Source organism: Scardinius erythrophthalmus (assembly GCF_964197995.2).
Source record: "Scardinius erythrophthalmus genome assembly, chromosome: 15".
In the NCBI taxonomy this organism is placed as follows: Eukaryota; Metazoa; Chordata; class Actinopteri; order Cypriniformes; family Leuciscidae; genus Scardinius; species Scardinius erythrophthalmus.
This window is the reverse complement of record NC_138235.1, coordinates 40,263,885-40,408,063: the sequence shown is the minus strand read 5'-3', so window position 1 is coordinate 40,408,063 and position 144,179 is coordinate 40,263,885. Positions and strand designations below refer to the sequence as shown.

The 144,179-nt window shown below is 38.2% G+C and overlaps 7 protein-coding genes across 18 annotated transcripts in view; 2 read left to right on the top strand and 5 right to left on the bottom strand.

Moving 5' to 3' along the window:
* LOC308703323 (protein NLRC3-like) overlaps positions 1 to 7,797 on the bottom strand; it is a 161,506-nt gene extending 153,709 nt beyond the window's left edge. For all 4 annotated transcript variants that reach the window (XM_081386711.1, XM_081386708.1, XM_081386712.1 and 1 more), the window contains exons 1-3: positions 7,604 to 7,797; positions 6,412 to 6,508; positions 5,938 to 6,051 (exon numbers count right to left, since the gene is read on the bottom strand). In XM_081386711.1, the coding sequence (XP_081242837.1) occupies positions 5,938 to 6,051; positions 6,412 to 6,461 (164 nt within the window). In that variant the 5' untranslated portion in view covers positions 6,462 to 6,508; positions 7,604 to 7,797. The remainder of the gene's footprint in view (positions 1 to 5,937; positions 6,052 to 6,411; positions 6,509 to 7,603) is intronic.
* A 3,546-nt stretch (positions 7,798 to 11,343) lies between these two features.
* On the top strand, positions 11,344 to 30,330 carry mcoln3b (mucolipin TRP cation channel 3b). The gene is made up of 14 exons (XM_081385684.1): positions 11,344 to 11,509; positions 12,901 to 13,124; positions 13,281 to 13,442; positions 14,436 to 14,589; positions 14,683 to 14,761; positions 15,505 to 15,601; positions 20,008 to 20,107; positions 22,048 to 22,160; positions 23,374 to 23,523; positions 24,078 to 24,179; positions 25,180 to 25,302; positions 26,643 to 26,849; positions 28,837 to 28,964; positions 29,924 to 30,330. The coding sequence occupies exons 2-14, from the start codon at positions 12,903 to 12,905 to the stop codon at positions 29,976 to 29,978; spliced, it is 1,692 nt and encodes a 563-aa protein (XP_081241810.1). The 5' UTR covers positions 11,344 to 11,509; positions 12,901 to 12,902; the 3' UTR covers positions 29,979 to 30,330.
* A 6,218-nt stretch (positions 30,331 to 36,548) lies between these two features.
* On the bottom strand, positions 36,549 to 65,873 carry abcg2a (ATP-binding cassette, sub-family G (WHITE), member 2a). 2 transcript variants are annotated; one of them, XM_081386303.1, is made up of 16 exons: positions 65,608 to 65,818; positions 64,348 to 64,561; positions 58,479 to 58,538; positions 58,001 to 58,115; positions 55,707 to 55,859; positions 55,459 to 55,616; positions 45,601 to 45,752; positions 45,363 to 45,464; positions 43,953 to 44,209; positions 43,362 to 43,444; positions 43,080 to 43,169; positions 42,747 to 42,871; positions 41,401 to 41,555; positions 37,919 to 38,008; positions 37,339 to 37,412; positions 36,549 to 37,059 (listed from the first exon to the last, which is right to left on the bottom strand). In XM_081386303.1, exons 2-16 carry the CDS (start codon positions 64,551 to 64,553, stop codon positions 36,909 to 36,911), a joined length of 1,971 nt encoding a protein of 656 aa, XP_081242429.1. In that variant the 5' UTR covers positions 64,554 to 64,561; positions 65,608 to 65,818; the 3' UTR covers positions 36,549 to 36,908. The 2 variants fall into 2 exon arrangements, with proteins under 2 accessions (XP_081242429.1, XP_081242430.1); XM_081386304.1 differs by having other exon boundaries at positions 36,658 to 37,059; positions 65,811 to 65,873.
* A 2,350-nt stretch (positions 65,874 to 68,223) lies between these two features.
* On the top strand, positions 68,224 to 83,409 carry ftr92 (finTRIM family, member 92). Of its 2 annotated transcripts, XR_014031702.1 has the most exons (7): positions 68,224 to 68,868; positions 71,140 to 71,223; positions 75,046 to 75,279; positions 77,021 to 77,180; positions 78,966 to 79,025; positions 80,128 to 80,731; positions 82,660 to 83,409. XR_014031702.1 is itself a non-coding variant. In XM_081386721.1 (6 exons), exons 1-6 carry the CDS (start codon positions 68,362 to 68,364, stop codon positions 80,652 to 80,654), a joined length of 1,572 nt encoding a protein of 523 aa, XP_081242847.1. In that variant the 5' UTR covers positions 68,224 to 68,361; the 3' UTR covers positions 80,655 to 80,753. The 2 variants fall into 2 exon arrangements, 1 of the variants encoding a protein (XP_081242847.1); XM_081386721.1 differs by lacking the exon at positions 82,660 to 83,409 and having other exon boundaries at positions 80,128 to 80,753.
* Positions 81,657 to 107,205, bottom strand: fbxl5 (F-box and leucine-rich repeat protein 5). Of its 2 annotated transcripts, XR_014031701.1 has the most exons (12): positions 107,074 to 107,205; positions 103,825 to 104,040; positions 99,281 to 99,376; positions 98,221 to 98,419; positions 95,381 to 95,557; positions 92,663 to 92,788; positions 92,209 to 92,357; positions 91,285 to 91,367; positions 90,167 to 90,880; positions 85,241 to 85,389; positions 82,536 to 82,872; positions 81,657 to 82,087 (listed from the first exon to the last, which is right to left on the bottom strand). XR_014031701.1 is itself a non-coding variant. In XM_081386720.1 (11 exons), the coding sequence occupies exons 1-11, from the start codon at positions 107,155 to 107,157 to the stop codon at positions 82,796 to 82,798; spliced, it is 2,070 nt and encodes a 689-aa protein (XP_081242846.1). In that variant the 5' UTR covers positions 107,158 to 107,205; the 3' UTR covers positions 81,657 to 82,795. The 2 variants fall into 2 exon arrangements, 1 of the variants encoding a protein (XP_081242846.1); XM_081386720.1 differs by having other exon boundaries at positions 81,657 to 82,872.
* A 1,561-nt stretch (positions 107,206 to 108,766) lies between these two features.
* On the bottom strand, positions 108,767 to 121,628 carry syap1 (synapse associated protein 1). The gene is made up of 9 exons (XM_081386723.1): positions 121,287 to 121,628; positions 117,605 to 117,723; positions 116,845 to 116,911; positions 116,693 to 116,766; positions 114,116 to 114,255; positions 112,168 to 112,307; positions 111,978 to 112,036; positions 111,758 to 111,884; positions 108,767 to 109,823 (listed from the first exon to the last, which is right to left on the bottom strand). The coding sequence occupies exons 1-9, from the start codon at positions 121,414 to 121,416 to the stop codon at positions 109,696 to 109,698; spliced, it is 984 nt and encodes a 327-aa protein (XP_081242849.1). The 5' UTR covers positions 121,417 to 121,628; the 3' UTR covers positions 108,767 to 109,695.
* A 1,833-nt stretch (positions 121,629 to 123,461) lies between these two features.
* lmnl3 (lamin L3) lies at positions 123,462 to 140,542 on the bottom strand (the record flags this gene model as incomplete). 6 transcript variants are annotated; one of them, XM_081387225.1, is made up of 13 exons in its annotated part: positions 140,060 to 140,171; positions 139,331 to 139,729; positions 137,240 to 137,396; positions 135,518 to 135,643; positions 133,553 to 133,723; positions 132,092 to 132,217; positions 131,229 to 131,449; positions 130,429 to 130,651; positions 127,781 to 127,888; positions 127,197 to 127,313; positions 126,574 to 126,675; positions 125,217 to 125,272; positions 123,462 to 123,656 (listed from the first exon to the last, which is right to left on the bottom strand). In XM_081387225.1, exons 2-12 carry the CDS (start codon positions 139,708 to 139,710, stop codon positions 125,234 to 125,236), a joined length of 1,770 nt encoding a protein of 589 aa, XP_081243351.1. In that variant the 5' UTR covers positions 139,711 to 139,729; positions 140,060 to 140,171. The 6 variants fall into 6 exon arrangements, with proteins under 6 accessions (XP_081243351.1, XP_081243353.1, XP_081243354.1 ...); XM_081387227.1 differs by lacking the exons at positions 125,217 to 125,272; positions 140,060 to 140,171 and adding an exon at positions 140,422 to 140,542; XM_081387228.1 differs by lacking the exons at positions 125,217 to 125,272; positions 140,060 to 140,171 and adding an exon at positions 140,429 to 140,533.
* Between the last annotated feature and the right edge of the window lie 3,637 nt (positions 140,543 to 144,179).

Here is a 144,179-nt window from a genome sequence, read left to right as displayed (position 1 = left end):
TGTAATTTGCGAATAAGTGCACAGTCCTGTGAGTGTAACTCTAGCGCTGCATTAACATGTGTGACGTGAATGTACGTCGAGTTTTACAGTATTGGGACTGAGGCGCCAGAACTGCAGCTGATAGAATGTGCGCTGTATAGCGATACTGCCATATTTTAGTTTCCATTCTTATTTTGTTTCCACGATGAAGATGTAGGGCTACCACATCTTTAAATTACTATTAGTATTATTTAGGTTAACATAAAATACAGACCTACACCACAACTAGCGCAAAAGCACAAAGCCTTTCTTTAAAGTGAATTTCGTTTTTTATTAATTTTATCTTAATTTTAATCATTGTTTCATCTGGATTTAATAAAGAAGTAGTTTAGTCTAAATAGAAAATAGATAATCATGACACGGAGGCGCGGGCGAGTGAACTGGACTCTTGTCTCATAAATGAACCGAAACTCAGCGTAAGGTAGGCTATGCTACTTGCCTCACAGACCTGAGGAATATATAGAAAGCTTGAAATGTCTACTTTTAAACAGAACAATTCATAACGAAGGAAAACAGACTGCTTTCTGCTTATGAAATGTGCATTTCACTCTGGCGCGTTCTGAGAAGATCGCGACGCATCGTCAAGTTCATCTTTGCAGTAGACACAGAAAACACTTGTTTATTAATAAACCTAGCTATATTTGACATATTAATAATCATTACATTTGCCGGTTCTTTGTGACAGCTTTTAGATGCTTTATTCGCAACGCCACCGAACGAGTCACACCGCAACAGCTCCGAAAACATGTTTTTTTTTTTTCTAATCTAAAATCAAAAATCGTGATACGAACCGAATCGTAGGTTTGGTCTATCGTTACAGCCCTAGTAAGATGAGAAAGCAAGAGTTTATATGGTTTAAAAAACAAACAAACAATGGCTTTCTGAACATCTTTGCCAAGCACAAACCAGTACAGCAGTAGGCTAATCAATAAATTATTGGGGAGGGTCATGCCTTTTTTCACAATGATTTTGGAGGGTCATAGAAAAATTTATTGCTGGCGAAGGGAGGGTCATGTCTTTTTTGACAACAGATCTCAAAACTCCTCCGGTGGCCCCTTAAATAAATAACGAACAGTCCCTAAGGGCTAAAAAAGTGGATTTAGCATGATATGTCCCCTTTAAAAGACGTTAGCTGATCAACTTTTCTTAAAATGGCTTTGGTTTAGTCAAGCCCGTGGTATATCCACGTACACTTATCTAAAAGAACATTAAAAGAAAACAGAGGTTGTGGAGCGCACCCGAATCCAGGTTGATCAAACAGCATTAGCTGATTCTGGGTTAGACATGTGCCGGTATTCGGTAATGCTATAAATCGCGGTAATGAAAATGCACGATATTGTTATCGCGGGCACTTCAAAATACCGTGAAAAATAATAGATCAGAATTTATATTTATAGAACGCGCATAAGCTTATTTTCCATCAACCGCTTAAAGTCCCCATGAAATCAAAATTGACTATATTCACTTTGTTCGCCTAAATTGATCGTTTTGTGCTGAACAATTCATCCATGCGAGTCAATCCACACACAAAAAAATTTTGGCTTCATAATCTTTAATCAAAATCTGAAAATGCCCCTCCCCTCTGCATTGGAGGACCTTCACTGATGACGTAGGCGTGAGGAATTTGGCGTCTCCTTAATCCGTAACCACGCCCCTCCAACTGACAGTAGACAGGCTGCCTGTGTTTGACAGCGCGTGAAAGGAGAGATGGCGAGGGGGTGCATTTTTGAATTTTTGAACCATTTGAACTCTCCGCATGTAACGGCTCAAACATGTAAGGTCTGATTCCCGTGACGAAATGATCCTCCGTGTGTTCCTGTTCTTCTTCATCTTCCTCCTCCTCCTGCTGCAAACTAAATTGCGGTGATTCAGGTGGCGAGTAATCCTCAACAACCGATTGTAAACTTGCGTTTAGATCTGCCTCCATTTTTTGAATTAAACACCTACTTATCTGGATCCAATCAGGTGCTAGTTGGAAAATAAGCCACGCCCACTATTTTCCTCATTTATTATTCCGTTTCTCTCGGAAATGCGTCACTACACTGGAGAAAAGTCGTTTGCAACTTCCGGTTCACGGGGACTTTAAACAAACACTGCGTGTATGCTGCGCGAAACACGTGCGCACTCTGATGTAAACAATCCCCACATACAGCACTGTGTGCATGCGGCAGTGCGCACTCTAGTCTAATGTAAACAATCCTCACAAGGAGAAGAATATGGCGGAAGGAGGAACGCTGCCGACGATTTATCCATAGACAGTAAAATAAAGGATTTATCCCACTTCTAAAAGCATGGCTGCCAACTCTACGCATTCAGCGTGAGACTCACGCAATTTACACTTTTCACACGCTCTCGTGCCACACATCCATTTTCTCACGCAGAGAAAAATCACGGAGCAAAGAGGACACTGACACCGACAGACTAGACAGAGCAGGTTACTTTTGATATGAAAAAAATTCTCAGCTATCAGGTTCTGTCCATTTTATTACGAAATTCAGACAATAAATACCGTTTTGGTGCTTGTAAATGTGACGTGACAGATCGCTGTAGCGCCTCAGTTCAAGCAAACCGATCATCTGTTACTTTTTATTTAAAGATACAGTACAACTTACCGAAAGGTATTTATGCCTCATACATAATATCGATCAATCAGTGTTTTTCAACCACGAAAAGAGGTCAATAAAACTGCAGATGAACAATTACGTCACAGAACGTTACATTTACCACAGGAAAGCCATTTAATGACCAACATGTTGGTTGACTAGAAAGAAATAGCTATAGAGATGAGTATTTTGCTAAATATGTGCACTATATTACATTTGTATTATATTTTTACTTGTGTCATAATTGTTATTATAATGAAAACCAAATTATATTTAATTTAATTTGTTAATTTTTAACCTTTAATAATACCAGCTGACAGGGCTCTCTGTATGTTTACAGCATTATGTGAGATATATTTTTTCTTGAGAAAAATTAACATGTAGGCTATCTACTGTAGCCTACCTAATAATTATCCAAAGTGTCAATATTGAATCAAGATTGAAATCAAATCCCAAGAATTGAATTTAAATCGTGAAAATTGTGTAAAATCCTTAGTTACCAAATGTTTTGACAATCACAATTACACCTATGATGCAAGTTGTTGTTTTTTCTACATCCCCTCCCAATCCATCCGTTTCTCTTGAGCAATTAAAATATCGTGATAATACCGTATACCGTGATAAAAGCTCAATCAATTAATCGCAGCATGAAAATTTGATACCGGCACATGCCTATTCTGGGTGGAAATTAACTCGCCCTCCTCATTCAAGTAAACTTGAATCTGATATCCACTATTACTCATCACTAATGTCTGGCGCAAACTTGTGGAAATATACGAATTCTATAATCTATAAGAGTACAAACAATCTCAGAGTCAGTCAGAATAAAATCAAACGTTTACAATTTATTGACCAGGTAATGAAGCAATAATTCAAAATCCAATTCGCAAGAATAAAATCATCAGTTAATCATAACATAACAACAATTCAAGAATCGAAGAATTTGTAGAAATTATTACCTGGCAACGAAAATTACACACAATGGTTTGTGTGGGCAGTCAACCTACAGACTCCTCTAACTTTCTGCACCTTTTGCTTAAATACCCAGATAATTCAATATTCTTACCAAATGGTGGGTCTGTCATTATAATTAGATTTTGGCTCCCTATTCAGGGATTCACACTGTGAGATCAGAATTTGTATTTGAATAGGTTCTTGTTTTACATACAGGAGGTACAGTCTGAATGGAGGATCTGGGGGAGGGAAACACCTTTAAGGGACACATCACTTTTCTCATATTTTATAACTTATTTTATCTTTTCATTATGGTTGGGAGAATGAGACCATTTTACCAGGCGCACTGAGACACTTTAAATGATATCAAACATGCATAGATACTTCTTGTACATAGTTTACATTGCATAGGTTTTCAGTGTATTTCAGGTGAGGAGGAAGGGGGGAATGAAGGGGAGATGGTGTGTGTGAAGTGTGAACTACACTGTGTGCTGCATCACAGAAATCCCTGTTACATATGCAGGAGGTAGTTCAAGTGTTAATTCTCATGAGGGTCTTTTGTTTCATTGAGGGGTCAATCAGACGTACTGGCACCAGCCTTACACTTGTCTTTAGGGTTTACATTAAGACAGGAGTGTGCCTTAATCTAGTTAATTGTGCATTTCTTTTCTTTTATTCCACAGCTGATGTGTGCAGTTTTTTTATTGCTTGCATTACAATAATTTTCTCTTGTTTTGCTTTTTAAGGTTTTTTGGCAGTTTGATAAAATAAAAGAGCCTTTCTAAGAGCCATCATTTAAGCTGTTGACTTTTCTACCTTGAGAAAGAACGTTAAACGAACAACCAATGATGAACCACGAATCAAACCAACCACTGGAGTCACATGGACTATTTTAACAATGTTTTTACTACCTTTCTGTACGGTGGCCGAGAGAGCTCAACGCACTGCAACTAAAGAAAACACATGCAAATAGAATAACACCCGCAAAATTAAGAAATATCTTCATCAGTTTCACAACACATGTGTGCTCCAAATACTCACAACACAAACAAATCAGAAACGCGCTGCAAATAGGACAGAACACAACGGAAATGTTTCTGGGGAACCCAATAAGTGACGGACTGGGACGTTTTTATTGCTCGCGAGCATTACCTATGCCCTAACGTTACTCCCTTAAAAGGGCAGTCGGCAGAGCCCTTGAAGTGGGACTTTGGAGGGAGCGGGGCACTTGTGCCATTATGTAGCCGTTTGGAACGGACTTGATGAAGGGAGCAACGAAAGACAATGTAATTTCCTCATTATTTTCACCTGGGGTGTTCCCATGACAACGCAGCGCCGTCTCATATTTGGACCTCTTATACTGTCTATGATTTGGACCCTTCATTCTAACATTTCTAATGAAACTTATTTTAACATAACATGAATGTGTACAATGTAACTGATGTATATATTAATATATTTCCCTCATGTTCTTTTTCTCTATATTTTTTCTTTAATTTATTTTAGTCTTCAGCTCATTTTCTTTTCTGATTAGTAGGCTATTCTTATGACATTGAACATATTATAAATACATTTTGTATATTGTATACAAAGTTGTAAGTCATAAACGTGTAATCTCTGTATGTTTTGCAACAAAAATAAATAATAAATTAAATTAAATTAAAGTAGACAGCTCTGTAAGCACGTCCCAGTTGGGTCCGTCACTTATTGGCTTCCCCGGAAACATTTCCGTTGTGTTCTGTCCTATTTGCAGCGCGTTTCTGATTTGTTTGTGTTGTGAACTTTTGCAGCGCGTTTCTGTATTTGGTTGTGTTGTGAGTATTTGGAGCACACGTGTGGTGAAACTGATGAAGACGTTTTCTTAATTTGCAAGTGTGTTTTTCTATTTGCATGTGTTTTCTTCAGTTGCAGCGCGTTGAGCTCTCTCGGCCACCGTATTTCTGGGCCTTGAAAGTTGCAATGCAGTTGCAGTCAGTGGAGGGACAGAAAGCTCTCAGGTTTCATAAAAAATATCTTCATTTGTGTTCTGAAGATGAACAAAAGTCTTACGGGTTTGGAACGAAATGAGGGAGAGTAATTAATGACAGAATTTTCATTTTTGGGTGAACTAACCCTTTAAGACTAAAATGTCACTTTGAGAAGCTTGATAAATACGGGCCCTGAACCAGCAGTTAAAAAATCCACTCAGTTTTACACCTACTCCATTATATAAAGGTGGAAAAGATCTCAGCTTAAATTTACTTGATGTCATTGCTAGTATTAGACTGACTGACTGAGAAAAATTATGATTCTAATTCAAAAGTGTCGCACTATAAGCACATCTTTTATAGAAGTGATATACCTGAGATCAGGCCGTTTGTCTCCACTCTTAAACATTATTGGCTTATCCATAGACCAGTTACTCTTCATAGACACACAGCTGGACTCTGGGTTTGAGCTCTTCTGCTGGCCTGAACTGGAACAGAGAACAGATTCAGTTTAATCCTTTAGATTACTGTGAATACATTTATCCTGCATCAAAAAGTACTTTGAGGAAACAATTATCTTTTTACTATTTCATTTTAGTTTAAAAAAAAAAATAGGCAAAAAAATCATATTTTTTCTGTAACTGTCTTTGATCTGTTGTGTTGTGTGTGTGTGTGTGTGTGTGTGTGTGTGTGTGTGTGTGTGTGTGTGTGTGTGTGTGTGTGTGTGTGTGTGTGTGTGTGTGTGTGTGTGTGTGTGTGTGTGTGTGTGTGTGTGTGTGTGTGGTGGGTGGGGGGGGGGGGGGGGTGGAGGTGGGGGGAAATGGTAATGTAATGTTTGTTGAAAGTACCTGCATCCTGGAGAACAATCTCCATCTCTGGATCCTTGTGAATCCGCCATGATGAAGCTGCAGGAGAATCTGATGAGTTTGATCTCCTCCACTGACTCTGAATGAAGAAACATTCACACACTAAATTAAATGATTAAATTAAACAACCTTCATAATTTAGCTGAACATATCTGGAGTGTGGGAGAAAAAGATCATGTGACTGAGTTAACTCAAGCTCACAGGGCCTTTTCACACACACAAGTCGACCGTTGATGTTCGGGTGAAAAAGAAAACAAACCCCGACACACATCGACACACACTGATCCGATTAAAAAAAAAAAAAAAGTGTTTGTTGACGTTTGTGTGAATTGGCCTATGTATGTTTACACATAAGCTAAACTTCTGGAGAATCACAAACATCACGAAACACAAAGGAAACATTGAAGTGGGAAAAAAGCCTTTATTTAAGGTTTCATATCAAACAATCACGTAAAATGTCCTCCAGAGATTCATATGAGAAAGTCACACATGAACACTCACTAGGGCTGTCACTTTACGTTCGAAAATCGATTGCACAATCGATCGGACCATGCAACCAACACAAGTTTAGAAAACGAAAATAGGGAATCGATTTTAACGGTCTTTTCTCGGAGCGCGTCCAGCTCGTCACGATATGCCCGCAGCAAACGCGCGTCACACAGCAGCTGCAGGCTCTGACCAACACACATAACAGCTAAATATAGCCTACTTCTGCATAATGCGTCTCTTTTTACTATAAAAATGTGAATTCTGCCAGTATTCAGACAGTCTCATGCATACAGGTACAGATTCGGGCTACGGTCTACAATTGCCTACATAGGCGAAAATTTGTTTGACATTTCTAATCGTAAACACATGTTGAAGACTGCAGTAATGTTTTTCATTGATGTTATGGCAGTCCACTCAGCTTTCGAGAATGTTGCACTCCTGTTTGTCATTGTGCACGAAACTTCACGCCAATAAATCAGAAGTATTGCTGACTTGTCCGCTTCTCAAGCGCCCTTTACGTTCGTCCTAATGCCTGTCAGTTGTCCGTGGATTTGACCATATTTGGTGTTTAAAATGGAAACGTCTTTAGACATGGAAAATCGATTTTACAATCGAACAATGAACTGTTTTATGTCTCAAAAATCGAACAGGATTTTTTCACAAAAGTGACAGCCCTAACACTCACCTTGAAACTTTTACAAGATACAGGATCTCAAATCCTCCAGCTTTAACATCATAAAACTACACTTAAATCCCTTTATAATGGTTGATAAACACTTTGATGTTGTTTTTTCCGTGTCGTATTTCGCATTTATGCTTAAAATGGTGTGACGAGAGAGAGAGAGAGAGAGAGAGAGAGAGAGAGAGAGAGAGAGAGAGAGAGAGAGAGAGAGAGAGACGTAAACAGAGTATGGCTGGCGATCGGGGTCAAAAGTCTTTAAACGAAACGCGTGATTTTGACCGCGTCTACACGCACCATAACACGCACAGCAGCCAATGAAATTGTTGTATTTGAGACTATATTTGCATAATGACATGATGGTACATATGTATACAAACATCAGACATCATGTTTATTCACGAAGAATGTGGTAATGGTATACTGGTATGCACGTATGCAAACATCAGACGTTATATTAGTTCATGAGGGATAATGCATTGGTGGGTGATTCTCCAACTACAGGCACTTTTGTGTCCTTGGCCTTTTTTGTAAATAAATAAACAAGTGCACAAATAAATTGTCATAATGAAGTTCATGCTCCAACATCCTAGTAACCACCCAATCTTGCCACTTTTTTCTTTTAAAAATGCTTTTGCAAGGCTGTTTATTATCAGATTTTGCCGTTTTATGCTTGTCCCCAACCCAGACTGGCCCTCTTTGAATGTTAGAAAATTATATTAAAGGATCGATTTAGGATGGATTTCATCGAAATGCCATATGTATATCATCATTTTAAACTATTTTTGGAATGAAATAAGTCTGTCCCCAGGTTTTCCATCATTTCCACCTCCTTCAACAAAATCCACTTCAATAGATCCACCTTAAATATTTTGTTTACTTGGTAATCATGGAAATAATAGTGAAAAGGACGTATTAGTTGAAGATGAAACTTCAGGCACATCTGCTCTTCAGCACAAGAAAATAAATCAAGGTAACTCAAGCTTTTATACAGAGTATTTTTATTCAGTGTGTGTGTGTGTGTGTGTGTGTGTGTGTGTGTGTGTGTGTGTGTGTGTGTGTGTGTGTGTGTGTGTGTGTGTCTCTGTATCTTTAATCTGATCACAGACACTGGCTGAATGGAAAGGAACGAGTGGACACATGCTGGAAACAGATGCTCTACACAGATCTGAGAATCTGATTATGACTGTTTTTGGTGCAAGACGGTGAACAAAAAAGTGCTGAATATGATGCTATAAGAGTGATATGAGACACTTGCCAGATTCTGATGCACCTTCATCTGGGGTTTCATTTTTTTTTTTTTTATCTGCAAAGAATAAAAAAGTAAGACATTAGAAACCAAAAGATGCATTGGAGAGTGAATAATTATTTTGATTATAGCTATAAACGATGCCAACAGTGCTACATCTGTCTCATGAGAGAAATAAGGAATATTAATAAGAAGAAGAAATTGTTCATTTGGACAGAATACTTGTATCTTTCTTCTTGATTTTACTGGCGCCGCTGCTCTTGGGTCTCTTTGAAGGCATGTCTGTCAGTCAGTCTGAGTGGAATATTCACACTATCACAGTTTGAACACAGTGTGTAAATGTACAGTGTGCATGAAGAACGCTTGATGACCTATTCATCTGTTGAAATGCATATTTATTTGGATGAAAATAAAATGTGTTTTTATGTCTGAGCTCATAACTGGACATGGTATGAAAACAATTCTGTTTAAATTGAATTGGATTCTGTTTCTGCACTTTGGGGGAAACATTCAACATAGTACACAACATATTCAGTGTACAGTGAGCAGAACACTTGTGCAACCGAGAAAAACACATGTGCGACATCTGGTGGTGAAAAATTATTTGACAAACAGTTTCATTTTAGGCTGTATCCGAAATCGCATTCTTCACTATTATATAGTAGACGAAAAACAGTATGGCTGCGTCAGAAATCTCATGCTCTCTTGAGTAGTTTCTTGTTTTGAATAAGTAATTACTTCACAACTGCTAAAAAAGTATGTTTAGTATGAGTGTGTGTAGTATGAATGTACATTCTCCATGATGTCATTATCATGTGACCCACCGTCGCTTCACTGTCATAATAAATCCTGTCCCGTGGCCTCATGGGATAGTAAAGTTTAAATCATATTCACACTTCAGCTATTTGTTTTGGGGTTGTCCTTTCGCTCTGTCTTTCTGGAGTAATGTTAATGCCTTGATTGTCCAAAAGGTGTTCTGGGATCTTTCCTTATCTTACAGACACATTATTCTGGGGTTTTATATTAAGACAAGAATCTAATCAAAGCAAGTGTTTGTATTAACCTCCTTTTATTCATAGGAAAGTTTTATATCTATAAATGTAATAATACAAAAAGTAAACCCCACTTTGACATCTTCAAACAAGAATTGAATTTGTACTTAAATACAGTGTCAATGTCTGTAAATAAGAAAGCTATAAAAACATCTAGAATTTGTGCCATGTTTAATATTCTTTTATAATATGCTTTTATTCATTTTTGTGGCCCCTCTTGTATAATTTTTTTCTCTTTTTTTCTTTCTTTTACATCTCTTGGCAAATCATTTTTAATAGGTAAATTAGGGTTCTTTATACATTTTTTCTTGTTGACCATTAAACTATAACTTGTTTATTGTCTGAAAGTTTGTCTGTCTTTGTATAGCATGTTTGTTAAAATTTGCAATAAAAAAAAAAATAATAATTATGAATCTCGCCAGTAGTTATCCGGGTGCTTTTTGCCTTCTCTTTCATGAGGACTGTGAATTCGGACATACTTCTTCTCGTCACATACTGTTTTTCGCCTACTATATAGTAGGAAGTATGCGATTTTTGGATGCAGCCTTAGTCTTTTAAAATGTGTAACTTCTTTTTGCTTTCAAACATGACTTGCAAAAAGTCTCAGATTACAGGATCATATATATTTTTTTACATTTATAAAAAATACTGTAAAATGAAATTTATTATACACATAGACCTACCTGATTTAAATGTGATTTAAAGAGATAGTTCACCCAAAAATGAACATTCTGACAGTTGGCGACACCCATTGACTTCTATAGTATTTATTTTTCCTGGAATGGAAGTCAATGGGGTCCATTAACACTCTGGTCTCCAACATTCTTCAAAATATCTAATTTTGTGTTCAACTGAAGAAAGAAACTCTTACAGGTTTGGAACAACATGAGGGTGAGTTTTTTATACTTCATTATATCATCATTTTTTTAAGTAACGTAAATGACATAATTAGCATTTTTGGGTGAACTATCCCTTTAAATAAAAGTCCTAATCTTAAAACGGCACTGTTACAGCGATGGTATCAGAAGGTAATACTATGGTACTGAATGATTACAGTATACGTATACCATGGTATATACAAATTGTGAATTTAAACGTAGCATAAACAGATAAAAGCCCAAAACTGGTAAATACATTGTCACTCGTAACTTACACATGCAAGCGATCATTACGATTTACATCATGCAATGTTTTTAAAAATATAAATAATCTTAAACCTTACCTCTTAATAATAATAATAATAAAGCTTTATGGTGTCACTTTAAAGAGTAAAAATAATATTCCGAGTAAACAGCGTGAAATGTCTCCAAGCATCCGGGATTACAGACGGTTACTATTGGTTACAGAGGCGGAGACTCGTGTGATTGACAGACCGCACAGCCAATCCTCGCGTTGTTTAGCGGTAGCCCCGCCCCCTTCACCTGTTGACTTTGCTGGCACTGAGCGCGTCTGAAACACAACGCGGTTCATTTCAGTGGAAATTCGCTTTTAATTCGAATTGATTTCAGATTTTCATCGACTTTATGGAAGTTATCTCAGAATAAAGACATAAATGTGCTCATCTCTCGCCGCTTGAGAACTAATTGACGCCGTTGCCATCTGCTGTAATTGGTGAGTGACTGATGAAATTATGATTTACTGAGCTAATTCTGTTTAAAATACTGTGAACAGCTGCATTTGGTTTGATTTTTGCATGTAATGCATTGATTTACAGACATCTGCTCCGTTTTAGACGGCGATAAAACACATCAGGTCGTTATTGAAGCCCATTTCCACCAAACAAGAGAAAAAAATATATAAATAATGACATAAAAAGTCGAAATTATGACATTCTAAGTCTTAGTATGTCAAATTTTAGTTAGTGTCCCATAATATTCACTTAGTATGTCATAATTATGACTTTTTATGTCATAATTTTGACTTTTTATATCATAATTATGACTTAATATGTCATAATTTCGAGTTTCTATGTCATTTTACAAAAGCATGATTTTATATGTGCCAGAAATCCTTTCAAATGTGAGTAACAGGGATTTACTGGCATCACAAGGTGTTGTAGTGTCTGATGGCACAGGTATGATGAGGTCATAGGTATGATGAGGTCACATGACGAGTGTCAACTCCTGAATATTTGGTTCATGTTGTTGCATATGGCATTATGTCTGTTTTTACATGTTACAAAAAACTCTCCTAAAGTAAAAAATATAAATTCCAGGAAGCAAATTGTCATTCATGCTGGAAAGCATGTCAGATGACGAGTGTCACGTGACTCAGTCAGACTCAGGAATGTGGATCAATTAATCAGAAGGTGAGCTGGATTCAGTCCATCAGTCTTTGAGAAGTTGAAGAGCAACATTACTGCACGTCTACACCATATTTTTATTAATACTGTCAAGAACTTCTCTCTTCCGGGGTGGAATGGGGCGTTTTGAGTTTATATCCAAGTTAATATGATCATGTGAAGTTGTAGTGATGTTTTACAAGCTCATATATGTTCTCTCTGCTGATTTAAAGAGTTCTGACTTATATATGCTGATAAACGCCGGCTAGATATCGGTGGTTTCCAGCATGAATGACTATTTGCTTCCTGGAGGTGATATTTTTTTACTTTATGAGAGTTTTTTTGTAATATGTATAAACAGACATAATGCCATATGTAACAACATGAACCAATTATTTATATGTAACAGCATATACCATGACAACAATGAGTGTAATTTGGTGTAAAAATGGACAAAATATTATATATATCGTGATTAATCGGATCTAACATAAAAGTTTGTGTGTGTGTGTGTATATATGTGTGTGTACATACATATATACACACACACACACACACACACAAACTTTTTGTTAGATATGATTAATTGATTTGACCGCATGGGAAAAAATAAATAAATAAAAATAATAAATATATATACTATAACGTGTGTCCTTTAGGTAAGGAAAACAAAGAAATGTGAATGCTGTTCTCCATGATGATGATTGCACTGGTGTTTCAGACATGGACGACTCCAGCGAGGCTTATTTGTGCATTAATGATCCCAACGGAAACTGGTCCGAATCCCACGCCGTCCTGGATCCGGTGGAGGAGGAGGAAGAGGAGAAGTTCAGGAGGAAGCTGAAGTATTTCTTCATGAACCCCTGTGACAAATACACAGCTCGAGGAAGAAAACCCTGGAAACTGATCCTGCAGATCCTTAAAATCGCTGTGGTCACCATTCAGGTACTGTAGGAGAGTCACAGTCAGGTGTGATGTTCAAGCAGAATAAAAGCTTTAAAATGGCTGCTTTCTCCTGTGTGTGTGTGTGTGTGTGTGTGTGTGTGTGTGTGTGTGTGTGTGTGTGTGTGTGTGTGTGTGTGTGTGTGTGTGTGTTTGTAGCTGGTGTCGTTTGGTCTCAGTAATCAGATGGTGGTTCAGTTTAAGGAGGAGAACCTCATGACGTTCAGGCATCTGTTCCTGAAGAACTTCAGCAGCGCGAACACACACTCCGTTTACACACAGCACGACGTCTACACACACATCGCGTTCACCGTGGAGCAGGTGAGAATATACAAATGTTGATATTAAGAAGTTGCCAAAAGAAAAAGATGCAAAAATGTGTTTTAAATTGCATGTCTTACAGTATAGAAATATTTATACTTAAATGTTGCCAAAAGATGGAAACATTTTTTTTTTAAATTGCATGCCATAGGCATATAGTGTATAAATATTTAAATATAAGATTAAATAAAAAGTGCACAGATGTATTTCAATTACATGCCGTATATAAATATTTATATTTAAATGTTGCCAAAAGATGGAAAATAATGTATTTTAAATTGCATGCCATTTATAAAAAAAATTTAGTTGTCAAAAGATGCAAAAAATAGATTATAAATTTATATGTAGCTTAAATATGTTATATTTTAAAGTGCATTTAAAAAAGATTAGATTAAATGGCATTCCATGTAAATCTGAATATTTAAAAGTGCACAAACAAAGCTAAAAAGAAATTTAAATTGGATTCGATTATATAAATATTTGTATTTATATGTACAAAAGACAGAAAAATATTTTAAACTGCTTACCATACAGTATATAAATATTTATATTTAAAAGTGCACAAAAGATGCAAAAATGAAATGCGATTTATATAAATATTTGTATTTAAATTTATCCAAAAGATGGAAAAAATATTTCAAATTGCTTGCCATACAGTATATAAATATTTATATTTAATAGTGCACAGAAGACGTATTTTAAATTGCATGCTATATATAAAGATTTTTTTTTAATTTGCCAAAAGATGCAAAAATGGATTTTAAATTGTATGCCATACAGAATATAAATATTTATATTTTAAAATGCACATAAGATTAGATTAAACTGCACAAGTGTTTTTTAAATTGCATGCCATATAATTATTTGTGTGTGTAGATCCTTGATGTCAAGCTTAAACTAATGCATCTTTCACACTGGCCTTTCAAAGTTCAAGATTCTCAAAAATTTTAATCATAAATTCATAAAAGGTCATTTCCCCCCCCCCCCCTGCAGTTTCTAATGTTGCCGAGCATAACGGTGGGCAACCATGAGTATGAGAAGAGCGGTGAGGTCTACACTCCTCTCAGCATCTGTCAGCAGTTCTACCACAACGGCAGCCTCTCTCCAGCCAACGAGAGCTTCCACATCGACACTCATGTGGATGAAGGTGTGTGTGTGTGTGTCGAGACGAGAACGTGCTCAAACACCTTTACTTCACATGTACAGAAGCAATCCTGCATCTTCTGTTGGTTTCTTCCAGAGTGTTCGCTGATTTACCCACAACAGCCCTTCTCAACTCGCACAGCAAACCCACTCAACTTCACTCTGCACTTCGAGAGGTAGAGAAAACTCTAGAGAAAACATGTCGAACGCAGGGTTGTTATTATTAACTAAAACCAAAACTAAAAAAAAAAAAATTCTATTTTGTGTTTAAAATAACTCAAACTTAATAAAAACTATTAAATATCAAAATATTAACAAACTATAATAGTATATCAATGATACTAAAAATCGCCTCTATAGAAAATATGTTGTATGATGCAGGGTTATCGTTAACTAAAAATAAAAATAAACCACAAAAAAATAAAAAAATAAAAGTATTTAATTGAAATTAAAATAATACACAATAAACGTCTTTTATTTCAGCTCTTTTTTTTTGTTTAAAATAACTAAAACTTAATAAACTTAAAACTTAAAAAACTATTAAATATCAAAATATTTACAAACTATAATAGTATATCAGTGATACTTTATATGTGATTTTGTAGTGTACTAGTATATTGTATATCTTGTATATTGTATTTTGAATATTGTATGTTTAGTTTATTGTTTTAATGTTTTTTTATTATGTTTAGTTTAATTTATTTATGCATTTACTTTTTACTTTTACATCGTATCCTTTTCTGTGTAATGCGCTTTGAGAAATAACATTTAAAGACGCTATATAAAATACATTTTTTATTATTATACTAAAAAAGCAGTGTATTAAATGAAATATGTATGTAAATATTACACATACTTTTGTACAGATCTTTAGAAAAAGCCCAAGTGTAAGTTTGTTGAATCGGTTTGTGTTCGTCAGGTTGTTGGCAGTGACTGTAAAGTTCACTCTGAAATCCATTAACCTGGAGACGGTTCAGTATCACGAGCTTCCAGACTGCTACGTCTTCAACATTATGGTATGTCACATGACCTTTCAGTTATTATTACATTATTGCTCATCTCCGACATTCGTCTCCGTTTCCTCTTACATTCATAAACTCATGAGTGGGATCAGATGGGAAGGATTCTCAGCTGGGAAAGTTTGCAGGTTTTTCCTTTAGTGAACACGTGACCATCACCCTGCTTCCAGAAAAACAATTCTACATTGTTTGTTGAGCATCAAATCATCATATTAGAGTGATTTCTGAAGGATCATGTGACACTGAAGACTGGAGTAATGATGCTGAAAATTCAGCTTTGATCACAGGAATAAATTACACTTTACTGTATATTCACATAGAAAATTATGGAAGCTTGTTTCCGCCATAGAGTTAAAAATAAAAAAGGTAATTGCGACTTTTTAATCTCACAATTCTGACTTTTTTTCTCAGAATTGCGTGATATAAAGTCGCAATTGCAGGTTATAAAGTCAAAATTGCGAGATATAAAGTCAGAATTGTGAGATATAAAGTCAGAATTGTGTGATATAAAGTCAGAATTGTGAGATATAAAGTCAGAATTGTGTGATATAAAGTCAGAATTGTGTGATATAAAGTCAGAATTGTGAGATATAAAGTCAGAATTGTGTGATATAAAGTCAGAATTGTGTGATATAAAGTCAGAATTGTGTGATATAAAGTCAGAATTGTGTGATATAAAGTCAGAATTGTGAGATATAAAGTCAGAATTGTGTGATATAAAGTCAGAATTGTGAGATATAAAGTCAGAATTTTGAGATATAAAGTCAGAATTGTGTGATATAAAGTCAGAATTGTGAGATATAAAGTCAGAATTGTGTGATATAAAGTCAGAATTGTGAGATATAAAGTCAGAATTGTGAGATATAAAGTCAGAATTTTGAGATATAAAGTCAGAATTTTGAGATATAAAGTCAGAATTGTGTGATATAAAGTCAGAATTGTGAGATATAAAGTCAGAATTGTGAGATATAAAGTCAGAATTGTGTGTTATAAAGTCAGAATTGTGAGATATAAAGTCAGAATTGTGTGTTATAAAGTCAGAATTGCGAGATATAAAGTCAGAATTGCGAGATATAAAGTCAGAATTGCGAGATATAAAGTCAGAATTGCGAGATATAAAGTCAGAATTGTGTGTTATAAAGTCAGAATTGTGAGATATAAAGTCAGAATTGTGTATTATAAAGTCAGAATTGCGAGATGTAAAGTCAGAATTGTGAGATATAAAGTCAGAATTGCGAGATATAAAGTCAGAATTGCGAGATATAAAGTCAGAATTGCGAGATATAAAGTCAGAATTGCGAGATATAAAGTCAGAATTGTGAGATATAAAGTCAGAATTGTGAGATATAAAGTCAGAATTGTGAGATATAAAGTCAGAATTGTGAGATATAAAGTCAGAATTTTGAGATATAAAGTCAGAATTGTGTGATATAAAGTCAGAATTGTGAGATATAAAGTCAGAATTGTGAGATATAAAGTCAGAATTGTGTGTTATAAAGTCAGAATTGTGAGATATAAAGTCAGAATTGTGTGTTATAAAGTCAGAATTGCGAGATATAAAGTCAGAATTGCGAGATATAAAGTCAGAATTGTGAGATATAAAGTCAGAATTGCGAGATATAAAGTCAGAATTGCGAGATATAAAGTCAGAATTACGAGATATAAAGTCAGAATTGTGAGATATAAAGTCAGAATTGTGAGATATAAAGTCAGAATTGTGAGATATAAAGTCAGAATTGTGAGATATATATATATTAGAGGTGGGCATAGATTAATTTTTTTAATCTAGATTAATTTTGAAATTAATCTAGATTAATCTAGATTAAAATGGCTCATTTGAATTCTGCCGAAGGCATTTAGAATATGTGTGCTACCCAAATAATGACTATAAAAGTAAGTCTTTGAGAACGGGTTTCTCAAGCCAGGTGGCGCATTAGACCAGGGGCTCATCTCCTGTTTCCAAAATGCATCACAAACTGCTTGAGAAAGCTGTTCTACTCATAGACTGTAAAAGGTTACTTCTGTACTGTTACCGTCCGTAGGCAACATAGGCCTATGTTATTATCAACTACTATAGGCTATCAATTAGGGATGGGCGATATGGCCTAAAATCTATATTGTGATATACATTGCAGCCTCTTGCGATAACGATATTATAATAAAACCATTTCAGAACAGGTTACACAGACCCTACTAAACAACTGCTAAATGTATTTTTTTTTTTTAAAGGGTGCATGTAGTTTTGAGAACATATATTGTCCAAAACTGTAAGTATACAACATAATTTTGCAGATAAATAAAATTTAAGTACACTAGCTGCAGAGACTTAAGTAGGTCTAATGTTTATTATGGCTTGGAGCTTATGAAACCCCAAATTTAAAATTAGAATATTCTAACTGATGTCTTTCCAGTTAAAAAGAAACACAACAACGATTCTTTAATTTGGGCGCAGACAGTGATTATGTTCTACACCACTAAGATATATTGGGAATAATACGCGCGTGCTGGTATTCAGTGATATGTTTCGTTTTGAATTTGAGGTGGTAGAACGGATTAGTCGTGTGTTAACTTACCGAACTGTTACACCACACAGTCTACGGGGTGCCGGGTGTACCTCGCGGCCGCGGGTAGATTGCGTCATCATAGCTTGTGTAGCTTGAGCCAGCTCCCAACCCAACTTGGAGAATAGATTAACGGCGATATTTTTTTTATCGCGCGATAAGAGTCTCGCCGATAATGGCCCACCACTAATATATATATATCAATTCTGACTTTATATCACACAATTCTGACTTTATATCTCACAATTCTGACTTTTTCACGCAATTCTGACTTTATATCTCACAATTCTGACCTTATATCTCACAATTCTGACTTTATATCACACAATTCTGACTTTATATCTCACAATTCTGACTTTTTCACACAATTCTGACCTTATATCTCACAATTCTGACTTTATATCTCACAATTCTGACTTTATATCTCGCAATTCTGAGAAATAAATTCAGAATTGCGAGATGTAAACTCGCAATTGTGAGATATAAAGTCGCAATTATCTTTTAAAATGTTTTATTGTGTGGCGGAAACAAGCTTCCATAGAAAACAGCTGTTTTACAGTGTAATAGTTTTTCTCGATTGCTTAAACACATTTCTGGAAATTATGACTCCTTTTCTCAAACCTCTAAACACAAATCCATAACTTCTCACCCATTTCCTATTTTCTTTATCTACTCAAAACCAAACTTTGCCCTCAAAAACACACACACTACAACACAGTCTTACACACAAGATAGACCAGTTCAAAACACTGTTATAAAAACCTCCGTTTGTCAATCGGGAATCATTTTACAGCTCAATGTCTATTACAGTATACAACATAAATAGAGCGGTGCAGATACAGTGAAATTCAAAGCTTTAAGAAAAGTGTATTATCATGACACTACTGTTAAGAGATCCTGCAGTAGATGAAAAGTACTAGAAAAGTTTAAATACAAAATTATTGAACATGAACTTGGTTTGCAATACAATACAGTATACTGTCAATTACAGTACAGTAAAAAATAAACAGATAAATTCAGCATATTCAGACAAATTGCATTACAATACTGATAATGACCATATTTGCCATAGTATAACAGTTTTTTAGTCTTCTGAAAAGTAGTCATCTCCCTCAGTTCTGCAGATCTACAGTACGTGTAAGAAGTTCTTGGCTACAAATCAGTTTGACAATTATGAGTTGTAGAGAGTACAACATGTGTTATTACTGTACACTGAATAATCTAAATACTGTAGTTATACTGTATGTGTAAGTAAACCCTGTAGATCAACTTCCCTCATGATCATTCCTGCACAAGAACATTGTCAACTATAATACTTTGTATTTCATCAGGAACAAATGCCCTTTGACCCCTTTGACCTCTTGCTCTTTGTCTCCCACCAGGATTCATTTTCTAAAGCACATCATCATATTTGGCCCTATTTATAATATCCTGAGATTCTGATTGGTGTGTCATCAGTTTTTCTACTTAATGTTTACACATGGATAAATGTGCGCTCTTTGAGTTCACAGTGTGACACTTGAGTTCATTATATTTTGTGTTTGTGTTTTCTGAATGAGAATCTGTGCAAAATGAGGACATTTTTGTGTAGAGTTTTGCAGAAAAATTGGAACGTGTGTGAAAACAGGTGAAAAACACGTCTTTGTTTTGGAGAACTGAATGAACGGTTTGGGAAATTGAGCCAACTACTGTTTTTTACTGTAATATTTTTAATCGAAAGCAGCTTTGTTGAGCATAACAGACTTTTAAAATCTTAAATTCTTAATGATACCGAACGTTTGAACGCTAGTGTAAATAAAAATAACGTCTGTTTTTTGTGTGTTTTCTTTTTTTAATGAGCAGATCACCTTTGACAACAAGCCCCATAGTGGGAGAATTGGGATTGACCTGGACAACGATGTGCAGATCAATGAATGCAGCGACTGGACCGTGACTGGTGCATGTGAGTCTTTACCATGATTCTCCACTGTTTACAAATCCCCCTTTTTTTTTGTCTTTTCTTTTTTTTTTTACAAAGATTCATTTCTGTTGTGCAAAGCAATTAAACTCATTTATTAAAAGGAAAAGTTTGTATTTAGCATTTAAGAAAGTATTCCTATGAAATGTAGAGCAGACTTGGAGAAAATGTGATTTGGACAGTCTCAGACACTTCAGCTTTAATAATCACTTGATTATTTTGACACAGTGATTAAAAAATTAACTGGATGGAAAAAGTTAAAGAGCTTGATGTTGGGTCTGAAATGTTTTCATGAAAAATTAACATTCGCTCCAACCAATCAAGTTTAATGTAAAATTCCCTCGATTGTGATAAGAGAAATCTACCTAAGAGCATTGTCATCTTTAAGACACCATATATGAATAGATTGAATATAAAAAAGAGATATCATCATGCTTCCCCAGTTGATTGATTATTACATTAAGTTTTACAAACTTTTTTGTATTACAAGTTTTCTTAAATATGTTTAAATGTGCAAATGATGCATTAACTAGTGAAATATGCACTAAATGCATACGTTTCCAGAACATTAATCTGAACATTGGATAAACCCAGGCTCAAAATTATTGTTTGATTTTGTTGACATATTAAGAGTTAAAGGATTTTACTGAGGGGATTTTGGATATCTTTTTTATCACTCCATAACTCCAAAAATACTGTCGACAAACAAAAAAAGAAAAATTTTCGCCATGTTTTAGGAATAAAATGTTACATAAACCAGTGGTTCCCAACCTTTTTTTGTCTGAGACCCCCTTTTTCCAAAGAAAATATTTTAGGGCCCCCCTTCACATTTAATGATATTATCGCTCTTGTAAACTTGCAGCAAGGATGACAGAATATGTTGTTTTCAAGCAAACGGTATGTTTACTATAACCAGATATGTTTATGCACAAATAATAGCCTATAATATTGAAAATACAATAACAAAAACATCAGTAGGCCCTTTGTAATTTAAAAACGTAAGCCTAGGAGTAGGCTAGACGCTAGCCTATAAAGTGGCCCTATTTGAAATGCAATAACAAAAATATTCACACTGGTGTGTAGGTAAAAAAAAAAAAAAAAAAGTAGGCTATATAGGCTATTACTAAATGACTGCTGTCTGGGACCTCAAAACTTGCATGTTATTTGTGAGGCTTTATCAATGTGAGGCTTTATTTTTGACGCTTTTGGCACTATAACGAGCGATAATAAACGAGCGTTTATTAACAGAATAATGCGTCTTTCGGAAGAACATTGTAGCCGGAACTACTTCTCTCTGTGTACGTCTATGACGAGTCACGCAGGTACTGGGCTACTCCGCAGCGGCAGCGATCCGAACCAGTGTGGAATAGTCCCAATGTAAACACTTATTATAGGTGTACCATAGTGATTCAGGATAAGACAAAAACACGGATTGGAAAATGGATTCATGATGAACTCGCTCATTATATACATTTTGTAAATTTTGAACAGAAAAAATTTAAGGACTTTTATTTAATGCTCATTGCTCAAAACTATTCAAAATACGACGCGACCCCCCACAGAGCTCGCTGAGGCCCCCTTGTGGGCCGCGACCCCCCTGTTGGGAACCACTGACATAAACCACTGTGAGTAATATATGAACAAACCCTTCAGTGAAAACCTTCAGTATATAGACAGGAATAAATCTGTAAGTTTTGGTGTTTGTAACTGCTGCTGAAGTAGAGGACAAACTCTTTAAAGATATGTAGCGTAATCGAAATCTACAGATGCAAATAGAAAAAGTGCAATTAAGTAAACACTTAAATGTGTATTTTGGATATTTTCTTTCCACTGGTCTGAAACACCACGTTATGAAAAGTGATTTTTCATCCATTTTTCACCACGCACTTCAGACTGATGTTAATGGATGTTTTTTTTGTCTGTAGCCCCGAGGGACATGTACATTATGGTTCTGTTTGACATAATGGTCATTCTGATTCTGCTGCTGTCGCTGCTTCTCTGCACGCGCTCGGTGAAAGCTGGAGTCCTGCTGCAGTCTGTGAGTTAAAAAGAAATCACTTACCATGAAACACAAAAAACACACTGCAAAAAATGCTTTTCTTACTTAGTGTTTTGTCTTGTTTCCAGTCCAAATATCTAACATTTCTTAAATCAAGATGCATTTACTAGATGGGTAAAATGACATAAGATATTAAGTCTTGTTTTCTGGGGAAATAAATAAAAATTTAGTTTTTGCTTAAAAAAGCAAAATGATCTGCCAATGGGGGGAAAAATAATGTTGTTTCTGTTTGAGTTAAGATTATTTTTCTTCCCATTGGCAGATAATTTAGCTTTTTTTTTAAGCATCAACTCACTTCATTTTGATTAATTCCCTTGGAAAACAGGACATCATTTTACTCATCTAGTAAATGCATCTTGATTTAAGAGTTTTTAGATATTTGGACTGGAAACAAGACAAAAATACTAAGTAAGGAAAGCATTTTTTGCCGTGTCTGAGTGTCTGAGCTGCTGTTTTCTATGCAATGAAAGTGGAAGGCGATTTATATGGTCAAGCTCTAAAAAGGACAAAAACTTGCCATAAAGTGTCATAAAAGTTTATATTCTCATGCTATGTTATGTCATGTCATGCTATGTTTTCTCAGAGTGACTTTGAATATAGGGCACACTCAAAAAAAAAAAAAGTATTTGAATTGCATATAAAATACAGTTTTACAAAAATAAATGATAAATGGGATGCGTATTTGTCACTCATACATGAATGATTTCTGAGGTCAGATTTCTGTAATAGCACTAATAAACTGAAAGTGTTTTAAACCCACTAAAAGCAGTGTATTTATCATCACTAAATCCAGTTTATTTCAATCTCATACATTTGAGCTACTTAAATGTTGCTTGAAAATCCACACATTGTGAAAACAATTACATTTATTTACCTGGATAAATTTAATTTTCTCAATGACTAGATTTATGCTGATTCTAAGTCATTTGAAAATATGATTTATTTAGAATCAAATATATATAAATAATAAACTATGGCATGATTTGTTTGAGTGTCGAAATGCATCACATTAAGTTTGTTTATTTTAAAACTCCAAATGAATGGAATTATTATATGCATTTCAAATACATAAATCTTAATTGTAGGTCTTCATTTTTTTTTTTTTTTTTGAGGCCATGGAGAACTTTTATGATCACTTTATTTGTAGAGCATCAAAATTCAGACAGTAATGGAATGTTCATCTGTTCCTTAGGAATACGCAGCGTTCTTCTCCCGTCGTTACAGCAAACGCGTGTCCTTCTCCGACCGTATGGAGTTCATTAGCGGCTGGTATATCCTCATCATCGTTAGTGATGTCCTCACCATCACAGGCTCTCTGCTGAAGATCGTCATCCAGCTCAAGGTGAGAAACCATCCCGAACATCACTTTTGTTAAATAAACATGTCTAAACAGGCAGATTTGGGGTCAGTAAGATTTTGTTTTCAAGAAATTAATACTTTTATTCAGCAAGGATGCATTAAATTGATCAAAAGTGACAGTAAAGACGTTTATAAAGTTCTACAAGATTACCATTTTAAATAAATGCTGTTCTTTTGAACTCTGTATTCATCAAAGAATCCTTGAACATAAAATGATAATACTGATAATAATCATAAATGTTTCTTGAGCATCAAATCATCATATTAGAATGATTTCTGAAGGATCATGTGACACTGAAGACTGGAGTAATGATGCTGAAAATTCAGCTTTGATCACAGGAATAAATTACACTTTAATGTATATTCATATAGAAAAATTACAATTATTTTAAATTACAGTATTGCTGTATTTTTGATTGAATAATTGCAGCAATGGTGTTAGCTGATGTCATCCATCTAAACCTCTTAATCTTCTGCATGACATTGTTAAATCAGTGAAATGACTCTTCAGCGCTCCTTCTGTGTGTGTTTCCTCAGGCCATGGCGAGTTATGACCTGTGCAGTATCCTGCTGGGCACCGGCACCATGTTCGTGTGGATCGGCGTCTTACGCTTCATGGGATACTTAAAAAAATACAACGTACGTCCTGCTCATTCTCACTTCTCACTGCAGTTTTCAGGAGACTGAAGAGAGATAATTGGTTTGGCCATTTGTGATCCTGGATCTCAAAACCAGTCACGAGTCGCACGGGTATATCTGTGGCAATAGCCAACAATACATTGTATGGGTCAAAATTATAAATTTTTCTTTTATGCCAAAAATCGTTAGGATATTAAGTAAAGATCATGTTCCATGAAGATATTTAGTAAATTTCCTACCGTAAATATATAAAACATGTATTTGTGTGAGTGAATGCAGCACAATCGCTAACATAAATGTAGAACTTTAAAGGAGATTTTCTCAATGTTTCGATTTTTTTGCACCCTCAGATTCCAGATTTTCAATAGTTGTATCTCAGCCAAATATTGTCCTATCCTAACAGACCACACATCACTGGAAAGATTATTTATTCAGCTTTCAGATGATGTACAAATCTCAATTTCCAAAAATTGACCCATGTGACTGGTTTTGTGGTCCAGGGTCACATTTCTGCTTCTTGCAACATGAACGCAGTATTGAAATCCATTGTAGTATTGTATATTATTAAGAAAAATTTCATTAGTTAACATTAGTTGACTACATTAGTTAACAAAATAACAACGAACAATACTTCTATAATGTTTATTAATCTTAACGTTAATATTCACATTTACTAAGATGCATCTGTTAATATTAATTAATGCACTGTGAACTAACATGAACTTTTTTATTAACTAACATTAACAAAGCTTCATAAATGCTCTAAAAAAGAATTTAATGCTCTGTAAGGTTTCTAATATTATCAATATTTAAAAAAGTAAAAAAACAGTTTTATCCAATTTTTTGTCATAGAAATGGATTATTTCAGTCTGTTATCAGTATGTTGGTGGACATGCATTCGTTCCTTCAGCACAAGCACATGTAGTTGTAGTTGTGTTGGTGTAAGTGATTGCGCCCTCTGTTGACTGTGATGTGTAACTGCTTGTCTTTGATTGGTCAGATTCTCATCATCACTCTACGAGCGGCGTTCCCCAACGTCATCCGCTTCAGCTGCTGTGCCGCCATGATTTACCTCGGGTACTGTTTCTGTGGCTGGATCGTGCTGGGACCCTACCACACCAAGGCAGGTCACTGGTATCACACTGGGTTTCAAAGGGGTGCTTGATTATGATTTGACTTTTCTAACTTTAGTTAGTGTGTAATGTTGCTGTTTGAGCATAAACAACATCTGCACTTACGACGCTCAAAGTTCAAAGCAAAGGGAGATATTTGCTTTTACAGAAATCGCTTCACCACATCACTAACCCTAAAATTTACATAAACCACGCCCCCGCAACAAAGGGCTCTATAGAGAGCCTAAGTCCCTCCCCTTCCGGTCGACCACCATGGGACCTTATTTCGGAAAAATATTGTATGGTAGTCAATGGCGAGAGACAACAAATATTTTGATCTCGTTTGAATTGTGCCCTGATTTACACATATGATGTTTGTCAATTTAAAAGATACATTTTAAAGTCAAGAAAGTCGCAGCTTGATGTAAAACTGCTGAGGTATAAGACTGTGAAAATACGTAATTAGAAAGACTACAAACCCAGAAGGCGCACATGCGACGTCATACCTTTTCTCTCAATGAATGAAGCTAACTTTACTGAAGCTAACGTCTGTCATTTTTTCTATAGTCTTACATTATAATCGTAACGTTACGCCGTCATGCCTGAGTGTTTTGAGCCAGAATACACACATACGAGCAACGGATCTTGTGACGTACATAGTGCGAGACGAGAGATGTAGTTCATTGAGCGATTTTCACATAAAACTAAACGTTACTCTTCTGTTTTATGACAAACTGCGACTTTCTTGACTTTCATAATTACCTTTTAAATTGACAAACATCATATGTGTTGTTCAGGGCACAGTTCAGACGGAATAAAAAGATAAGTTATCTCTCGCCATTGACTTCCATACATATTTTTTCCGAACTAAGGTCCCATGAGCCGGAAGCGGCGGGGCGGGACTTAGGCTCTCTATATGGCTCTGCTAAGGAGCTCTTGAAGCTCCGCCCCCTGTGCCAGCAGCAGCAGCTTATTTGCATTTAAAGGGACAGACACAAAACGGTATAACTATATTTCAAATGCACAATGAATAGACAGGATTTTGATGCAAGATGAAAAATTGATGCTGAAAATAAGTGAAATGAAAGAGTGAGAACAGTCGCACGCCCTTCATCAAACAGGATCAGGCTATTTAATGTTTAAGATAAAACACATTTAATCTCTGTGAACAGTGGAGGAAAACTAATACTGGCTTCTGGGAGATAGATAAATAAATATGGAAAAAAAATCAATTTGTGGCCTTTGAGAACCACATTTAAAAAAAAAAATTGCCCAGCCGTCCTGATGTGTGTGTTGTTGGATTGTTTTGCCCAGCCGTCCTGATGTGTGTGTTGTGTGTGTGTTCCCTCAGTTCCGGACGCTGAACGTGGTTTCCGAGAGCCTGTTTTCGCTCATCAACGGCGACGACATGTTCTCCACCTTTAAGAACATGCAGCAGAAGAGTTACGTGGTGTGGCTCTTCAGCCGCTTGTACCTCTACACGTTTGTGTCTCTGTTCATCTACATGGTGCTCAGTCTGTTCATCACGCTCATCACGGACACCTACGACACCATGAAGGTGAGAGAGCGCTGAAGTGTTCACTTCATTCAGTTCACAACACACACCGTTTCAGAAGAGTCCACATTACAATCTACAGAGATCTGATATCAGAGGAAACTGTCTGAGTTGACCATATACAAAATCACAGTTAGCTAAAATTCATTAATTTAAACAATGTAATAATTTAATGCAGAAACAATGAGCTCATTGAAGTAGTGAATACTGGTTTGTTAACACATGATTATGACATTTAGAAAAATGTAGCATTGGTGCGTGTAGATTCAGAGTTTGCCGCTGAAACATCCGTTATCAGCAGCGATATATTCTAGTGTAGCCTTAATGATGAAAGAGTAGAAGAGTGTAAAATAAGATAAAAGTTTATTGACCTGCTGGAACTTGAAGTGATTTTGGACTGATTTGGATGTAAGTGTAGTGTGCTTGCAGAGAGACTCCGCCCACACTCTCTTCTGATTGGCTGTGATTTTGGATTGATTTGGTTGTAAGTGTAGTGTGCTTGCAGAGAGACTCCGCCCACACTCTCCTCTGATTGGCTGTGATTTTGGACTGATTTGGTTGTAAGTGTAGTGTGCTTGCAGAGAGACTCCGCCCACACTCTCCTCTGATTGGCTGTGATTTTGGACTGATTTGGTTGTAAGTGCAGTGCGCTTGCAGAGAGACTCCGCCCACACTCTCTTCTGATTGGCTGTGATTTTGGATTGATTTGGTTGTAAGTGTAGTGTGCTTGCAGAGAGACTCCGCCCACACTCTCCTCTGATTGGCTGTGATTTTGGACTGATTTGGTTGTAAGTGCAGTGCGATTGCAGAGAGACTCCGCCCACACTCTCTTCTAATTGGCTGTGATTTTGGACTGATTTGGTTGTAAGTGCAGTGCGCTTGCAGAGAGACTCCGCCCACACTCTCTTCTGATTGGCTGTGATTTTGGATTGATTTGGTTGTAAGTGTAGTGTGCTTGCAGAGAGACTCCGCCCACACTCTCTTCTGATTGGCTGTGATTTTGGACTGATTTGGTTGTAAGTGCAGTGCGCTTGCAGAGAGACTCCGCCCACACTCTCTTCTGATTGGCTGTGATTTTGGATTGATTTGGTTGTAAGTGTAGTGTGCTTGCAGAGAGACTCCGCCCACACTCTCCTCTGATTGGCTGTGATTTTGGACTGATTTGGTTGTAAGTGCAGTGCGATTGCAGAGAGACTCCGCCCACACTCTCTTCTAATTGGCTGTGATTTTGGACTGATTTGGTTGTAAGTGCAGTGCGATTGCAGAGAGACTCCGCCCACACTCTCTTCTAATTGGCTGTGATTTTGGACTGATTTGGTTGTAAGTGCAGTGCGATTGCAGAGAGACTCCGCCCACACTCTCTTCTAATTGGCTGTGATTTTGGACTGATTTGGTTGAAGTGCAGTGCGCTTGCAGAGAGACTCCGCCCACACTCTCCTCTGATTGGCTGTGATTTTGGACTGATTTGGTTGTAAGTGTAGTGTGCTTGCAGAGAGACTCCGCCCACACTCTCCTCTGATTGGCTGTGATTTTGGATTGATTTGGTTGTAAGTGTAGTGTGCTTGCAGAGAGACTCCGCCCACACTCTCTTCTGATTGGCTGTGATTTTGGACTGATTTGGTTATAAAAGTGTAGTGTGCTTGCAGAGAGACTCCGCCCACACTCTCCTCTGATTGGCTGTGATTTTGGACTGATTTGGTTGTAAGTGTAGTGTGCTTGCAGAGGGACTCCGCCCACACTCTCTTTCTGATTGGCTGTACTTTTTTGATTGTTTTTATCGCTGAAATCTTATATCACATCGCATGCTTTATGTAAATGAGTTCAGTTGTGATTGGCTAGCCTCTTGAGAAATAAGTATTCTCATATTCATGAGATTATTCATGAGATATTCATGAGAAATAAGTTTAAACGTTTTTCTTACTATATATGTTATTTCATGTTTTGAGTCCAAACTGAATGTGCGACTGATTGTTTATTAATTTGTGTTCAGCATCAGCGTTTGGACGGAGAGCCCGTGTCGGATCTTCAGGCGTTCATCATGCAGTGTAAAGACCTTCCAGAATCAGGACGCTTCAGTGTGAACGAGACCAGGTTCCTGATGTGCTGCTGCTCACACAGGTGAACACATCGTCTGTCCATGTGGGAAAATAGTTTGGAAATTATGATTGACAATTGTTTGTCATGAATTATTGTATTTGCAAAAGTTATTCTTTGAACATCATTACCCTCATCCTTCCCTCGCGGGTCAAAATGACCCGAAGCCCTAAAATTAGACTTACTTTTTTTTTTTTGTCCAGAAAGCTTATTTTATTTCACTTTGATTTTATTAAAAAATGAATTAATGCAAATTTTTTTGGAGATTTTTTTTTTGTTATTTTACTTACCTTTAAATTTCTAGATTTGATCAATAAATAATAAATAAATAGTAATTTAAGCACATTCCTCACATTCTTTCAACTTGAATTCAAAATAACTCACAATTTCATACATACCCCTTTTTATTCAGCTCAAAATATCTTACATTGTGTGTCATTGCCGACCTCTTGTGGAAGAATAATAATATAAGATGATATTTCATGACTCTAGATGTCCTTATCTCTATATGGCACTTTCTGTAAAGCTGCTTTGAAACAATATGTATTGTGAAAAGCGCTATACAAATACATTTTAATTGAATTGAATTATATGGATTAAATGTGCTGTTCCTCTGGGTCCTAAAGTCAGTTCTCTTCAGTCTGCATTCAGATACACATGTAGACATTATAAAACAATTTTTTGGTAAAGTTTGTGCATTTTTAGTTTGAACTTTGAGCATTTTTATGTTTTTCTATGTGAACTGAAGCATTCCTCGCGTTCCATTCATCCCTAAAGGACCCGAGATTTGTTACTTTTTTAAATTTCAACCACAAAACTCCTCGAATCCATTAATTTTGAGTGTGTATTTGTGGTTCAAGTGCGACAACAGTCCCGGGGTCTTGGAGACCTCTGATGAACTCTCAATGAAAATCAGAATGACCCGAGGGAAGCTAAACCTCTTTTGAGTGTGTAAAGGTGATATTGGTGTGTTTGTGACGCAGGACGTACGGCTCTGATGACGACGCAGAGATGACCGGGACTTCACAACGATTGTGATGAGTTTGGATTGAAAGGGAAAATATCTGTATTATTAAGTATATATAAATATATAAAAAGCTAATGAATGTCACAGCTATCTAAACTCGCTTTTGTTTGAGCACATTCATGTTTAGCACATTCTAGATCCTCTCCACTTTATGAAAGATTGTAAATTAGTGTTATCATTATTATTTATTGTGAATATTTTGTTCAGACATGCTGAATTTGGGTAAAGAGAAAAATATATATTTTCATACCGGTTTCCTGTATTTCATGTCTCATTAACATTGTGCTGTTTGTGTTTATAATGAAATGTTTCACCTTTTTATTTTTGAAAGCTTCAGATGAAATAAAATTTTGATACCCGACAGACATGTTTCAGATGTGGATTATGGGGAGTAATTTATGTAGTCAGGTCTCATTTATAAATCTAAAAATATGTGACCTCAACAGAGATTAACATTTAATTAATATTTATTAGTAGCACCAGAGAATGTCTAATAAGGGGAGAACTTCCACTCTCAGTAAACCGGCTTCTGAACTGGCTGCAGTTCCACTCTGGCTCCACATGAGGGCGCTCACAGGACGAGTGCAGAATGAATGGAGGTCTATGGCGCTATACCCCTCAAAATCCACTTTTCTCAGGATATAATTTTTTGTCTAGTAATTTGAATGTTGTATTCGAAAGGAGATGCAAAGAAATTACACATTGCTGGGTGTTAGATTTTTTAGAGTCACTTATTTGCTTTAAAAAGTCTTTTAAAATGTCAATGACGTCAAACACATCGTACAACTAGAGATACTGCTTTACGGCAATCCTTCCGTCGCTTTGGTGCTTTCGCGCTCTGCACTTTCTTTTCTGTCGAGGCATCGACAACACAGCTGACACAGGTAAATACACAACACAGCTGACACAGGTAAATACACAACACAGCTGACACAGGGAAACACACAACACAGCTGACACAGGTAAACACACAACACAGCTGACACAGGCAAACACACAACACAGCTGACACAGGCAAACTCACAACACAGCTGACACAGGCAAACACACAACACAGCTGACACAGGCAAACACACAACACAGCTGATACAGGTAAACACACGACACAGCTGACACAGGCAAACACACAACACAGCTGACACAGGCAAACTCACAACACAGCTGACACAGGCAAACACACAACACAGCTGACACAGACAAACACACAACACAGCTGACACAGGGAAACAACACAGCTGACACAGGGAAACACACAACACAGCTGACACAGGTAAACACACGACAGCTGACACAGGGAAACACACAACACAGCTGACACAGGTAAACTTACAACACAGCTGACACAGGTAAACACACAACACAGCTGACACAGGCAAACACACAACACAGCTGACACAGGCAAACACACAACACAGCTGACACAGGCAAACACACGACACAGCTGACACAGGCAAACACACGACACAGCTGACACAGGCAAACACACAACACAGCTGACACAGGCAAACACACAACAGCTGACACAGGCAAACACAGCTGACACAGGCAAACACACAACACAGCTGACACAGGCAAACTCACAACACAGCTGACACAGGCAAACACACAACACAGCTGACACAGGCAAACACACAACACAGCTGACACAGGGAAACAACACAGCTGACACAGGGAAACACACAACACAGCTGACACAGGTAAACACACGACACAGCTGACACAGGGAAACACACGACACAGCTGACACAGGTAAACTTACAACACAGCTGACACAGGTAAACACACAACACAGCTGACACAGGCAAACACACAACACAGCTGACACAGGCAAACACACAACACAGCTGACACAGGGAAACACACAACACAGCTGACACAGGCAAACACAACACAGCTGACACAGGCAAACACACAACACAGCTGACACAGGCAAACACACAACACAGCTGACACAGGCAAACACACAACACAGCCGACACAGGCAAACACACAACACAGCCGATACGGGGAAACACACAACACAGCCGACACGGGGAAACCCAACACAGCTGACACGGGGAAACACACAACACAGCTGACACGGGGAAACACACAACACAGCTGACACGGGGAAACACACAACACAGCTGACACAGGGAAACACACAACACAGCTGACACAGGGAAACACAACACAGCCGACACAGGGAAACACAACACAGCCGACACAGGGAAACACAACACAGCCGACACAGGGAAACACACAACACAGCCGACACAGGTAAACACAACACAGCCGACACGGGTAAATACACAACACAGCCGACACGGGTAAATACACAACACAGCTGACACAGGGAAACAAACAACACAGCTGACACAGGGAAACACACAACACAGCTGACACAGGTAAACACACAACACAGCTGACACAGGCAAACTCACAACACAGCTGACACAGGCAAACACACAACACAGCTGACACAGGCAAACACACAACACAGCTGACACAGGCAAACACACAACACAGCTGACACAGGCAAATACACAACACAGCTGACACAGGCAAATACACAACACAGCTGACACAGGGAAACAACACAGCTGACACAGGGAAACACACAACACAGCTGACACAGGCAAACTCACAACACAGCTGACACAGGCAAACACACAACACAGCCGACAAAGGCAAATCCAACACAGCTGACACGGGGAAACGCACAACACAGCTGACACGGGAAAACGCACAACACAGCTGACACGGGGAAACGCACAACACAGCTGACACGGGGAAACGCACAACACAGCTGACACGGGGAAACACACAACACAGCTGACACGGGGAAACACACAACACAGCTGACACAGGGAAACACACAACACAGCTGACACAGGGAAACACACAACACAGCTGACACAGGGAAACACACAACACAGCTGACACAGGGAAACACACAACACAGCCGACACAGGGAAACACAACACAGCCGACACAGGTAAACACACAACACAGCCGACACAGGTAAACACGACACAGCCGACACAGGTAAAAACACGACACAGCTGACACAGGTAAACACACAACACAGCTGACACAGGCAAACAAACAACACATCCGACACAGGTAAACACAACACAGCTGACACAGGCAAACACGACACAGCTGACACAGGCAAACACACGACACAGCCGACACAGGCAAACACACGACACAGCTGACACAGGCAAACACAACACAGCTGACACAGGCAAACACACAACACAGCTGACACAGGTAAACACACGACACAGCCGACACAGGCAAACACAACACAGCTGACACAGGCAAACACACAACACAGCTGACACAGGCAAACACACGACACAGCCGACACAGGCAAACAAACGACACAGCTGACAGGCAAACACAACACAGCCGACACAGGTAAACACAACACAGCTGACACAGGCAAACACGACACAGCTGACACAGGCAAACACACGACACAGCCGACACAGGCAAACACACGACACAGCCGACACAGGGAAACACAGGCAAACACACAACACAGCTGACACAGGGAAACACACAACACAGCCGACACAAGTAAACACACAACACAGCTGACACAAGTAAACACACAACACAGCCGACACAGGGAAACACAACACAGCCGACACAGGTAAACACACAACACAGCCGACACAGGTAAACACAACACAGCCGACACAGGTAAACACAACACAGCCGACACAGGTAAAAACACGACACAGCTGACACAGGTAAACACACAACACAGCTGACACAGGCAAACACACAACACAGCTGACACATGTAAACACACAACACAGCTGACACAGGGAAACACAACACAGCCGACACAAGTAAACACGCAACACAGCTGACACAGGGAAACACACAACACAGCTGACACAGGGAAACACACAACACAGCTGACACAGGGAAACACAACACAGCCGACACAGGTAAACACACAACACAGCCGACACAGGTAAACACGACACAGCCGACACAGGTAAAAACACGACACAGCTGACACAGGTAAACACACAACACAGCTGACACAGGCAAACAAATAACACATCCGACACAGGTAAACACAACACAGCTGACACAGGCAAACACGACACAGCTGACACAGGCAAACACACGACACAGCCGACACAGGCAAACACACGACACAGCTGACACAGGCAAACACAACACAGCTGACACAGGCAAACACACAACACAGCTGACACAGGTAAACACACGACACAGCCGACACAGGCAAACACAACACAGCTGACACAGGCAAACACACAACACAGCTGACACAGGCAAACACACGACACAGCCGACACAGGCAAACAAACGACACAGCTGACAGGCAAACACAACACAGCCGACACAGGTAAACACAACACAGCTGACACAGGCAAACACGACACAGCTGACACAGGCAAACACACGACACAGCCGACACAGGCAAACACACGACACAGCTGACACAGGCAAACACACAACACAGCTGACACAGGGAAACACAGGCAAACACACAACACAGCCGACACAGGTAAACACACAACACAGCTGACACAGGTAAACACACGTGCTGGAAGAGTTTTTGTTTTGTTTTTTTAAAAGACCATCAAGCGCTATCTCTGGTCGTAATCAGTCCTTCACTGACCAATCAGCGTTCATTAGCAGAATGCTACCGTGTTATCATAGACAGTAAAAGAAATGGACACAGCGACCCCATTGGATTCAACGGAGACAAAGTGAAGTCAATTAGAAACTCTTAATTCCTGATGGCTGAGCGAACTGCGCAGACTCAAACTGAGCTTGACGACGTAGATGTGACGTGAGCAACCCGTCTGTCTTTTAGTAGCTGTGCCAAGAGAAATCTGAATCATTCCCTTTCGAAACTTGCAGAGACAGAGAGTGTGAGTAGGAACTGTCCATGAGCTAGCAGCAGAAGAAACTTTTGCTATGTATTCTGATTAATTATTTTGTCATTTTGCCTCCACGTCCCCCCGATTGCCCGCGAGCTTCTCCTCCTGTCCATACGGTAATTCTTTACTGTGCGACAGAGAGTCGCGTGGTTATGACGCAATCGTTAGCCTATTTTTACAAAAATTGCTTCTACAGGGCCATAACGTAAGATACAAGGTAATGAAGCATTTTATACATTTTCGTGTTTCTTTAGAAATAAATAATGGACAAATGGAGTCTTTAAACGCCTCAGATGTGAAGTTATTCGCTGTCAAAGTGACGTCAAAATGAATGGGAGTCAATGGGATGCTAACTGCAGGTGGGGGTCCGCTAGGCAATGGCGGCGCCCGGGGTACCTTCAAAATAATAGAAAACCCTGCCCCCCTGCGTGTTATGGGCAACAACAACTCAACCTGTAAGAAATCGAAAGGACATAAGTACTCGTTCATTCAACTTTCGACCTATAACCCATGCTGAACTTGCAAAACCTACAATCAAATCTGAGATTTCTCAACGGCAATCGGGTGGAAGAGACAAATTTAGCCGTCTAGCCCCATAGACTCCCATTCATTCTGCACTCATGGGCGATCGCCCCCAGTGGAACTCTGGTGGAACTACAACCACAATTCGGGGAGTGGCCAGGCTCTCCGTAGACGGGCTCTGGTAGCACTGATATGATGGAACTGATAACCAAAAAAGTAAATATTACTGTAAGGTTGGTTTAACGAATTGAATGTAGGTTTTATATCTGAATTATAGGAAGTATAACGGGGTCAAGATGACATGGATTTTTAAAATTGTATTTGAATGTTCCATGAGGTTCACTTATGTTACTTAAGTTTTTTGCACAAAAAACTAATAATATGCTGAAAAACAATTATTTTCAATTTCAACCTCTCAGTTTGAAATGATCAGTTTTTAATGCGCGGCTCCTTTAAGGCTTCAGTAAACGCCCACTGTTCTGATTGGCTAATGACATCACTGCATACGAAACAGCATCAACACACACTCGCTATTGAAAACATGATCCATATAAAAGCATAATTTACAGACAAAGCATTATGAATGATTTACTGAGGGTTTGTGATGCAGCTTCTGTCAGATTAATACAGTCTCTGCTTCATCTGTCAACAGAAGTTTCTCTGTCAACTCTCCATTACACTGTGTCTCAGTCAAACGCTCCGAACAAACATATAATCCTGCGATCCGGGACGCCATTAAAATAAACCATCCGCTTGTTTCTGATCTCCTGAAGTACAGAGACTCAAACCAGCCGTTTAAATTGGACAAACGTTCTTTCACTCTTTCATTTAAGTGACTGAATGCCAGTGGGCAGAGCCTATGAGTTCAGTGGGCGGGGCCTATGGTGTGATGATTGGTCAATGTCTTGCTCTGGAGGCGGGCATATGCAAATGTATGATGTCACAGATCCCGCAATATCAAAACAAGCTGTTTCTGGAGCTTTATTAAATTAATGCTTTGTTTAAATGGAGGACATTTTAACCTCTGAAACGTGTAAGATGTTTTCACCGTACAAAGACCTTTTATATGCCAAAAGATCAAGGCAAATTTTTATTCTCATGTCCCCTTTAGACATGAATAGCCTAAAATGACTGACAAACAATATGAACATTTGTTTTTATTAAACAGTTCTCTTAAAAAAAAGTCAAAAGTATTTATTTTTATTTTAACAAAATATATAAATGAAATATTACAGAAATAATAGTATAGTCTCATAGAAAACATGTGCACCAAACAAAATGAACAAGTGTCAAACATTGGCAAAGCTAAGATATTTATGACATTTTTTATGCATTTTTGTTCTAGAACAAAACACCTGAGCACAGTTAACGCTAATAATAATTTCCATCAGCAGGACTTGATTATATGTATTTGTATGACTTCAGCATACGATGATTGGTTCCGTGTGAAAACGGCGTCTTGTGATCAAGTTTGGAGTGTATAAGGAAGACGATGATCTGAGTTTATGTGAATTTCTTGATGAAGCGCAGCTTGAGGTAAGCAATGACCAGGAAAATGAAGGTCATGATTCCCAGAGCCAAGTGATTCTGCCACAAACCCCAGGCTGAGTAATCGATGCCTTGCTCCTGCAGGAACTCCTCGCCTGAGGTACAACTGCAATGAGGAGAAGCAGGAGAAACATGTGAGTGTCGGGAGCAAAAGCACTGTAGGATTATAGATTATTAATAAGATTTAATATTAATTCTGTTACATCATGTTAACTCTATTAAAGTCCCCCTGTGGTGAACATCGAGCTTTTAATGTTGTTTATATGTCTATGAGGTGTTTTTAATATGAATTTACACGTGGTTTGTCTAGTCGACACCAATGTTGAAAAATGCTCTTCAGAAACACTACGGGTGACTTCACGCTCATGTTATGCTTCATACTCACACTGGCTCTGGCGTGCCGGTCGTGTTCCTGGTGTCACAGAAACTGAGGCTGGTGAACTCGTTGATTTCCAGAGCCTGAAACAATCATCATCAACCATGAATAAACATAATTTCTTCTGCATTCAACAAATCAAACGGAATGTTTTTAGTGCCAGGGTTCTTATACTTCCAAAAAAAAAAAAAAAAAAAAAAATGTTGCTTGAACTTGAAGTCAAATCTTTTTGAAATGTTTTTTTTTTTCACCAACTTATCATTTAGTTCACCTTCATGTACTACAATGACTACAACTGAAATCAACATTAATACAAACTGGATGAGTAAAGTTTGATGAGTCTTAAATACGTTTGAGTGAAATAACATGTTTTAGCATGTTGTTAACATGATTTAACCTGTTGCTAGAATGAATTAACATTGCTTTGTCAAGCCAACTTAACATACTTAAAACAATTTTTAATATACTTAAAAAATACTTCTACATATTTTTAACATCTAGTCTCTCAATGATAGTAAAACGACACTGAGTGTCAGAGAAACTGAATGCCATGGACAGTTTGAGACCCCAGCTCTGATTGGACACTCACAGCGAGACCGTAACGAGGAATACTGAAGTACTTTAACCAGTTCAACCAATCAGCAACACTGGGGAGATTCACCAGCAGCCCAGAGAAAATCTACAGACACACACACACACACACGGAGAAGTAACAAACAATGTTAAACTAAACACAAATGTATTTATATTAACATTACATGCATTTTATGCAGTAGATCAGCCAACATCATACAGCTGATATACACTCTGAACACTGATGTCCTTTATTCTTTTATCTTTAAATAATTCTACAATTTATATTTATAGCCATACCAATAGCCGATTATTCAGAATGATATCTGCTGATACCAATAGTCAGATTTTCTTAAAGTCCTCCTGTAGTCAATAATTTTATTATAATATTATATAATTTTAAAACTCATCTCTGATCACCAAAATGACATATTTAAAAGTTTTTTTCCTCCAGGCCTTAAAATATCTTGAATGTAACTCGACACCCTTGCCTCATTTAGTATGCACGCTTCTATGAATATGCAAATAAGCCCCGACTCATGGTTTAATGTTGTTTTTCCTCCTTAAAACTGCAGTGAACCAAAGACAGTCTCAAAAACACGCTTTGAAATCGCTGGTGTTTCTGACGTCACAAACTACCTTGTAACCAATCAGATCAACGTGTGATCGTCAACCAGTGGATCTCTGAGTGAGTGAGTAAGTGGAGGCGGGGCTCATTTGCATATTCATAGAACCGCGCATACTAAATGAGGCAAGGGTGTCGAGTTACATTCAAGATATTTTAAGGCATGAAGGAAAAAACGTTTAAATACGTCATTTTGGTGATCAGAGATGAGTTTTAAGGGATAAAATAATAGACTACAGCGGGGCTTTAAAGCCGTTGTTTTTAATTGTTAATGTGTTATTGTCATGATAACTTCCCCTAAACTCAACACAAGAGAGATGGTCAATGGCCGATTGTTCAAATAACTGCTTTTATCCTCCGATACCGATTATTGTCCGATATGTCTGTGCATCCCTAATATAAGTAGTGGCTAAAAGTGATGTCTTTATTCAAATATTATTCAAAATTTGTTACAGATTTTTGTAAGTATATCGCTAGTTGCCCAGGCAGCAGCAACATAGTGTAAGTCCAGATCCGGCCCGTTCACACCGAGAACGATAACTATAAAAATATAGTTCTAAAAATCATTCAACATATTAAAGAATAGCAGAGTTCACACCACAGCTATAACAATAACAATATGAGGAATAATATCGTTAGGAACACTTTCTGAAAGATTTTTTTCCCAGCTGTCAAACGATAAAACACTGACAGCCAATCAGAATCCACTAGAATTTAAAGGGCTAGCGCATTTAAAGGGGTGGTTCGGGATTTTTGACATCGGACCTCATTTTTAAATCAGCCTGGTTGTTATTCATCAGTGGAGACATTTTTTTTTTAAATTATCCAGTCCTTATATTTGGATAGTTAGCCGATGCTAGGCTAGCGCGAGTCAAGGGTAGATGTTAGCCAGCCATTAAAAACCGTTTTACCCACTCCACAGTGCACCAAACGCAAATCAATTATAACACTAGACCAGGGATCAGCAACTCCGGTCCTGGAGGGCCACTGTCCTGCAGAGTTTAGCTCCAACCCTAATTAAACACACCTGAACAAGGCAATCAGTGTTTTCAGGATTACTAGATAGATACAGGCAGGTGAGTTTTTATCAGGGCTGAAGCTAAACTCTGCAGGACAGTGGCCCTCCAGGACCGGAGTTGCTGATCCCTGCACTAGACTATCGATGCAAATGTACGTTGAGAGAATAATGTTAGAAATCAAACTTACCTTTCATCTCAATGATCCCAAAGGAACTAGTTTCTCAGCAGCTGCGGAATTTTACTTTGCTCCAGTTAGTAATGTGGCAAAAAGTAAACACAGAACAGAAGCGCACTACAGTGTGTGTAGTACATGTGTGTACCGGCTCACTCGGTTGCCTAGGTAATCAATATCACTCCGCTGCTGCTGTAGACAAGGCTTATGATTACAGGGAACAAATTATAACTAATGCAATGTGATGAAAGGTAAGTTTGATTTCTAACATTATTCTCTCAACGTACATTTGCATCGATAGTCTAGTGTTATAATTGATTTGCGTTTGGTGCACTGTGGAGTGGGTAAAACGGTTTTTAATGGCTGGCTAACATCTACCCTTGATTCGCGCTAGCCTAGCATCGGCTAACTATCCAAATATAAGGACTGGATAATTTTTTTTTAAAAATGTCTCCACTGATAAATAACAACCAGGCTGACTTAAAAATGAGGTCCGATGTCAAAAATCCCGAACCACCCCTTTAAAATGGCAGACGACATCGAGCCCCTTTTCAAGAAAATGGATAAGGACAACAATCGTTCATACCCTCAGAATAAATCGTGAGAAGTTTAGCCGCAGGTTTCCAGTGCTCGTTTTGACAACAGTAGCTGCGTTTCCATTACCTTTCAAATTGCGCAAATTGAAATTGAAAATTGAAAATACGCCCAATGGAAACACGGCAATTTCGCAAAAACTCCCATTTATCGCAAAAAAGTTTTTACGCTCACATGAGGAGGTTTTTCAGGCAATTCAAAAAAGAAATATTTCGCAAAACTGCAATGGAAACAGTTTTTGTGCATTTACAGTCACCTGACGTAGACGACGCAGTGTGTTTGGACAGAAGACGAGACAGAGATCTTTATTAAATTCATATAAGGCAAAAGAATTACAGGAATAATGGATTCTAAACCTCAAATAAATGCCACAATCAAGACCTTGAAGCAGAACTGAGGGAGAAACACCCAGAAACTCCTCATATGTGCCGCTCACAAGTATAATAAGGGTCGTTCCTCACCATTAATGCTTGGAAACACACACACATCTCCTTCCATTAATAATAATGGCCAGTGCAGTGGCTGGGATATACATAATCCTACCAACGTCCATTAACATGATTTTTGGAATGATTTTACTGATCGCGAGAGGAAAAAAAATTTGTCGCATAACATCGGTTAATGGAAACGCCGTCATTTCGCAATAGTTTTTTGTCGACATTTAGAAAAAAAAAAAAAGTTTTGCACAAATCTGTAATAGAAACGCACCTATTGTCTTGCTTCCTTTGACGTCTTGGTGAAAAAGACTAGGTGTTGTTTTTATTCCACTATATTCAGCTAAATTCACTGTTAGATTATTAGATCTATTACTCTAGCTTCACTCGTAACACAGCCTGCTGAGGACATCTGCTGGTTAGAGCCTGTAAGTGCAACAAGAACAGCAAAAACATGTTCAATGACGCTTTACACACTATGAAGCTTAGAAGCTTAGAATAAACAGACCGCTATCGTTCGTTGGTGTGTACGCAAATATAGTTATCGTTATAGTTATCATTCTTGGTGTGAACGGCCCTTTAGTTGTTTTAGTTTATGATGCGCATGAATGTCTGTGTGCGTGTGTGTGTGTGTGTGTGTGTGTGTGTGTTTACCATCATGAAGACGAAGCTGATGGTCAAGAAGATGTTAGCGATGGCCACCACCGTCTGATCCGCAGAGATGGCCAGAGTCAAGGCAGTCGCCGTGTACGAGACCATGAGGATGGAGAAGAGGAAGATGAAGAACGCCTCCACTGTCGCCTTCAGGCCTGGAGAACCAATCACAACACAGCATCAGACGAGATGCCTCACTCACTGATTCACTCACTCTCACACAATCACTCACACACTCACTCACACACTCACTCACTGATTCACTCACTCTCACACAATCACTCACTCACACTCACTCACTCACACACTCACACACTCACTCACTGATTCACTCACTCTCACACAATCACTCTCTCACACACACTCACTCACACACTCACTGATTTACTCACTTACACTCACACTCACTCACTCACTCACTCACTCACTCACTCACTCACTCACTCACTCACTCACACACTCACTCACACACTCACTGATTTACTCACACTCACACTCACTCACTCACTCACTCACTCACTCACTCACTCACTCACTCACTCACTCACTCACACACTCACTGATTTACTCACTTACACTCACACTCACTCACTCACTCACACACTCACTCACACACTCACTGATTTACTCACTTACACTCACTCACACTCACTCACTCACTCACTCACTCACTGATTCACTCACTCTCACACAATCACTCTCTCACACACACTCACTCACACACTCACTGATTTACTCACACTCACACTCACACTCACTCACTCACTCACTCACTCACTCACTCACTCACACACTCACTGATTTACTCACTTACACTCACACTCACTCACTCACTCACTCACTCACTCACACACTCACTGATTTACTCACACTCACACTCACTCACTCACTCACTCACTCACACACTCACTCACACACTCACTGATTTACTCACTTACACTCACTCACTCACTCTCACTCACTCACTCACTCACTCACTCACTCACTCACTCACTCACTCACACACACACACTCACTCACTGATTCACTCACTCTCACACAATCACTCACTCACTCACTCACTCACTCACTCACTCACTCACACACACACACACACTCACTGATTCACTCACTCACACACTCACTGATTCACTCACTCACACACACACTCACTCACACACTCACTGATTCACTCACTCTCACACAATCACTCACTCACTCACTCACACTCACTCACTCACACACTCACTGATTTACTCACTCACACACTCACTCACTCACTCACACACTCACTCACTTACTCACTCACTCACTCACTCACTCACACACACACTCACACACACACACACACACACACACACACACACCGATCATCCAGTAGGCCACGCAGCTGAAGATTATGGCAGGGATGGTGCGCAGGGTGAGGATGTCAGACAGAAGCTTCGACAGAAAGTACACAGACACTCTGTAGTAGCCACTGATGTACTCGTGCCTGAGACACAACAACAACAACAACTTGACATATAATCACACAAATATCTCCATTATAGTCACAATGGTAACTGTACATCACATCACACGAACCAAAATCACTGCCGCTAATAAACAAAGCACTCAACATATAATATTTTGGTGGAGTTTATTTCACCCCCTATAAATTGCGTGAGTGTGTGTGTGTGTCTGTGAGTGTGTGTACTTACACAAACAGTTTCCTCTCTGAGATGAAGAGTTCAGCTGATGAAACTGAACTAAAGCACTGATTAGTAGTGATGAAGAATAAGGCGCCGATCCTGAAACACACACACACAATTATTATGGAACAAACAACTTGACTTTTTCACTGGCTGAAGGAAAATATGGGATTCACACAACATTGTGACAATTATTTCACCCAATATCATTCAGTAAATTGTATTTCATAAACGAGTGCGATGCTACAGCTTCTGTTCTGTGATTCAAACACTGATGAACGTGTTTCGTACCGGTTCTGAATCCCACTGTTGTTTTCCTTCAATCCGAAAAATATGGCTCCAACAACTAGAGCCAGGAAGAGTACGACCCCGATCTGGAGGAACAATACTCACATTAATATACAAACATCAATTAAAACTTCATCTTTTTCGGTTTCTTTTTCTTTTTTTCTTTCTACTTTCTTACTTTTTCTTTCATAATTATGAGATAAATACTTGAAATTATGACTTAAAAAGTTATTATGGTCATTAAAAAGTAAAATTATGACATACCAAGTCTAAATTAAGAAATAAAATTCTAAATCAACTTATAATCAAGTTCTTGACATAAAATGTTGAAACTATGTTGAAATTATGATATGCTAAGTTAAAATTACGAAATAAAATTTTAAATTGGCTCAATTTCTAATTATGACAAAAAGTTGAAATTGACATTCTGTTAAAATTACGAAATAAAAATTTTAATTTATTTTAATTCTAATTATGACATAAAAAGTTGACATTATGACATATGACTAATGTTCGACTGTTCGATATGTCAATCTCGAGTTTGGTACATCACAATTTCAACGTTTTGATGTGTCCAGCCGTTGAGCGCCTGACCTGAGCGAAGGAGGTCTGCGGGTTGAGCATCAGGTTCCGGAAGGTTCTCTTGAGGACCCAGTTGAACTGGTGGAAGAAGGACGTGCTGTAGGTGATGGTTCTGGTTTTGGTTTTGACCCGGATGCTGTTCTGCTGACCCTGAACGATGCGCTCCAGTTCACCTTTGGTGTGTTTGAAGCTGGAGCTATTCCTGTATTCCTCCACTAAACGATCCTCGATGCCCTTCAGAGACGAGCTCAGCTGATCCTGGTCCAGTTCTGACATTCACACACATGTAGAGATTCAATTTTAAATTGACTTAAATTTTGATAATGACATAAAAAGTTGAAATTATGACATACCAAGTCTAAATTATGGGAAAAAAAAAAATCAAAATCGACAAATAGTTATAATTATGAAATAAAAAGTTGAAATGATGACATAAATTAAAATTACGAAATAAAATTTGAAATTGACTTAAATTCTAATTATGACATAAAAAGTTGAAAATGTTGACATATGACTTATGGTTGACTGTCATAATGTCATAATCTCGTCTTTGTCTCATAATTATGACTTGGTACGTCACAATTTCAGAGACGAACTCAGCTGATCCTGGTCCAGTTCTGGCATTCACACACACATGATCCTGCACTTTATCCTTCACTTAAACTATTACAAATATGTTACTAAAGGCTTAAAAAAACACATTATAAATGTTACATGGAAAACTTCAACAAAATATTGCCTGGGCAAATAACTGAAATAAATATATAAAGTTTATATTAGGTTTAAGATATATTAAGAAGTACTAAAATGACTAAAACTGAAATAAAAATAAATTAAAGCTAAATAGAAATACTTAAAGACTAATACAAATTACAAAAGAATATAAGAAAGTTAATAGAATTTAAACTACTAATAAAATAAAAAATAAAAATTACGGAGAAAAAATTATTTTCTCATGATATTTCTGAAAGATAAATATTATATAGTAGAACATATTAATTCAAATTAATTAGTTAAAATAAATTAAATGTTAAACATTAAAATCTGCATATTTTCCCCCGTAATCTTATTAAATGTGTGCTTCTACTTTCATTTTAAATTCTTCAATTTGATCAATTAATGTACAAATAAAAAAAAAACTTTTCTCATGATATTTCTGAATGATGTATTTAATATAGTAGTAAATATTAATTAAAATTCCACTATGGTAATATATATCATCTGTGGTAATTTATATCACTCCAGTGTGTGTAGATATTATATGAATGGGTGGTTCTTGACAAAAAAAAGCAGCAAAGTGGGCGCTATACAGCGAGACTGCAGACACACAGAAGGGTGTGTGCGTGTGTGTGTGTGTGTGTGTGTGTGTGTGTGTGTGTGTGTGTGTGTGTGTGTGCGTTTGTGTGAGTGTGTGTGTCGTACCCTCACTGTTGTGTAACTTGTTGAGTGCGACAGCCGTTGAGTCTCCATTGATGACATCCAGGAAGAAATCAGCAGGGTTGTTATGAGGTTCACAGGTGTATCCTGACACACAAACAGAAGACATGAGAGTGTGTGTGTGTTTGAGAGAGTCTGTGTGTGTGTGTGTGTGTGTGTGTGTGTGTGTGTGTGTGTGTGTGTGTGTGTGTGTGTGTGTGTGTGTGTGTGTGTGTGTTCTCACCGATCTCACTGAAGTACTGCAGGGCGTCCTGAGCCGGCCCGTGATACACCATCCTTCCTCCCACCAGGAGCGTCAGGCTGTCGAACAGACGGTAGATCGAGTAGCGCGGCTGATGAATGGAGAGGATGATGGTGCGACCACTGCGAGCCATTCTGAACACACACACACACACACACACATACACACACGCTTAAAAGACAGAATGTCTGTTTATGTTCATCTCAAAACACACACACTTACTCACACACACACACACACACACACACAAATGTTTTTATATGTATAACATATGATACAGTTAAGCAACATTACACAACCAAGAGTGCTGTTTTCTGAATGCCATCATGATTGAAATTTGAAAATGACACTGAATTCATACAACAGTTCAAAAAATGTTAATATTAAGACTGTTTTTGTTCTGTTTCAGCATATTGCATCTCCCGTGTTTCATTACTGAATATTCAGCGCTTTAAACTTACTATAACAACAAAATTAACAATTCTTCTGACTCTCGCATGCTTTTTAAAACCTTCTCCTCTCTGCTTAATCCTCCTCCTTCATCACCCTAACAGCTTATGATTTTACCACATTCTTCATAAATAAAACAACCACCATCAGTGGCCAATTTACCACACAACAAACTGACATCTAGCTACTGGAGTGCCTCAGGGCTCAGTGCTGGGACCACTTCTCTTCTCCATCTACAGGTCATCACTAGATCTGTCATTCAGAAACATGGTTTATCCCATCACTGTTATCATCTAGCTACTGGAGTGCCTCAGGGCTCAGTGCTGGGACCGCTTCTCTTCTCCATCTACATGTCATCACTAGATCTGTCATTCAGGAACATGGTTTATCCCATCACTGTTATCATCTAGCTACTGGAGTGCCTCAGGGCTCAGTGCTGGGACCGCTTCTCTTCTCCATCTACATGTCATCACTAGATCTGTCATTCAGGAACATGGTTTATCCCATCACTGTTATCATCTAGCTACTGGAGTGCCTCAGGGCTCAGTGCTGGGACCACTTCTCTTCTCCATCTACATGTCATCACTAGATCTGTCATTCAGGAACATGGTTTATCCCATCACTGTTATCATCTAGCTACTGGAGTGCCTCAGGGCTCAGTGCTGGGACCACTTCTCTTCTCCATCTACATGTCATCACTAGATCTGTCATTCAGAAACATGGTTTATCCCATCACTGTTATCATCTAGCTACTGGAGTGCCTCAGGGCTCAGTGCTGGGACCGCTTCTCTTCTCCATCTACATGTCATCACTAGATCTGTCATTCAGGAACATGGTTTATCCCATCACTGTTATCATCTAGCTACTGGAGTGCCTCAGGGCTCAGTGCTGGGACCACTTCTCTTCTCCATCTACAGGTCATCACTAGATCTGTCATTCAGAAACATGGTTTATCCCATCACTGTTATCATCTAGCTACTGGAGTGCCTCAGGGCTCAGTGCTGGGACCGCTTCTCTTCTCCATCTACATGTCATCACTAGATCTGTCATTCAGGAACATGGTTTATCCCATCACTGTTATCATCTAGCTACTGGAGTGCCTCAGGGCTCAGTGCTGGGACCGCTTCTCTTCTCCATCTACAGGTCATCACTAGATCTGTCATTCAGGAACATGGTTTATCCCATCACTGTTATCATCTAGCTACTGGAGTGCCTCAGGGCTCAGTGCTGGGACCGCTTCTCTTCTCCATCTACATGTCATCACTAGATCTGTCATTCAGGAACATGGTTTATCCCATCACTGTTATCATTTAGCTACTGGAGTGCCTCAGGGCTCAGTGCTGGGACCGCTTCTCTTCTCCATCTACATGTCATCACTAGATCTGTCATTCAGGAACATGGTTTATCCCATCACTGTTATCATCTAGCTACTGGAGAGCCTCAGGGCTCAGTGCTGGGACCGCTTCTCTTCTCCATCTACAGGTCATCACTAGATCTGTCATTCAGGAACATGGTTTATCCCATCACTGTTATCATCTAGCTACCGGAGTGCCTCAGGGCTCAGTGCTGGGACCGCTTCTCTTCTCCATCTACAGGTCATCACTAGATCTGTCATTCAGAAACATGGTTTATCCCATCACTGTTATCATCTAGCTACTGGAGAGCCTCAGGGCTCAGTGCTGGGACCGCTTCTCTTCTCCATCTACAGGTCATCACTAGATCTGTCATTCAGGAACATGGTTTATCCCATCACTGTTATCATCTAGCTACCGGAGTGCCTCAGGGCTCAGTGCTGGGACCGCTTCTCTTCTCCATCTACAGGTCATCACTAGATCTGTCATTCAGAAACATGGTTTATCCCATCACTGCTATCATCTAGCTACTGGAGTGCCTCAGGGCTCAGTGCTGGGACCGCTTCTCTTCTCCATCTACATGTCATCACTAGATCTGTCATTCAGGAACATGGTTTATCCCATCACTGTTATCATTTAGCTACTGGAGTGCCTCAGGGCTCAGTGCTGGGACCGCTTCTCTTCTCCATCTACATGTCATCACTAGATCTGTCATTCAGGAACATGGTTTATCCCATCACTGTTATCATCTAGCTACTGGAGAGCCTCAGGGCTCAGTGCTGGGACCGCTTCTCTTCTCCATCTACAGGTCATCACTAGATCTGTCATTCAGGAACATGGTTTATCCCATCACTGTTATCATCTAGCTACTGGAGTGCCTCAGGGCTCAGTGCTGGGACCGCTTCTCTTCTCCATCTACAGGTCATCACTAGATCTGTCATTCAGAAACATGGTTTATCCCATCACTGTTATCATCTAGCTACCGGAGTGCCTCAGGGCTCAGTGCTGGGACCGCTTCTCTTCTCCATCTACAGGTCATCACTAGATCTGTCATTCAGAAACATGGTTTATCCCATCACTGTTATCATCTAGCTACTGGAGTGCCTCAGGGCTCAGTGCTGGGACCGCTTCTCTTCTCCATCTACATGTCATCACTAGTGTCTGTCATTCAGAAACATGGTTTATCCCATCACTGTTATCATCTAGCTACTGGAGTGCCTCAGGGCTCAGTGCTGGGACCGCTTCTCTTCTCCATCTACAGGTCATCACTAGATCTGTCATTCAGGAACATGGTTTATCCCATCACTGTTATCATCTAGCTACTGGAGTGCCTCAGGGCTCAGTGCTGGGACCGCTTCTCTTCTCCATCTACAGGTCATCACTAGATCTGTCATTCAGGAACATGGTTTATCCCATCACTGTTATCATCTAGCTACTGGAGTGCCTCAGGGCTCAGTGCTGGGACCGCTTCTCTTCTCCATCTACATGTCATCACTAGATCTGTCATTCAGAAACATGGTTTATCCCATCACTGTGTAACAACATTGGCTATCGAATCATTCGTCGTTGGTTTGAATTAACAAATTCAAATACTCTGTGTTGCTAAAAACATTTCTTCCTGAATACAAAAGCTGGTGCACTTTGAACTCGTGAGTGCAAATCAGGCTTTGGCTCCATAAAGATTGGAACCAATTGACTTTTACGACACTAATGTCACCTCAGAGACATTCCAAACCCCCCTTTCCCCTCTCTGGACCACAGAGAGATAACGAAACTTGAAACTTTCTACACACACACAAACACACACAAACATCCCTTTGTGTTTAAATTAGGATAGAATATACTTTAATTTATGTACAATTACATTAGGCATGTGTGATTTAGTTTGGCTTTATAATAGAGGTGTGGTTTTGAAATGTATTCTTTAATCAATAGTGTTTTAGTAAGAGAATGTTCAACAATATTCTCTGGCAATTGCCTTCCCCCCACTTTGCTGTTTTATTGCCTAAAGGAATGTCCAGCAACAAAGATTTTAGGAGTGGGGCAGTGTTAATCTTTAACCCTACTTAAATCCTACATTTTCTATATGTATAACCATTGAAGAAATATGTAAACCTGAATGTAATTTCTCTTTTCCACGATTGTTCTTCTCTGTGATGGGTTGTTGTATTCTTGTAAACCTTAAAGGAATAATGTTTCAGATGTGCACCGTTGCAATCATAGATATGCCATGTGGATCTTTTTAAAAAGTCTAATTTTCATTCCCACTTGTAAATGCACATCACATTTTAGGTTAGTCTTATTCCCAGTTTGTTAATCGAACTTTTAATACTTATCTTACAGAGTAAGAAGGTACTTCTAGGCCGTAGTTTTTAAACATACCAAATTTGGTCTTGAATTAAACCTCCATATACCCGTAGGAAAGATATGGATACCAAATTATGATAAAATACATTTTACTGCAGTTATAATTGTTTAACGTAGAAATGGCATGATCCTAAGACTGCCATAAAACATGCAAATCAAACTCATAGTGAGACAAAGAACTTTTCTCCCGCCTGGAATTTCGCATTCCAATTGGCTCAAGCCCCAGGAGGAGTGAAATTCCTGTGCCCTAGAAAAGCGGTTACACTCCGCGTTCCGTTCAGTTCTGTTCTGTATTTCCTTTCGTCTTGTTTTTGTTCCTGCACTTTCACGAACCCGCCTCGTCAGCGAGAAGACCTTATGGCTCCCTTTGGGAGCGTTTTCAATTTTCTTTAAGTCTTTTCTTTATTTTCGGACTCCATGAAGCAAACGCAGCAGACAACTTCAACTCAGAGAGAAAGACTCTTTCGAAAACCCCGCTACCGCGCTCACCAGAAGACACAAGAGCGCGAGCCCGGCTTTCTTAAAGAAACACACGCACGATGGTCTTAGGACACACGCATGAACTCTGCGTTCTTCAGCAACAAAGAGAACCATTTTGCAAGATAAGTTTATTGAACTTTTAATGTGATTTGATTCCTTGCTGTCTCTCAAAAGGTTACCTGTGTTTTTGCGATGAGAGAGAGCATCTCGGTGATCTCTCTCATCCTGAACTTTAGTTTCACTTTCTCCCTTTCATCCTCTCCCTATCTCATCTGTTATCCGTTTGGTCTTGTAATGTTTTCATCCGTATGTTTCTGTTGTAAATATGTATTTACTCTGTGTATACTCGTAGTTTCGATGTAGTATTAGTCTAATTATTAAATTCCATATGTCCTTGACTGACTCTGTTTTAATTGCCCATGTTACTTAGTCCCTGAAATGTTCGATCTTAGCTATATGCTTTACCTTGGCTACGATTTAAGTAACCTAATTTTAGTCTACAAACACCGAGAGTGTCTTTTCAAGGCCTGGAAAAGATACTCTTTCTCGTGTTTGTAAGAAGGATAATTTTCCTTGAGAGTTAATTTAATCTTACGTACAATCTGTTCGCTGGACAAACAGATTGTTTGATAACTAGATTAATTCCATTAAAGTTATCCCATAACTTCGAGCTGAAATAAGAACAATTGATGTATTAATGACGAACCATAACCCGTTATGGTAACCGTTCATATATCAATCTAGTTCAGCTGCGATAAATTAATGTAACTGTAACATACAAAATATTAATCATATTCATGATTAATTATTAAAATTCCCTATAGATCATTTGAGCTAATATTAATATTAATGTACGACCCATTGTTTTTACAACTGTTATCATCTAGCTACTGGAGTGCCTCAGGGCTCAGTGCTGGGACCGCTTCTCTTCTCCATCTACAGGTCATCACTAGATCTGTCATTCAGGAACATGGTTTATCCCATCACTGTTATCATCTAGCTACTGGAGTGCCTCAGGGCTCAGTGCTGGGACCGCTTCTCTTCTCCATCTACAGGTCATCACTAGATCTGTCATTCAGAAACATGGTTTATCCCATCACTGTTATCATCTAGCTACTGGAGTGCCTCAGGGCTCAGTGCTGGGACCGCTTCTCTTCTCCATCTACATGTCATCACTAGATCTGTCATTCAGAAACATGGTTTATCCCATCACTGTTATCATCTAGCTACTGGAGTGCCTCAGGGCTCAGTGCTGGGACCACTTCTCTTCTCCATCTACATGTCATCACTAGATCTGTCATTCAGGAACATGGTTTATCCCATCACTGTTATCATCTAGCTACTGGAGTGCCTCAGGGCTCAGTGCTGGGACCGCTTCTCTTCTCCATCTACAGGTCATCACTAGATCTGTCATTCAGGAACATGGTTTATCCCATCACTGTTATCATCTAGCTACTGGAGTGCCTCAGGGCTCAGTGCTGGGACCGCTTCTCTTCTCCATCTACATGTCATAACTAAATCTGTCATTCAGAAACATGGTTTATCCCATCACTGTTATCATCTAGCTACTGGAGTGCCTCAGGGCTCAGTGCTGGGACCGCTTCTCTTCTCCATCTACATGACATCACTAGTGTCTGTCATTCAGAAACATGGTTTATCCCATCACTGTTATCATCTAGCTACTGGAGTGCCTCAGGGCTCAGTGCTGGGACCGCTTCTCTTCTCCATCTACAGGTCATCACTAGATCTGTCATTCAGGAACATGGTTTATCCCATCACTGTTATCATCTAGCTACTGGAGTGCCTCAGGGCTCAGTGCTGGGACCGCTTCTCTTCTCCATCTACATGACATCACTAGTGTCTGTCATTCAGAAACATGGTTTATCCCATCACTGTTATCATCTAGCTACTGGAGTGCCTCAGGGCTCAGTGCTGGGACCGCTTCTCTTCTCCATCTACATGACATCACTAGTGTCTGTCATTCAGAAACATGGTTTATCCCATCACTGTTATCATCTAGCTACTGGAGTGCCTCAGGGCTCAGTGCTGGGACCGCTTCTCTTCTCCATCTACATGTCATCACTAGATCTGTCATTCAGAAACATGGTTTATCCCATCACTGTTATCATCTATCTACTGGAGTGCCTCAGGGCTCAGTGCTGGGACCGCTTCTCTTCTCCATCTACATGACATCAATAGTGTCTGTCATTCAGAAACATGGTTTATCCCATCACTGTTATCATCTAGCTACTGGAGTGCCTCAGGGCTCAGTGCTGGGACCGCTTCTCTTCTCCATCTACATGTCATCACTAGATCTGTCATTCAGAAACATGGTTTATCCCGTCACTGTTATCATCTAGCTACTGGAGTGCCTCAGGGCTCAGTGCTGGGACCGCTTCTCTTCTCCATCTACATGTCATCACTAGATCTGTCATTCAGAAACATGGTTTATCCCATCACTGTTATCATCTAGCTACTGGAGTGCCTCAGGGCTCAGTGCTGGGACCACTTCTCTTCTCCATCTACATGTCATCACTAGATCTGTCATTCAGAAACATGGTTTATCCCATCACTGTTATCATCTAGCTACTGGAGTGCCTCAGGGCTCAGTGCTGGGACCGCTTCTCTTCTCCATCTACATGTCATCACTAGATCTGTCATTCAGAAACATGGTTTATCCCATCACTGTTATCATCTAGCTACTGGAGTGTCTCAGGGCTCAGTGCTGGGACCGCTTCTCTTCTCCATCTACATGACATCACTAGATCTGTCATTCAGGAACATGGTTTATCCCATCACTGTTATCATCTAGCTACTGGAGTGCCTCAGGGCTCAGTGCTGGGACCGCTTCTCTTCTCCATCTACATGACATCACTAGATCTGTCATTCAGGAACATGGTTTATCCCATCACTGTTATCATCTAGCTACTGGAGTGCCTCAGGGCTCAGTGCTGGGACCACTTCTCTTCTCCATCTACATGTCATCACTGGGATATGTCATTCAGAAACATGGCTTTTCCCATCACTGCTACACTGATGACACACAGCCTCTCATTCCAGCCAGAGGATCCAACGGTAGCTGCTCGCATTTATAACAGACATTTCTGGCTGGATGAAGAACCATCACCTTCAACTAAACCTTGTGAAGACAGAACTGCTTGTGGTCCCGGCCAACCGATCACTTCATCAAAACTTCTCCATTCAGCTGTAGGTTCATCATCCATAACTCCATCAAGGTCAGCCAGGACCCTTGGAGTTGTGATTGACGATCAGTTGAACTTCACAGACCACATTGCTGGAACTGCCCGGTCCTGCAGATTTGCCTTATACAATATTAGGAGGATCAGGCCCTTCCTATCAGAGCTACACAACTCCTTGTCCAAGCACTTGATCCAGAATTCTGCAGCAAGAGTGGTCTTTATTGAGCCGAAGAGAGACACACGTCACTCCTCTCCTCACTAAACTTGTTGCCAGTTGCCGGTCGCATCAAATTCAAGTCGTTTGGAAACAGAACAACCACTGGTTCTGCAGCCTTTTACCTAAACTCATTACTTCAGACTCACGTGTCCTCCAGAAGCTTGTGTTCTGTAGGTGAACGTCGTCTTGTGGTGCCATCTCAAAGAGGCACAAAATCTCTTTCTCTGACCTTTACCATGACTGTTCACTGCTGGAGGAATGACCTGCCTTACTCAACCAGAGCGGCTCAGTCCATAGCCATTTTCAAGAAACAGCTGAAGACGCAACACTTGATCCATTAATACTAACACTCACTCTTCTATATCTATTTATAAAAAAAAAAAAAGTACATATACTGCGTTAGACTAAACTGGGAAGGGTCATAGCACTTACATACTGTTGTCCTATTGTTAGTTTAACGGCTTCTATTGTTCGTAAGTCGCTTTGGATAAAAGCATCTGCTAAACGAATAAATGTAAATGTAAACAAATCATTTGAGTCACAGATTCAATGACTCATTCATAAACAACTGCCTCATTCTTCAATGAATCAGTTGTTTGAAAGAATGACTCAATGACGGTCACCTGCCGCCACCTACTGGTGGTTTAGTTTCGTGTTTAAAAGTATCATTCTTTCCCCAACATTTCTTATTTGTTAGGGTTAGTGCGTAAGTGTGGTGTGTGTGTGTGTGAGTGTGTGTGTGTGTGAGTGAGTGAGTGTGTGTGAGTGTGTGTGAGTGAGTGTGTGCGTTAGGGTGGTGACCACCTTTGCGTTGCACCGCACAGCATTTTTCACCCCTTGTCCCGCACGTCGCATATTGAGTAAATGTCCCGCATTTTCATCAGTCTATTGGTTTTTAATTATCATATTAAGAAAACGTGCATGCGTTCTTTTAAGAAAGCATTTTATTTATTATTTTTGCAGCGTAGGTTTTCACCTTTATTTAACAGCGCTTCGTCAGAAGTACAAATACAACAGCCGTTTTTTAAATCCTATCCAATGGTTAAAAAGAAAGGAGTAAACACGGTCACTAGTGGGTTGTGACAGCTGTCAATCAAATTGTGTAGCGGTGATTCGTTCCATGTGTTCCCTGTCAGAAAACAAATGGATAATTCGGTCAATTAAAATTTACTTAATTGTTAAATAACTTAATAATTAATAATTAATCAAATTAAATTATTTGATTGATCAACTTGTTGCCTGCTGTGGTTGTTTTAATTCACATCGTTTCTAAAAATATTAAAGTTTGGTTTAATATATTCTTAATATATAAGACTGTTAATGATCTAATTTAATGTTGTTTTATATTTTATTTGTTCATTGTTTATTTTGTTGGATTTTAGTTGGACTTGGTCAGAACTGTTTCAAAAATAGTTATCTGCATGATGCCGCTGCCTTTGGGCTCAGTGATGTTGAATTTAAATGACATGTCAAATGTTATGTTACATTGTGATGTAATGGTGTTTTCTAAAGAACAAAGTATTTTTATCAGCTGAAAGGCAGAATACAAATAGACATTATATCACAGTTTCAGGTTATGTTTTAGTGTTGGTAACATATCCCACATTGTCCCACACAAACTTATAATCGTCCCAAATTTGGTTTGTTTGATGGTGGTCACCCTCGTGTACGTGTGAGTGTGCATGTGTGTGACTGATTGTGCATGTTTGTGTGCGTGTGTGTGTGTGTGTGTGTGTGTGTGTGTGTGTGTGTGTGTGTGTGTGTGTAAACACACTTCTTCAGAAGCATGAGGACAGAGTTGGCAGTGCTGGCGTCGAGGCCTGTCGTCGGTTCGTCCAGGAAAAGCACAGATGGATCGATGATCAACTCCATGCCGATGTTCGTCCTCTTCCTCTCTCCTCCCGAAACTCCACGAATCAGCTGCGTGCCCACCTGTGAACCAGCCAATCAGAGCAGCCGGGAGTCAAAGCCATATTTTAGTGTATAATGATTGTAACTCCTGAAGTGTGTGTCGTGTGTTACCCGTGAATCTGCCACTTTGCTCAAGCCGAGCTCCTGGATGAGTCTCTCCACCTTCTCATCTTTCTCTCGTTGTCTGATCGTCCTCGGGAGCCGTAAAGCGGCTGAGAAACGCAGATTCTCCCGCACGGTCAGCGTCCCCATGACCACATCATCCTGACACACACACACACACACACACACTGTCAGTGTTTATACCGTGACTGAGCACTTTCTGAACACGCACACTAGAATGCCTCTTGACACGGCTGATGTGATTTGAGATTAGATTAAAGAGTTATTAGATTTAGAGGAATTCAGACTCCAGAAGAAAACAGAACTTATAGTAGCTCTATTGCACTGTACTTACACTCTTAAACATATTTAGGATACACTTTATTTTAAGGTGTCATTGTTACAGTGTAATTATATATTTAAGTACTGTGTAATATTAATTAACTACATGTACTTACTATAAGGTTAGGGTAGGGTTATGATTTGTTTGAGGGTTAGTTGCATGTAATTATGCATAATTTGCTGTTATTACCATTTACAATATGGTACAGCTGCTGCTTTAAAGCAATCTGTTGTAAGTTCCTCTGCAGTCAATAATCTAATTCCTTAAAACTCATTTTGATACTCAAAATTACATATTTAAACGTTTTTCCCAGTGAAAATTATTTATTTTTTGTTTGTTTATTTGAGTGTATCCTGACATTGTTAAGCACTTTGGTTGTTTCTGAATGTTTTATACAAATACATTTGAACTTTTAAACTTCAGCCTTAAAATATTTTGAATGTAACTCGACACCCTTGCCTCATTTAGTATGCGCGGGACCATGAATATGCAAATGAGCCCCGCCTCCACTCACTCACAGCAGCTCGGATTCCCTGATTCACTCACTCAACTTTACTCTAGTAAACGCTACATGATGTTTAATATTTTGTTTGGTTTAATTCAGTCATATATGTTTGAACCAGAAACTGATTCAGAAGATTTAGATTAAGAGCGAATTCTACAGGTTTGTCTACAAGTCGAGAGCATGACGTTAATTAATATGATTAGCCTTTTGCTTGAATACATTATTGAACAGCTAATAATGTGTTGCTAATGTCACAAAAAAACATGTACCCGTTCACAATCTCCGCCCTCTCATTGACGGGTTTGGTCACATGATTGTGACGGTTCTATGAATATGCAAATGAGCCCCGCCTCCACCCACTCACTCACTCAGCTCAGAGATCCACTGGTTGACGATCACACGTTGATCTGATTGGTTACAAGGTAGTTTGTGACGTCAGAAACACCAGCGATTTCAAAGCGTGTTTTTGAGACTGTCTTTGGTTCACTGCAGTTTTAAGGAGGAAATACTCAGCAATGGAGTCGACTTATGAATTTACACATGGTTTGTCTTAAAGCAGATAAAAAACACCACATAGACACATAAACAACCGGATCGACCCAGATCCGGCCCACATCTGGTACGCATTAAATCCACATGTTGCTGTCTGGGCAACATTAAAAACTTTAAAGGTTCTTCAATGCCAATAAACAACCTTTATTTTTAAGTGTGTATGGAAGGAAAACAAACTAAACTGCTCGAAAGTTACACTCCTACTACTCTAATCTTAGTCAGCAATCTCACAAATCCCTTAGTCACGACACGTGTTGTACAGAAAAACGAGTTCAACTTCATCTTTTAAATGCTGAGGTCAGTTTTAGAGTCAAGCATGAGCGTTTGTGCTTCAGACATGAATGATTCCTCAAATCTCTGCTGCTACTTCAGTGTTTGTGCTTACAGTTTATGAGCCAGTTCACTGCAAAAACAGCTTTTCTTACTTAGTATTTTTGTCTTGTTTCCAGTCCAAACATCACACATTTCTTAAACCAAGATGCATTTATTAGATGAGTGAAATGACATAAGATATTATGTCTTGTTTTCCGGGGGAATTAATCAAAATGAAGTGAGTTGATGCTTAAAACAAGCAAAATGATCTACCAATGGGGTCAGAAAAATAATCTTAATTCAAACAGAAACAACATTATTTTTCTGACCCCATTGGCAGATCATTTTGCTTGTTTTAAGCAAAAACTCAATTCATTTTTATATATTTCCTCAGAAAACAGGACAAAATATCTTATGTCATTTTACTCATCTAGTAAATGCATCTTGATTTAAGAAATGTTTGATGTTTGGACTGGAAACAAGACAAAAACACTGAGTAAGAAACGCATTTTTTGCAGTGAACTGCGTTGATTTATTTGGGAAAAGTGCTATATAAATATAATGTGCTTGTTTGCTTGTGCGAGTTTATACCTGCACTACATATCCCGACAGACACTTGAAGTTGGGTGGTTGAGGCGCTCCGTCTATGAGAACCTCTCCGGAAAGACCAGCGGGATCCTTACGAGCCGCCAGAACATCCAGGAACCTTCATTAAAACATTTAAACAACATCAGTGTCACGTCTTGTCTAGTCTTTAGGCTTGTATATTTAAGCCCTCATGTTTGCCATGTGTGTTTGTCAAGTATTGTTTGTGTAGCCACTGTTGGTGAGCGCTCTATTCTTGTCCATGTTTTGAGTTCATGCCATGCTATTGTTTTACACTGCAAAAAAAGCTTTTCGTAATCAGTATTTTTGTCTTGTTTCCAGTCCAAATATAAACAAAAAAAATTTAATCAAGATGCATTTACTAGATAAGTAAAATGACAGTATATATACACTAGATTTTTTTAACTTTCTGTTAAGAAATTAATACTTATATTCAGCAAAGAGACAGATAGACAGATCTTACGATGATTTCCCGCTCCCGGTCGCTCCTAATATGGCATTCAGTCCCGGCTTCATGATGCCACTGGAGAAAGGAACATACAGAATTATGTAATAATTATCATCACCTCGTTTTCTTCTTCATCATCATTATATAATTAAATAAAACCAAATATAAAGCCAAACACACGGGATTCTGATTGGATGAGCCACATTCGAAGCTATCGTGAAATGCAGTTTCTTTTTGGGAGACCAGAATATTTGTATATTAAAGGGGTGGTATAATGCCTCTGATGTCATTATATATATTATATATATAAATAATGTCATTATAGACATATAAAGTCTCTGTTGTCCCCAGAGTGTGTGTGTGAAGTTTCAGCTCAAAATACCCCACAGATATTTTTATATAGCATGTTAAAATTGTCACTTTTTGAGGGTGAGCAAAAACGCACCGTTTTGTGTCTGTCCCTTTAAATGCAAATGAGCTGCTGCTCCCGGCACAGGGGGCGGAGCTTCAAGAGCTTGCACTCACACGCACTGCACTGAAAATTTAAAAAACTTTTAGCCTTTTATGTTCAAACCGGAGTCAAACAATGATGGAGAGACTCGAGAAGTGACAACATGTAGAAGCAACAGGACGTCTCTGAATGGTTAGTTGATGAGTTTATGAAGCTGATGTGGAGTTATCTTCTAGTCATTGATTAGCATATTCTGTCTTGATAATCTATAAATCGTGTTCTGGGGGCGGGGTTTATGTAAATTCTAGTGTTGGTGATGTCACTAACCCAGGAGGAATGTGGTGTTGTCTCTACCAGCCGTTTGTTGTAGTCCTTAAAAAGTGATTTCTGTAAAAGCAAATATCTCCCTTTGCTTTGAACTTTGAGCGTTGTAAGTTTGCAGATGTTGTTTATGCTCAAACAGCAACATTACACACTAACTAGAGTTAGAAAAGTCAAATCATAATCAACCACCCCTTTAATATATTAATCTACTACTGTATATCAAGCACTAGCATGCTGCAAATCACTAACAAACACCGGATGAATATAATGAGGCATGATTAGTATTCAATCCTATTCCTCAGAGTTATTGGAGGAAACACCCTGACCTGACGAGCGCACGTCTCTGATCGGTACAGATTAAATCATTTCATAAATTCAGATGAGGAAATAAACATCAGCACTTATACAACCAGCTCAAACACACACACACACACACACACACACACACGGGTTAATGATCACACTCGGATGAGCTGATAGCAAACACAGGAATCCTGTACAAGGGTCGAACACAAGAATATTGGCAAAACATGTCACTCTCATTACAGTGGAAAAGACTAAAGAGTATTTTAAATGATTAAGTATTCAAAAATAACATTTTGAAAAAGTACAATTAATAATGTACAATTCTGAAATTCTAGTTTTTGCTGTACTGAATGTGTCAATTTTAAGAAAGAAAAAATCTAATAATTGCAACAAAATATTGTGATATTAATACTAATAAATAGATAATTTATATTTTAATATATTATTTATTTATTACTATTATATTATGTATATATTATATATATATATTAAATAATATATGAAAATATTAATATACTGTATAAAAAGAAAATTGTGTTCTGTTTTATTAATATTAATATTAACACTGACAAGATGATTTTCATTATTGTATTACAGTGATAAGAATGCGATTTTTTTGCATTGTTATTGAAAATTTTAGGGGGTAAAAAAAAATGCAATTTAAGAGTGCTAAACATACGCTTCATTTCAGTACTCACTTTCCAAAGAAATGTATTAACGCTTTGCTCTTGGCGTGTAAAACGACAGCGAGTGACTCTGTCGGATGTGGAGAGCGAAAACCAGTGATTTTGGAAGAGAAATGAAGATTATTCAAGACCGTCCTGTTACGTGATTTCTAAGCAGGGCAAGGGTCGAGGTCTGATGGCCGAAGCAAACCCTTCAAACACTGAACTAAAGCTGCGTTTAGTTCGAGCGAGTCTTGTGTTTTCCGCTCTCGCCGTGTGAAAGTTCAGCGCTATTGTTCAGCCGAGACTTTCATGTCGGACAATGACCTGGACACAGCGGGGTGTGAACACGTAACTCCGATCATCAGGTTATGAAAGTGCGTGTGTGTGTTCAGTAAACATGCACATGTGTAAAGTGTGTGTGTGTGCTTGTATAACAGTGCTGTTTCTACACTGCAACAAATGCTTTTCTTACTCAGTATTTTTGTCTTGTTTCCAGTTCAAATATCTAAAAACTCTTTAGTTGATGCTTAAAAAAAGCAAAATGATCTGCCATTTATCTGACCCCATTGGCAGATCATTGAGATTTTTTTTAAGCATCAACTCACTTCATTTTGATTAATTCCCCCGGAAAACAGGACATCATATCTTATAGCATTTTACTTTTTTGGCAAATGCATCTTGATTTATTTTTTATTTTTTTTATATTTGGACTGGAAACAAGACAAAAACACTGAGTAAGAAAAGCATTTCTGCAGTGAACTCGAGCACATGTGTTTTTGAGAGCAGATTTCGCTGGAGTTGGTTGAAACATCTCCATACTTCCTTCCTGCAATTCACACAAGCCCTCCCTGGTGGTTTCCTCAATCACACAATCACACGGCGCATGTTACCCCGCATCACGGCCACATGTTCTCAGACCCACGACCTCTGACAGGATCAAATCCAGGAGTGAACACACAAGAATAACCAACACTACCGCCACATTCATTCATTCGTTCATGCAAGGGCCGAACGTGCCTCTGTTCGCATCGACTCGGGGTTTTCAGAGGGCACAGAAGAAGAAAAGCGAGGGAGAAAACAAGTCTGAACAAGAGCTGTGCTGGCCACCACACGTACACAAGACTGAACTGAACACCTTTAAAGGGACACGTCAAATCAAACTCAGAATCAACCAGATTCTGTGACAACTACACAAATCACGGCTTGCTAACGTCTCACATTTGTTGAAGTTTGCATAAATGATGATGTTAATTTTTATGTTTGTTACTGTGAAGCAGTTTTGAAACTATTTCAATTGTATAAAGTGCTATAGAAATAAAGGTGACTTGACTTAAAGGGTTGGTTGATTATGATTTGACTTTTCTAACTCTAGTTAGTGTGTAATGTTGCTGTTTGATCATAAACAACATCTGCAAAGTTACAACGCTCAAAGTTCAGAGCAAAGGGAGATATTTGCTTTTAAAGAAATTGTTTTTAAGGACTACAACAAACGGCTGGTAGAGACTACACCACATTCCTCCCGGGTTAGTGACATCACCAACACTAAAATATACATAAACCCCGCCCCCTGAACACATTTTATAGATTATCAAGACAGAATATGCTAATCAATGACTAGAAGATAACTACACATAAACTACATAAATTCATCAACTAACCATTCAGAAATGTCCTGTTGCTTCTACATGTTGTCACTTCTTCTCGAGTCTCTCCATCATTGTTTGACTCCGGTTTGAACATAAAAGGCTAAAAGTTTTTGAAATTTTCAGTGCAGTGTGTGTGAGTGCAAGCTGTTGAAGCTCCGCCCCCTGTGCCGGGAGCAGCAGCTCATTTGCATTTAAAGGGACAGACACAAAACTGTGTGTTTTTGCTCACCCTCAAAAATGACAGTTTTAACATGCTATATAAAAATATCTGTGGGGTATTTTGAGCTAAAACTTCACACACACACTCTGGGGACATCAGAGACTTATTTTACATCTTGTGAAAAGGGCATTATACCACGCCTTTAACATGGAAAACTAGTATTACTATAAAAACATAACTTAACAAAATAGATACAAAAACATGTATACAAAAACATACAAAAATAAACATAAAAACAGAGAATAACACATAAAAACATACATACAAAAACACCCATTAAAACATGCATATAAAATAGGGGTGTAACAATATATATATCGTGGATAGTGACAAACTGTATTGTGGATAGTTCACCCAAAATGAAAATTATAGTGTGAGAAAAAAAATCAAGTTTAGTGTCAGTACTACATTAAAGGGTTAGTTCACCCAAAAATGAAAATTCTGTCAGTAATTACTCACCCTCATGTTGTTCCAACCGCGTAAGACCTTCGTTCATCTTCGGAACACAAATTAAGATATTTTTGATGAAATCTGAGCCATGTCTCACTCCTCCATAGGCTGCTAGGTGACCGAAACTTGCTGGCCCAGAAAAGTTATTAAAGAGATCGTTAATATAGTCCAAGTGACTCCAGTGGCTCAATCTTAAGTATATCAAGCGACGAGAATACTTTTTGTGCGCAAAAACAAACAAAAATAACGACTTTATTCCACTATTCATTTCCTTCTCTCTGGGCCTCGTAGTGTTTTTGCGCAGCGCGTCTGTGTTACACGTCATCACGTAGGCTCACTATTGGCCGACGCCGGTCATGTGTGTGTTGCGTGATGACGTGCAACACAGACGCGCAGCGCAAAAACACTACGAGGCCCAGAGAGAAGGAAATGAAAAGTGGAATAAAGTCGTTATTTTTGTTTGTTTTTGCGCACAAAAAGTATTCTCGTCGCTTGATAAACTTAATGTAGTGCCACTGTAGTTACTTGGACTATTTTAACGATGTTTTAATAACTATTCTGGGCCGGTGAGTTTCGGTCACACTGGAAGCCTATGGAGGAGTCAAAATTCTGTCAGATTTCATCAAAAATATCTTAATTTGTGTTCCGAAGATGAACGAAAGACTTACATGGTTGGAACAACATGAGGGTGAGCAATTACTGACAGAATTTTCATTTTTGGGTGAACTATGCCTTTAAACTCCTATATATAGTGTTGAATATAATGTATAATAATGGACTGGGGGAATATTAGTGTGTCCTGATAATGCCAAATTACCAGTAAAAAGTGTCCTACATTATTTTAAATATATCTAGTCAGAGTACAATCATATTCATCTAAAATAATTCAGTATTTTCAGCTTCAGAATCATGAATATTGTTATTCTTGCGTCTCTATTGTCCTGTGCGTTGGGTTTCAGCACCAAGTCCAAGAATATTCATTTACACACACAGTGTAATATCACATTTAGCATTTTAAGCAACATTTTTTGTTAATCTTCTATCATAAGTCTTGGAGTATCGCAATAATATCGTGAGTTCAGTATCGTTATATGTATCGAATCGTGACATGAGGGTCTCGTTACACCCCAATATAAAAACATAAAAAATAAAAGCATGGATAAACAAACATACAAAAGAAATGCATACAAAAAAAAAAAAAAACATGCATTCAAAAAACAAACAAACAAACAAACAAACAAACAAACACAAATTCATGCATCATCTTTGCACCACTGTAACTCCACACTGCTTTTATGCAAAGTTTGAGTTTCAGTGCAAAACACACTGTGGTTTAAAGCTGGAACATATCCATCAGTATTTGAATGTTACTGTAAGGTAAGCTATTGCCATAATACAGTCTCATATAATAATCAGCAGTATTTTGATATATTTACCAGGCAGCTGAAATTCATAAACAATGATGTTTATACGGTGCTTTCAAAGATACCATGGCATATATCTTTTGCACACCATTGAATTTGTATATTCCCTTCCATTTAAATACAATGGAACATAAATATGGTATATTAATGCAATATTTTGGTAACACTTTATTTTGATGGTCCCTTTTGAACACTCTGTTGACTAGAAGTAACTTTGCAGCTACATGTCAGCTCTACTAATACTCTACTAATACTTTCCAAATTTGTTCAATTGTTTGTTTTATTGTCCCTGATATGTTAGTGTGTAACCACCTCACCTGATGTAAGGAATCTTTGTATTATAAAAAAAGAATAATAAAATAAGAAGATGCAAATGTGAAAGCGTAAAGACTCACTTGAGGTCGATGAGGATGTTCTTGCGCGTGACCTTCCTCTTGCAAAGGAAACCACTCTTCATCTTCACGTTATAGTTGATGTCGTGAAAGCTCACGGTCGCTCCTCGCCGCGACGCTGAAGAAGACACGCCGGTGGACACGTGAGTTCGGGACACATGATTCTCCAGATCCGCGACGCTGGTCAGCTGAACAACCGTATCTGCCATCGCGAACCCTGAGGAACATCAGAGGAACATCAGCTTGATCTGGAGCTTTAATGAAGAACAGCAGCTTCACACTGCAAAACATGCTTTTCTTACTTAGGTTTACTGTCGTGTTTCCAGTCCAAATATAAACATTTCTTAAATAAAGATGCATTCACTAAAGTAGCAAAATGACATAAGGTATTAAGTCTTGTTTTCTGGGGATGTTAATCAAAATGAAGTGAGTTGATGCTTAAAAAAAGCAAAATGATCTGCCAATGAGGAGAAAAATAATGTTGTTTCTGTTTGAATTATTATTTTTCTCCCCATTGGCAGATCATTTTGCTTTTTTTAAGCATCAACTCACTTCATTTTGATTAATTCCCCCAGAAAACAATATTTAATATCTTATGTCATTTTACTCATCTAGTAAATGCATCTTGATTTAAGAGTTTTTAGATATTTGGACTGGAAACAAGACAAAAATACTGAGTAAGAAAAGCATGTTTATATAGCATATTTCATACACAATGGCAATTCAAAGTGCTTTACTAAGAAAGGAATTAAAATAATCACAAAATACATTACAATAAGGTTCATTAGTTAATATTTTCCCATGGTGATTGTCTGTGATGTTCTTTCGTCATTTTAGTCTGATAACAGATTCTCAACATACCTGATCAACTCATCACCATATTCATGCATTCATGCAATTTTAATGCTACTGTTAGTGACACTTAAAAAATACCTATGTATTGCCGTCATATGGTAATTAAATCTTCAATTCACTAACCAATGCTAAGATTCTTTCAAAAATACCATGTTTTTGACACTCATGAAGTATGATATTTTAGAAAAAGCCCTACATGGCAATCAAACACCAACATTAATATGGTAAATAATACTGTTTGAGTACGGTTTTTGAGCACTAATGTTATTTTTTTAAATGCCTTACTAATTAGGCTACCGAATATGCTAATCGAACTTATTCTGTCATAAATATAAAATATAAATAGAACATATAAATAACAAAACAGCGCTAATGTTTCTTATTATGATGAGCAAAAGCACTACTTACTTCATTTCTCATCATGTTCATTCATATCTAAGCAAAACATATGCAAAACTTTGTTGAAATATCCCCCCACGAGCTTCACAAATCAATACAGACCAGAACAATCGAGGTCGTTTTTATCCGGAAAAATACCGATTAATCATCGATTCTGTGGTTGAGAAAAGCCGCAGTCACACACACACACACACACACACACGCACACTCACCTGAAGAGAAGCCTACCGCTGCTCACGCGAGCACGTCTGGTTTTATGCGAGGAGTGTGTGTGCGCGTGCGCGTGCGCGCTCTGTGTAAATATAAATGTGGTTTCATAAAGCACACGAGGCGCGTCACACGTGTTACGATGACCGGAGTGACTTTATGTAACTTATACACATCACCATTACATATAAGCATCATCAGCATGTACAAGAAGGATCTTCTTTAAAAGTACCATGCAGTAATCCTTAAATATCATGGCAATGAATATGGCATGGGTATCAAATATCAAAGTATTGTGGGATTACCAGCATTTTACCACTATGATACAGTATATAGCCTATATACTAACACACACACACACACACACACACACACACACACACACATATATATATATATATATATATATATATATATATATATATATATATATATATATATATATATATATATATAGCCTATATATATATATATATATATATATATATATAGGCCTTCTGTACATAGTCTACATACAAATACACACACACACACACACAGCATATATATCATTAAATTGAGCCATAATTTGGATTGTTAAAAGATGACAGATGAAATAAGATTAATAACAATACAGATCATTTAAATTGTCCTAAAAGTTTTTTTTTTTTTTTTTTTTTTTACTTAAAATCCTTTTTTTTTTTTTTTACTTAAAATCCTGATTTCTAGACAGGCAGTTCTTCAGGCAGTTCTTGTGAGCTAAAAACTGATCCGCTCAGGACAAACTAAAAGGATCATTTAAAAATAAATGAAAAAGTGAAGTGAAAAAGTTGAAGTGGTGGTGAAGAAGTTTAGCTGAAGAGGTGAACACTTCAAAGAAATGGAGACCGGTTTACATCATCTCGAAACACATCACGTTCCCTCATACACTGTGTAAACCATGATATGATCAATAAGTTAGAACAACATGTTTTTAACATTGCTTTAAAATCAGATCCAAAGCAGGCACACCCAAAGCAAAGCAATATGATGCTCAAATAGGGTGCTCAACAAGGAAATTAATAAAATCAATAAAAAAGGGGAAAAAAACATAATGGCTCCAAAAAAATGGAAAAACTGAATGGTAGACTCACACACATTAACGCTTCGCCAGACAATTAAGAGTTAAACACACCACGCCTTATACTCACAGGCCGCGGACACTTCAATTCTATTCCTAATAGAGAAAAGTAGAAACAGAATGTCGAAAAGTAGCAAAATGATGAGCGACCGAACTTTTACCATAGCGCAACGATGAATGCGGGAATTTAAAGATCTACTAGTTTTGCCGATGTTTAGCGCAACATGTAAATTACATTAGCCGTTTTGCACCAAATTGTGCCTCTTATATTGAAAATGTTTGTGTGAGGATGTTTTAATGTTTTAGTTTTGTAAGTGAAATTACATTGATGACAATTCCCACATCTGTAGTTTCCACACGGCACCTTGACTAAAACATGTGAAGGAGTAGTATCCATATATCTGATCAAATGTGAAAAATGTGAAAACTTGAACGGTAGACTGACTCACACACGGTGATATGAACGGTCAGTCTATAGTTCAAGTTTTCACATTTTTCACATTTTTGGAGCCAACGGTGCTTTTCACTCATCAAAATAAGTTAAACAATTTTCCACTTTTTTATAAGATTCAACTCAATTTTTTAAGCCAGTCTAAGTTGAAATGACTTAAATATCCAAGTTGATTGTACTTAAATATTTAAGGCAGCACATTTTTTTCACAGTGTACAAATATCTTGATGTTAGAGACAAAAGTTGTCAATTCGTCATTTATTTAGGTCACTTCTGCTTTATATATACATGCACATCTATATTAGCAACATAAAGATCAGCATTCATGTAGTCGACATAAGCATATTTAAGCCTTTGGAGCAAGACTTTATGGGGAAAATTACATATAATACAGTTTACATACTTTAATACAGTGTAATAATACAGTTTAATTACTGTATTGATACAGTTTAATTAAACTGAGAGATTACATGAACCAGAGAATCATGTCATTACTTAAACAGTACACCTCAAATAAAATTATGAAACAAAAAGTATTAAATTATGAAACAGCCCATATTTGGCTCTTCCTATATACGGTTTTATTGTCTTTCTTAACAATTTATACAACAGTGTGTTTGACAAACTCACGGCAACTGGACTCTGTCCACATATATAAACCTTATCAAAAAACACTCACTGAGAAGAAAAAAAAACTATAAAAGCAACAACAAAAGAAGAGTTTACAATCTCTATGAACCGAGGTGGGTTGAGGTGAAAGAGATAATGTCGGTTCATATGCAAACACACACCAGTGAGCCAAAAGGGAGATGTTTTAAATAACCACATGACAGTACTGTGTGTGCTGTACTATTTGGCTGGTTTTTCTGGTTACAGGAGTTATTTATCTAACCACACGCTAGCACGCAACCGTCTGTCTCTCTGAATTAAAGCTTCACATGAGTTCTGTCTCTCTTTATCTGTGAAAACACACACACACATTAGACCGTCCCACCTACATTATGGCATGTGGGAAAGAAACGAAATCGAAAGTGTTTGTCGAGTCTCTTTAACACAGAGCTCCCTGTCCTCCATGCAAATGGCTGATGAGAAGAAGGACACAAACATGTGCTCAGTTTGCCTCCAGGACCTGAGAGAAAACACCTGTCCTCAGTGCGGGACAGATCCGGATGAATCCGTAGATTCGGTTGCAGAGAAACTGGAAACGATGGGATTTCAGTCGTGCGACTCCTGCACTGGTAGGGAGGAGAAAGCCATCAAGACTTGTCTGGTGTGTTTGGCGTCGTACTGTGAAACTCACTTACAGATGCACAACGACTTGTTTGCTGGGAATGCACACTTACTAGTGGACGTCACTGGAAAACTCCAGGAAAAGATGTGCGGTGAACATCAGAAGCTCTTGGAGGTTTACTGTCGCACTGATGGTCAGTGCATCTGCTGTTTCTGCATGCTGGAAATGAAGCACACGGGACATGATATGGTGTGTGTGGCGACAGAGCGAGCTGAGAAACAGGTAGAGTGTGTGAGTCTGGTGATTTACAGCTGGAATGACAATTAGACACACATTCCTAGTTCAAGTCATCTGGCACAGCAGGTTATAACACACACAGGCTGGTGTCTGTGATTATCGCAGTCATTCCCACACTGTAAAAAATTATCGTTATTTTAACGGTAAAATACTGTAAAAATGCTACAGTGAAAACTGTGTTGAGTGGTTAACAGAAAGTTTTCATACTATATACGGTGAAAAACTGTGAATCTATATCTAACCGTATATTTATTTTACAGTAAAATACCGTTAAAGTTTTTGGAACTGAAAAAGAACAAGTCATTGTATAACAGTGAAAAACCGTATACATTTATTTAATTTTTTTACAGTGAGGATGGGACAGAATGGGACATTTTAAGGGCTGTCTCAATCGCCCTGAACGTTCGCTCCCTAAAAAGTCGCACAATGCACAATATTTAAAAACACACACTGTTATTTAATCATATTTCAACATAAACATAAAATGATAGACAGGTAGTGAACATAATCCTGCTATCAGTTATAATTAATATACAGCTAAATATAATTAATAATTAAATCATAATCATAAATTTACTGTAAATTGCATAAAATAATGTCAGAAAGATATCAGTTCTGCTATTGTTCAGAAATAACACTGTCAAAAAAAAAACTGTAAAAACTTTTTTTACCATAAATTTCAGTTAAATATATATGTTATATATACAGTATATATACGGTATATATATATATATATTTTTTTTTTTTATACGGTAGCAACCATTTATGTTTTACAGGACTTAAATTTATGGCAAAAAAAACCATACAGTTTTATACTGGTTCCCAGTATTTTACTGTAAAAGAGTAGTAGTACAGTTGTAACCTTTTAGATTTTACGGGACTTAAATTAATGGTACATAAAACCATTAACTGATAAATCGTTATTATTCCATTTCACTGAAGTATTAAAATCTGCTAATAAAAAAAAAACTGATAACCACCATAATAATACGGGTGGTAAAAATTATATCCACATGATGATTCTAACAAAGTTCACTGCTGACTCTCATGCTGTAGGGTCACGGAGCTAATATAATCAATAAATGTGAAATTAATAAACATTCCTTATATAATCAAAGATAAGACTTTATATGAGATCAGTGAATCAGGCCACTACATGATGATTATGTCATCAACAATATGTAGCCAACATCACCTGATCACATTTTCTCTTGGCTTTCCTTGCAATAATGAATGTATTATAACACAGTTACAGCAGCCAGAAATACTAATGCGAGTAAGTCAAGGGTCAAGAGCCCAATTAAAGTAAACACTGATAATGGTGAAGAAGCGCATTATCAACGGTCAAGCACATGCAAACACAGCTGCCTTTGTTTTTGTTTTTTATTTACCGTAAATTGAAGTTCAATGCCATAAAACCTAAAATATTACTACCGTATTTTTTTTACAGTAAAGCACTAGCAACCACAGCTGCCTTTTTTTTACTTCCATTTTTTTTACGGTAAAGCTGCAACCACAGCTGCCTTTTTAAAAAAATGGATACCATAAATTGAAGTTCAATGCCATAAAACCTCAAATATTACTACCTTTTTTTTACAGTAAAGCACTTGCAACCACAGCTGCCAGTTGTTTTACCGTAAACTTTAGATCAATGCCGTAAAACAAATATTCCTACTGTATTTTTTTTTACCTGTAGTGTTTTTTTTTATGTGTTCTTCCAAAATCTGTACATTTAACAGTATTTTACTGTACAATTATATAAAATGTCCCACTGTATAATAAGGGAACATATACCATTAACCAATTAGCATGTTTTTTCCATTGCATTTAAACAGTCTTTTACTGTTAAAATTACAAACAGTTTTCACAGTGCAGTAATGATGTTGGTATGTTGCCGGAAAGAATAATCAGTGTCCCAATGTGTCGAGAGCCAGCGTCCTTAACAGTGTACGATTAAGTGTACAGGGTGGGCCATTTATATGGATACACCGTAATAACATGGGAATGGTTGGTGATATTAAAGTCCTGTTTGTGGCACATTAGTATATGTGAGGGGGCAAACTCCTCAAGATGGGTGGTGACCATGACATATACTAATGTGCCACAAACAGGACTTTAATATCACCAACCATTCCCATGTTATTACGGTGTATCCATATAAATGGCCCACCCTGTACATTATACAACAATTCACAACCTAGAGAGATGATTGAGACACACCCATGGTCTTGAGTCTTGTTGTCCAATGATTCCCAGAGGCAGCTGGAGAAGTCCAAGCGGATGATTACGGATCGAGTGACTGAGCTGAAGGACATCCAAAAGATGGCAGGTTCCCTCAGGGTAAGTCATTGGCTCATTTAAAAGTGCAATAAGTTTCTTAATCTCAGATTAATAGGCAGAAACTATAAATATAGCTGCGAGCAGCGATTACGGGCCCAAGCCGGTGGCACCGCAACCCCAGTGCCTTTAGTTACTTAAAGGCACCGGGGTGGCTGTGCCGCCGGCTTTGGCCCTTCATCGCTGCTCGCAGCTATATATATATATATATATACAGTATATAATAAAGAGAAAATATTACTTGACTTACATTATTCTGATTTTATGATACATTCAAAATATTCCACAACAAATCCTTTAAATTTAATGTAAAAATAAAAACGAAGGTCAGCAGTGTTGGGCTCATGTAATCCTCTCATTAGAATCAAAATGTTTCAACATTTGCGATGTATTTGGATGCTAAACTATTCTTTATTATAGGATTTGTACTTTACTCGTGTTCCTTAGGAGGAGTAGGTAAAAACTCAGAGTCTGAAATATCCAAAAAATCCACATTCAGACCTAAATATCTGACTTCCTGTTGGTCGGAGCTAGTGACTGTAAATTAGAAAGTTGTCCGGCTTGATGAGAACAATATAGGTACTGATTTTTGTAACTGTGGGTAAAAGTAACCCCCCACTTTTGTCAAAAACATTTTGAAAGTGACACACTTCCTGCTGCCAGTTGGTGGCGCTACAACTTTGACTCACAACAGTTACAACACACAACAAGACCGCATAGCTCCACGTCAAAGTTGTGATGTTGTGCTTTCATTATTTCTGTGTACTTTCTTCCGGCTGTGTCCTCCATATCTCTTCCCCAAAGTACTGCTGGGACATGGGACAACTCATGTTTGTTGTAGTGCATTACCTGTTTTACAAGGTTTGTTTTAGCGCTCTCGGTTACTACAGTACATACACGATGTAGGGTTGTGCTCATTATCCTTCCAGTTCTGTGTGTGTGCCAGGCCTGAGAGTGGGCCTGATTTTTAGTCGCTAGCTCAAGGTTTACACACTGGTCATTCGTTAACTGCTTCCCCAGTTTTTCGAAGGTCTCTTCACACCTCTCTTGTAGTTCATTTTGGCAGAGGCATCTCAGATTGGCATCATACAGAGCTACGAGTGGCTCTGGCAGGTCTCCGGTCTCTGTTTCAGATTCTGATGCGGAGTCTGTGTCACTGAAGTCCATGCTAGTGAGCACAGCTGCATTAGGTGCCAATACTTTCAGGTCTGCAATGTCTTCATCTGTCAGTTCTGAATACACAAAATAAATGTTAGATAATTTATTTTAATACAAACTACAATCAAAGCTGGTTACATGTCATTAATAGTTACATGGCACTGATTATAACTTTAACTTTTTATTAACAAAACTGTTTTTACATTAATTACACTACCGGTCAAAAGTTTGAAAACATCCCCATTTTGTAGTTTTATTGAAATATAAGTAGTTTAAGTCCAGTAAATGATACAAAAGTAAGCAGCAAACTGCCAAAGTTAAAAACAACATTTAGGTATTAACAGGCTGTTCCAATGTGTTCACAGATTGGAACACCTTGTAGATTTAATGTGTTTTTGCATCAATCATTTACTTCCATTGCTTCAAAATAATCAAAACTCAGAAATAATGTAACACCTTGGAACAACATGTCCTAATACACCCTCAGAAGCTTTATTAGTGCAATATTGCAACTAGTCTTTTTTCATTAATTGCCCTTTTCATTTAAATAAAAAAAAAATTAATACCTGCTTGTTATATGTACAGTACGACCTGATCTTTTCTACATTCAGATTGTGTCTACCTTTTACATTGTTCTTTCTACACTTTACTCTGACTGGCTGCAGTTGGGTGTCTGTCCTCTTAGCCTTTCTGAAGCTGATCTCACTCAGTCTGGCTGGTTTCACCTCTCTCTTGGATGTGTTAATCCACATATTTGTCCCTGATGTACAACACTTCTCCGTCTTTCCCATCCTGACCCACAGCTCAACTTTAAACATAAGTGCAGCTGCATGACTGCAGCATGGCCCTAACCTGCACAAAATTGTATAATAGTAACACACTGGTTTAAATTGTGCTTTAGGCTATACATAACAACAATTGTATGATTTCAGCAAATAAGAAGTTACATTTTGTTTGATTGAATTGCTGAGACTGACTGAAATGGGTAAATAATAAAAATGTAATATAGTAATCTTATTTTCGTTCCATACCCAGCCACACAGGTGCAGTTGGCAGTAAGGATACAGTTGTTTGTCTTGTTGACGATAACCCAGGCCTTGTACAATTCCGTCTTCTTGCTCCGTCTTCAGCACAACGAAGTTTTGAACTTGATAATCATGAAATTGTATGTCTTGGACGTGACCACACAGAACAAAGTTGTACGCATCAAGCGACTTGTACGCTTTTAACTTCTCCCGGGTATATACACTCGGAGTTTCGATAAGATAATTGTATATCTCTGGCCACTGGATGGCTGGCCATTTCATTACATCGTTTAACCATTCAGAAGGTTTTATGGCAAACGGATCTGTAAGATATATCCCACTCACTAACGTTAATTTCATTTTATAACAGTTCTTATCGCTGGGTGACAAACTGTTAAAATACGCGGAGAACATTCCGAAAATTAAATATAAACTCAAATATATATTAAAAATGTATATGAAAATGTTTTAAATCGAACTATTAGTATTATAGTATTATTCTTTTCCGTATCCGTGTAATGATCAGCTGTAATGATCAGCTGTAATGATCAGCTGTTAACGGTCTTTCTGCAACCATGATGCGCGCGGCGCGCATCCCGGATGTTTAAAAACCTATAATTGGTCTATAGACGAATCCGGCGAAACTACCGGAAGTAAGCGGGCGCCATTACTGAGCTGTTGCTGGGTAGCGTTGCGCCATTGCCTCCTATTGGTTTGGTTGCGTCCACTGGAATAAACAGCCCGCGATTTACGACTGTCACTAACGTTACATCTACAAATTTCCTATTCTTCCTCTGCCGAGTTATTTGTACAGTATGAGGGTTGTTAATGGTCTGTGAAAATCGCGTTGTTGGGGCAGTAGTAACATTACTTATGTCTGTTGTTAATGTTTGATTTGCTTGACTGTGACTCTCACTCTGAGAACCAACAACGCTAGCAGTTAGCTGTACCACCCTTTCCTTTTGAAATGTGAAAATTAGATAAATAATGGTCACAAATGAAAAACATGAATTTGTTTATTTGGTATTCACTTATTTGTTGTTGCCAAATGGACAGATCTTTTTATAGTTTCCTCGTTAGCTAGCCTAGCTAGCATAGTTATTGCCAAGCTATTTTCATAAATAATCTGTAAGATCGTTTGTACCTTCATCTGTGACTGGAGCCCACTGTCTAACATCATCAACCCAACAAGTCATACTGCCTGGCTGTAGCTGTCATCGAGGGTGCGTTATCACGGAGGTTTGTTTATACTAGTAACAGCTCAGTAATGGCGTCGCCACAAGATGGCAGCCTACACAGAACGCTCGTCGGATTCGTCTATTGGTTGACTTCACAAAGTGAGTTGAACCATGAACAATGGAAGATATGGGACAAAAAGTTACACACTTTCACCACAGACTGTAAAATAAATATGGACGTAGTGTCCGTGACGCTTTTTCTGCTGTAAAGTTGGGCATTTTAACATGGGGGTCTATGGGATTGACTCTCTTTTAGAGCCGGTCTCTAGTGGCCAGTCGATGAATTGCAGTTTAAGTCACTTCAGTGTTGGTTTCAAGAGAGAGACGGGAAGGTTGCCGCTTGACTTTCACACATGAACAACCAAATAAATGCTTAAAATTCTTGACTATATGTCCACTGACAGAACCTGGCTCAAGCCACAGAGGAAGAAGGTGCCAGGATCTTTACCGAGCTGCTTGGCTTTATACAAAGAAGCCACACAGAGATGATTGAGCTGGTCCAAACTCAGATGAGCACGGAGTTGGACCGAATTCAGGGACATTCGGAAGGTCTGGAACAGGAGATCTCAAAGCTGAGGAGGGAACAGTCCGAGCTGGAGCAGCTCTCACAAACTGATGATCACATTTATTTCCTCCAGGTAACACCGGGGTGTCCAATCCTGCTCCAGGATGGCCACTGTCCTGCACAGTTTAGCTCTGACCCCAATTAAACTCACCTCAAGGTCTTCAGGATTACCGCAGTCTTCTAGGCAGGTATGTTAGTAAAAGTTGGAGCAAAACTCTGCAGGACGTTGGCCCTCCAGGACCAGTGCCCGGTTGCATAAAGCACCTTAAAGCTACAATATGTAATTGTTTTCGCCGCTAGGCGTCGCTAACCTCTTACAATAACACAGGCGTAGGTTGATGACGCATAAGCGGAATATGGAACTTGTCGTCATGCCGATAGATCTAATAATGTTTATGGATGAGTGAATTCACTGATGTGTTTAACATGACTGTGGTGTGAATCAGGGCGCGAGTGCTAATAAGAGACGGATATCAGCGCCACACGCGAGTCCCGCGGATATAAAGGAATGAGGACATTTCATTCTACCGAACTAACGTACCCGCTAGTGCTGAATAACACTCACACGGGTCAGTTTATTAGACGAATTAAACTTGTGAGGGAACGCAGCGCTGCTTCACTCGCTCTACACTATCACACTAAACTGCATTTGAGTGTGTTAAAGTTCTAATGTTATTCTGTGTGTTAGTTTGTCTGTATGAGACTAGCAGTGAGCGAGATCAACATTAGCATAACATACTGATCATAATCTAACATTTCATCATGTTGAGCTGTATAACATTGATTAGTTTTATGTACATTTGCGCGTCTCTGTGTAGTCGAAGTTAGCAGCGGACGCTAGTTCTCGGCATCTCGAAAACGCCACGCTGATATTGATCCTCGTTTTAGTTCTCCTTTTGTCCCAAAGTCTGCTTGCCATGGTCCATAATGTTTGAACGAAACAATAACAGCGTGACCGTGCCGCTAGATGTAATGCAGTTGTCCACGTCTGTCGCCATGGTTACTACGGCAGTACGAGCGGAAACCAGGGATAACGCGGATATTACGTCATTGACAGGCGACAAGTGAACCAGCAATCATATTTTATAACGGCAAAACCTGGGTCGCTGTCGTGAAACACTTAACGGTTTCCCTTACCTAAGAGAACCGTTTAAGGGATCATATGCAACACCCTTAAGTCATTCCCTTGGCTGAGGGGAAATCATGCCTTAAGTCTCATATTAAGGGAAAAACTTAAGGTGCTTTATGCAACCAGGCAAGAACTACATTAGCCTTAAAGGGTTAGTTCACCCAAAAATGTAAATGCTCTCCCTCATGTTGGTCCAACCCCGTAAGACTTTCGTTCATCTTCGGAACACAAATGAAGATATTTTTTATTAAATCTGAGAGCTGTCTCACACCTCCATAGGCTTCTATGTTATTGAAACTTGCCGGCCGAGAAAGTTAGTAATGACAATGTTTAAAATAGTTAAAGTGACTACAGTGGCTCAACCTTAAGTTTATCAAGTGACAACAATACATTTTGTGTGCAATTACTGGGTAATTACTGATGGAATTTTAATTTTTGGGTGAACTAACCCTTTAAAATGAAGCATGTATTATATATGTTCAACAAATAGAAACAATCTTATCAAAGTCTTTCAACTAACTGGGACTGGGCTCATGTAGTGACTCAAGCTCAGAGCTTGTTATCAGAGGTTTGCAAACAGTTTACTGCAAGACGCTTTGGATAAAAGTGGAAACCAAAGGACTAATTCTCAATCTGTTGTTGTTGCACCCTTACCGCCACTCATGATTGTCTCCAAATCTCGTAGGAGGTCGAATCTCGCCGGCCGACTTCGCAGTGTACTGACTTCCCCAGCCTAACCACTAATCCAAAGTTCTCTTTTGGAGAAGTGATCAAGTCCCTCTCCTCTTTAACAGCACAAGTAGAGGACATGTGGAGACTGGAAATGGCCAGGATATTCTCAGCAGGTAAAAAGTAATGTTTCACGAAAAAAGTTAGTTCACATAAGTGGTCAGTTTTAAAGTATGAGACTACTACTACTAGATCTTTGTGGTCCAAATTTCCATCCATCCAAAAGCAACAAGTACTCCCAGAAGCAGCCAGTCACTGACCTGAGAACTGGTGGATTTCAGCATCTGTATCTTAACAGTTGGTAGGTGGGCTGTCAAAAGTAGTGTATAACTATACTCTTAAAAATAAAGGTTTCTATTTGGCATCAATGGATCCATGAAGAACTTTTAACATCCATGAAACATTTCCAGTGCAAGAAAAAATGCTTGAAGAACTGTACCCTGTATCTTTTCAAAGGATCAAAATTGTCCTCTTGTATTACTACAAAAAAAAAAAAACATTTGGAACCGTTATTTTTAAGTGTGTGGTTCCGCATGGAATCTGTACCCACGGAATCCCAATGGAAAAATTATATTTCAATGCATATGCATTCCCTCGCAAAAGGGATTTTCTCAATTTTCTCAGGGAAATGCAAATGATTGCGAGCGACCTCAAAAGTTTTTCAGGGGAAAGCAAAAGCATTGAAATGTAATTTTTCCTCTTCATCTCATATCCATCTTTTCCATGTCCCCACAGTGCAGTGAGCTCAAACAGTAGAGCATTGGCACTTACAACGCAAAGGTCATGGGTTCGATTCCCAGGGAAAGCAAGAACTGATAAGAATGTAGAAATGTGTACCTTCGGACGGGATTAGCTTTAGGGTAGATGGAGTGTAATTTTACCACAGGTCTGTAATATTAATGGCCAATTCGCACGGGATAAGATATCTCAGTAAAACTAGCAGAAGTGGGAGAGTAACTCGATTTACACACCGCCGTCATTCCTGTCCTCATGTGTGTGTTTCACTGCTTCCTGATCCTGATATCACTTGCACAAACACATAACCTATATTTATAAAACAGTTATGTCCCGTCAAACGATTGGATTGTGTTGGTAATAGGCTCTTATCTAACGCTAAAAGATGTTTCGTGCCTCTAACAAGTGCTGTCGATCTTCTCTCTGATCTGAATGGTGTGTGTGAAACACTTAAGTTTTGCCACAGACTCGTCCCAGCGACTAGAACTTAACTGATGCTTTATCAAGCGTCTCCATACTTGAAAAAACGCGGAAAACTACTTTTAAACAGGAAATGACGGAATATTTACGTACATATTTACAGCGGGTCTATTCACACGGGATTAGCATTACCTGAGGGAATTATTCCGGACCTTTTTACTGAAGGTAAAAGTCGCCGTAATCTTTACTGACATTGTCCGTGATGATCACTGAGATGCACATTCGGACGGGACTGAAATCACAGAGAAGCTCTGGTGATTATTACTCTACCCCTCCTCTCCATGTTACACTAGTCCCGTCCGAATAGGGCTTTAGTCGCTTTGGATAAAAGCATCTGCCAAATGCATAAATGGAAATGTAACTCTTATCAAACACCTGAAAAATCCAACCAGACTGCTTGAAAACTACAGGCAGGTGTGCTTGATTAATGTTGGGGTTAAACTCTGCAGGGATAGTCGCCCTTGAGGCCCAGAGAGCAACATAGTGTCGGCCCAGATCCGGCCCACATCTGGTACATGTGGATTCCACACGCGCCGGATCTGGGCAACACTATGTTGCTCTCTGGGTCCGGCCTAAGGGGCTACATAATACTTCACTCGTGATTTACAAAATTCTACGCGTCTCCCATCTCTTGTGAAAAAGTCTGCATATTCCCATATAACCGATCCATTCCCTCACATCTCTAGTGACCGCAGAGAAGATCCTACTGCCACTGGAACCCAAAACGAGGGAGGACTTCCTACAGTGTAAGTCATTCTGTTTGCTCACATTTAAAAAGAACCTAAACTTTCTCCATGAAAGGCAGGACTAGGAAAATCCCGATTCCCTCCATATTCCTTAGGTGGGATAATCAAGAATCACACCCGAATGCAGGGCTGCCCTCGACTAAAGATTAGGGCTGGGTAAAAAATATAAATTTGTCGATTTTAATCGATTCTCATTTTTACGAACCGATATCGATTCTTAAACCCCAAGAATCAATTAGTCATCCTGTTTTCAGTTGATGAATGAATGTAACATGTAGCGTGCATCCCATCCAATAAATCAGCATAATCTTTGTGCTTTGTTATTATTGATATGAAACAAAGTCTCAGATTTCAAATTACGTCCATTTTCTAACGAAATTCAAAAACATAATTACCGTTTTGGCGCTGTGGCGTGAGATCGCTCTGGCGCAGCTCTAGAGAAACACGTGATCCCTTCACTTCCGCCTTAATAACACCAGTTACCACGCGAAATAAACATGAATGGGCATCTGAAAGTGTGTTAAAAGATAGAGTACTACTTATCGAAATCCGTATCATGTGACATGGAATCGCTCAATCAGTGTTTCAACCGTGGAAAGACGTCAGTAAATCAACTTGTCATGTAACGTCACATTTACCTCAGAAAAACCATATCCAGTGACCATAAACTCGTCAGTCAGCGAGAAAAATTAACTCTAGACAGGAGCATTTTGCTAAATATGTGCACCATATTACATATTCATTATAATTTTTAATGTTCTTCAATATATAATGCATGTTTGAATAAATCTGGCAGGTTTTAATGACAGCAACCATTTAAATGTTTATTTCATATAACTTAATTATTATAAAAATAAATAAAAGTGTAATTTAAGTGTTTGTATACAAATCAGTTCATTTTTACCTTCAATATTATAGTAGGCTTATGAAGCCTATAGGCTACAACTGACTCCCAGTTTACAGCATTAGTTAAGAGATTTGTTTTCCTCCATAATAATGCGCCTTTAATTGCCTATATAAAGTACATAGTAAGCGCGCATAAACTAGTCTTGGCCAATTACCTGGGTATTGCATTTTCACCTTGTCTCTCCTCTCCCATCAGTTCTGGTCTGCTTGAGTCTGGACCCGAACACAGCCCATAGGAACCTCCAGCTAACGGAGCAGAACCAGGCTGTGGATTGCAGCACTGAGCCCCAGTCGTACCCTGAACATCAGGACAGGTTTGATTGGTGGGCGCAGGTACTGAGCAAGACTGGGCTGACGGGCCGGTGCTACTGGGAGGTGGTTTGGACCGGGCAATACGGCGTAGACATCGCAGTGTCATACAAAGACATCAGCAGGACTGGGCAAGACGACGACAGTGGGTTTGGGTACAACAGACAGTCCTGGAGTTTGGACTGTACGATATTCAGATACGCACTAGTGCACAATAACGAGGAGGTGGAGATCGACGTCCCCCTGTCCCACCGGATCGGGGTGTATCTGGATCACCGGGCGGGAATGCTGTCCTTCTACAGCGTCTCAGACTCCATGATCCTCCTGCACCGAGTCCATTCCAGGTTCACTCAACCCCTTTATCCAGGATTTGGGCTCTTTCAGGGATCAAGCGCGAAATTTTGTGGACGGTAAGGCGGCGGCTCACCGCAACAACTCAAGAACAACAAAACAAGACACAGAAAAACAGAGAGGAGAAACAAATATCCCAGGTAAGGAAAGTGAGATGCCAGCGGTCCCGGATAGAAAATTACGTCTATTAAAGAAACGTCTCTGTTCTGAATAGTCCAGAATAAAAATGTTGTCCTGATTGAAAAATAAATATGATATGGCATTACCAACAGTGCTGCAAGAAAATGGTACTCAACACTAAAGCTTCTGATTTTATTGTTGGCTTGACACTTTAGAGAATCTGTTTATAAAGTCCTCCTGTAGTCAATAATATTATCCCTTAAAGCTCATCTTTGATCACCAAAATTACATATTTAAATGTTTTTTCCTTGATAATGTCTTCATGCCTTAAAATATCTTGAATGTAACTCGACACCCTCGCCTCATTTAGAATGCGCGGTTCTATGAAAATGAGCCCCGCCTCCACTCACTCACTCAGCTCAGAGATCCACTGGTTGACGATCACACGTTGATCTGATTGGTTACAAGGTAGTTTGTGACGTCAGAAACACCAGCGATTTCAAAGCGTGTTTTTGAGACTGTCTTTGGTTCACTGCAGTTTTAAGGAGGAAATACTCAGCAATGCTGTCGACTTATGAATTTACACATGGTTTGTCTTAAAGCAGATTAAAAACACCCCATAGACACAAACTACATTAAAAGCTGGATTTACACCACAGGGGGACTTTAAGGTACTGCACTTTTTTAGCTTTTTAAATGTTTTAGCTCTTGATGAGCAGATTTATGGTTGTCTTTGGATGTTTAATGAAGATAGGAACCAACTTTTCAAACATGTCTGGGACAAGTTTCCAATAAAGGGATAGTTTTCTATCATAGTATTCTGTCATTATTTACTTAAATGTGGGTCTTTCCTCATACAAAGCATCATATGACTTGAAATATATAAGTCACATGGACACTTTTATGGACGCCTGCTCAATAAAGACTTCAACACAGACAAATGTTCTGTCAAGGTGCTTTTAATGGTCAGCTACGCAAAAGAAACAGATCATGCAGCATCTAAAAACTCTGGAAACTTAACAAGTGTAATATACCCAGGACTTACTATTGTTCACAAGCCCCTCTAACCAACCAAAAGTGTGAATCCTTGGATAACGCTTCGACATGGTTGCCAGATCTTTAAACCACAGGTGAAGTCTCATTCAGTGAGTTAGAGAGATTAGGTTAAAACCTAGAGATGAACGCAACTAATACGGCTTCTGGTTATTAACCAAAACACCTGCTGATTTATTTGACAAACCATAACTCAACAAGCTTGTGAATTGCATTTTTCCTATTTTGAGCAGGTGATTAAAACATCTTACCCAGAGTAATGGTTCTTGAGACGGAGATGGAGGTGTTACACTGCAAAACATGCTTTTCTTACTTATTTTTGTCTTGTTTCCAGTCCAAATATCGAACATTTCTTAAATCAAGATTAATTTACTAGATTAGTAAAGATATTAAATTTTGTTTTCTGGGGGAATTAATCAAAATGAAGTGAGTTGATGCTTAAAAAAAGCAAAATGATCTGCCAATGGGGTCAGAAAAATAATAATTCAAACAGAAACAACATTATTTTTCTCCCCATTGGCAGATCATTTTGCTTTTTTTAAGCATCAACTCACTTAATTTTGATTAATTCCCGCAGAAAACAAGATTTAATATCTTATATCATTTTACTCATCTAGTAAATGCATCTTGATTTAAGAAATGTTGATATTTGGACTGGAAACAAGACAGAAACACTGAGTAAGAGAAGCAGTTTTCGCAGTGTAAAGCTCGAGATGTGCCTGGGTTGAAATCCTCAAAACAAAAAAACAACCCACACGATGTTGAAGTAACATCTTAAAGTTTCCAATTAAAGAGCGTCCTGTGAATTATGTACAAATATACATCATTTAGTTCCTTCACAATACCTTTCAGGGATTGGTTTACAAAGCTGAATTTCACTTTATTTGATTTTTAGTGAAAGCAAACTGCGTCGAAGAGCATCTTGAAGCACTTTCCCGCTTAAAGTGCACGTGGATGATGAGGGATGAGAGAGGGACACGAGGAGAGAGATGGAAAGAGGGGAAACGGGGATAAATACGGAGAAAAGAGCATCATTCTCCGGATCGACAGCAAGCCCTGAAACCACACTGCAGATTCTGGCATCCGCTGGCCGTGTCTGCATGAGGACCTGCAGAACCAGAGACGGAAACCACTTACAAACACACAAAACAACTACATTTACAGGAGATTTACTATTAAACTGAGAAAAACAGTGTAAATCTACAACTATGCTAAAGCAATGGTGTTCAACTGATGTTTCCCAGTACAAACACACTGTAAAACATGCTTTTCTTACTTAGTATTTTTGTCTTGTTTCCAGCCCAAATATCTAAAAACTCTTAAATCAAGATGCATTTACTAGATGAGTGAAATAACATAAGATGTTATGGGGGAATTAATCAAATTTAAGTGAGTTGATGCTTAAAACTCGTTCTAGGTTCTTCGTCCGATCGTAACAAAACCAGTGCAGAAATGTTCTCTGGAGTCTGAATATAAATAATTATCGAGAAAAAAAAGTTGAAATTTCGGTTCATGTTCGCTAGGGGGCGCAAAATGAACATTGTGGGAGGAGCCAATTTTACTAAAATGGCTATAACTCGAGAAGTAAATGAGATATCTTCACCAAACTTGGTAGACGTGTATGACTTCAATCTGGGGTCACAGTAAAAAAAAAAAAAAAAAAGCTGATTGAACACTAGGTGGCTCTATAACATGAAAAAAGCATGAAAAGGGCTATAACACCTGACCGTTAGTCCGACTGACTTGAAAATTGGTATGCAGTGTCTTGGTCCAAGGCCCCATGTATGTCTATGAGGACATTGGCGTATCTCGAAAAACATGGCCGCCATCGGCCAATGAAGTTGAGCACCTATTAGACAAGGTTAACGAAGGTCGATCATAACGAAACTCGATTGGGCGTGTTCAACTCATGGCCCTAGAGGTCTGTAAGAATTTTGAAAAAAAATTATAGCCATTTGGATGGCTATAATAGGGTAATTTATAAAATGGGTGTGGCAAAATACACTAAAAAGCCTATAAATCCTAAATGAAAGCTCAGAACGTCACAAAAAGCGTGGTGAGCATATGTAACATAACATTATTAATAACCATTTTATGGAGATCGGACCATAGGTGGCGCTATAACTGTTAAAAAGCTTAAAAAAACATGTACTTCCTATGGTAAATTGCCTGCATTGGCTGTAAATGGTCTTTTCCATCTATGATGTCAGTGGATAAAAGGTTGCCAAATAAAACTTAATGTCTTTTTATGCATGTGTGCTTAAAGGCCTTAAATGCTTGAACTCTGATAAATGCTGCTTGAAATTTTAATTTAAGAAATGTTTGATATTTGGACTGGAAACAAGACAGAAACACTGAGTAAGAAAAGCATGTTTTGCAGTGTATGGACTGAAACATGTTATACGTAAACAAAATTAACTAGTATGAGCTATTTTGCATTTTTACGTTAGTTAAAAACAGGCTTCGTAACAAACCCACCCTTTACTTACCAAGATGACGTCATACTTGGGTTTGGACTTCATATGTGGAATTGTGGGCATTACAGTAATTTACATTTAGCAGACGCTCTCATATCATATCACATATCATAAACACATTCAAGGATTTACATCGTTTTTTTGTCAGCCGAACACATTTGAGCTAAAAGATTTTCACAACGAACATTCACAAAGTTCTCGGATGAAGGAATAAATTATCCCAAATAAAATAAAAATAAACTGAAATATAATGAAGTATATTAATAAAAAAATAATTTTCATTTAGTGTAAGGATGTAATAAAATAACTAGAGATAAAATAAAATTTTATAACTGATACAAAATTACGAAAACGACAAACTTCAAATATTAATAAAACTATAAAAGTAAAAAAAAAAAATAAAACTGCTCTGATGTCAGTTAATGGTCACATGACATGCAGGTGAATCTTATTTTAGTAAGTGTAATTATATTCTACAAATGATTTATTTATATTTAATAATAAAATAATAAAAATGTAAAATCAAAATGAGTAACTTTTAAAAAACAATATGAATTCATCTATAATATATTTTCAAAACCAATCGAAATATAGGCTAGAACGATCTATTATTAATAACTTTTCATCAACTCAGGAAACCCAGTCTGGGTAAATCTGATATAACAGAACATGGAGATATTTAATGTTCATTCATATATATCAACTATTATATTAAATAATAAATGTAAAAACAAAATACATTTTTATCAAAACAAATCAAAAGATAGAACTATTTATTATTATTATTAATAACTTTATCAACTCAGGAAACCCAGTTTGGGAAATTCTGACATAAATATTCAGAGATTCGTTATGTGCTTGTTAGTGAGTTATTTATTAATTAAAGGTGATGTATTTGCTGTTAATTAAAGATTCCGATAAGTTGTGTGTTCATATGGATCAGATAAGTCACGTGTTCATCATGATTCTCAGCAGTGTGAGTGTGTGATGGTGTGTTACCGTTAATGTTATCGCAGTAGTAGAAGTGCTGAGTGTTGAGGGCGGGGCAAGCGGACACCAGCTCCTGAAGCCCCGCCCCCGTGATGAGCAGACAGCCCGACAGGTTCAGATGCTCCAGTAGAGGGAGCCCTCCACGCTGAGACAGACACCTGACACACACACACACACACACACTAATACTGAAGCATGACATTTAACTGAGGTATCACAATTTGTAAAAAACATACAATGAAATTAGAGGGGCTTTCGTTCTAGGAACTACACAGCAAAACATGCTTTTCTTACTCAGTGTTTCTGTCTTGTTTCCAGTCCAAATATCTATAAATTCTTAAATCAAGACACATTTACTAGATGAGTAAAATGATAAAAGATATTATGTCCTGTTTTCCGGGGGAATTAATGTTTGTTAATGTTGATGCTCAAAAAAAGCAAAATTATCTGCCAATGGGGTCAGAAAAATAATATTGTTTCTGTCTGAATCATAGACTGTAAAAAAATATGGGCGTAGTGTGCGTGACATCACCTGTAGGTTTCTGAAGACTGTTTTTGAAGCCTAAAGTGGGCGTGGCCGACCGTCGCCATCTTGGCAGCGCGTCACTCCCAAATTTATTTATTTTTACAGTCAGACAATGAGCTGAGGTAACGTGACGGCTAACAGACGGCAGACAAACGGCTAATGATGACTAATGACCACAGCAGCGGGAATCCACCTGTCACTCAAAAGTGGACACACCCTTAATTATGCAGGCTTTATATAATTTAAACGGATGAGTTATAAAAAAATTCACCCCCTCACAGTCGTCATGAAGGGCAACATTAGCTATATAGACCAAAGCCACTTTTTGCTCCAGGCTGTAAACGTGTTTATTTCTGCTGTAAAGTTGGGCATTTCAACATGGGGGAGATGCAGATTTGACTCACTTTTGCAGCCAGTCTCTTGTGGCCAGTCGATGAACTGCAGTTTAACTCACTTCCGTGTTGGTTTCAAGAGAGAGAGACAGGGAGGTTGCCGCTTGGTTTGAATTAAGATTATTTTTCTGACCCCATTGGCAGATAATTTGGCTTTTTTTAAGCATCAACTCACTTAATTTTGATTAATTCCCCCGGAAAACAGGACTTAATATCTTATGTCATTTTCCTCATCTAGTAAATGCATCTTGATTTAAGAGTTTTTAGATATTTGGACTAGAAACAAGACAAAAACACTAAGTAAGAAAAGCATTTTTTGCAGTGTGGCCACCAGGGTGTTTCCCCGAGAACTAATGGTTCCTATAGGAACATTTTCCTGGTTGCATTCGCACCGCCAGTAGGAACTCTGAAGTGACGTGAGCCGCGCTTGTTTTGACGGCACTGAGAACAACTGAGCTTGTATTCTCTGTGTTCATTAGTTTACGATCTGTCTAACAGTCCTGTCTAATACGTTATTAGATAGAATTGTTACACACAGAAAGTAGACAGTAATGAAGAGTTATTAGCGTATGGCGTGTGGTTGATGTCCAGTGTTTCTGAGCAGAAATACATAATCATGTTTCTCTCGGTCTCCTCAAAGCTGCGCTGGGTTTCTCCTCAGCGTAAAGATTGAGAGCTCCATCTATCTCTGTTTTCAATGTCTGTAGAGTTAGTTTCTGAGTAAATATGTAGGCTGTAATCTGTGCGTTTACACACTGCTTTTTTAAAAATGGCGGGTGCTGGTGTTTCGCGTGCGTTCGGCCAATCAGCGAACACTGACGTCACTGTAGTTCCTATAGCGCTGGTTTAGACCGACTCTGAAGGAGGAGTAAATCAGTTCCTCCAAAAGGAGTTCCTAGAACTAAAATTAGAGATGCACCGATTACAATTTTCTGGGCCGATTCCGATTTCCGATTTTTCATTAAGTTTGACCTGCCGATACCGATTTTGGCCGATTCCGATTTCATTTTTTCTAACCACTTTACAGCACACACAAATATTTATTTTATATAATTTCTGTAATAGAACATTTTACAATTTGCATAGTTCACACACATCTAAAGTGCAGTGTTGTGGAAAAAACATTTCCTTTTCACATTCAATATCCAATAATTTTATATATATATATATACACATGTATTTAGCAAACGAAACGTCTGTATGAAAACAGGGAATGGCAATAAAATAATATATAAATACAAAATAAAATAAATATAGCCTTGCAGTATAAAGATATTTCTCAAAGCACACACACACAGGCCTATTGCAATCACTTGTACAAACTGAATAATAAAACAATTTTAAATGGGTACATTTTCTATAAATATTAGTCTTTGTTTTCTTTTCTGACATAGCCTACTCCAGTTCTTGTTAAAACACGCAAATTCTGTGCATTTTGGGCACTTTTTTTGTGAAACCCTATTAGGCTATTTTCCATCAAAAGTGTGATTTCCCTTTAATTGAGCGCGAGCAGTGCAGCAAATAGACTCGGCGCCGAAACACGCGCTTCACGGCTCGCGACGCTCCTGCTTGACGCTCACGCGCTGCTCCTGCTTCCGTTGTGAATGCACTCATTTATTAACATGCTCGCCGAAAAAAAAATACGCGCTTGCGGTCTGAACGGACGTAATTCACGAGGTTTTCTACATGTGCTTAGGGTGACCACCTGCTAATAAGCCCAAGCATAGGCGCCGATACCGTGGGTGCTCCGGGGCTCGAGCACCCACGGAAAATACCGAGCACCCACGTGTGCCAGACTGCCAGTAGGCGCTCTGTCTACATTCATTTAAAATTAATCATTGCAGTCGGTGATATGTGAAGCGTCTGTCACACTGTGATTGGTTATGTCGCAGTCAGTCGAGTAGTATCGCCCATAGATATCTATGGTATCGCCTGCTCCATATCCTATCCACCAATCACAGCGTTTCTCGGATGAAAAGCCTCTTTAGTGACCCTGCTCTGTACGCAGCTGCAGCGCAGTTCTTTTAATTCTGTTCCTTCTGAAGAATTATGCTTCTATAAGAATTATAGAACTCGCAATGGTGAGTTAACAAATCTAATTTTTACTGTGTGGACTTGTGTGACAGAGTCCTGCGCGGGTTCGGGTATACCCGCAAATTTTGCTCAAACGGGTGCGGGTCGGGTCGGGTCGGACACGGGGGAAACACGGGTCTAAACATGGGTTTAAAACAATCATGTGCAAACGTACAAATATATGCACATCTTTAGGAACACATCTACAAAAATATGCCCGTATTTCAAGTTAAAAAAATAATAATTTAAAATCCACATCAGTTTATTTGTGCCCACGCCCTCCCAACTTTTAAAAAGTCATGATAACCGCGCGCGCACGCGATCTGCTTGCAGTCGTCGAGATGGATGCTGAGGAGTTGAAGAAAAGAATAGCTAGATGGTAAAGTTGTCGACAAAACTGAAGAAAACAATGTTGTGAAAGGCTTTGCTGCATGCATTTTCGTGTTGGATAGCCGCAAATGTGGAACTTTATCGCGGAGGAAGCACGCAGATAACTGTTTCTGTGGTAACAAACCAAGCAGTTCTATCGAACAGTATTTTTCAAATTTAACACTGTTAAGTGTCGGCCGCTGTCCATTTCCTAAGGTTCTGAAGTGCAAAAAAATTGACTTTTTTTTTTTTTTTTTTTTTTTAAAGGGCGTACGCCCATGAGCACCCACGGAGGAAAACATAAATCGGCGCCTATGAGCCCAAGGGGGGACAAGGGGTATGTTTCTGAGGGACAATGTGGGACACTGTCTGGCGCGGCGGTGCCCCACTGGCAGACTCACTGATAGTGGTTTACCCATTTCTAGCACACCACCTTGCATAGTATTAATAATGCCCTATTCTCCTAAACGTGTAACTTTTGATGTATGCTCATGAATAGGCCAACCAATGTATTTTTTTCTAAATAAAGACTCATAATATTTTGAACATTCAATGAATTGACAGATGTACTTCCACTTAAGATTTACTATTTAATTTTATTTATTTTTCATTACAATTTATTTACTTTAAATAAATTAATGAATTATAATATAAATCTATAGGATTAACAGGAATTGTAGTTGCTCAACACCACAGGAACAGTAAAAAAAAAAGTATTTAAAAAAAATTGAACGATTGACCTCGTATTCCCCTCCATGTCCGATTGAGAAGGACGTTTTGCAAAGGTCACAAAAAGCCCTCTCGGTATCCCCCTCAACACCTTTTTAAGCCACAAATATTAATTTCCCCATTCTTGTTTCTTGTACTTACACCTTCTCTTTTTAATTGATGATGGCGTTGGCTCTCAGACAGTCTCTTTCTCGAATATTTCGAATTGGAAATCGCGCATCTAAAAGTTCCTTCCTTCCAAGTGTGTCTGGTACGTGCGTGCGTGCGCTGTCATGACAACAACGAAAAAGTTGACAACAACCTAGTCAGCAGTTCAACTGAGGGGTGGGTGTGGCAACAATAGCGTGCTGAAATGTCAAGTAATGTTCGTTTGTCTGCTTGGGGCTCGAGTATATAGAGCGACCAACTGTTTTTTGAGCAAGCATAGATTATGATTATGATTATGCGTGACACGGTCTCAATTTGCGTGACGCGTGAATTGGGCTTCAAACGCTGTGCGCGCACGCGCTACGCGGGACGGGTGGTCACCCTATATGTGCTCCGTGTGCACGTGTGATGCTGATGTTGCGCGATGTTAATTATGCGGTGCCCGAGTGCATTTGACCGGCATAAAATCGGCATTTGTCAGACTGACCGGCCGGTCGCCGGTTACGGCCGATCACGTGAAAATCGGCCAATTCCGGTCACCAGCCGATCAATCGGTGCATCTCTACCTAAAATCATTCCTAGTTCCTGCGGTGCGAACACGTCAACATCCGGGAACTTCCGCCTATAGTTCTAGGAACTATAAAAAGGTTCCTCCTGTGCGAAAGCCCCTATTATATCATGGCGGTGTTTGTTCTGTACCTCAGGCCGAGATCCGTGATCTGATAGCATCCAGACAGGCTGAGGAACCGGAGTGTTCGAAAGGCTCCTGATTGGTCAGTCCTGTTGTTACGATCAGGGCAAGATTCGCCCTCAAATGAGCATTTAGTCCGAAAATCAACACTGCCCCCTGTGGCCTGGAGGTCACAGTGCATTTCTCTCACAGTCCAGAGCGACACATCTGATGTGCAACAGGTGGAGTGACCACAGTGGGAGTCTCCCACTGAGCCATACTGCCAGGGGGAGGAGCTTATACCAGTCCTGAAGCTCCGCCTTCGGCTCCTCCTACAACAGCATGAGCCGACGCCTCCCTGCGACTCGAAAATGTGTCCACGCCCACTTCCCTGTGTAGACACGCCCCCTGGTTTGCTCCAGTCGGCTGCGTCCTCGATGTCGGCTAGTTTCACCGGATCAAGAACCCACACGTGGGCGGGGCCACAGCCTGAGCCACGCCCACCAGGTCTCCGCTTGAATATGAGATCCTGGCAGCTGCGTCCTATTGGCTGAAGGGAGTGCTCGTCTTGTAGTTTGATGGGAGAGGGCGGGGCTTTCAGCAGTTTGGCTCTGCGATCCGGATTGGACGCCGTTAAGTCGCCCAATCCCAGAGAGAGAATCTTCAGCGTGCGGTCGGTGATTTTGTCGCAGCCCGACAGATCCAGGTGCTCTAGAGTATGACACACCCCCAACTCCGCCCAGCTGGAAAAACACAACAGAGTAACTGAAATATTCATGGGATCCACAAAATCAACATGCCAAGACTTTATGAGTGAGTCATTGAATCAATCATTCATTCAAGAGATTCATTAAAAAAACAGATTCATCCGGAAATGAAACATTTGATGTCTATATGAGTGAGTCATTAAATCATTCATTCAAGAGATTCATTAAAAAAACAGATTCATCCAGAAATGAAACATGTGATGTCTATATGAGTGAGTCATTAAATCATTCATTCAAGAGATGTTCAAAAAACACTGATTCATCTAGTAATGAATAAAGTGGGCTCCACAAAATCAACATTACAGTATATCAAATACACACACACGCCGATATGAGCAGTCAATGCCAAACGTTTTGAACATCCAATCAGAAGAGCCAACCTGTGAAAGGCGGAGTCAGAGACGTCAGTCTGCGTGAGGTCCAGGTGAGTCAGGTTTGGGCACAAACTGAGGATCTGTCGCACCTGGAAGGAGAAAATAATATTATATATTATACAGTATTATTTCATTGTTCCCAGATAGGTTTAAAAACAACTATTAATTCAATGTTATAATAATAATAATAATAATAATAATAATGATAAGAAATCATGAGTTTAAAAGCAGGATAGACCAGTTAAATATGGTTAATATTTAAGTAACATATTTAACTAGATTTCATAGACATATTAGAGCTGCACGATCAAGATCGCAATCTCGATTCAAACACCCATGTGATCATTACATTACATCATTACACCATGTGTGTATCATTACATCCTTACACCAGTAGGTGGAGACAAGTGACTGTTAAAACATGTGTTTGTCATTGAATCATTCACTCGAGAGATTTGTTCAAAAACACAGATTCATCCAGTAATGAATCAAGTGAAGTATTTATAAGTGAGTCAATGAATCATCCATTCAAGAGATTCATTCAAAAACACTGATTCATCCAGTAATGAAACAAATGAAGTCTTTATGAGCGAGTCACTGAATCATTCATTCAAGAGATTCGTTCAAAAACACAGATTCATCCAGTAATGAATCAAGTGAAGTATTTATAAGTGAGTCAATGAATCATCCATTCAAGAGATTCATTCAAAAACACTGATTCATCCAGTAATGAAACAAATGAAGTCTTTATGAGCGAGTCACTGAATCATTCATTCAAGAGATTTGTTCAAAAACACTGATTCATCCAGTAATGAAACAAGTGAAGTCTTTATGAGTGAGTCACTGAATCACGATCTTGAGCGACTGCTCTTCAGTGCTCAGTTTGGTCATGTGTGAGTGTTTGTTGATCACATGATCTGAGTAACGTACCATCTTGCTGGAGACAGTGGAGCTGTAGGCCAGGCTGAGCGAACGAACGGACGAGCCGACGACAGGCAGAAGCTTCTGGATCATCCCGTCGAGAAGAGTCTTCTCTCTCTGAACCGCATTAATGGCTGGAGACCCTTCACACGCCTCCTCTGAACACAGCAGACAACAGCAGTGAACATACGCTTAGAAGTGCTTCATTCATAAAAAGAAATTAAACCTGTATATTAAACTCTATTTTTTATTTTAGGTACATTAAAACAGAACCCTAGAAAAAAATCGATTTGTGGCTTTTGAGAAGCACGTTTTAAAAAAACAATTAATCGAAAAATCTTTTTTTTTTTTGCCCAGCCCTAATTAAACAGTACCGTTTGAAGTTTTTGGGTCAGTAAGAATGTTTATTTCACAGCTACGGCCCGCGGGATCATGGGAAATGTAGTTCTAAGCGAAGGCTGACCTGATTCGTCGACGTCTGCGTCCTCGTCCCACTCCTGATAGGCTCGTCCCTCGTCCTGGAGACTCTTCACCCAATCATCATCCGGCTCCTGGTCCAACTCGCCCGGAGGACCACAGTAATAGTCCCCTACAAACACCATAACAACCAATCACAGCTGACCTACAGGCGGCATATACACTGAGACGCTGTATCCCACAATGCAACATACTGACTCGATCTTCATTTTCTCCATTAAAACTGCATTAAAAATTAATATTAACGCTTTTTATTTTTTTAGATGACTGGACAACGTGCTGAATTAAACACGTGGCATTAATGCAGTTTTTTATTACAATTTCATTAATTAATAAAAATAATAAAACAAAACATATAAATGCATTATACACATTGCTGTAATGCAGTTTTTTAATTACAATTTCATTAATAAATAAAAATAATAAAACAATTAAAAATATTTTTTTTTATAAATGCATTAAACACGTTGCAGTAATGCAGTTTTTTAATTACAATTTAAATAATTAATAAAAATAATAAAACAAAAAATATAAATGCAGGATATCAACATTTTTAATCCAAGTTTTATAATTACAAAAAAACATTATAAATACAATTCACTAATTTAGTATATAATTTAAGTTTTATGATTATAAAAATATGTAAAATATAATTCACTAAAGGAGTATAGTACTATTTTTAATTAAAGTTTTGTAATATAAAAATAATTAAATAAAAAAATAAAAACAATTCACTATAATTAATGTTTTTTAATTAAAATTTTATAATTAATTGTACAAATATTTTAAAAAATAATTCACTAATGCAGTACACTACTGTTTTAAATTAAAGTTTTATATTTAATTCTAAAAAACATCAAAAAAATTATTCACTAATGGTGTTTGAAATTAGTTTTATAATATAAAAAAATAAAAAAAATTCGCTAATGTAGTATACTACTGTTTGTAATGAAAGTTTTATAATTAATTCTGAAAAACATAAAAAAAAACATTATTCACTAATGCGGTTTGAAATTAGTTTTAAAATATAAAAAAATATAAAAAATTAAAAAAATAATTTGTTAAAGTAGTATTTACATTTTTTTATAAGTTTTATAATATAAAAAAAGAGTTCACTAATGCAGTAAACTACTGTTTGTAATGAAAGTTTTATAGTATAAAAATAATTACATCATTTGAATAATGCAGTATATTACTGTTTTTTTAACTAAAATTATATTAATTTTATAATATAAAATGTAAATCAAAATGTATAAAATATTTGCTATGTAGTATATAATTTTTTTAAATAAAGTTTTTAATATAAAAATAAAATTAGCTATTATTGTTTTTTTAATTAAAGTTACTTAATTATAAAATATAAAATAAAAATAAAAAAACTCACTGTAGTAATATTTATTTCATATTTCAATATAAATGTAATATTTAATTAAATTTAAAATCTTTTTAAAAGAAACCATGAATTAAACATTTATTTTCTACCTGCCTTTAAAGTCCCCGTGAACCGGAAGTTGCAAACGACTTTTCTCCAGTGTTATGACGTATTTCCCAGTGAAAGGGAATATTGAACAGAGGGCAGGGTTTTACTCTAGCGCTCCTCCTCTCCATCTCTGCTCATAACAGACTAACGGTTTGAGGGGAGTGGTTAAGCGTTGCCCAAACCAATTCCTCAAACCTACGTCATCAGAGAAGGTCCTCCAATGCAGAGGGGAGGGGCATTTTCAGATTTTGATTAAAGATTACCATGGTAAAAAATTTTTTTTTTAAATATTTTCTTGCACGGATTAATTGTTCACCACAAGACTAGTAATATGCGCTAACAAAGTAAATAGGGTCAATTTTGATTTCATGGGGACTTTAATACTCAATCATTGGTGCACATTCATATACTAAAGGGAAAATATCTTTCATCTTAAAGTAATAAACAGGACTCGGCTGATGTTTGGTCACAAGAGGGCGATAAAGACACATGAACTCAAAGCTGACACTATTTATTTATCAGAAATGAGTGATTTGTGAAGGATCATGTGACACTGAAGACTGGAGTAATGATGCTGAACATTCAGCTTTGATCACAGGAATAAATTACACTTTACTGTATATTCACTCCCGATCAAAAGTTTGGGACCGGTAAGATTTTTTATGTTTTTAAAAGAGTCTCTTCTGCTCACCGAGGCTGTGTTTAATATGATGATTTGATGATCAAAAAACATTCATTATTAGTATTAATGTTGAAAACAATTATTTACATTTTATTTCAGGATTCTTTGATAAATAGAAAGTTCAAAAGAACAGCATTTATCTGAAATAGAATCTTTTGTAACATTAAACACTACTGTTCAGAAGTTTGGGGTCAGTAAGAATTTATATTTAATTTTTTGGGCGAAATAAATAAAAGAAATCAATACTTTTATTCATCAAGGATGAGTTAAACTGATCAAAAGTGACAGTAAAGACATTTATGATGTTACAAAAGCTTCTATTTCAGATAAATGCTGTTCTTTTGAACATTATATTCGTCAAAAAATCCTGCAATAAAATGTAAACAACTGTTTTCAAAACAGGACATAATATCTTATAATAACCTTATGTATAATAAGAGTTTTTAGATATTTAGACTGGAAACAAGACAAAAACACAGCATGTTTTGCAGTGTGTATCCCCACTTCACATGTATGTGTGTTAAGAGTGTGTGTTGACGCACCTCTGGCCCAGCGTACGGGGTACAGGTGTCTCCACAGCGAGCCGGTCCTGGACACCTGAGCCCAGATGTTGCACACCTGCCCGCAGCGACACAGGTCCGCCGGACCCAGGAAGCGGAACACCTTGAGGAGCAGTTCCTGAGGCAGAGCCGAGATGGAGGCGCGCTCGCTGCCCCGCTCTGAGGGACACAACACATCCAACCACTGACACATGACATCTGAACCTCTGAGACCAACCTGAGGCCACAGCACGCTCGCACGGTCACATGGTTTACACTCAACTCAGGGGAAACTTCAGGTTTGCATCAGACTTCAATGCGGAAGGAGGTTGAGAAATCCAGTGCTAGAGTAACACGGGCAATGCCTGGCCTAAGAGGTCAAAGGTCATCTGATAAAGATGACGCAACCGAAGTGTCACTTAAGGCAAAGAACTTATATTGACAAGAAGTGAAAGCCAATAGAACGTTCCTTTGCAACACCAGCGCTACGCTTCCGCCATTTTGGGGTGAAAGCGACTCGGCGGTCCACTAGCTTCTCGCTATCGCTATGGCAATATTAAAAAATAAATAAATATGCAGGCTGAATGATGACAACACAGAATAGCGTACAATCACTAGATTAGTGACCATTAACAGTTTATTTGACAGACTTTATGATTAAGTCTACCTCTTTTTTTTCACAAAACCTTTAAGAACCTTTACCGTTCTGTAAGATCCAGGGGATTTAAACGTACAATATATATTTCAGACCTAGTGGAGTAATAGTAACTAATAATAGTAATAGTAAATGTGTAAAGTTACACAAAAAAAATGGAAATACTCAATAAAGTAGGCTAAAAAAAATGACCTACTGAATGGTTGGATTCCACAACCGATAACTTAAAACACAGACTATAAGACAGAGGCTGTAGGTGTCATAAAATTTACTGATGACTTAATGTTGCGTTCTTTTATTCCACTTTGACTTCTCTTTCGTCGTCATTCTGTCTGTTTCTGTGTATCTGTGCTGTTTTCCAGCTGGCATTTTCACTCCAAAATGGCGGCCGCGCTACCGACGCGCCACCTAGTGGCTGTTACCAAAAGAGCATCAGAGTTTCACCTCTTGCCTTCTATACTCTTTGCTTAAGGAGTGGTATAATGCCCTTTTCACAGGATGTAAAATAAGTCTCTGATGTCCTCAGGGTGTGTATGTGAAGTTTTAGCTCAAAATACTCAACAGATATGTTTATATAGCATGTTGAAATTGTCACTTTTTGGGTGTGTATACTATTACTATTGTGATATTTCAATGTAAAATAAAAATGAAGTATTTAAGAAAAATAATAATAATAATAATAATAATAATAATAATACCAAAACAAAATTATTAAACAGTATAACTGCGAAAAATACACCACTTATATTTATGGCTGTCTTAATTTATGCATTTATTGAAAACTTTAAATATAATTCAACTTAATAAAAAAAGAGAGCTAAATAAAATAAATTTTAAATCTTACATATATTATATTATATTATATATATATATATATATATATATATATATATATATATATATATATATATATATATATACACACTATCAAATATAAATTTGCTGTGCTTGTTTGAAGGGCTGCACAGATTGACGATAAATAATAGTAATACTGATAGTATAATAAGCAATTTTACATTAAGTCATATATAATATAATAATAAAAATTAATCATAAATAAAGATTGAAATAGTTAATAATTTAAATAAAACGGCCCATATGATTTCCTTTACTGCTGTGAAGACTAATAATTAAGTGTTTATCATATAATAATATAATTTCCAAAGGAAGACTATAGAATCTTTTTTTATACATTATATTTTTATACTTTGTATACTTTGTATATATTTTTATATCTTTATTCTTTACTCCCGTGCTTCTTCCAACCCCACCGTAAAAGGAGAGGCGATATCGCTCATTTGATGGCATTTCTTTAGACCGTTTTCAAAGACTGCACGATATCTAACATTTAAAAATCATAGTATATTGTGAAATCACAAAGGCTGCGATTCAGTTAAATAAATACATGCATGTTTCAGAGTGAAGCGTTGCGCCAAACGTTAATTGTTCACATGCGCGATGGTTACGCGTTTCTCCGAGCGGCTCAGTTCACAGTAAATGCTGCTCCACACAAACTCACTCTCTGTATGTGCTGCTTGTTCGAGTTTCCAGACTATTGGCTATTGTTCACTTGTTAAATTATCTGAGTACTCGATTAATCGTCAAAATAATCATCCGATTACTTGAACACCTAAATGCTATTTATTCACTTGTTAAATTATCTGAGTACTCGATTAATAGATTACTTGACCACCAAAAGGCTATTGTTCACTTGTTAAATTATGCGAGTACTCAATTAATCGTCAAAATAATCATCCGATTTCTTGAACACCTAAAGGCTATTGTTCACTTGTTAAATTATGTGAGTACTCAATTAATCATCAAAATAATCATCTGATTACTTGAACACCAAAAGGCTATTTATTCACTTGTTAAATGATCTGAGTACTCGATTAATAGATTACTTGAACACCTAAAGGCTATTGTTCACTTGTTAAATGATCTGAGTACTCGATTAATAGATTACTTGAACACCTAAAGGCTATTGTTCACTTGTTAAATGATCTGAGTACTCGATTAATAGATTACTTGAACACCTAAAGGCTATTTATTCACTTGTTAAATTATCTGAGTACTCGATTAATCGTCAAAATAATCAACCGATTACTTGAACACCTAAATACTATTATTCACCTGATAAATTATCCGAGTACTCGATTAATCATAAAAATTTTGATTAGGGACTCACCGTCTTCGGTCTTCTCGTGGTCGGAGTATTTGAAGGCCTTGTGCAGCTCCTCAGCTTGACTCCAGAGGTTCAGGCCCTTCAGCACGTCGGCGGCGGCGGAGCTCCAGGAAGGATTATTGCAGTGTTGCAGCATCACCTGACGCTTGATGGCCTTCAGCTCCTCGTACGTGAAGTACTCCATCAGCATGGGCTGATACACCTGAGAACACGCACAACTCATCAGACGGACACAGAGAGAGACCACACATCTGACGGGACGAATGCAAACTTAAGGTTAAAATAATGCACTTTAAATTCTGCATTATGGATCTGCAGGAATGCCATTGCAAAATTCTATTTCTATATATTTAAAGGTTTTATTTGCTGAAAATTCAGCTTTGATCACAGGAATAAATTACACTTTACTATATATATTCACATAGAAAATTTTGAATTGTAATAATATTTCACAATTTTAATGTATTTTTAATCAAATAAATGCAGCCTTCGTGAGCAGAAGATTTCAAAAATGAAAAAAAAAAAAAAAAAAATACAGACCCCAAACTTTTGAATGGTAAGGTGTTTATAAAAAAAAAAAAACATACACAAACACGACTAATATATTTCCAACAAAATTTTATATTTATTGAAAGGTTGGATTATTAATTGAATCTTAGGATATACTTTATAAAATAAAAATAAATCAAAGGTCGTCATTAAACCTGATCAATTTTAGATGCAATTTTATGCTGTAGTATTAGTATGATGTTGAATGTTAAAAATAGTGCTTCGCATCCAAAATAAAAGTTTGTTTACATAATATGTGTGTGTACTGTGTATAATTATTTTGTATATATATAAATACACACATATGCATGTACATATTTAAGAAATACATTTATTTAATATTATATATAAATATATTACACATTTTTCTTAAATATACACATGCATGTGCATTTATATATACAAAATAATTATACACAGTACACACACATATATTATGCAAACACAAACTTTTATTTTGGATGCGATTAATCACGATTAATCACGATTAATCGTTGTTAAAAATGAGTCTCACCTCCTCTTCCTCTTTCATATGAGGAAGGAAATCCTGAGTGAACGCCTCCAGCCTCTCCTTCAGCTGCTGCGCGTAATTCAGCTGCTCGTACTCGCTCTGAAACAACAACACCGCGGTGAAAAAAGACATGTTTGAGCATGAAAAGTGAGTTATCCTCTATATCAGTGTCAGTGTTTCTGAACTCCTGAAACGCCTCCACTGTAGTCTTGAGTTTCTTCTGGGAATGAACACGTCACAATATTCCTCATTATAATAATTCGTACGCAGAATAAAGGGGCGGGGCCTGGTTGAGTTAGTTAGTAGTGTGTTAAACTGGCGGTTATGGGAAGGGGCGGGACATTTCCCAAACACACTCGAAGCGCTCGACCAATCACAACACACTGATCCAGCAGACCAATCAGAACACAGTGTGCTTTTCAGAAGGAGGGGCTTCATAGAGACAGGAAGTAAACAGAACGTTACTGACAGACTGGGAAGAGAGGAGCCGCAACAATGGAGAATATGAGGAAAATAATCAACATTCAAGCAGGAAAACCTGTTCTAGTAGAGACCAACATCAAGACTTTGTGAAAGGGCGTAATAAGGCGTCTTTAAAAGGACTATTGATTTCTTAAGAAGTCAGTTTGCTCAGCACATTTCTCTTGAAACCGACACAAGGCGTTTCCGCTGCAGATCATTATGCTGTGTCACGATTACGAGACTACAAAAGCCACAACAAACGAGTCTGTGCTGCGACTGACAGATGATTCAGACACTCAGCTTAATTAACATGTTCTTCTGTAACATGAAAGATGCTTAAAAGACCATTTCATTGTTGCTTTGGAACTGTTTTTCTTAATAGATTATTAGGGGTGGGAATCTTTTACCATCTCACGATTCGATTCGATTCCGATTCTTGAGGCTACGATTCGATTCAAAATCGATTTTCGATTCAAAAAGATTTTCGATTCAAAACAATTCGATTTTATTCATAATGATTTCTAATCAGGTTTCTGATCATGATCTACTCTCATCTGCTTTGCTATACAGAATGACAAACATAATAACAGACATTAAAGTGTCTTTTTCACATTTATTAAGTTCAATTCTCAGGGAAGTGCCTTTTATCAAAAACATTGAAAAAATGTTTTTACTTGGTACTTTTAAAGCAAAGTATTTATGATGACCCATAACGAACTTACTTCTAATACTTCCTATATTAATTTTATTAATAAAACAAATGGAAGTGATTTGGCAAGTCAACTGTAAGGTTACATTTGCCAGCATATGTCCCAACATTGCTGAGAACCAACAGGAAAATAAATGTGTGCTTGTACTAGCAGCATACTTGTAGTAAATTAATACAAACTTCAACATATTCTGAATCTCTAGCATAGTAGCATTTAATAATAGACTTCTAACCAACATCCTCTTGTTATTTCCAATGAGCAATAATATTGCTGCAATATAATCCTTCATACAAAAAAAAAAAAAACATTTTGCTGTAGCAAATTCACAAACAGTTTTCGTTCAAAAATATAGAATTATGTACCAGAAGCTATCATAACGTATAATGCTTGTGGACTTACACATATTCTGAATAATTAGTTACATACAAAGTCGCTCTTGACTTATAGTACACAACTAAATAATAAAGAGTTATGACTTGAAATTTTTGCTGTATACCACAATCAAAAACAGCTTATACAAAGAAAGTGAATGAACGTCTGCAGAGAGTAACTTACAGTCAAAATGTAACTTTTTGTGACTGGCATTGCACATTTGGCGCTTAGCCATCATGCGTCCGTTATGTGCGCGTCTCTGTTATGTGCACGCCACAGACTGTCCGCGCACGTGCACGTCCGCTTCAGAGTTCCGCCTTTTGCGTTCCGTCAATGTTACGTTATTAGAATTTTTTTTTTTTTTTTAGAAAATCGATTTTTGACATTTGTGAATCGATTCAGAATCGTCCACGTCCCGAATCGCGATTCATCTAAGAATCGATTTTTTCCCCCACCCCTATAGAGCTCGGGCGTAGACGTTATGGAATGATGCATTGTGGGTAACCACGGCCATTTTAGAGGCAACGCAGAAGTGTTCGGAATAAAGTAATAGCGTAGCCGACCGGTCTCCACCGGCACCGAGAAAGAAAGAGAAAAAGTTATGGGCCGTGACAAAAAAAGTTGGCTATACCGTATACTGACAAACTTAATAATGAAGCCAAACAACGCTACTTAAAAAAAAAAAAAAAAAAAAAAAAAAAAGATTTGATCCCTATGAATAAAGTCTGGAGGTGGCTAATACCAAGCCTCAGTTTCCCTGATATTTTCCTACCTGGTCTGTGGAGTAGCGCTTACATCTCCGATCCAGAGCCGGATTTACAATTTCCTGTGCCCTCGGCAACAACATTCACACACACATTTTAATTGTTTAATAAACAAATGGTTTTTATTTTGTCACATTTGGCTGCAAAGATGAGGTTGACGATGCTGATTGGCGATCTTTGCTGTAAGTGAACGCGCCAGAGAGAAATGCAAATTGCATACGGATTAACTTACATAAGCAGAGAGCTGTCTGTTTTCTTTCGTTTTGAATTGTTTGTTTAAAAGTAGACACTTTTAGAAAAGTAGAAACTTGTCACTGGAGGCTCACTTGCAGTTCACAAATGGATGAGTGCAAGATCTGCAGATCTACAAAGTAAACGCGGAGAAAACAATCGTTCGCACCGTTAACCAAGCATCAGTAGTGACACACACACACACACACACACACACACACACACACACACACACACACGTACACTTGTCAGATTCTGTGAGCTACGAAGCTTGTCTATGCGGGTTTGTTACACTTCAGGAGTAATTTATCATACGTGCAATAATCCACTGTTTTCGTCCGGTAGTATACTGACGACCAGCGGCGACCCAAGCCATTCGACGAAAATAGGGAAAACTAATATGATTTATGAGGCGTTTGCCCTGTCGATCATGAGACCGATTACAGCAGTTCACAATACAGCAATACTGAACCATTTTCCAGAAAATAACCTAAATGAATGACCAAATGATCAACGTTACCTACTGCCTACTATACGCTACTATACAGTACAATCTCTTACTTCCGTACCGTGATTCCCACAATGCATTGCGGCGTGACGCAACGATCCCGAGCTCTTATAGATTATATGTATTTCATACTGTTTATATCAATATCTTCTCTACATGCACTTCATAAATATATACACATTCACATACGCACGCATATATGCATGAATACATATTACACATACATTTACATGCTATTTACCTCTGGTTTTTGATATTTGTTGTTACACTGTTTTTTTATTAGGGTTATTATTGTTAACTAGAACTAAAACCATTAAAAAAAAACATTCATTACTTGAAATAAAATGAACGTTAACTGAAATAAATTAAATATACAACTTATTATTTATAATGCATTTATTTTTATTAATGTTACTTAATGTAATAAAATAATGTAACTATTTAAAAAATATCAAAAACATGACAACTAAAATTCAAATTAAACTGGAAAAAAAAATCCAAATATTAATAAAAATTATAATAGTATAATAAATAAGCTAAGCTAACACGACATGCGAGGTCTGAGTACGAGCTGCGTCTCTCTCTAAACAGTTCAATAACGCTGTAAAATCACAGATGAACTGTTTTGATACGCTGACGTCTGCATGAGAATTAATTAAGTTATTATAAACTCAAGATCAACTTCATTCTTTCCATTTTCCGGACAGGAACTCAGAGCAGGATTTCCCAACGCCCTGTAAATAATCAAGTGGAAAATTCCCCAATATTTGGCAAGTTTGGACTTTGTCTATTTTGGATGATTGAATGAGGTTTTGTTAAAATACGTAAACAGAGAGTCATATAACACATGTTTTGTCTGGTCTCTGTGACGTCACGGCTGACGGTCGCTCGGTCTGACCACGAGTGTCCATGACATCATCAGTGATCAGCAGTGTTCAGTTTCACAAGACGAGTGTGAAAGTGCCAAACATCAGTGTGTTGAATCACACTCTTTTGAATCACACTCACATTTTTGAAACTGTTTATTTTAATCGGAATGGAACGAAACTTGGTAAAGGTTTTGGCACTTGCTGTGTGAACACACACGCACGCACGTACGCACGCACGCACGTACGCACGCACGTACGCACGCACGCACGCACGTTAAGTTTTTTTCAGTTCTATGCTCAAAAAGTGAATAAATGGATTATAAATACAGCGTAAATATAATGTAGTAACATAAAATCCCCTAAAAATACATAGCAAATAAAAAACATTATTGAACTAAAACATAGTACATTTATTTAATTGAAAAAAATATATATATATAAATATATAATATTATATTATAAATATAATATAATATATTATATATATTATAAATATATAATATTATTATATATATATATATATATATTAAAAAAAATCTGTCATTTTTGACCAACACGCGAAGAGTGTGTAATTTCTGCTAAAGCAATCAAACATAAGACCTCTGACACACACACACACACACACACACACCTTGACGCTGCGCAGCCCCTTCTCAAACAGCGACAGCATCTCGGAGAGCTTGTTGTCGGCGTGGACATGATAGACCATCTGACTGCGTTCCTGCAGAAGCTCGATGATGCATTTGTTCTCGATCTGCTCGTGCATCTTGAACTCCTTAAAGGTGGCGAGGAGCGACTGCAGAAAGGAGCGGAAATCCCTGTTGTTGGAGAAGTTCGTCTTGGAAAGCTGTGGGGAAAACACGAAACAAGCAGTGAAACATCCAGGAGCTGAAGAGTTACTGATGCATGAATGTAAACAAGAAACTAAATCAGTTACAAATAAAAGAGTATATCTCTTTCAGAGTGATATATCAGTCAGGCCCAAGGTTTTTATCGTACAAAAAAAAGAAAAAGAAAAGTAAAACCATTTAAAAAAAATTTTTACATTTAACAAAAAACATTGACTGAAATAAAATAAAATGTATTAAAAAATATATAAATAATATATTTGCCCCAAAAGGAACATGATGGTGGAAAAAATATGGTATGGGAGGAAAAATATATTTCAAAGCTTTTGCGTTCGCTTGAGAAAGTTTTGCATTCTCTCCCGAAAGTTCCCAAAAGTTCTGTGTTCATTCCCAAAAGTTTTGTGTTCTCTCCCGAAAGTTTTGCGTTCTCTCGAAAGTTCCCAAAAGTTCTGCGTTCTTTCCTGAAAGTTTTGCGTTCTCTCCCGAAAGTTCCCAAAAGTTCTGTGTTCGTTCCCGAAAGTTTTGTATTCTCCCCCAAAAGTTCCCGAAAGTTTTGCGTTCTTTCCTGAAAGTTTTGCGTTCTCTCCTGAAAGTTCCCAGAAGTTCTGCGTTCGTTCCCGAAAGTTTTGTATTCTTCCAGAAAGTTTTGCGTTCTCTCGAAAGTTCCCAAAAGTTCTGCGCTCGTTCCCGAAAGTTTTGCGTTCTCTCCCGAAAGTTCCCAAAAGTTATGCGTTCGTTCCCGAAAGTTTTGTGTTCTTTCCTGAAAGTTTTGCGTTCTCTCCCGAAAGTTCCCAAAAGTTCTGTGTTCGTTCCCGAAAGTTTTGTATTCTCTCCCAAAAGTTCCCGAAAGTTTTGCGTTCTTTCCTGAAAGTTTTGCATTCTCTCAAAAGTTCACAAAAGTTCTGCACTCGTTCCCGAAAGTTTTGCGTTCTCTCCCGAAAGTTCCTAAAAGTTCTGCGTTCGTTCCCGAAAGTTTTGTGTTCTCTCCCGAAAGTTCCCAAAAGTTCTGCGTTCGTTCCCGAAAGTTTTGTATTCTCTCCCAAAAGTTCCCGAAAGTTTTGCGTTCTTTCCTGAAAGTTTTGCATTCTCTCAAAAGTTCACAAAAGTTCTGCACTCGTTCCCGAAAGTTTTGTGTTCTCTCCCGAAAGTTCCCAAAAGTTCTGCGTTCGTTCCCGAAAGTTTTGCATTCTTTCCTGAAAGTTTTGCATTCTCTCCCGAAAGTTCCCAAAAGTTCTGCGTTCTTTCCTGAAAGTTTTGCGTACTCTCCCGAAAGTTTAAGTTGAAGTACTAAAATAACTAAAGCTAAAATTAATAAAAACAATGCAGACATTTAAAAAAATAATAATAAATGACAAAAAGTTAAAAACACAAAATTACTCAAATTTAACTCAAATTAAACTAAAAAAGGAAAATATAAAACTAAATATTATCAAAAACTATAATAGTATATCAATGCCACTAAAATAACACTAGTCAGGCCTATAAATCAGATAATATTTCGATTCGGAGAATATGACAGGAATTTCATGTACGACTCATGGCATCAATAAATTGAACGATTAAAAAATTATTGATCATAGTCCTTTCTAGATCAGAGGTTTTCAAACTGAGGTCCATGAATAAAAATAAAGAATTAAAATAAATAAATTATTTATTTAAATAAATAATAATAAAATAAGATCTAACTAATAAAATAAATTGATAAAAATATACAAATTATTAAAATTAACACAAAATAAAAAACGATTTATATAAATAATACATAGCAGTGGAGTACTATAGTGCACTGGGGAATAAATAAAAGAAAAATTTACCATTTGAAACTAAATATTTAACAAATACTATTTTACACATTTATAACATTCATTTTCCCCAGTATAAATTACGTTTTAATACATATAAATATATAGCTGGCTTTTAAATTTTAAGATGGCGGTCCCTCACACAAAGATGATCATATCTGAAAGATTGAAAACACGCGTTGGCCATTAAACACTCATAGCATTAGTGTTATATAACGCTGGATGTGTTAAACGAGTTCAGATGAGTGTGTAGATGCACGAAACAACAAACTACTGACACAGCAACACACACACACACACACACACACACACACACACACACACACACACACACATTTGTGTATTACATAAGCATTGTGTGTGACTTGGCTGAACATGGGCTGAACTGAAGCTACACACACCCACTGAAACCATTAAAATCTTCATAATCTCCATGCAAACCTGTTCAGAATAAATGACAGTAATCTGACTGAATCAGACTAATAAACCATCTCACTTTAACACCTCACATCTCAATTTCAGATGTTTAGAGTTTAAAGACAAATACATTCATCAGCGAAGCGTATAAAGTGCATTTAAAGTGTGTTTTCAATCTAGAAATGATCTGATTATAGATCAGATACACTGAATGTGGTGTAATTCACATCTGTGTGAATGTTTAACACAGATTACAAGGGTTAAGATGCGTTTAGAAGTAATGTTGTGTTAGGAAATCAATAGGCCTATAGAACAAAGATCAAAAAAAGTATTGTTTTTAATCAGACGCAGCATATTTCCACATCTCACGTGGTGTCTGAGTGTTTATATTATTAGTAGTAGTATTATTCAATACAAAATAGAGTGTTTTTACATATCTGAGATCAGACTGTGGTCAGACATTCACAATAAATGCAACATCGGCTTATTATTGTGTTTATATTACATTTAATAAAGTCTGTTTTCGTGCAGATCTGAGATCAGACATTCACATTAACCTCTCATACTCTGGCTATAAGCTCATATGCTCAGAATTGGTTAAAATCTTTACAGCATATAGATAAAGATAGCGTATCTGCGCTGATCTGAGATCAGATCGTTATCAGACGTTTATAATAAACTCTGTTCTCTGTCTATTAACAGTTAGCCGTTTGGCTAACACTAACGTTAGCTCTCCTCAAACAAACACATCGTCGGACCGCTTAAAACCACTTTAATTGGTGAAATGAGAGATAAAACAGGTCTGACACGAACCTTCTCGCTGTAGAGCTCCACCAGCTGCTTCATGCGCCAGTGTGGCCCGGTAAAAACATCCACCTCGTCGGGGAAAGGAGCCATCGCGACTCCATCAGCGGCTCCGGGACTGAACACTGCAGGGGAGGCCAGATCCTCGCCGGGAAAACACTCCTCGAGTCATTTAAAGGGTTAGTTCACCCCAAAATGAACATTCTGTCAGTAATTACTCTCCCTCATGTTGTTCCAACCCCGTCAGACTTTCGTTCATCTTCGGAACACAAATTAAGATATTTCTGATTAAATCTGAGAGCTGGCTCACTCCTCCATAGGCTTCAAGGTAATTGAAACTTGCCGACCCAGAAAGTTTGTAAAGACAATGTTTAAAATAGTCCAAGTGACTACAGTGGCTCAACCTTAAGTTTATTAAGTGACAAGAATAGTTTCAACTACTTTTGAACCGTTTATTTGTGATGGCGTTGTATCATTGAGCGAAGATATGTCGGAAACGAATCCGCATCCTGAGGGATACCGGCGCTGCGCAATCATTTATTTTAGAAAGTGTGTTATTCTCTAAACAATCAAGTTGTGATTCCGATGTGCTAGTGCAAGACATTGATCTTGTAGTTAAAGTTGCTTTGCACAATGTGTTCTTGCGATCTGGAATCATTTCAGGAAACGTTAAGGTGGCAGTCCGAGCTGAACCACATAACTGATACTATCCTGAGTGTATGATAAAGGCTGGATCATCAACAGAAGAAAAGAAAAAAAAAACTTCCTTGGAAAAAAATAACAAAAGAAATTAAATAAAATAATCATCGTGGCATAAGTGTACACATCATGTATTAATTAAGTGTTACATAAAATAAAAAATCCACAATGAAAAACAAAATCTACATTAATAAAATAAATAAACCATCCAATAGGGAAAAAAAACTATTCACAGTGAAAAACAACAAAAACAACAAAATACAAATTAAACAACTATGACGTTTAAAAAAAAGGAAAATAAACCCTAATCTGGGAGATTGTTTCCACCACAGAATAAAAATAATTGCGACTTTATATTTTGCCATTCTGACTTTATAACTCGTAATTTCACTTTAATATCTTGCAATTCTGACTTTATAACTCACAATTGCGAGTTAACATCACACGATTTTGAAAAATAAAAAAATTAAAATCAGAATAGCATTATATAAACTGGCAATTACCTTTTTATTTTTTTTATTCGGTGGCGGAAGCAAGCTTCCATAAAAAATAATAAAAAGGTGTCAGAAAAAAATTCGTAATGCAATAAGAAAAGTCATTATGGTATGTATGTGCATACATTTATAGATAGAGTGTTACACTACGAAAAATTAGTAGTAGTATTCAAAAAAGTGTCATGTGTTAGCAACTTTAAACAAATGGCGACCACATTAAATTCAGAGGATTTCCAAACCAACTTGGCAACCCGGGTGACGTCGTTACGTCTACGTGCGCAGACACACGATCAAGACAGACAAACACCAGTGTAAACACATGCGCACTATTTAAAAACTTACTTAAAACCGCATCAAATGCAATTTAATAACGTATATGTGTATATAGAACATTAACAAAATAACATTACATAAACGCTAACAGTATTTACGATGTGAAGAAACTGCATATTTGTACAGTAATATTGAACGAATGCGGTGCATTGCTTACACAACAACAAACCAGAGAATTTTAGAGACAAAGATTTTATTTACGGCAACAAAAGCATGATTATTCAACTGTTAAGTAATCAGACAAGGTGCAGGTTGAAAATACAAACAAACAAACATTCAGTTATACTGAAGCTCTCACCTTACAGTCATGTAATATTGTTTGATTAAACATGTATGTAATTTTATCTCAAGAGAGAAACCGAACATTTTATAACTTTTCCAAATCCTGCCACATGATGACCAGAGTACAAATATCGAATAATCGACATTCAAAAACAAATAAGGAATGAGAAGCCGTCAAAAACTAGTCAGAGAAACTCGATATGTGCGCTTATAGTGTTTGAGCATTGCAAAAAAAAAATTCATCAAGTATTTTTGTCTTGTTTTCCAGTACAAATATCTAAACATTTTTAAAACAATATACATTCACTGAAAAAGCAAAATGACTTAAGATATTAACTCTGGCGTTCTGAAAAAATTAAGCAAAAGTGAGTTATTATTAAAACAAGAACAAAGTCTTAAAGGAAAATACGATTATTTTTGTTCATGTTTTAATCATAATTTTGCTTCTCCAGTGAATGTGTCGTGATGATATTTGTACAAGATAAAAAAAAAAAAATTCTCCAGCTTTTTGAGTTTTGGTTTGTATTTACACCTCTGAAAGAAGGCCATTCATGGCAGAAATTGGTCAGAAAGAAAAGATAAATCAGCAAAACTACGTCTGATTTACGTGTTCTCGCTAACTATGATCAGAGAGAGGAACCTTTTCTTAGTTATTGTGCATGTTGGCACCTCACCGAATGAATCCCTCGACTGCTAAACATCACATTTCATTCATGTTTATGATAAACATTCTCATAGAAAACCCTGAAACTTCAGTTCTGTCTGATGATGTAACTGTTTTCATTTGCAGTGTCCTCCACACCAGAGGGGGTGCTGTTGCGATTTAGCTGTCGTCCTGCAGCATCTCCTCGATCTCACGGTCCCAGATATCTTCACGATTTTCCGGGTCGACGACCACCTCGTATTCCTGAAGTTCCTGCTGCAGTTCCTTCTCCCAGTCGGCGGTCTCTTCTATCGGAGAAACAACAAAAGTATTCGCTCAAAAATGGACGAGAAAATTTAACGTTTTTAAATTTTCATATTGGAATGGGATGAAACTTGGTGACTTTGGTCGAATTAGCCACGTGAACACACAAAAAAATCATGGACATGATTCGGATTTGTTAAAGAGTCCGGAGAAAAAAAAGTCACACTTGGCTTATTCGCGATCTAAAATGGCCGACATAGGAAATTAATGGGAAATCCGAAAAAACTCAGAGAATCTTTTGGTGGTAAAAACTACAAATCTACAATGACTACAAAAACTACAAATGTGCGAAATAAAATCAATGCAGTAAAGAAAATAAACAGCAAGGAAGAGGTTAAAAGGACACACTCACTCAAACACACACTCACTTACACACACACACTATCATACACACACAAATAAACTGGTGTGACTGTAACAATAGGGTCAAATTGAGCCAAAAGACTCAAATAAGAGGTTGAAATCAGATCAAACCCAGATTGATTAAGCATACCTGTTCATTTTTGTTAAATTTTTATTAAATTGTGATGTTTAGTGTAGCAAAATGTCTTCCTCTGTGTTCGGGTTTGACCATACTGAAAAATAATGCAAAAACTGACACTTCAAATCAACATTAAAAACAAAATCTAAACCTTGGCAAAAAGTAGTCTGAGAATGTCTAAGTATAAATAAAAAAAAACAAAAAAAAAAACTTAAAAGTAATTATGTCTAAAAAGCACTAGAGCACTGAATGGTTTAGCTCCGCAGTACTTGAGCGAGCTCTTAACGCATTATAGTCCGTCACGTCTATTACGATCTCAAAATTCCGGCCAGTTGATAATACCTAGAATATCGAAATCGACTGCTGGCGGTAGATCCTTTTCCTATTTAGCACCAAAACTCTGGAACAGTCTTCCTACCATTGTCCGGGAAGCAGACACACTCTGTCAGTTCAAATCTAGATTAAAGACACATCTCTTTGACCTAGCTTTCACATAACACATTATAGACTTCTATAATTTAATGTTAGGCTGCATATAGTAGGTCAGCCGGAACCGGGAACACTTCCCAAAAATCCTGATGTACTCGTTACATCATGAGAAGAATGGCATCTACGCTAATTTTAGTGTCTGTGTTTATCCCGAGGTTTTCCCGCAGCCTGCCGGATCCAGGCCGTATCCAGATCTGACGAAGGACCTTCACCTGGACCGATGACAACGCAGTGCTGAAGTGCCAACTAGTCTCTCCCTATGGAGGATCCCACTACCACTCTACAGATAAGGCGTTGTCGGGAAATTCGTTTCGCGGTCCTACCCCGAATTGATAAAATTCTGTATCAAAATGTTAAGGCCAGACAAGTAGTTTAAGGCGTGGTTTGTAGGAAAATTACAAACCCGCGTACATATATTCAAACGCACATAACTATAGAACCAATTCTTAATGCGCATGTGAACGCCATCAGCGTTTCTCACATCTTCGCGTTTAAAGTCTGTGTAGAGAGAATGGTGTCGTCTTAGCGGCCCCTAATTTAACAACTACATGATCATTGCGACGGAAGTGAATCAATCAAAACTAACTTTATCTGGAAAATAACTTTATTAAAGAACCGCTATAAAGCCAAAACAATCTCTGTTACCTTAAATTATACGTTTATCTCTGTAAATCTGCTTTGAAACAATCTACATTGTTAAAAGCGCTATATAAATGAAGATGACTTGACTTGATTAGAAAAACAATTATCAATTATTAACAATATTTCAATGGTGGAAAATAGCTCATAAAATTTGCATAAATATTGCATCGTATCATAAAATCCCCCCCAAATTCTAAATAATGAATAATTATTAAACAAAAATATATAACATTGGTTTTCCTGAAGAAAAAACCCCCAAAGTAACACTTCAGTAGTGTGTGTGTAGTGTGTGTTGTTGGTTCTCACCGTCCTTCTTGTCCAGCACCAGCTGCTCCATCTCCTTCCTCAGATCCTCCTGGTTTATGTCACAGGCGTCAAACGCGTCGCTCACGAACTCGGACACGCCGGGGCTGGTGGAGATGTCCTCCTCCTCCTGAAGGCAGAGCGGACACAGAGATGAGAACACACACACACACACACACACACACACACGTGACCATGAAGCAGACCTGAGGGGAAACCGTACCTCGTTAGTCTTGGGTGTGGAGCTGATGGCGACGGGAGGAGTCTTCGGTCTGATCGTCTCTGTGGAGCGGGAACACACACGTTCACTCATCTAGTAAATGCATCTTGATTGAAGAGTGTTAATATATCTGGACTGGAAACACTGCGTGAGGAGAGCACGTTTGCCGTGTGTGTGAGTGACTGCGACTCACCGGAGAGGGTTTGGTCGAGTGGAGCGCTGGAGTTCTTCTCCTCCGCCTGTTGTTGAGCCGCGAGAGCCGTGAGCTGAGCCGACTGCTTTATCAGAGACACGCGGTAGAAGTAATTCCTCCAGAACACGTCCTCCTTCACCCTGAAACACACACACACTTAGAAATCAGCTCACAGAGACAGAAAACAAGGAGTTAACCCTCCTAATGCACTCGGCTCCGATTCAAGTCTTTTTAAATTCATAGTTTTTAGTACGAAAATGAAACTTTGCATATGTGTGTTATAGTCCGGGTGATATGTGCACTTTTTCATAAAAGCATGAAACTCGGTACTTAAAATTTTCAGAAATGGAGTCATAGCAAAAAGGCCTTGTGGCGGCCATTTTACTTTCCACCATTACCAAATGATGTATTTTGTTTCATATCTCCTGGATCAAACATGCTAACACAGAAAGGATGTCTATTCCTATGTTTTGATGGTCAAGGATTACAATGATGCCGTATACAACATCATAAACTGTGCATGTGAATCATGTTTCATGCTTTTATGAAAAAGTGAACATCACCTGGACTATTAACACTGTCAACATACACATCAATTATGCATTTCAGATTTTTTAGACAGAAAAATAAAGTAAACTAAAGAGTTACACCTTTCACATTCCGTGTCTGCGGCTTTACACGTGAAACTATGTTTTTTGTTCATCTATTAGTTCGATTTGTCTCAAATACTTCTGTAAAATACATTTATCCTCTCATCCACACACTCTTTTCCTTCCCACTGCGACTGCACTGCACTGCACACACACACACACACACACACACACACACACACACACACACACACACACACACACACACACACACACACACACACACACACACACACACACACACACACACACACACACACACACACACACGATAATTCTGAAATTAAAATATAATGAATGTTTGTTTGTAGATCAGAAGTTCATGGATCAAACAGTGTGAATATGTAAAAGGAAAGCAGCAGATCAGGCTGTTTATCATCTGAAAGTTAAAGTTTATGCAAGTAAATCCATATATTTTGTTTAAAAACATTAATTTAATACTGATGTAGTTTTGTTAGAAAAAGAAAGTGTAGTTTTCTGATAAAAATCAGTCATGAGTTTAATTAAATCCACTGAAGTCAATGGTAATTCTCGTATTAAGTTTTAAAAAAAATTATTTAATATATTCAAATAAAATTTCTCATAAACATTGATAAAAAAATAAAATTATGAATATATATATATATATATATATATATATATATATATATATATTTTTTTTTTTTCATCCCTAGATTAGAATAGAAACATGCTAACATTTTTGTTCATTCATTTATTAAGTTACTGATCAGATACAATATGGTTTTAGTTGAAAAAATATTAAGTTTTTAGTTGTGAACACTGCAAAAACTGCTTTTCTTACTCAGTGTTTTTGTCTTGTTTCCAGTCCAAATATCAATCATTTCTTAAATCAAGATGCATTTACTAGATGAGTGAAATGACATAAGACATTAAGTCCTGTTTTCTGGGGGAATTAATCAAAATGAAGTGAGTTGATGCTTAAAAAAAGCAAAATGATCTGCCAATGGGGAGAAAAATAATCTTAATTCAAACAGAAACAACATTATTTTTCTGACCCCATTGGCAGATCATTTAGCTTTTTTTAAGCATCAACTCACTTCATTTAGATTAATTCCCCCATAAAACAGGAAATCACATCTTATGTCATTTCACTCATCTAGTAAATGCATCTTGATTTAAGAGAATTTTTAGATATTTGGACTGGAAACAAGACAAAAATACTGTGGTTAAAGGTAAAGATGTAAGTCGTAACTTGGTGCAAATCCTGCTTACACACACGTTTGTTTTACTGTGCGCATTGTACTGCGTTACGAAGCTTTAATGGAGCCAGATCTCACTGTTTAGGGACGAGGTCGAAGCGCATCCGGTTGAGAAGCTCGTCTTCCTGTAACATCACGAGGGCGACGGAGGACATCTGATCGAAGTCGAAGTGAAACTGCACTCCAGCCGGAGGATCACGCAGGAAGTTCCTCTTGTCCTGAACGAAGACAGAAAAACACACCTCAATCATGCTGTCCTGGTCTAGAATGATCAGGGCTCTCGTTTATCAAACTGTGTGTAGGATCCTCACTAAAAGTGTGTGTGCGCCCAAAGGCCAAAAAACATTCAGACTTATAAAACCGTGTGAACGCCAGAACCTGCGATAAATCCCCTTTATAATCCCAGTCAGCGGAGGATTGTGTTCACACGCGTCTCCTCCCCGAAATAACCATTAACCATAACATAACATTTTTTTCTTCTTCTTGTAATTAGGAGTATAGTGAGTAACATGCTTTACCTTCACAAATGAAATCCTCAAAGAACATTTGCATTTAAAGAAAGGCCGTTTTGAAATGCTTCTATTATTCACACATTTTATGAAATTTCAATGTTTTCCATCTAATGCTTTTACAAGACTTGACTCTTTGTGATGTAGTCATACAAATAATTAACCATTTGCATAACTTTAACACAAGTCAACAGAGCTTTTGCCGAAAAGTGAGCTAATATCACAAACTATGTTTTTAACCTAGCCATTATGAATAAATAATATAATGTTATTTTTTTATTTTATCTATGTTGATTATATGAAAAGTGAACAGCATGATGAGTAAGATAGGATCATTAGATGCGCAATATATCAGGAGACACATGGAGAGGGTCAGACATGATTTTGACCACTTCAAAGTTTTGTTTTGTATAAAGCCTTTCTTTAAAGTGAATTTCGTTTTGTATAAATTGTATCTTAATTTGAATCGATGTTTACTCAACCAATTGCCTAGATTTAATAAATGTTTAATAAAGCAAATATAGCAGACAATTTAATCAGGACATGGAGGCGCCGACACGATTATTGCACTGCACATGAACTGGAGCGTGTCTCATAAATGAAACGAAACTCAGCTACTTCACAGGCATGATATATATATATACAGTACCAATCAAAAGTTTGGAAACATTACTATTTTTAATGTTTTTGAAAGAAGTCTCTTATGCTCATCAAGCCTGCAGTTAAAAAAAACAAACAAAAAAAAAAAAACAGTAATATTATGAAATATTATTACAATTTAAAATAATGGTTCTCTTTTTTAATATACTTTAAAATGTAATTTATTTTTGTGATGCAAAGCTGAATTTTCATCAGCAAGTACTCCAGTCTTTGGTGTCTTATGATCCTTCAGAAATCATTCTAATATGATGATTTGATACTCAGTTATTATCAATGATGGAAACAGTTGTGCTGTTTAATATATTTTTTTGGAATACTTTTTTCAGGATTCATTGGTGAGTAAAACGTTAACAGCATTTATTCATAAAAAACAGCATTTATTCAAAATAAAAACATTTCTAACAATACAAATCGTTACCATCACCTTTTATCAATTTAATGCATCCTTGTTGAATTAAAGTACTAATTTCTTGAAAAAAAAAAAATAGTTATTGTTCCCAAACTTTTGAACGGTAGTGTATATTGTTACAAAAGATTTCTATTCTAAATAAATACAGCTCTTTTTAACTTTTTATTCATCAAATAATCCTGAAAAAAGTATCTCAGGTTATAAACAAATATTAAGCAGCACAACTGTTTCCAACATTGATCATAAATCATCATATTAGAATGATTTCTGAAGGATCATAAGACACCAAAGACTGGAGTACTTGCTGATGAAGATTCAGCTTTGCATGACAAAAATAAATTACATTTTAAAGTATATTAAAAAAGAGAACCATTATTTTAAATTGTAATAATATTTCATAATATATATATTTTTTTTAACTGCAGGCTTGAATGGCATAAGAGACTTCTTTCAAAAACATTAAAAATAGTAATGTTTCCAAACTTTTGACTGGTACTGTAAAGGAATGGAAAACCCGGAGTGATTACAGAATGATTAGAGTGCAGAGAGGAACGTGCTTTTGCTCCACTCCAGACTTTGATCACATCCCCCTCAGCCGGGTGAATAGACCTCATCTTTCCTTAATTTAAGACCTATTCAAACTGAAATTAAGACATTTATTGCACTATTTGAGAAATGTAAGCATATTTACGGCATATTTAATGAAAAGTGAATTTAAGACACATGGACAGGCAGGAACCCTGCAATTAACGGAAATCCGTCTTTAATCCCTGATCTCAGATGTAAAACATAGTTTAAATAATTATTTTATATATTTAAACTGTTATTATGAGCATGCACTGTATGATTGGGACTCATAATGAATATTAAAGTGGTTTTCCTTCATCGGTTCCTCAGATCTCCGTCTCTAATGTTCACACGCAGGATCAGAGTTACTCACAGATGTACGTTCTCCCGTCAAGTGTGTTTTTATAAGTCTTTATGAGTGGCGTCCGGCTCTCTCAGGGCCGGTTCTGTGCGACGCAGCGGTTATAAACGAGGCTCCTGGAGATGTAATGAAGTAAAGCTGGAACTCACAGCGGATAAAGCCAGGATCTGCTGCTGGATGGTCTCCTCCTCGGTGTATCCGACCCAAGGCGGCACCGCTGCGTCTGCGGACACACACACTCCAGGACATATAGAGGCGCACAGAAACACATGTCTTCAGAAACACCTGTGCGACGTCATACCTGATTTCTTTGCATTTTTCTCTTGCACAAATTTCTCCTGTTCCTTCTGGAAATCTCCCAAAATGGTCTGAAAGAGAATCAGTGCAACTGGATTAAGGTGAGCCGCATCACACACTTCTTCTGGGAGGATCGTGTGTTAAAGGTGCAGGAGTTTGAAATAAATACAATAAAATTAAGTATATAAAGTAACAAAAAATAATGCCTCTCAATCGTTTCACTGCAAAACATGCTTTTCTTACTCAGTGTTTCTGTCTTGTTTCCAGTCCAAATATAAAAAAAATCTAAAATCAAGATGCATTTACGAAAGAAGTAAAATGACATTAAATATGATGTCCTGTTTTCCGGGGAAATAAATAAAAATGAAGAGAGTTGATGCTTAAAAAAAAAGCTAAATGATCTGCCAATAGGGTCAGAAAAATAATCCCAATCCTAAAGGAAACAGGGCAATGGTATCAATGATAGATAGTGTTTAATTTAATGCCATGTCAGCATTTTTTTATGGCAAAAATGTAATTACAAAAATCATATAAATACAATAAAACCAAGCAAACAAAGTCATATTATACAAGATTTTTTAAATTAACATATTATAAGAAATCCAAAACCTTTTCAGGCATAATCTTACAAAATAAGTGCTTAAGTGAAATAACTTCATAAACTAGTGTTAAACCCAGGACAGACCATAGCATATGTTTGGTGGACAGAATGCGTTTATAAATCTGATATTAAGAGTGAAATATGAGTTAGCGATGACAGAAACCTTGTCGATGATGCCGTCGATGTTGCTCTCCTCCACCGTCTTCTTGATGTTCTGCGCAGTTTCTGCCACAGACTCGGAGATCTTCTTAGTCGCGGTACTCGCAAAGTTCAGAATGAAGCCTGAGAGAGGAGAACACACACATTACACACACACAGACACATCCTCCGAAACATCACACTGAGAGGTTCTGCGTCGCTGTTCAGTCGGGCACTTTAATTAACCATGGTACTACTATAGTACAGGATCAGTAGATGCATATATATATATATATATATATAGTCAGGGCTGGACTGGGACAAAAATTCGGCCCTGGCATTTTGGCCCAGACTGGCCCACTACATATGATCATAGACACCACCCATCTTTGCACGCCCTTGAATATGTTTTTGTTCAACTCCTATTCCTTAAAACCACTAATGCCATGTAATGAGTGAGTAGGAATGAGTGAGAGTTAAAATTGTAATTTATTAACACAATTGAACTATTCTCCACAGTGATCAATCAAAAAAAAAAAAGCTATAAGCTGCATTGACATAGCAATACCAGTGTTTCTCACAGGATTTTTGGTAAAGCTGTGGTGAGTGTGCCTCTAGGGGGGTTTGGGGGCATGCCCCCCCATAAGAAAATTTTGTGCATTTTAATGTTAAATTCATCAATCTGGTGCACTTTGAGAGTTCAAAATTAAAAGCTTCAACCCATATTCAGTGCAAATTAAGCAAAGAAAAATTCAAACCTCTTTTAGTTACAGTTTCTGTCTAGATTACACTACTACATAATAAGTTAAATATTAATCCAATGATATAATAGCCATAAATTGTAAAACAAATGCACTGAAAAATAAAGGAACCTTTCATGATTAGTTTTTGTACTAATTTCATGTTTCACTAATTTCAATTTACATGATGTTTTATTTTGACGGAAATTGTACAGTTATTTTGGCGGAAAACATGATTTACAAAAGAGTCTCATTAAATTTCTAGTAAATTGCAGTAGCCTATTGGTAATCGTCAACTATGCAGATGTGGAAATAATGCGTAACTGGGTAATGGGTTCCTACACTCATGACATATCCAAGTGTTTTGAAAGTAGTTCTGCTTACCGCAGGCTCTACACTTTCTCTCTCTCTCCTGATCCTCCACTATCATCATCAGCCACTGGAGCTGATTAAGGTCCTGTTGCTGCAGAAAACATATTTTGACTAGGGGTGTAACGGTTCACAAAATTCAAGGTTCGATACGATACAATACGATACACTTTTGTCACGGTTCGGTTCGATACGATACACTTGTTTCACGGTTCGGTTCGATATGATACACGTCACGGTTCGGTTCGGTACGTTTTTGATACAGCAAAAAGATGTAATTTTTTTTATTCTTTTATTTTTTTTATTAAAACTAACATCATAAAGTACAATATTTTTTTTTTACTTTGAGCAATTCTGGAGCTATAATTGACTCTTCTTAGGAGCATATAAAACAAAACAGCTCCTTGGAAAAAATTAAATGCAATATTGTAGTAATTATAAATAAAGGTTTATTTTAGTTCAGATTAACATTTGAGGGCAGCAATTGTATTCATAATGTCAAAATAAAACCGACGCAATGTTACTTGAGGCATTATAGCCTACTATTCAAACCAAACTTCCATGCATGGTTGCAGTTAGTGTTACTACAGTAAATTCATGGTGAATGTTGCTGATCTGTGGACAACACTGGATAGTTCATTCATGGCACAATGTTTCTTCCTGGTTTCCACGTCAGCGCTGTTTGTTCCATTAATAACGGAGAAATGTGAATGTTTCTCACTAGATCTCGCAGCGATGTTATTACTTCTGTGGCGAATTCAAATGCTATCTTTACTGGATCTCTTATTAGCGCTGTGTAGTAACAGTGTAGCATGATCACGATCGGCTCGCGCTGCATTGGTCCAAACTGATTAACGGTCCTTCAACCACACAATAACGAGCAGTTTCGTTCCGCTTGCATTACTTTTGCCATGATGTTGGGCAATGTTGTGGTCGCGCCGGCGTCTCTTACGCCACGCATCCACCGGCCTTACATTATGAGCGCGCTTGCCACGCGCAACGCGCCTACATTTGAAATAACTAAATTTTGGTCGGCAGGAAAAATGGTCCAACGTTCGTTCGGTTTGAAAATGCGTACCGAACGGTTCAATACGAATACGTGTATCGTTACACCCCTAATTTTGACACATTTTACAGCGTTCTGTATCTATTTTTTACGCAATTTCTCTGCACATTCCTTGTGTTTTTTCTCCATCTCTCAGACTATATTTTGACAGATAGATACACACTGACACAGACCCAAAGGAGGCGTTTAAAGATGTGATTGGCCCAGCTCAGTGTCAATCAAGAAAAGAACCAATGGGCCTACGTGTTCCATGGGCCGGTGTGTCCGAAAAAAAACTAACGCTGCCTTTTTTTGACCAATGCATTACACCGGCAACCAGCGCCGCCAATTAAGCGAAACAAAACAAAACGAATGGGCCGCCGATGTACTAGTTTTATGGGCCATTAAGTAGCCAAAACAAACAAACAAACAATTTTTTTTTATATAGCCTACATATGAGATGCATCGGCCCAAAAAGCACGTCGGCCCACCGGGAATCTCCCGGTAGTCCCGATGGCCAGTACATGCCTGTATATAGTCTATATTTATACTGTTCTTCATCTCGGAGGAAATGATACCTGGACAAAGGCTACTTGTGCCAAAACATCGGTATTAAATGCGCTTAAGTGTGTGTGCAGTTATTTTTTCTTTGCATAAAGCAATACCTCACATTACTAGAACTTTACCATGCTATATCATATTATTTTGTGCTGTCAAATCAATCAATCGCATCTACCATAAAAATTTGTGTTTATATAATATATATCTGTGTGTGCACAAACACACACATACTGTGTGTATATATATACACATACACACACACATATTTATATTATATAAACAAAATTTTAAGTTAGATGCGATTAAATTACTTGACAGCCCTAATTATATATATATACACACATTTACACACACACACACACAGATATATATAAACACATATACATATACACACAGATAATGTAAACACATATACATACACATACACACACACGCACACAGACACACACACACACACACACACACACACACACACACACACACACACACACACACACACACACACACACACACACACACACACACACACACACACACAGAGAGATATAAACACAAACACGCACACACACACACACACACAGATATATATAAACACATATATACACACACACACACACACACGGAAGCCCATTTCATGCGCATTAGAAAAAAAACATGCATTGTAAATCAGCAACTTGTTATTTTTGTCTTAGCATCTTAATGTCATAAATTCGACTTTATCTCATGATAATTATGAAATAAAAAGCCAAAATTTGATTCTATTTCAATTTCCACTTTTTTGAATATGACTATTTTATAATCTTGACGTATTATCTAATAATTTCGACTTAATTATGGATTGTTTTCCATAATTATGACTTTTGATGTCATAATTTGGACTTTTCAGTGCCATAATTAACATTGACCACAGCATGATTAGTTGTGCTTGTGTATCTGATCTTCCACAGATGATGTATATATAGTTGTGTAGTGTGTGTAGTGTGTTGTCTCACCGCTGAGTCCTTTGGCCTGTGACTCTCCAGTCTCTGTGTTTATGTTTTTCTCCTCCACTGTTTCCGGTTTGTCAGTTTTCTCTTCATTCTCCGGCTCTCCGCCCAGCCACGAGCTCCAGCTCTTGAACATGCTGCTGTCTTTCAGTCTCTCTGCGGTGAAATAAACGATCTCTGCTCGTTTTAATCAGGATAATTAATAATTTTACTCCATGTCTCACACACATCCGCACTGGGCCACATCAACAACACCAGCAGCAGCTGAGCGCTCCCTCGGTCCTCATACAGAAGCTGTTTCTGCGGCTCCACAGCGACACCTGCCGCCTGGAGGAACGACTGAGCGCCACTAGCGGCCACGATAAACACGTTTCATCTGTTTTGAAATCGGTTGATTATGATTTGACTTTTCTAACTTTAGTTAGTGTGTAATGTTGCTGTTTGAGCATAAACAACATCTGCAAAGTTACAACGCTCAAAGTTCAAAGCAAAGGGAGAGATTTGCTTTTACAGAAATCACTTTTTAAGAACTACAACAAACGGCTGGTAGAGACTACACCACATTCCTCCCGGGTTAGTGACATCACCAACACTAGAATTTACATAAACCCCGCCCCCTGAACACGATTTATAGATTATCATGACAGAATATGCTAATCAATGACTAGAAGATAACTACACATCAGCTTCATAAACTCATCAACTAACCATTCAGAGACGTCCTGTTGCTTCTACATGTTGTCACTTCTTCTTGAGTCTCTCCATCATTGTCTGAATCCGGTTTGAACATAAAAGGCTAAAAGTTTTTGAAATGTTCAGTGTAATAATATTTAAGTCAAATGCACTGCAGTACTCAACATTTGAAGTGGATCAAGTGGACCTTTCATCAAAGTTATACATGAATTTTGAACAATACCGTTCTTGTATTGGGACAACTTTGACAACTTTTTTCTGTATTTTACATTTTATTCCGTGGTGGAAATACACTTCCAGCACAGATGTTTACAGATGAAATGCAGGTGTGGTGCAAGCAACACATTAAGTTCTCAATCCAAATCCAAAGCGTTTTGACTTCTGATGTTATTAGACTTCAGTCCACAAAGAGGTTCTAATCTGAAGTCGATATAATGAAGCATCAGGAACATCATTAATCTTCAAAGAACCATATAAATAAACTCAAGAACCTTAAGGACAGAAACTCAAAAACCACTGAAGAACCTTGTAAACCAGCACCATTTTAATGGGTTTATCATACCCAACAACAGAAAATCAGATTAAAACAATTTTAAGACATCAAAAAATAGCTTATAAGCTAATAAAACAGATTTCAGCTGCTGCTATGTGGTTTTTAGGGTGTTCTGACCGGTTGCTGTGTCATTGCTACGGTGTTTTAGATGGTTGCCAGGGTGTTGCTACAGTATATGTTTGCTATGGTGTTCTGGTTTGATGATATGCTGTTGCTATGTGTTTTTTAGGGTGTTCTGACCGGTTGCTGGGTCATTTGGGTGGTTACCAGTGAAGGGTTAAAATTTAAGAATATGTTTTCAGATATGCTTCCTTACATAACATCACAGTGAAGAATACTGATTTTAGCTTTTAAGGTTAGGTTATAATGGTATCAACAGCTCCTACCAGCCCTGTTTTCTCTATTGTGTTTTAAATGAGTCTTAAATGGCTCTGGGATGGCCCGTGGAACCAGAGTTTCCTGGGAAACACGCTGGGGTCTGGGGCAGGTTACCTTAACCTGTATACTCATTTACATGCTTTGTTTGAATTTGTCTCCACCCCCAAAAGTCCCTCCTCCTAAAATGCCTATAAGATAACATGTAAAGTTATGTTAGATCAGATCATGTTGGAAGTTTCTACAGCCACGCGCGTACAGAGGAGTTCTCAATAAAGAATAACTTCCGTTGAACGCGATCCCGACTGTCTCACTGGTCTCTGCTTCGATCAAAGAAAACTTTACAACTCCAGGGTGTTGCTACGGTATATGGTTGATACGCTGTTGCTATGTGGGTTTTAGGGTGTTGCCGGGTCATTGCTATGGTGTTTCGGGTGGTTGCCAGGGTGTCGTTTTGTGGTTGCTAGGGTGCTCTGATTGGTTGCCAGGGCATTGCTATGGTGTTCTGAGAGGATATTAAGGCATTTTAAGACATCAAAAAAATAAGCTTTAAACATGAATTTGCAAAAAGCATTTATTTTTAATTTATTATGATCTAACAATTATTTAAACTTTATTATTTGAATAAAATTAATCCAATTACAGCTCTTAACATTTATCAAATATGACAAGTGAGAGCGTCTTCAGATGTGTGGCGTCACACTCGATGAGAGTCACATGACTGCACAGCTGGCGTCCTGATTGTGTCTCGGACCCTGAAACAGACACAGATTGATCATTCACATGAGAATGTCTTTATAAACTCATGATTGACCCTACAAAGCTACTGCATCACATTTGACACGCAAAGGCCTCTAATTGATCAGCATGATCAAAAACTTGCTGAAAAAACAAAACAAAACAAAAAAGTACTACATGCCTTCTGTCATCTGATAGATAGTTTAGACTTCACAAGTAAACTGGTTGAGCGTAGATTTAAAACAGATGCCTGTTGAGTTCATTGGTTACCAGGGCATTGCTATGGTGTTCTGAGTCGGTGTCAGGTCATTGCTATTTGGTTGCCAGGGCGTTGCTATGTGGTGCTCTGAGCGGTTTCCATGTTGTTGTTAAGGTGTTTTGGTTGCTAGAGTGTTTTAATTGGTTGCCAGGGCATTGCTATGGTGTTCTGAGTGGGTGTCAGGTCATTGCTATTTGGTTGCTATAGTGATCTGGGTGGTTGCCAGGGTGTTGCTATGTGGTGCTCTGAGCGGTTTCCATGTTGTTGCTAAGGTGTTTTGGTTGCTAGGGTGTTTTAATTGGTTGCCAGGGCATTGCTATGGTGTTCTGTGTGGGTGTCAGATCATTGCTATTTGGTTGCCAGGGCGTTGCTATGTGGTGCTCTGAGCGGTTTCCATGTTGTTGCTAAGGTGTTTTGGTTGCTAGAGTGTTTTAATTGGTTGCCAGGGCATTGCTATGGTGTTCTGAGTGGGTGTCAGGTCATTGCTATTTGGTTGCTATAGTGATCTGGGTGGTTGCCAGGGTGTTGCTATGTGGTGGTCTGAGCGGTTTCCATGTTGTTGCTAAGGTGTTTTGGTTGCTAGGGTGTTTTAATTGGTTGCCAGGGCATTGCTATGGTGTTCTGTGTGGGTGTCAGATCATTGCTATTTGGTTGCCAGGGCGTTGCTATGTGGTGCTCTGAGCGGTTTCCATGTTGTTGCTAAGGTGTTTTGGTTGCTAGAGTGTTTTAATTGGTTGCCAGGGCATTGCTATGGTGTTCTGAGTGGGTGTCAGGTCATTGCTATTTGGTTGCTATAGTGATCTGGGTGATTGCCAGGGTGTTGCTATGTGGTGCTGAGCGGTTTCCATGTTGTTGCTAAGGTGTTTTGGTTGCTAGGGTGTTTTGATTGGTTGCCAGGGCATTGTTATGGTGTTCTGAGTGGGTGTCAGGTTATTGCTATTTGGTTGCTATGGTGATCTGGGTGTTTGCCAGGGTGTTGTCGTCTGATTGATAGTTTAGACTAACAAATAAACTAAGGTTGAGCTTAGAGCTTAACAGAGGCATGTTCAGTTAATTTGTCCTGTAAATAAATTTCAGTGATAAAGGTACCAAACGAAAACAAGGAGTTGAAACGAGTCTCGGAAAAGCGAGAGTAATTCCTCGTCATATTGAACTAAAACTATGCATTTCATTAAAATACAATCATGCATAAAAAAAAGAAAATTCACAGCTAAGCAAGCTCAAATCAAAATGTGTTACAATCATGATGCTGATTAAACATGCAAAGCCACAGTTGCTGCTAAAGCGAAGCACAAACGGTCGACTGGATCCATCTCACCTACAGACGCTTCTGGATCAGGAGAGGGAACAACATTTCTTTTTTCTTCTTTTAGGCTTTTACAAAACAGAGGTGAAGCACAAACAAACAACAACAGATTTCAGATGTTGCTATGTGGTATTTAAAGTGTTCTGAGCGGTTGCTGGGTCATTGCTATGGTGTTTTGGGTGGTTGCCAGGGTGTTGCTATGTGGTTTCTATAGTGTTCTGAGTTTTATGTGGTTGCTATGATGTTCTGGTAGATTGATATGCTGTTGCCATGTGGTTTTTAGAGTGTTCTGAGTGGTTGGCTGAGTCTTTGCTATGGTGTATTGGATGGTTGACAAGGTGTTGATATGTGGTTTCTACTGTGTTCTGGTTGGTTGACAAGGTGTTGCTATGTGGTTTCTACTGTGTTCTAGTTGGTTGACAAGGTGTTGCTATGTGGTTTCTACTGTGTTCTGGTTGGTTGACAAGGTGTTGCTATGTGGTTTCTACTGTGTTCTGGTTGGTTGACAGGCTGTTGCCATGTGGTTTTTAGGGTGTTCTGAATTGTTGCTGGGTCATTGCTATGTAGTTGCTATGGTGATCTGGGTGGTTGACAGGGTGTTGCTATGTGGCTTTCTGAGCGGTTGCTGGGTTGTTGTTATGGTGTTCTGAGTGGGTTTCAGGGCATTGCTATTTGGTTGCTATGGTGATCTGGGTGGTTTCCAGGGTGTTGTCATGTGGTTTCTGAGCTGTTGCTATGGTGTTTTGGTTGCTAGGGTGTTCTGATTTGGTGTCCTGAGTGGGTGTCAGGTCATTGCTATTTGGTTTCCAGGGTGTTGCAATGTGGTGCTCTAAACGGTTTCCGGGTTGTTACTATGGTGATTTGGTACTAGGGCGTTCTGATTGGTTGCCAGGGCATTGCTGTGGTTTTGAGTGGCTGTCAGGGACATTGGTATTTGGTTGCTAGGGCGTTCTGATTGGTTGCCAGGGCATTGCTATGTGTTTTTTTAGGGTGTTCTGAGTGGTTACCAGCGTTGACATGTAGTTTCTGTGGTGTTGATGGGGTCTAAGATGTTCAGGTCCTTCTTTCAATGTAAATCTGTTGCTCTGTTGCTCCAAAACGACTTGCATTGCATTAAAGTAAACATTTCATGAGTGCATGCATTGGCTGAGAACATGATGTTGGAGATGTGAGAGCCATCATCTACAGTTTGAGCTCCTCTTATTGAAAAATCAGAAAATCATATAGAAAGATGTCTGATATTTATTACTGAACAATGATATGAGTGCGTATCAGACTGAAATCTATTTGATAATGTCAGATGACATTAAATTTAGTCATTAATTACGGCATTAAGCCGCTAGGTTTCACTAGAGCTCGACTGTTTTACCTGTCGGCGCAGGTGAATGTCGCGGGCCGCGATGTTTTCATCACAGTCTGGATCCTCGTCAGCTTTTCCCTGAACACACACCAGACAATACTCCGCAGTCTCCTGCGCACACACACACGACCTCATCAACACCACAACAGCAGCTGTCATTTAAACATACATTTTCATATTGTCATACTTCAGAGGCGAGTATAACTGGAAACATATTCACTATAGTGAGACTTCGACGACACAAATCGCCACAATGTTGAATGATTTACTCTCAATATAACTGGAAAAACAACTTAAAATACTCATTTATGGTCATACAGATAAGAGCAAGACATCATTTGAGACTGTAAAGGGTCTGTTTTTATTTGTTTTTATTTACTCACTTCCCCCAGAAAACAGGACATAATATCTTATGTCATTTCACTCATCTAGTAAATGCATCTTGATTTAAGAGTTTTTAGATATTTGGACTGGAAACAACACAAAAATACTCATTTTTTGCAGTGTATGCACTGAACCGTAACGATTACATGTACCGTTACACCCCTACTGGCCGACGTATTTTGGTTTATCACAAGAAATCTCCATGACTGTGATATTCCCCGATACTCTCGGTGACGAGTGTGTCTCACCTCGTTCTGTGTGTTTATCAGCGAGACTCGGACGTCCCCGAACGGGCCCCACGACTCATGAGTCCTCAGGAGCAAATCACCCACAGGGGGATCCATCCCAGCACCAGCAGCCCAGATCTACACACACACACACACACACAAACACACATACACTTCAGCAGAGTCAGAGAGAGAAACCCTCAGCTCACACTCAGTGTGTCACTGTGAGCATCTGTCCAGCGTCCAGCACACACACACTCTTGACTTGAACATCTATCTTTATGAGGACATTCATTGACACAATGCAACCTCTAGCCTCTTACCCTAACCTTACCCATCACAACTAAGTGCCTAACCCGACCCCTGACCCTAAACCGACCCTTAACCTCATTATAACCTTATCCCTAAAACCAAGTCTTGACCCTCAAACAGGCCTTTAAAGGCTCTCAGAAACTGAGGAAAGGCCAACATGTCCTTTACTCTCTCTGTCCTCACTCCAATGATCTAAAACTCAAACGGGTCCTCACAATGATAGTTGTACAAGTACACACACACACACACACACACACACACACACACACACACACACACAGCCTTGTGTTTACCGTGAGCATCTGTCCAGCGTTCAGCACACACGGCGAGGGGATCTGGAAGACGATGTCCTGCACGTCGGCTTCACTCTTCCTCAACACCCAGCCTCCCAGAGCCTGATCCTGAAACACAATCACACACACACTGATCACACACACACATTGATCCTCAACACCAAGCCTCCCAGAGCCTGATACCGCAGGGTCAACCGCAGGGTCTCCTCCCCGGGAAGGCGTCCAGGAGGCCTCCTCCCGACGTGGAGCAGCGGCTCTACTCTGAGCTCCTCACCCTCTCTCTAACACCGTGTCCCGACTACACGAGATAAAAGGTTCTTCTCCATGTTAATCAGAGCGTTTGTCCTAACCAGCCGCGACGATTCTATTTTAGAAACGGTTTCTATTTTTCTGCGGTGTCGCGCTGGAACAACAAACACAAAGTGTGGCGATGATAATCTCAGGCACTGTTTATGTGCTTTATTTAATGGTAAAAGCGTGTCATGTGACTCTGAATATCATTTAGTGCTCCAGCTTTGAGGCTGTAAAAGCAACAATGGATAATTCACCTCAGATCTTCAAATTAAACAAATGGAAACAAGAACGTTCAAACTGTGAACAAACAAGTGTATTCTTTGACAAAAACTATTTTAGTAACTCAGTAGCCTATGTGTTTGAATAATGTCTAACTGGTAGCCTGGTTAAAACCAGACCATTCTCAGTAGTAACTGAGTTAGGGTCTGGCAAAGCTCCTTTAATAACTCATTTCCAAAGGGGCGTCACCAACGGACGTCACTCAAATGCCTCTGGGCACAATTGGATAGACCTAAAACTCCTAAAACCAAGATCGTCATGTGTAAAGCCATATGGTGCGTCCCAATTCGCCTATGTTACACTACGCCATATGTACTCTTTTTGTGAGGAAAATGTATTTACTTTTGAATGTGTAGCAAAAAAGTAGGCAACTTTGGGACATACTTCTTCGTCATCTTTATCGGACGGATCTGTCGCGTGCATCCCGTCATGTAAACTGCCCTGTCAATCATCTCGTCACAGTTAAAATCCTCTATTAAATCTAATTTAATTTCCTACAGTTTCAGAGAGAAATGTAGTAACACGTTCATCTGCCAGTGGGTCTTTCATGGAGACTGTCCTCATGTGTTTGCAATTTGAATATAATAATGCATTTAAAAGTTGGTGTGCTTCACCAACGGACGTCGGAGTGGACGTCGCTCAAATGCCTCTGGATAGGCTAGACCTAAAACCAATCAGAGCGATCGTCATGTGTAAAGCCCGCCTCAACGTTTCTGATTGGTGCCTTGATTTCTTGGCATGGGGAAATGGACTTGAATGAGCTCTTTGCCAGACTTACTTGCAGAAAAAATCAAAATTTGCTGGAAGTTGTCTGGGTTTTCTCAGGCTATCTAAATGGTGTAATATTTGTGAATTAGATTATGTAGCGACTTATCCATTTTCTTGCGAGTGCCGTCAAGATTACTCTCTGGTGCTACGAGACTCCGCCCCCACACACTGTTCTGATTGGTTGACTCCGCCCACACGCTGTTCTGATTGTCTGACTCCGCCCACACGCTGTTCTGCACCCACACGCTGTTCTGGGGTGCGTTTCCCGAAAGCATCGTTGGCCAACTATGGTCGCAAGTTCATCGCAATGTCCATTGAACTCTATTGGTAACGACGGAACTTGCGACCATAGTTGGCCAACGATGCTTTCGGGAAACGCACCCCTGATTGTCTGACTCCACCCACACGCTGTTCTGATAGGCTGACTCCGCCCACACACTGTTCTGATAGGCTGACTCCGCCCACACACTGTTCTGATTGTCTGACTCCGCCCACACGCTGTTCTGATTGGCTTGTCCTTTCGGTCATGACCCAGAGTTCAGAGAGTAGGAACATAGATCGACCAGTAAATCACTCCTGAACAAGACCAAGACAAGACGAAATCCTGTGGACACTCTCCGGCCCCCGGCTGCGCCCAGGACTTCTATCGAATGCCTTCTCCAAATCCACAAAGCACATTTTATTAAAGGGGGGGTGAAATGCTCATTTTCACTCAATCTCCTGTTAATCTTGAGTACCTATAGAGTAATATTGCATCCTTCATCTCCCCAAAAAGTCTTTTGTTTTATTATATTTTTAATTGAAAGATTGGCTGTACCGAGTCTTTCCGGAAAAAAAACGAGCGGCTGGTGTGCGCGCGCGCCCGCGATCTTACCGGAGAAGTGCCCTTAGGACCCATATAAGGAAATTCCGCTCTATCTTACGTAAGACAGAGCCATACTCGAAAAAAAACTTTCCGAAACTTGTGACAAACCGGAAGGACAATTTTTGGAACAAAAATACTCCTTCAAACGTACAACTTAACTTTTGAAACTTTGTCCATGTTTAGCATGGGAATCCAACTCTTTAACAGTGTAAAAAACTCAGTATGCATGAAATAGTAATTCACCCCCCCTTTAATATGTTTTTAATTTTTTATATTTTCAAAACATTAATAAAAACAATACACATTAAAGGGACAAAAAAAAACACCTAAAATAAATAAAAATGGAAAATATGAAGCTAAAACAAATGAATAATGTATCAATGACACTGAAATAAACCCTGTGATATAAGCCGCCTCTAAGAAACCCTCCTCTTCGCCGTACCTTGTCGGAGGTGTTCTTGAGTTTGATGAAGCGCCCTTGCGGGTCGATCTCATCGATGGACACGTTCCCGCGAGAGGAGGAATGCTGGGAAAGCTTGTAGTTGGGCGAGAGACCTGAACTCGAGCCCTCGTGTTTGCGTTTCTTTCCCCAGCTCTTGCGCACCGGTTGAGCTCGCGTCCGAGAGACGGTCGACGGCTGTATCGGGCTCGGAGACAGATTCAGTCTGAGGAGGGAGACACAAACTAATAAAACCAATATGACCCTGGATCACAAAACCAAGTCTTAACATCAACCTGCAGGATAACGGATGAAAATTAGCCAGTGTTGGCTAAATCTGGCACATTTGACATTGTTATGTACTATTAAATGTGTACTGTCCTTGATTAAATAAATAAACAAATAAAAGTCGCACGGGTATATTTGTGGCAATAACCAAAAATACACTGTGTGGGTCAAAATTATCCATTTTTCTTTTATGCCAAAAATCATTAGGATATTAAGTAAAGATCATGTTCCAGTCAAAATGAAGTGAGTTGATGCTTAAAACAATGAGAAAGAAGAAAAATAATGTTGTTTCTGTTTGAATTAAGATTATTTTTCTCCCCATTGGCAGATAATTTAGCTTTTTTTAAGCATCAACTCACTTCATTTTGATTAATTCCCCCAGAAAACAAGACATAACATCTTATGTCATTTTACTCATCTAGTAAATGCATCTTGATTTAAGAGTTTTTAGATATTTAGACTGGAAACAAGACAGAAATAAAAGCATTGTTTGCAGTGTAGGGGATAAAGCTCACCGTTTCTCCTCGCCCTCCAGCATCTTGCGGTAAGCGTTGATCTCCATATCCAGCATGAGCTTGACGTCCAGCAGGTTCTGGTATTCCTCCAGCTGCTCCTGCATCTGCTGTCTCAGATCCGCCATCTCTTGATCCTTCTGAGAGAGCCGGTGCTGATTGGACTGTCTCTCGCGGTCCAGCATCTGCTCCAGCTCCTGAACACGAGCCTCCAGCGCCGAGTTCTGATACACACACAAACGAGGACATCCATATTATGCTCTATTACATCTTTATCTTCCTTTAGTGCTGCTGTTTGAGCACGAAACAGCTCTTCAAAGTCCCAATTGTCGCAATTTCGGCGCAGGCTTTGCAAACAGACCTTTACGATATGGACTCGACAGTAATGCCACAACATGCAAGTAAACTGTTAATTCTAATGCCTGATCTGTGACCAGTGATTTCTGATTTGTCATGATTCATGTTCCTTCGTCAAATTGACATTGTTTCTCTTAGTAGGATGAAAATAATCATCTTTTATGATGATAGATGCACATTCATCATGAATAGATGCTCTTCTATCATGGATAGATGCACTTTTATGGACTTCAAAACAGAAACAACCATTCGCTGCCATTATAAAGCTTGGAAGAGCCAGGACATTTTTTTAATATAACTCAGATTGTATTCGTCTGAAAGAAGAATGGCTAGGATGACTTGAGGGAGAGTAAATTATGGGCTAATTTTCATTTTTGGGAGAACTATCCCTAATAAGTCCTAATGCACAGTGTCCTTGATGAATGAAAGTATTAATTTCTTTTTTTTTTCAAAAAGTACTAACCCCAAACTTTTGAATGGTAATGTAGCAAAACCTTTCAGATCTCTACCTTTTTGTGCAGGTTGTTGATTTGCAGCGACTGAGACTCCAAACGCATTTTAGTTCCCGCCAGTTCTTCTCTCGTTGAAGAAGCGAAGTCACTGTTTTTCACCGCCGTCTGCTTCGCGTTCTCCAACTGCAAGAGATAAACCCATAACACCGTTAGCGCAAACCAACGAGAACACAGAGAATGTTTCGCTCTCGAACACATGATTACTGAGGTACCATGAAAGACCGATGCGTTGAAATCAAGCGTTTCGTGTGTGTCCAGGTTACCGTCTCTTCCTTTCGCTCAAATCCCTGAACTACACTTCTGCTGCAGACTTCACTTCTCACTGCTGTAAAATCCTCACGCTGATTTACTGTCTTTAATGCATGAAAACACACTGATTTTTGTGCATTCTGAAATGCATTAATAAAGCAATAGTGGACACAAGTGTAAACCAGCTTCATCTACAGTCGGTTTCTCTGTTTACAGTATCATAACTGAACACTACCAACATTTGAAGACTTGGGGAGATTTGTGTCTTTTCTATTCTGCCAAGGAAGGATGAAAAGCCTGTTTTTAATTCAGAGTTCATGTCTTGCTTTTGCAGTCTTTTACAGTTTCATTGGCTGTTGCTCAAAGCTGCTTTCTTGCTCGTCAAATACTGTATAATGTCCACAGCTGAAGAAATGTATTGCCATACTGACTGGCAGCGTGTTTCAATAATTGTTTTACTAACTTATTTATAATTATTACTTGTAAAGAATATAAATGAATAAAATAAGAAAAAATAATCTATAAATTACACGCATATACATATCTATATATGTGTGTATGTATGTATATGTATATATATATATATATATATATATATATATATATATATATATATATATATATATATATATATATATATATATATATATATATATATATATACACACACATACATATATATATATATATATACACACTTTATAATTCTAGTATTTTTTATAAAATAAATATATGAATAAAGTAATAAAAAACAAAAATATAAGAAAAAATTATATTTTTAATAAATACATTAATTTTACCCATTCAGAAATATTACATATAAGGAATATTAATACATTAAATATATGACTAAAATAATATATTATAAAAATAATATACTAGGGTATGTAATAATAAATAATAATAATAATAATAATAATAAATATATATACAAATAATAATTTGTCATCTATGTAGTATTTTTATATAAATTATTGGTTATGAATAAGATAATATTATATATCAAATTTTTAAATATATTAACATTTTATATAAATACATTAGATATATTAATTTTACTAATATGAATTATTTATAAATATTACTTGTGGAATATTAATAAATAAAATATATGAATGAAATACACACAAGTTTTGCATGACCATTTTCTAAAAAAGTAAACTACAACAACAACAACTCTGGGCAGAACAAACGTGCGGTGTGTTTTACCTTCGCAGCGAAGGTTTTCTCCAGCTCCTCTTTGTACTGCTGGATTTGAGCTTCATGTTCTTCTCGGAGCTGCTTCATGGCTTCAGCTAATTTACCTTCAAACTCCTTCTGTCTGCCGGTGTCGAGCTCCATCAGCCGGCTCTCGTGGCGACTGCGCATCTCACGCACCTCCTGAACACACACACACACACACACCGTCTGTGGGGTGATCGACATTACAACCAACCTGGGGTGTGTTTCCCGTACAACGGTGTGTAACTCATTACAAGTAACTTGAGTTATGTAATCAGATTACTTTTTCATGTAACTAGTAAAGTAACGTAATACTTTTAAAATTTACAACAAAATATCTGAGTTACTTTTTCAAATAAGTAACGCAAGTTACTTAGTTTTCCCATTTATTAACTGACAGCTCTTCTGTCTCCATGTTGAGACAAATCGAAGTGCAGAGGCGTTCGAAAATCGAAGTGACCTTGCAATAAAGCAATAATACTTGCTTCTGATCTTCAATGATTCAGTTAAACCATAAGCAAAAATGACTATAGATTTTTTTGTTTTTATTTGCAAGGCAAGTGTTAAACTTTCTTCTGCATCCAGAACAGCAAGCCCAGCCATAAAAAGTTAACGCAAAAGTAACGTAACATTACTTTTCTAAAAAAGTAACGCAATACTGTAATGCATTACTTTTCAAAGTAACTTTCCCCAACACTGGGTGTAACTCGCTGCTGCACTATCATAGTACGATGCGTCGTCGAAGAAATCAACTAGCGAGTCACGACTGTTTCCCCAAACCAGTGTTGCAACTTGCCCGTTTAACCACTTTGATTAATGTTTTCACACAGATGTTGGAGTAATAACTACTTTTAATGAATCTGTTTGAGATCGAATTAACGATAAATATTTCGGTATAAATTACGGACACGACATCTGAGGACTATTTCTCATTTTTCTCAGTTATTTTGCTTTATTTCCAGATTCACTCATAGACTCGTTCTTACACCAGAGCTCGTTCACACATGCGCACTCTTCAACAACTACGCTTTAAATCTCGACAAACTAAAAGAATTCTAGATAAAAGATATAGATTGCACTGAATGTCAGCTTGCTAATTTTGCTCAAAATAAGGATTTATTGAGTCCTAATGTCATGCAAACGAGAAACTGCTTCGGTTTTGCTGTTTGCGAATGTTCGTTGGAACTACGGCTTCGGGAAACACTGATTAGTTGAACTGCTGATAATGACGGGACTTGCGACTATAGTTGGCTAACGAAGCTTTTGAGAAACGCACCCCTGAATAGTAACGAACACCAAATACATACAAAAAAAACGGCTTGTCAGTCAGTCAATAAAATCTATCAATAGGCGCGTTTCCATTACAGATTTGCGCAAAACTTGATGATTTTTTCTAAATGTCGATAAACTATTGGCGAAATGACGGCGTTTCCATGAACCGATGTTATGAGACTACAACGACATTTTTTCCTCTCGCGATAAGTCATTACAAAAAATCATACCGATGGATGTTACGTATATCGCAGCCACCGCACTGGACGTTTTTAATCGAAGGCGTAAATCCAAGCATTGATGGCAAGGAAAGACTCTTATACTCGTATAAGGCGTTTCTCACTCATATCTGCTTTAAGCTCTTGATTGTGGCATTTCTTTGAGGTTTAGAATCCAGTATTCCTGTAATTCTTTTGTATTTTATGAGGAACTCTGTCTCGTCCAAACATACCGCATCATCTACGTCAGGTGACCTGTGAACCGTTTCCTTTGCAGTTTTTCGAATTGCCTGAAAAACTTTTTTGTTTTAACGCTTTTTTGCGATAAATGGGAGTTTTTGCGAAATTGACGCGTTTCCATTGGGCGTATTTTCAATTCTCAATTTCAATTTGGGTAATTTGAAGGGTAATGGAAACGCGGCTAATGAATGAAACATCAGTGTTTTTGATAACACATCAGAACCTGTTCGCTGAGATGCCTCTGGAAGTCCAGCTGCTCCTGCAGGGTTTGGATCTGGTTTTCAGCATCAACTCGACGCAGCATCTCAGAGTTCAACTGGGTCTTGACGTTCTGCAGCGCCGCTTCCAGCTGCAAGGCAGAAGAAACATTTGAACTGACATTAATTGAGTACACTAAAGGTGTAGTAAGCGATTTCACTGTGGATATTTGAAATCAGCAAAAACAAACACACCCCGCCCCCAAAATCCACGAACACGCAATGCAAGAGTGGATAGAGTCTCTTTATCAAAGCTGAAACGAAGCAAAATAATGCTTCAAAAGAAATAAAGTGAAGATAGTATTCCTCTGAGCTTTTCTCTTTTGTAATGTCTCTCAGCCATTTCTCTTTCTACAGTCTTTCAGAGACATTTTCATTCAATACTTTATGTACTGCTTCATACAGCGTCTGTTTGAACAAGAATAAAGTTCAACATAAGCTACTATCAATGAAGTGGAGTCTATGTTTTTTTAATCAGTTTTAATTTGATAAACATGACACAATATAACATCGCAACTACATGAAAAGAGTGTTTACTGTTATAAAAAAATGATTTGTGAGCTTTAGAGGAACTAAAGGTTTTCGAATAAACACGAAACACACGTGATCGTTGTCATGCGGTGAATCCGGCCAATCGTGGAACAGCTGTGTCGTCATCAGCCCTCGTGCAGCCGCTCTTGAGAAGCTGCGCTGGCTGAGTTCTCCGGCTACTCTCAAATCGCTCTCATGGTATCCCCCTTCTGCTGTTTGGCTCTCTCTCCTCCCCATCATGAGTGGACACACCCCCTTCTGCTGTTTGGCTCTCTCTCCTCCCCATCATGAGTGGACACGCCCCCTTCTGCTGTTTGGCTCTCTCTCCTCCCCATCATGAGTGGACACGCCCCCTTCTGCTGTTTGGCTCTCTCTCCTCCCCATCATGAGTGGACACGCCCCCTTCTGCTGTTTGGCTCTCTCTCCTCCCCATCATGAGTGGACACGCCCCCTTCTGCTGTTTGGCTCTCTCGCCTCCCCATCATGAGTGGACACGCCCCCTTCTGCTGTTTGGCTCTCTCTCCTCCCCATCATGAGTGGACACGCCCCCTTCTGCTGTTTGGCTCTCTCTCCTCCCCATCATGAGTGGACACGCCCCCTTCTGCTGTTTGGCTCTCTCTCCTCCCCATCATGAGTGGACACACCCCCTAATGCTGATTGGCTCACTCTCTCTCCTCCCATCATGAGTGGACACGCCCCCAACTGCTGTTTGGCTCTCTCTCCTCCCCCATCATGAGTGGACACACCCCCTAATGCTGATTGGCTCACTCTCTCTGCCCCATCATAAGTGGACACGCCCCCTACTGCTGATTGGCTCACTCTCTCCTCCCATGATGAGTGGACATGCCCCCAACTGCCCATTGGCTCACTCTCTCTCCTCCCTATCATGAGTGGACACACCCCCTTCTGCTGTTTGGCTCTCTCTCCTCCCCATCATGAGTGGACACGCCCCCTTCTGCTGTTTGGCTCACTTTCTCCTCCCCATCATGAGTGGACACGCCCCCTACTGCTGTTTGGCTCTCTCTCCTCCCCCATCATGAGTGGACACGCCCCCTACTGCTGATTGGCTCACTCTCCTCCCCCATCATGAGTGGCACAAACACTAGTACAAATCCCTTCAGTCCTTCCCGTTAGTTTCATGCATGTTTTGTACTCACGTTAGCCACCTGAGTCTTGAGATTGGAAATATCATTCTCCAGTCTGCGGTTGGTGGCCAGTAAATTCGCATAATCCGCCTCTTTAGAGTTCAGCGCGGCTTCAAGATTCCTCCAGTGTCCGACAGCCGTGTTCAGTTCACTCTCTTTCTTATTATTCCTGAGACACAAGAGAACACACTTTAGATTAGATTAAGGCGTGTTAACACTGACACCAAAAAGCACCTGGAAGGAGCAGATTTTATACATTACATCATGATATATTAAATACAGTGTATTGCACAGAATCTGCTCATATCTGGCTTAATTGAACACACACACACGTCACTACACAACAAATAACAGCGTGCTTGTTCATTTGTAGTGAAGCAATAGCAAAGATTAAAAAGCATTTGGTTAATAGAAAGACATTGTTATTTTTCCAGCATCCTACATGTTCTCTGTGCTGTATCGATCAGTGCACCTAAAACACATGTTTGGTGATGAGGATGAAAGAGGAAGAGGAGATGCTGGATGACAGGGTTATGTTTGAATAAGAAATTAATGTATGAAATACAAATTTTATTTTATATAAGCTGTGACGTAGTTAATCTGGGTCATTTCTTTTCTTTTCTGGCTAGTAGAAGCTCTGAATGGCCGAATTGGCCGGCAAGTGAAAAAGTTAATTTCAAAACTTGATTATAAACCCCAATTTTGTTTTTTTGTTGTTTTTTTCTTTATATTTATTTATATATATATATATATATATATATATATATATATATATATATATATATATATATATATATATATATATATATATATATATCTTGCTAAAGATATCAGTCATGACTCATTCTATCAGTGGCCCCGATATTAAACAACAGACAACCAATTAGTAAAAGTGTGTTAAGGTCAGTAAATATAAATAATATAAAATTCTTCCATGATTTCACTATTTCTTAATCCTTCCCAGTTATAGCTTGTACTATTCTGGATGATGCTTAAAGTAGTGCTGATAGATTAATCACATCTAACATAAAAAAAATGTTTGCATAGTGTGTGTATATGTTCATATTATATATATATATATATATAGCACCTGGCAGTGAGTGTGTGATGGTCCTCCTGTGTGTGTGTGTGTGTGTGTGTGTGTGTGTGTGTGTGTGTGTGTGTGTGTGTGTGTGAGAGAACATCTGGCAGTGAGTGTGTGATGGTCCTCCTGTGTGTGTGTGTGTGTGTGTGTGTGTGTGTGTGTGAGAGAACATCTGGCAGTGAGTGTGTGATGGTCCTCCTGTGTGTGTGTGTGTGTGTGTGTGTGTGTGTGTGTGTGTGTGTGTGTGTGTGTGTGTGTGAGAGAACATCTGGCAGTGAGTGTGTGATGGTCCTCCTGTGTGTGTGTGTGTGTGTGTGTGTGTGTGTGTGTGTGTGTGTGTGTGAGACAGCACCTGGCAGTGAGTGTGTGATGGTCCTCCTGTGTGTGTGTGTGTGTGTGTGTGAGACAGCACCTGGCAGTGAGTGTGTGATGGTCCTCCTGTGTGTGTGTGTGTATGTGTGTGTGTGTGTGTGTGTGTGTGTGTGAGAGAACATCTGGCAGTGAGTGTGTGATGGTCCTCCTGTGTGTGTGTGTGTGTGTGTGTGTGTGTGTGTGTGTGTGTGTGTGAGAGAACATCTGGCAGTGAGTGTGTGATGGTCCTCCTGTGTGTGTGTGTGTGTGTGTGTGTGTGTGTGTGTGTGTGTGTGTGAGACAGCACCTGGCAGTGAGTGTGTGATGGTCCTCCTGTGTGTGTGTGTGTGTGTGTGTATGTATGTGTGTGTGTGTGTGTGTGTGTGTGTGTGTGTGAGAGAACATCTGGCAGTGAGTGTGTGATGGTCCTCCTGTGTGTGTGTGTATGTGTGTGTGTGTGTGTGTGTGTGTGAGAACATCTGGCAGTGAGTGTGTGATGGTCCTCGTGTGTTTGTGTGAGAGAGACAGCACCTGGCAGTGAGTGTGTGATGGTCCTCCTCCTCTCTGTGTGTGTGTGTGTGTGTGTGTGTGTGTGTTTGAGTGAGTGTGAGAGTGACAGCATCTGGCAGTGAGTGTGTGTGATGGTCCTCCTCTGTGTGTGTGTGTACCTGGCAGTGAGTGTGTGATGCTCCTCCTGTAACTGCGTGAACTCGATCTGAAGTCTCGCGCGCTCGTTCGCGATGACGTCAAGACTCTTGCGCGCGTCCGAGAGCTCGGTCTCGTACAGGCGGCGCACGTTCCCGATCTCCCTGCGCGCGCTCTCCTCCTTCTCCTCCAGCAGGATCTGCATGGATGACTTGTCATTCTCCAGCTGTCGGACCCGCTCGATGTAATTCGCGAGTCGGTCGTTCAAATGCCGCAAGTCCTCTTTCTCCTGCAGGCGCGTGATGCGCGTCGGGCTAATAGTGGACGGGGACGCGCCCGCGCCGCTCCGCCTGGACGCGCGCACCGTGGACGCGCGGCTCTCCATCGGGCTTGAGGTGATCATAATAACTGACGCACTTTCTCTAAAAAAAAAAAAAACACACACACACAAAAAAACGAATATAAAAGGGCAAATGTGCTCAGAAAACACAGATTTCCTGACACAAACTCAGAGAAGTGGAATAAAACTGTCGTCATTAAAACACGTGTGTGTATGTGTATGTGTGTGACAGGACCTGGCAGTGAGTTTGTAATAACTGACGCACTTTCTCTAAAAAACAACAAAAAACAGAACAGACTAAAAGCACAGACTTGCTCAGATAACCTGACACAAACTCGGAGAAGTGGAATAAACTGGCGTTTGACGCGTTGCACAGTCGCTCAAACACATGTGTGTGTAACGCACGCGTTACCGGGATGTGTGAAGTCCAAAAACACGGGATTTGCTGGTGTTTCTCCCAGACTAGAGGCTCAGTAGCGCTTCATTACGGTCAGCTGGGCAGCGGTGACGTCACATCGCAAGACCGGCCGCATTTAAAGGGGAAGATCCGATAAAAACAAACGCAGAAAACTCAAACCCAGAAGAAGAAGAAAAGGTTTTTGAAAAATATAATAACAATAATAATAACGAATATAAAAGAGCAAACGTGTTCAGATAACACAGATATCCTGACACAAACTCAGCAGAAGTGGAATAAAACTGGCGTTTGACGCGTTGCGCACGCGCCACAGTCGCTCAAACGCACGTGTGTGTGTGTGTGTGTGTTTAACGCACGCGTTACCGGGATGTGTCAAGTCCAAAAACACACTGGATTTCACTGAGGTTTGCTGTTGTTTCTCTCAGACTACACACTCCGTTTGCGCTGCATTACTGTCAGCTGTGCCGTGATGACGTCACATCACAAGACGGGCCGCATTTAAAGCGAAGATCCAAATAAAACAAACGCAGCAAAAGTATATCGTATTAATATTGTGGCACAAGCATCTAAATATGTGTTTATTAACTAAGGCTCTAATTTAGTTTACTCAAGTATATGATAACGACAGTTAAATAGTTTTTTAAAGTGCCTTAAACTGCACCGTATTTGAAAATAAATTATATATAAAATAAATAAATTTTGCCATACACTGTTTAAAAAAAAAATATATATATACACAGACACACACACACACACACACACACACACACACACACACACACACACATATATATATATTTAAATGAGCACCATAATAATTTTGCATTGATCAAATTTGAGTATATTAAAGATTTATTAAAATGTATTTTCATTTTTTTTTTGAAATATCCACAAACTGACATTCCAGCAAAGAATGCATTCATCAAAAATGTTATTTCTCATAATTTCATGTAAAATCAGCACACTTCAATGGACTTGTTTGGAAGATGCAACAGTACTGTCGCACAGTAATCTAAGTAATATACAAAACAATAGAGTGCGACAGTCGAAAAACGAAGTAAAAACTCCATTCATTTTCTCCTTAGGGAAATTGATTTTTAACGATAACTTATAAACTGTGAGCTACGAGGTCATTAATCGAGGGTATTTGCTAATGTTGAATCCGTCAGCTCACATTACTTCAACAACCGTGTTTAACAGCAGAATTTGTGGTGAAAAACTACATTACCCATGATGCTGTGCAGAAAACTCCACCAATCAGAGTAGAAACAAGCAAAACTTGCCAAAAGTTCTTGATAGCTCCGCCCACTCCCATGAAGCACTGCGAATGAGGTAATCTATCTCTATGCTCTCAAAATACTGAAATATTTATGTATATATGCATATTTTGCAATAAATTAAAAAAAATATGTTTAACATTTATGCAGTAGAGGTGTGTCCACTAATGATGGGGGAGGAGAGCCAATCAGAAGAAAGGGGTGTGTCCACTAATGATGGGGGAGGAGAGAGAGTGAGCCAATCAGAAAAAAGGGGTGTGTCCACTCATGAAGGGGTAGGAGAGAGTGAGTAATAAATGCTTTAATGTTTCATTTTACATCGCTCATTTGTAGTTTATGTTAGCAAATGAGACTGTATTGTAGCATATTGTCATAGTAGCCTAATTCTAGAAGACACAAATAAATTGTTGCCCATCTTCTAAAAAAATAAAAAAATTATTTATCTCGTTGATAATCATAAAGAAATTCTCAGATTACAAAATTGTGTTAAAATGTTTCTAAATAATATAAGGTATTATATTTACAATAAATCATATAATATCGTTCATAATCATATTTACATTGAATAGACCTATCTCAGAAATTCCTGAACAATGAGTATTTTACAGCGTTTGGCTCAAAACAGTGGGGAAAGTAGTCATTAAAACAACAAATAACTAAGTAAATAACATAATTGATTGATAACTCATCGGCCTCTCTTCAGTGTTTGTTCTAGCGGGATATTAGCGCCATCTGCTGTGCTGGTTGAGAAAACAAACAATTTGTTCAAAATATAAGGCACTTCTTACTTCAAAGGAAATTATATTAATACATTTTAAGTATGACAGTAACGACACAGTGATATACTCGGTGAGAATATCGTTTAACAGCAGATAACAAGCGGTTTTCGGTGGCGCACTTTTTTAGTCACGTCTGACAGGATTTTCTGAGGTTAATAAACTGCATTATTGATTATTAAAAAGTAATCAAAATAACGAGACAGACACTGAGAAAATGTCGTTTGATATAATATTCTGACAAGAAAGCGCGGTTTTCATTGGCGCCTTTTTCCAGTAACGTTTCTCTGAGGTAAACCAGAGCCTTATTAGACATTCTCTGGGTAAACTGTATTAATGACTTTTAAAAACTCATCAAAATAACATATGAATAATGACATTGACATTTTGAGTAAATGTAGTTTGACTGCGGATATCTAACAAGAAAGCGCGTTTTTTTTTCCAGGAATTCTGACAGAATTTATTAAATCGTAATGACTTAAAGGGTATAACATGACACTGATAAATTCTAAAACGTCTCATAAAACATACTTTCAAATAAAGTTTCGAAAATGTTCACCATAGAAAAAACTTTGAATACAGACCTTGGCTTGGGCGCTGAGTCACGTGTTTAATAACCAAAACACAAGTCACGTGTTTAATAACCAAATTCCCGATGAAGAATCACCTCCACTAATTATGGCTGGATATCGCCGAACTGTAAATTTGCTTAAACAAATAATGGTAACACAATCGAGTCAGTCTCCTTAAACTACTTGTAGGCAATATTTGCATTTTTAAAATCGTATTACAAATATAATATATGACTGGAAGTCAACATTTATATATTATAGGCCTACCATTGTTTTTAGTAGATTACATTTGTTTCATGGGATGCATAATTTATTGAAATTATAATGTCCACAGTCTCTTTCCAGAAAGCTACAGGAAAAGTGGATCATTTGCCACACGATTAAGCATCACATTTAACAGTCTTTGAGAAAACATTAAGCCCTATTCGGAAGTACTAGTGTTTTGCTAATTTTAAAATATTTATACTGTATGTTAGTACAGATACTGTAAAATGAAATTTACTTTCAATGTCAAACAATATCTTTATTCATTCATTCAAATTCTAAAAAATAAAATAGTATCAAAACAAAATGGTGCAAATGAAGTGCAGTGCACACGCATAGTGTGCAATGACTGAGACTACTATAATTAACAATTGAAATAGCCAATAGAAAGGAGGTATAAACTTATTATAGAATTATTATTAAAAATGTATCATAACAGAAGAAAACAAAGGATTTCATTTGTAAAATGTAAAGCATTTCATTGTAAATAATTACAATATTGCAGTCTGACTTTGCACAAAAACTGCTTCTTTTTTAACTCAAATAACAGATATAAGGTATTCAAAATACAGCTTATTTAATAATATATATTAAATACAAAGTTTATGGTTATTGTTATATATATTTAATAAAATGTTGGCGTACTCGGTATTGAGAACTTAAAATGACATAGTTACGCCTGTAGGTGGCGGCAAGAGACTGACTTTAAGAGCAACAAGACTTTATTATTATTAAAGTTCCCCGTAGTCAATAATTTCATCCCTTAAAACTCATCATTAATCGCACACACACACACACACACACACACACACGCACACACACACACACACACACACACACATAAATAGTCATGGAAACATATTGAAGAATCTCAGGCTATAGGCAAACTGTGTGTTACTTTAAGAGAGCATCATACATGTTCTTAATATGATTTAATGTTATTCATAAGTCTGAGCACTGAAACATTCGCAATTAAGACTATTCAATCTTTTTTATCCTCATCCCTTCTCCTGCTTCTGCTCTTCCCAGGTGTTCTCAGATAGAAGACTTGTATCTTCGGCGTCCGGGATCGGATCTGATATATCAGATATTCCTGACGTGGAGATCCATCCGGGCACAAACGTTCTGCAATCCGTCATTTCTTTAAGGTAGTTTGTGTTGAACACTGCAAAAAATGCTTTTCTTACTCAGTGTTTCTGTCTTGTTTCCAGTCCAAATATCAAAG

Bases quoted from the DNA above. Each gene is read 5' to 3' on its own strand.
- mcoln3b (XM_081385684.1), top strand. From the start codon at position 12,903: ATGGACGACTCCAGCGAGGCTTATTTGTGCATTAATGATCCCAACGGA. The intron at 13,125-13,280 runs GTACTGTAGGAG...GTGTGTTTGTAG, and splicing joins TCGCTGTGGTCACCATTCAG to CTGGTGTCGTTTGGTCTCAG. The intron at 14,590-14,682 runs GTGTGTGTGTGT...GGTTTCTTCCAG, and splicing joins CGACACTCATGTGGATGAAG to AGTGTTCGCTGATTTACCCA.
- ftr92 (XM_081386721.1), top strand. From the start codon at position 68,362: ATGTGGGAAAGAAACGAAATCGAAAGTGTTTGTCGAGTCTCTTTAACA. The intron at 71,224-75,045 runs GTAAGTCATTGG...GTCCACTGACAG, and splicing joins AGATGGCAGGTTCCCTCAGG to AACCTGGCTCAAGCCACAGA. The intron at 77,181-78,965 runs GTAAAAAGTAAT...TCACATCTCTAG, and splicing joins GGCCAGGATATTCTCAGCAG to TGACCGCAGAGAAGATCCTA.
- fbxl5 (XM_081386720.1), bottom strand. From the start codon at position 107,157: ATGGCTCCTTTCCCCGACGAGGTGGATGTTTTTACCGGGCCACACTGG. The intron at 98,420-99,280 runs GTGAGACTCATT...GCGTGTTCTCAG, and splicing joins ATATGAAAGAGGAAGAGGAG to GTGTATCAGCCCATGCTGAT. The intron at 85,390-90,166 runs GTACAGAACAAA...TGTGTGTGTCAG, and splicing joins ATCACGGATCTCGGCCTGAG to GTGTCTGTCTCAGCGTGGAG.
- abcg2a (XM_081386304.1), bottom strand. From the start codon at position 64,553: ATGGCAGATACGGTTGTTCAGCTGACCAGCGTCGCGGATCTGGAGAAT. The intron at 45,465-45,600 runs GTGAGAACACAC...TTTGTGTGTCAG, and splicing joins GCAGTACTTCAGTGAGATCG to GATACACCTGTGAACCTCAT. The intron at 37,413-37,918 runs GTGAGTGTCCAA...TGATTGTTTCAG, and splicing joins TTCCTCGTTACGGTCTCGCT to GCTCTGGAAATCAACGAGTT.
- syap1 (XM_081386723.1), bottom strand. From the start codon at position 121,416: ATGTTCAAGAGCTGGAGCTCGTGGCTGGGCGGAGAGCCGGAGAATGAA. The intron at 117,724-121,286 runs GTGAGACAACAC...CTCCTCTCTCAG, and splicing joins ACAGGCCAAAGGACTCAGCG to GCTTCATTCTGAACTTTGCG. The intron at 112,308-114,115 runs GTGAGATCTGGC...TGTGTGTTTCAG, and splicing joins TTCGACCTCGTCCCTAAACA to GGTGAAGGAGGACGTGTTCT.